The 126,036-nt window shown below is 46.5% G+C and overlaps 21 protein-coding genes and 2 long non-coding RNA genes across 45 annotated transcripts; 13 read left to right on the plus strand and 10 right to left on the minus strand.

Moving 5' to 3' along the window:
• Positions 1-2,118: 2,118 nt before the first annotated feature.
• LOC112269313 lies at positions 2,119-2,991 on the plus strand. Its single transcript, XR_002960972.1, has 2 exons — positions 2,119-2,414; positions 2,583-2,991. It is a non-coding gene; the product is annotated as an uncharacterized LOC112269313 (long non-coding RNA).
• Positions 2,992-4,981: 1,990 nt separating this feature from the next.
• Positions 4,982-8,099, plus strand: LOC100842301 (B-cell receptor-associated protein 31). The gene is made up of 2 exons (XM_003580171.4): positions 4,982-5,549; positions 7,404-8,099. Exons 1-2 carry the CDS (start codon positions 5,267-5,269, stop codon positions 7,784-7,786), a joined length of 666 nt encoding a protein of 221 aa, XP_003580219.1. The 5' UTR covers positions 4,982-5,266; the 3' UTR covers positions 7,787-8,099.
• A 255-nt stretch (positions 8,100-8,354) lies between these two features.
• LOC100842611 (probable ascorbate-specific transmembrane electron transporter 2) lies at positions 8,355-11,839 on the minus strand. The gene is made up of 4 exons (XM_014896019.2): positions 11,262-11,839; positions 9,276-9,324; positions 8,954-9,156; positions 8,355-8,835 (listed from the first exon to the last, which is right to left on the minus strand). Exons 1-4 carry the CDS (start codon positions 11,412-11,414, stop codon positions 8,524-8,526), a joined length of 717 nt encoding a protein of 238 aa, XP_014751505.1. The 5' UTR covers positions 11,415-11,839; the 3' UTR covers positions 8,355-8,523.
• A 740-nt stretch (positions 11,840-12,579) lies between these two features.
• Positions 12,580-15,064, plus strand: LOC104581406 (putative non-inhibitory serpin-Z11). The gene is made up of 2 exons (XM_024456066.1): positions 12,580-12,686; positions 14,503-15,064. The coding sequence occupies exons 1-2, from the start codon at positions 12,580-12,582 to the stop codon at positions 15,062-15,064; spliced, it is 669 nt and encodes a 222-aa protein (XP_024311834.1).
• Positions 15,065-16,142: 1,078 nt separating this feature from the next.
• Positions 16,143-44,022, plus strand: LOC104585391 (skin secretory protein xP2-like). 16 transcript variants are annotated; one of them, XR_002961156.1, is made up of 6 exons: positions 16,143-16,494; positions 17,837-17,892; positions 18,413-18,505; positions 39,028-39,123; positions 39,241-39,280; positions 43,553-44,022. XR_002961156.1 is itself a non-coding variant. In XM_024455960.1 (6 exons), coding segments are annotated over exons 1-6 (438 nt in total). In that variant the 5' UTR covers positions 17,578-17,812; the 3' UTR covers positions 43,554-44,022. The 16 variants fall into 16 exon arrangements, 3 of the variants coding, with proteins under 3 accessions (XP_024311728.1, XP_024311727.1, XP_024311731.1); XM_024455960.1 differs by lacking the exon at positions 16,143-16,494 and adding an exon at positions 18,027-18,154 and having other exon boundaries at positions 17,578-17,892; XM_024455959.1 differs by lacking the exons at positions 16,143-16,494; positions 39,028-39,123; positions 39,241-39,280; positions 43,553-44,022 and adding exons at positions 18,027-18,154; positions 18,777-20,929; positions 21,007-21,099; positions 21,176-22,004 and having other exon boundaries at positions 17,578-17,892; positions 18,408-18,505.
• Positions 44,023-44,656: 634 nt separating this feature from the next.
• LOC100831707 (L-type lectin-domain containing receptor kinase IV.1) lies at positions 44,657-47,019 on the minus strand. Its single transcript, XM_003581404.4, has one exon. The coding sequence runs from the start codon at positions 46,885-46,887 to the stop codon at positions 44,878-44,880; it is 2,010 nt and encodes a 669-aa protein (XP_003581452.1). The 5' UTR covers positions 46,888-47,019; the 3' UTR covers positions 44,657-44,877.
• Positions 47,020-47,197: 178 nt separating this feature from the next.
• LOC100832011 (L-type lectin-domain containing receptor kinase IV.1) lies at positions 47,198-49,684 on the plus strand. Its single transcript, XM_003581405.4, has one exon. It carries the CDS (start codon positions 47,436-47,438, stop codon positions 49,512-49,514), a length of 2,079 nt encoding a protein of 692 aa, XP_003581453.1. The 5' UTR covers positions 47,198-47,435; the 3' UTR covers positions 49,515-49,684.
• An 813-nt stretch (positions 49,685-50,497) lies between these two features.
• On the plus strand, positions 50,498-52,460 carry LOC112269280. Of its 2 annotated transcripts, XR_002960894.1 has the most exons (5): positions 50,498-51,079; positions 51,240-51,351; positions 51,721-51,818; positions 51,897-51,955; positions 52,029-52,460. It is a non-coding gene; the product is annotated as an uncharacterized LOC112269280 (long non-coding RNA). The 2 variants fall into 2 exon arrangements; XR_002960893.1 differs by lacking the exon at positions 51,240-51,351.
• Positions 52,461-54,737: 2,277 nt separating this feature from the next.
• LOC100832304 (putative non-inhibitory serpin-10) lies at positions 54,738-56,736 on the plus strand. The gene is given in 3 exon segments (XM_014895690.2): positions 54,738-55,442; positions 55,568-56,372; positions 56,375-56,736. Coding segments are annotated over 3 exon segments (1,185 nt in total). The 5' UTR covers positions 54,738-55,097; the 3' UTR covers positions 56,410-56,736.
• Positions 56,737-60,833: 4,097 nt separating this feature from the next.
• LOC100842919 (heavy metal-associated isoprenylated plant protein 39) lies at positions 60,834-61,831 on the minus strand. Of its 3 annotated transcripts, none has more exons than XM_024455692.1 (3): positions 61,614-61,831; positions 61,408-61,513; positions 60,834-61,223 (listed from the first exon to the last, which is right to left on the minus strand). In XM_024455692.1, the coding sequence occupies exons 1-3, from the start codon at positions 61,722-61,724 to the stop codon at positions 61,054-61,056; spliced, it is 387 nt and encodes a 128-aa protein (XP_024311460.1). In that variant the 5' UTR covers positions 61,725-61,831; the 3' UTR covers positions 60,834-61,053. The 3 variants fall into 3 exon arrangements, with proteins under 3 accessions (XP_024311460.1, XP_024311461.1, XP_003580221.2); XM_024455693.1 differs by having other exon boundaries at positions 61,408-61,489; positions 61,614-61,826; XM_003580173.4 differs by having other exon boundaries at positions 61,408-61,486; positions 61,614-61,809.
• A 913-nt stretch (positions 61,832-62,744) lies between these two features.
• LOC100832616 (O-glucosyltransferase rumi) lies at positions 62,745-65,820 on the plus strand. The gene is made up of 6 exons (XM_003581407.4): positions 62,745-63,173; positions 63,564-64,168; positions 64,272-64,464; positions 64,550-64,614; positions 64,712-64,922; positions 65,029-65,820. Exons 1-6 carry the CDS (start codon positions 63,027-63,029, stop codon positions 65,368-65,370), a joined length of 1,563 nt encoding a protein of 520 aa, XP_003581455.1. The 5' UTR covers positions 62,745-63,026; the 3' UTR covers positions 65,371-65,820.
• Positions 65,821-67,320: 1,500 nt separating this feature from the next.
• Positions 67,321-73,886, plus strand: LOC100832926 (O-glucosyltransferase rumi homolog). Its single transcript, XM_010241876.3, has 6 exons — positions 67,321-67,654; positions 71,004-71,668; positions 71,983-72,175; positions 72,251-72,315; positions 72,413-72,623; positions 73,216-73,886. The coding sequence occupies exons 1-6, from the start codon at positions 67,493-67,495 to the stop codon at positions 73,561-73,563; spliced, it is 1,644 nt and encodes a 547-aa protein (XP_010240178.1). The 5' UTR covers positions 67,321-67,492; the 3' UTR covers positions 73,564-73,886.
• A 151-nt stretch (positions 73,887-74,037) lies between these two features.
• Positions 74,038-81,557, plus strand: LOC100833770 (probable LRR receptor-like serine/threonine-protein kinase At1g63430). The gene is made up of 16 exons (XM_003581411.4): positions 74,038-74,607; positions 74,908-74,999; positions 75,085-76,239; positions 76,350-76,599; positions 76,692-76,827; positions 77,520-77,591; positions 77,677-77,820; positions 77,905-78,033; positions 78,333-78,452; positions 78,525-78,586; positions 79,537-79,770; positions 79,855-80,060; positions 80,146-80,278; positions 80,382-80,539; positions 80,641-80,862; positions 81,038-81,557. Exons 3-16 carry the CDS (start codon positions 76,225-76,227, stop codon positions 81,284-81,286), a joined length of 2,130 nt encoding a protein of 709 aa, XP_003581459.2. The 5' UTR covers positions 74,038-74,607; positions 74,908-74,999; positions 75,085-76,224; the 3' UTR covers positions 81,287-81,557.
• An 814-nt stretch (positions 81,558-82,371) lies between these two features.
• LOC100834079 (calcium-dependent protein kinase 27) lies at positions 82,372-86,305 on the plus strand. Its single transcript, XM_003581412.3, has 6 exons — positions 82,372-82,785; positions 83,332-83,439; positions 83,560-83,718; positions 83,820-83,880; positions 84,895-85,019; positions 85,871-86,305. The coding sequence occupies exons 1-6, from the start codon at positions 82,477-82,479 to the stop codon at positions 85,934-85,936; spliced, it is 828 nt and encodes a 275-aa protein (XP_003581460.3). The 5' UTR covers positions 82,372-82,476; the 3' UTR covers positions 85,937-86,305.
• Positions 86,306-86,600: 295 nt separating this feature from the next.
• LOC100843224 (vesicle-associated protein 1-2) lies at positions 86,601-90,211 on the minus strand. Of its 2 annotated transcripts, XM_003580174.4 has the most exons (9): positions 89,908-90,204; positions 89,621-89,691; positions 89,409-89,490; positions 89,203-89,318; positions 88,951-89,106; positions 88,828-88,863; positions 88,716-88,757; positions 87,278-87,355; positions 86,601-86,970 (listed from the first exon to the last, which is right to left on the minus strand). In XM_003580174.4, exons 1-9 carry the CDS (start codon positions 89,963-89,965, stop codon positions 86,863-86,865), a joined length of 747 nt encoding a protein of 248 aa, XP_003580222.1. In that variant the 5' UTR covers positions 89,966-90,204; the 3' UTR covers positions 86,601-86,862. The 2 variants fall into 2 exon arrangements, with proteins under 2 accessions (XP_003580222.1, XP_010240179.1); XM_010241877.3 differs by having other exon boundaries at positions 89,203-89,490; positions 89,908-90,211.
• A 1,701-nt stretch (positions 90,212-91,912) lies between these two features.
• On the minus strand, positions 91,913-93,871 carry LOC100834383. Its single transcript, XM_003581413.2, has one exon. The coding sequence runs from the start codon at positions 93,671-93,673 to the stop codon at positions 92,063-92,065; it is 1,611 nt and encodes a 536-aa protein (XP_003581461.1). The 5' UTR covers positions 93,674-93,871; the 3' UTR covers positions 91,913-92,062.
• Positions 93,872-94,005: 134 nt separating this feature from the next.
• LOC100844037 lies at positions 94,006-97,228 on the minus strand. Of its 2 annotated transcripts, none has more exons than XM_003580177.4 (2): positions 96,871-97,228; positions 94,006-95,295 (listed from the first exon to the last, which is right to left on the minus strand). In XM_003580177.4, exon 2 carries the CDS (start codon positions 95,269-95,271, stop codon positions 94,279-94,281), a length of 993 nt encoding a protein of 330 aa, XP_003580225.1. In that variant the 5' UTR covers positions 95,272-95,295; positions 96,871-97,228; the 3' UTR covers positions 94,006-94,278. The 2 variants fall into 2 exon arrangements, with proteins under 2 accessions (XP_003580225.1, XP_024311684.1); XM_024455916.1 differs by lacking the exon at positions 96,871-97,228 and adding an exon at positions 95,944-96,108.
• A 1,113-nt stretch (positions 97,229-98,341) lies between these two features.
• On the plus strand, positions 98,342-99,508 carry LOC100844334 (peroxisomal membrane protein 11-4). The gene has a single exon (XM_003580178.4). It carries the CDS (start codon positions 98,544-98,546, stop codon positions 99,216-99,218), a length of 675 nt encoding a protein of 224 aa, XP_003580226.1. The 5' UTR covers positions 98,342-98,543; the 3' UTR covers positions 99,219-99,508.
• Positions 99,509-106,713: 7,205 nt separating this feature from the next.
• Positions 106,714-108,725, minus strand: LOC100844638 (probable aspartyl protease At4g16563). Its single transcript, XM_003580179.4, has one exon. The coding sequence runs from the start codon at positions 108,671-108,673 to the stop codon at positions 106,964-106,966; it is 1,710 nt and encodes a 569-aa protein (XP_003580227.2). The 5' UTR covers positions 108,674-108,725; the 3' UTR covers positions 106,714-106,963.
• Positions 108,726-110,040: 1,315 nt separating this feature from the next.
• On the plus strand, positions 110,041-115,751 carry LOC106865459. 2 transcript variants are annotated; one of them, XM_024456241.1, is made up of 2 exons: positions 110,041-111,482; positions 115,619-115,751. In XM_024456241.1, the coding sequence occupies exons 1-2, from the start codon at positions 110,801-110,803 to the stop codon at positions 115,624-115,626; spliced, it is 690 nt and encodes a 229-aa protein (XP_024312009.1). In that variant the 5' UTR covers positions 110,041-110,800; the 3' UTR covers positions 115,627-115,751. The 2 variants fall into 2 exon arrangements, with proteins under 2 accessions (XP_024312009.1, XP_014750900.1); XM_014895414.2 differs by lacking the exon at positions 115,619-115,751 and adding an exon at positions 115,200-115,601.
• A 1,340-nt stretch (positions 115,752-117,091) lies between these two features.
• Positions 117,092-119,616, minus strand: LOC100844945 (bifunctional adenosine 5'-phosphosulfate phosphorylase/adenylylsulfatase HINT4). Of its 2 annotated transcripts, XM_003580180.4 has the most exons (6): positions 119,249-119,604; positions 119,116-119,162; positions 117,856-117,932; positions 117,682-117,748; positions 117,456-117,533; positions 117,092-117,359 (listed from the first exon to the last, which is right to left on the minus strand). In XM_003580180.4, the coding sequence occupies exons 1-6, from the start codon at positions 119,375-119,377 to the stop codon at positions 117,275-117,277; spliced, it is 483 nt and encodes a 160-aa protein (XP_003580228.1). In that variant the 5' UTR covers positions 119,378-119,604; the 3' UTR covers positions 117,092-117,274. The 2 variants fall into 2 exon arrangements, with proteins under 2 accessions (XP_003580228.1, XP_014751048.1); XM_014895562.2 differs by lacking the exon at positions 117,856-117,932 and having other exon boundaries at positions 119,244-119,616.
• Positions 119,617-120,396: 780 nt separating this feature from the next.
• On the minus strand, positions 120,397-121,668 carry LOC104581408. The gene has a single exon (XM_010228909.2). It carries the CDS (start codon positions 121,666-121,668, stop codon positions 120,544-120,546), a length of 1,125 nt encoding a protein of 374 aa, XP_010227211.1. The 3' UTR covers positions 120,397-120,543.
• Positions 121,669-123,537: 1,869 nt separating this feature from the next.
• LOC104581409 (E3 ubiquitin-protein ligase Os03g0188200) lies at positions 123,538-124,336 on the minus strand. Its single transcript, XM_010228910.2, has one exon. It carries the CDS (start codon positions 124,282-124,284, stop codon positions 123,793-123,795), a length of 492 nt encoding a protein of 163 aa, XP_010227212.2. The 5' UTR covers positions 124,285-124,336; the 3' UTR covers positions 123,538-123,792.
• Positions 124,337-126,036: the final 1,700 nt, after the last annotated feature.

Genomic DNA, 126,036 nt, shown 5'->3' on the forward strand with positions numbered 1-126,036 from the left:
AAATACCCAAGCTTATTTCACAGGAAGGAGTATTGTTTATACTAAATGTAGAGGTGGTTCTCTGACAATTAGATATTTCGTACATCAATCTTGTGTGTTTACAAACCCCATCGGCGCAGTAGTAATCCAAATGTCTGTTTGGAGTGGCTGAGATCAGATAGTGCGTACAAAACTGGGTCGGGCGAGGAACCCATGACCGATACGTTTGACGGCGACATGGCGGGACCCTCGAGCCTCGACCAGGGCCCGGCAGTCGGCAGAGCATCCCAGCGGAGTCGCTGACAGCGTGATTGCGCTAGCCGGCTCGCGCAAAGGCACCGGGGAGCGAACGTCGGCCGCTGCGCGTCCGTGCCAACGGCATCGCCGCCCGCCCGCCCGCAACCGAGCAAACGTAAAACCCATTATTTTACAGCCTCGCAAAATACCGATGGCTTGCCTGTTGGCCGACTGTATTTCTTTGTCATCTAGCCAGCCGCTAGGCGTGGCGGAAGCGCGGCAGCACACACGTGGCCGGTCATCGGCGGCGTCAAATATGGACGGTGGCATCGGTGAGGAGGACCATATGCATGGGCGATTTCCCCTCGCGACTTTTGTTTAAAGCATCCGTGATGATATTAAAAGGCGCTGGCCGACTACAAGACCACTCGCCGTCGGGCAATCCGTAGCTTAAAACTGTAGCGTTGCCAACTCGTTCGTGTCGATCTGTCATCATTGCCTAGACGCTCTCGTCCCAACTGGCTGGCTGTCTGCTGCTGCCGACGGGGCGGGGACGACGGCAAAGAGGGCTGCCGACCTGGCCGTTACGGCCGTTTCCCCGCGGATTTGGGCACGCGCGCGTGCATCTGGCCGGACGCAGCGGGCGACAAGCGTACCAATGACCACTTTCGGCACGGGCAAACGCACGGGTTTTTTGGCGAGAACCAACGAACGAATCGCGGTAATCCGCGGCTGGTCCGCGTCTGCCACGGGCTTTTCTAGCTAGGTGCTCTGAATTTAGAACTTACGGGATCGGAGATCCTCGTATTCTGAGACCGGTCAAAGCACATTTGTCATTTGTCGTCGGAGCACAGACACGCATCTATGTTCGCCCGTGCTACCACGCCTTTTCAACATTGTAGCCTTGTTTCTCAGAAACATTGTAGTACGTATACTAATCTCCATCGCATATAACAAAGGTTATCACAATTAGGTATTACTATTTGACACTAGATTTTCAGGGTTTTTCCGATTCTCCCGGAAATATTAAATTTCCACGTAATAAATAACTAAAAAGTGCTATCCAATGCTCCAGCTAGTGTGGACCTAATAGATTTTTCTCCGTCTCTAAAAAAAATTCACATTAAATCCAACTGGCCAGAACCGTTGGCACCACAACAGAGCAAGGTGTGGCAACAACCAAACTAAAAGCAAAGCCCATAGTAGCTGGGCAACTAATTAATTCTTCGCATCGTTAAATAAGAAAAGCTTGTGCAACTGTCCAATGCTGTGGGTTGCCAGGGTTGGACAACGGTTTAACAGACAAATGGACAAGAACAGAAGATGCTTTGCTGGTGAGTACAGGTAGGCACAGCCAATTATTGGCAACAGCGAAGAGCTAAGCAGGGTAACGCGTTACAAACGAGTGAATCTTGCTTGTACTATTGTACGCTACTTTGTTATGTCCTCCCCACGTACATACGGAGCCAGGACTGCACATCGGAGGTTTTTTCATGTCACAGAAATACATATCAGTCTTGTCATATTTCGCAAAAAAAATATCAGTCTTGACATATCATTTTCATGCCGTCCAATCAGAGTTCTAACTGGGCGTACAAGAATAGCCAGACCTCACCAGCAAGCTTGCAAGTTACCACATAAAAACAAAGCGAGAAATGTAAGCCACAGCACTCTTAATTAACACATGCCCCTATATATGTTTCTTCTCTTCAATTTAAGATTCTACTACTGGTGAATCAGCCTAATTTTAGCACCCTATACTACTGATGAAGCAGACAAGCCAGACAAGTTGCGTGCAGGCTAGCTAGTTCTAAAAATCGTGCATCCACATCGCCGCGGCCTCGCGGGTCCCCGTGGCGTTCGTTGGATGCATCGCGGGATATCGAGCTCGAAAGCGATGTGTGTCGCTAATAATCCACCGATTCCCGTCGATCTCTTTTGCGATTCCTTTACACCCATATATACACATTTGTGTGCCTGTATTTTTCTTCCACCCAGATTAAGGGGAAGATCATGCTGATGCGCTGTAAACGTTCCAGCCACAACCACGGGGGTTTGGATTTAGGCTCTAGTTCATGCATCCAAATCTCTGTGAATGTATACATGGATGGCTCTGGCCTTAACTTAATGAAGTTTTGGCTGCGAGTGGGGGTTGTTTTCAGCTACGTACGTACCACCACCTGGGCCAACCTGTCCTGGTACCTTCTGAAGATTTTTTTCTTCTGCTTTCTCAGTCCTTCCATCATTGTCTTTTTTTTTTCTGTGACTGGCCAATGTGTAGAGAATGCGTATTTCTCTGTGTGTGGGCTACATTGTATCGTGCCTTGCTTTTGGTTGATAAAGATGTATTCATACTTTCTCTTCAGACAAGGGTTTTAGAAATGGAACTATGATCTGCAGATCTGGAAGCTAATGTGCATGCAATGAGCCTGGTACATGAACATCAGTGATTCTTGGTGCCAGCTCATTTTATTTGTGTGCAGCTGGAGATTCTGCCAACAAAAACGAATTACATGCAGAATTGTTTAGTTGCATGCAACACTGTACGAAGAAGCATCAAGCATGTATTCTGAAATACTCCTACAACATATCTAGGTGGACTTGTATATGCATAACGGCCTAAAAGTTTTAAAACATCCCTAACGGCCTAAATGTTGATTTTTTTTTCCTCTAAGGTCCTATGTTAGGTGCAACAGTACATCATTCAAATGACTGTTCAGTGAGGCGATAGGGTACCAAGTACGGAGTACTACAAACACAGTGTTTTTGTTTTTTCGATAAAGACCAACACAGTGCTTCCAGGTTAACATATCTGAATCGGTCAAAAGAAAAAGGAAAAAAAGGTTAACATCTCTGAAGTGTCTTCTCAATCAGCCGGTGTTTTCAGTTTCCCTGTGCTGTCTGCCGCGTCAGAAACGACGGGTTTCATGATCACGTTTCTGGGGCTGATCACTGTAACTAGACGCAGAGTCTCTTCTCTTTATTTTGCCTTCACTTTCTTCACGAGATTAGGTTAAAGATTTTGGCAAGTCAAAGGGATCAAGATCACGTTTCTGTACGAGTCCTAATCGATGAAGTGCTCCCATGCTTGCAAAATTTTCACCTTTTTGACTTTTTCTTCTGCAGGAGATGCCAATGTGATCCAGTTCAGTCAAAAGGTGTATGGAAAGGTTAAGAAGAAGGTGCATGAAAAGTGTGAAATTTGCAAGTGATAAATAGGAGATTTACATTGAGTGGCGCAAGCTTCCGAGTCACAACACGAACACAGACACATCAAGTTCACAAACCATAAATAAAACAAGGATAATTATTAGGTGTCCCATTGGTGTAAAGCAGAAGAGGGAAAAGAGGGTTTGATACTTGACAACGGATTTCTTTCATGAGTGCAGATTTAAAGTGAGAGTGCATTATAAGATGCTTTATTCCGTGTTTCATCTCCACTGGTTACACTATAAGAAGTAATTCGCCTAAAACACGAGATGGGCAGCGCCATGATTTTCAGAAAGGTGACACCGATCGAGAATCATGGAGCTAATTCAAACATTTCTAATGGATGATATTTACCATGTAATCTAATTGGACTGACTATTGAATTGGTAATCCTAGTCACAACTCACAACACCGTGTTGGTTAAGGAAAAATAACTTGATGATCCAAAAGCAATTGAGAAACCATTTCTTTTTCAATTGAGAGACCATTTGCATCTGCTTCACTGCTACTCAAAGGCCAGTCTTTGTCAGGGTCACTGGGTGCCCATTTCTTTATTTCTTTTTTTTTCTGACCCCAAGGCCCACACGGTTCCCTTTCGTCCATTGGTTATCTTTAGATAAGATGACCCAACGAACAATCGCAATGGCGTGATTGTAGATTCGGGTTTATCACAATTTTTGGAGAAGTGATGTATGTGCTCTACACTCTACAGTTAACCAAGTAAATGGTGTCCCACTGTCCCTACATGAAATGTTTTGTGTCAAGTGGAAAGAATCGGCGAAGAGGGCACCTATGGCAGTATCTTATGAAGTAGGAGTACTTATAAACACTGAAATAAAAATTACTACAGTGATCTGATGTGGGCTGATTAAGGGTCATCTGTTATGGCTGCTGGATTTCCTGCGATCACAATTACTTACTACCGGTTCCATTTCATCCAGTTAATGGAGCAGTTAATTCATCCAGTTAAAGCTCATACCGCTGTATAAAGCTGCACTTTATTGTATGCTTTCAAGCTGCTAACTGACAGTTGTAGATGGCAAATTTTCTTCCCCGCACTTATATTGCTTTACATAGAATCGCTAGCACGGCATGTGATGCGTGCAAGTGGAGGGGATGGCCAGAGAAGTTTTTACCCAACATGATTGGCGGCATAACCTGCGGATCGATAACCCACCAGCTTCTTTGTTCTGCTAGCTATTCAATATCATTGAATCGCTTGAGTACGTTTTCTTTTATCTTGCTTGTTTGGCTATGTGTATCTCTTTTTTTTTTTGAGCTGGCTATGTGTATCTTTGATAGGCCGAATCTAGATTAAAAGAAGCACACATAAACAGGATGTTACTTGCATTCCTATCCATGTTGAGACGACACTTGCATTCCTATACCTTTGTTGATATGATATGACACCGAGAATCAACGAAATCTCCTTTTCGGAAAATAACCCGTAGTAGTAAGTAACATCGGTGCGGCGCATTCCCTTCTGATACCGTGGAAATCAAAGACAAGATTGCTCCGTCGAAAGCGCGTGCAACACTGTCAGGCATTCAGGTTCACTGCAGTGTACAGCACACGGCTTTGCCGACGGCGTGTGCGACGTCTCTCGATCTCGATCTTTCCAACTGCTCCTCCGGCGAGTAATCTGCTGCCAGCGAGCCAAGGCGAGAGGACGAAGCAAGGCTTCCAGAAGCCGCCCGCCCATTAATAATCCGTCAGGCTCGGCCTGAATTCGAGGACCTCGTTCCCCCATTTCTCCCTTGAGATCGCCCCGCTGCATCCACGTTCTCCTCCCAACTCTCCTCCGCGCCCACTACCTGTTCGACGCATCGACGGAGCGGCCATGATCCAGCTGCTGTTCACGCTGCTGGCCGCGGAGGCGGGGCTGGTGCTCGTGCTGCTCTTCCGAACCCCTGCGCGCCGCCTGGCGCTGCTCGCCGTCGACCGCAGCAAGCGCGGCCGCGGGCCCATAATGGCGAGAACCGTGGCGGCCACCATGTTCATGGTGCTCGGCTCCAGCGGGTACAGCATCGCCAAGATCCGGCGCCGCGAAGGGGACTTCGCCCAGCTCACGCCCACCGACCAGGTGCTCGCCAGCCGGCACCTCCTCGAGGCCTCTCTCATGGGTAGGTTAACATCTGCCCTTCTTTCTCCTCGTTAACTCCTTGGAGGCTTGGAACCCGTCAGTTCAGGCTAGACACATTTTGTGGCTGAATTGATTGTGTTACACTGATGGTCATTGCAGAAGACAACTTAGGATCTTTTGTGTTAATGACAAAAAGATAATATTCGCAGATAGAGTATTATACAGAATCGCAACAGTACTGATAGTCTGATACACAACTGATACACCGATAGTTGGAAAACAGGGACGTCACAATTGAAGATACTTCTGCGAAGAATGAATTGCGGAGGAAATAACAAATGATTAGTTTATGCTCTAAGATTGTCCTATCAAGGTTTAGGATAGAACTAAAGTATTTCTGTTGTATATATATAAAGTGGCTTCTCCTATCGATGCATCAGATAGTTACTATGCCCTCTTAGTGACCATTTTATTGGAAGTTACTCCCTCCGATCCTAAATTCTTGTCGTTGTTTTAGTGCAAATTTGCACTAAAACAACGACAAGAATTTGCACTAAAACAACGACAAGAATTTAGGATCGGAGGGAGTACTGTTTGTATTTAACTAGCTTGTTCATTCCCTAAAAAAGCTTGTTCATCAAAGCATTGCTCAGAAATATTAATGTTACAAAGTCAAAGTCATCAAGAATCATTACTATGGCTCTGTGCATCCACTGATGCAGAGGCCAGGGGTTTACCCTCCTTTTTGGAAAAATAATAATCAAGAATCATTACTTCGTCATAATTCCAACTGTGTTCATTTTAGTTGTATATTTGTATTGTCTCATTTGTTTGCCAATGCAAGTTTATTTTGGAATGCTATTACCTTTTGCGTATATTGTAGCCACTGAATGTGATACATTCAGAATGAATATTTTGGGACACTATTGGTTCGGTAGAAGTAGTGACCTGGATTGTATTTAAGTCACCATGTCTGCATAGGTTTCCTTTTTCCATCTTTGACTAAGAAATCCTGGCACGTCTCTACATTCCCACTGACACTCATCAGCAATGGTCAATTGTTCATATTTTTTCTCACATATCCCTCGGAAATATCTTCATATCTTCCTCAAAATGAAAGTACAAATTCAATCCTTCAGTTCTCTTTGTAAATCTGTCAACCGCCATATGATCTTCTATTTCATGTATAAGCCCATCACATCTAATAGGAACAGGGCCAAAAGTTTCGGCATATTATAGTCAGACTGTTTAAAACAATATTATCCCATTCACCAAAGTATATTTGCCCTTGCTCGAATGACTGTTTTGGTCTTTTCAATTCTAGCTTTGTTACAATGTAGATTTCATTGTAGAACACACCATGACGAGTTTATAACACTCTGGGTCACTAATGTAAATGTAAGCATGTTCTATCCTGTGCATGAAAATGGTACTCCCTCCGATCGGTATTACTTATCTCAGATTTGCCCAAATACGGATGTATCTATGTGTAAAAAGTGTCTAGATACATGTAATATTTCGACAAGTAATTCCGGCCGGAGGGAGTATTCTTATTAGTAGTTCTGTCACAAAAAAACTTACCAACAATTATTCCTGTCATAATGTTCACCATTACTTGCAAAAGCTATGATCAATGTCTCAATGGTGGTGTGTATTGGGAGCATGCCCTTGTTCTGAAAATGGGTTATATTTTTCGGACAGGTGTAGTAGCATGCAAAAATAATGAATTCTGTGTTAATCAATCCAGCCATTGTTCTCATACTTTTGTTCAGTCATTCAATTTATCGTTGTGAATTCAAATATAGCTTTCTAAGAATGGTTGTACGTTCTCTGTATATTGAACTTATTTAATCTTTCAGTTCAATTGAATATTGATATGTTTGTTATTTTGCAGGATACTCTCTGTTTCTTGGGTTAGTTATTGACAGGCTACATCACTATATCAGGCAAATAAGGACGATGAAGAAAAGCATGGAGGCTGTAACAAAGCAGAGCAAGACCCTGGAAGAAGCAAAACTCCAAGGCGCAGAGGAAATTCAAGGATATCAGAAAAAGATCAGTAGTTTGAATGAACAGGTGCAAGCAGTCAAACACCAATATGAAACTAAAACAGAGGAACTAAAAACTGCTGAAGCGAATACTTTGGCTTTACGGAAACAATCTGAAGGTTTGCTTACTGAGTATGAGCGTCTCATTGCGGAGAACGAGGAATTAAGGAACAAACTGCAATCAATGGAAGTCCGCTTTTCCCATTCTGACGGCAAGAAGAATTCGTAAAGAGGACTGTGCAATTTTACTTATCGAACCGGTATTACTGTAAATTTTTGTTCTGTGGTGTAATTTGATGTTGGTGATAGTTGGATGCAACAAATCTAGCGATATACTGATATCAGTTGGATGCAATTTTGGTTTAGTGGTACTGTCACAGTTTGATGCAAGGGATATAACGACATCAGTTGGATGTAGTGTTTTGAGTGTGAGTTTGAGGCCAATCACGAACATTTTTATGTATCTGCCGTAAGTTGGCACACGTACCTGTGACCAGCTTAACATTTTCCAAGCCCATCCATCAATTGCCTCTTCATTTTCCCGAGTTGATGGTACAAACTTCCTTTGGTCAGTGTGTGAAATAAAGCATCTGTGTATTGACGATACACCTGCCTGGTGTATGCTTGGAAAAATAAAATAAAGCATCTGGGTATCATCAATTGCCTAGTAGCTCCAACTAAAGCTAAAGAACTCCAAAGGTCCATATCGAGGCCTCAGGCCACCTATCCTACCTAAGAGGCTGAGATCAACTTAGCAAATGGTTCAAACGAAAATTTGCGGGGTGAGATGCAAGTGCTTTAGGAAAAACAAACAAGTGAAATTATTATTGGCCTGCATGGCTCATCTGAACACCAGATACACACAAATCAACAAGTGAATTCTGTTCTGTGCTTACACTGATCTCGTGGTACTAATTGCGCACACAGTACGATCTTCAGGACGTTCACTGTGGCACGTACATACTACTAGCTGACAGGAATCGGAGCGTAACCCTCTGGTTCTGGCACCTGAGCCTTGGGAGCGACTGCGGCAACGACGACTGCAGCTCCGAAGAGCACGACGACGAGGGCCGTGAAGTTGACCAGGAACGCCTCGGCGCCGTACTTGTCGAGGCCGGAGCTCTGCAGGAAGGTGAGCTTCTCCAGGAACCCGAGCTCCGCCGTCGCCAGCGTCAGGACGTAGACGAAGAGCCCGAACAGCACGTGCCACGGCAGAGCCCCGCGCCTCACGCCCGGCGCCGCCCCCGGGTAGAAGAACGCCACGAACCCGAATATCCACTGCAGCCGACAGCACGGAAATGTGTGCCATATAAACAATTTGAGAAGCATTAATTAGCTAGCCGTGGTGCAGGAGGAATTAAAAAGGTCGTGCGATCAGCGTCATAGATCAGTTTACCTGAATCCCGTACAGAGAAATGGCTCCGATCCCGAGCCAGGAGTGCAGGCTGTAGAGGTTGGCGATCCCGCTCTCGTTGTGGAACTTGAAGGCGCAGTAGATCCCGACGGCGCCGAGAACGATGGCGATCGCGTGGAGGATCAGGTGGGTCAGCTTCGCCGTGTCGTGGTTTACTTTCGGAAATATCTTGTAGATCATTATCGCTGCCAGAGTAATTGGAGGCAAATCAGCTCACCCGTGTTCTTCATGTGTATGTAGTACTACTACAGCAGTACCACGGAGAAAAATCGTTCAGGTATTTCCACTGCAGTTTTAACCTTACCTTCACTGCCAAGGATGATGTAACCGATCAGCATAAGAACTGGGTGAACCTGCATCAGATGGCAGAAGACAATTTTTGTTAAAATATTGATGATTTACTTCAAACATAAATCCGTAATAAAAGCAGCAGCTTTGCATTTCGGGACCAACAGACAGGGGGACAGATATCTTAATGAGGCTCATGTGCAACAAGCTAGAAGCTCCTAGCCAATTCGAAGTTGGATACTTGCAGGAGGATTTTTTTTGCAGCAAAAGATAATTGAGTGCTTATTGCAGAAAAAGACTTCGTTAACAAATATCGTGTCTCGGTGTCATTTTTGATCGTGCAGCCGACTTCGCTTTAAGATTCTCTGGAAATAGAAACACAGAGATAGAAAAACAAGAACGAGATGCATGCCAAGTAGACTACGGACTACTACATCCACATGCACCTAAATTTTTTGAAGTGATATCTTTGGATAGTTCGCATAATTCAAACAAAAGGAGAAATTAAGAAGAAGCGCATTGAACTTTTTAAAATAAAATAAGTAAGCGTCTATTTCCTCCGTTCACAAATAAGTGTACGTTTGGTTTTAAAATTCGTCCACAAAATAGTGTATTTCTTTTTTTTCCAAAGTACTTTAGATTAAGAAAAAAAATGCTTCTCTCTCATTATGTGGAAACCAAACCCAATAACATTTCTTCATGCACTTACTCCCCCGTCCGCAAATAAGTGCACTTCTATGTTTGTCCTAAGTCAAAGATATTAAAGTTCGACCGACTTTGTTGAAAAACTTAGCAATACTTATGGCACCAAACTAGCATCATTAGATCTGTTTTGAAATGTAGTTTCATAATATACCAATTTTATGTCATATGTGTTGCTACTCTTTTCAACAAAAAGTTGGTTAAATCTTTGAAAAGTTTGACTTAGGACAAAATTAGATGTACACTTATTTGTGGACGGAGTGAGTAGCTGATTGAAAGTGAGAGAATTAAAAAGGAGAAAGATAGTGGTTTGCACCTTTCCAATGCATTTTCTAGTTCAATGCTTAATTGTTTTGGAAAACCCCAAATGCACGCTCTTTCACGGACGGAGGGAGTACTTCTAAGCTGATGATCATGCGTGTTGATGCCTTTTCCAACAAAAACCGAGTAGTTGCAAATTTTAAAAATTGTGTGTAACTCACTCAACTTAAAAAACAACAACTGCTTCAAATAGCAAATCCAATGAAATCAACTTTGAGCCAATGTTTGGTTTTCCTAGGTGGAATAGGAATGTGTTACGTTGAATTTTGGTAAATATAAAGGGAATTTGTTAAAAATTCCCAAATATTGAAATTTAAAAATCCATATGATCTTGAATCTTGAAGAGTGTCTTTTAAGGGAATGTGACACCACCGAACCGATTAAGCGTGGAACAACCGAACAGTTAACAATCCCCAAATATTGAAATTTAAAAATCCATATATCTTGAATCTTGAAGAGTGTCTTTTAAGGGAATGTGACACCACCGAACCGATTAAGCGTGGAACAACCGAACAGTTAACAATCGGGATGAAGTTTGTAGTAAGTTCTCTAGGGAGTATAATACGGAGTATAATCGCTTCCCATGTGCTGTTGTGTTGTGTTTCTTATCTCTAGAGCATTTTCAAGTACCAAGTCGTATAAACAACATGTGAGCCTTCACATGCTTTCTCGATGCGCATCGTACTCCTAGATTAGAGATCATCTTGTGGCACAACGGATAAAACGGGCAGATGGCAGCAAAACGAAAAGATGGAACCAAATTCCGTTTTGCGGCCGTGCCATGCATCTTGTACTTGTAGGATCGAGCTAGTTACTATGTCTACAACCTCCAGGATCGAGCTACAACGGTCCAATAATTCCCTTTTCTTTTTCCATCACAAAGGTAGCATAACGATGTGACTTGCAACAGAAGCGAACGTGAGCCGGAGCGGGCGGTTGCGAGAAAGCTAGAGGGTGGGGAAACAGAGCGACGACTTACGTTGAAGATGAGGTTCTTGTTGACCGCGTCGAAGGCGAGCCCGCCGCGGAAGTGGATGCACCAGACGAGCACCATGACCGCCGCCGCCGCGCCCAGCGCGTGCGCCGCGTACGTGAACGGCGCCGCCTTCACGCCCACCAGCCCACCGGCCATCTTGTCAAGCCTTCTTCTTCCTGGTCCCTGGTACGGGCAGATATGTAAGCTTGGTATCTCGCTCTACCTACCTATCTGCCGAAATCGGCTCGAGCTATGAGAGGAGAGCGTGTGGTGTGCGCACGGACTCCTCGCCCTTGTGTGTGTGAGAGAGGGAGGGGGCGCGAGCGAGAGCAACGAGAAGGAAAGCGGAGTCTTGGCTATCTGTGTTTCCTGTTGTTGTTTTGCGGACAGGTTTCTGGTTAAGCTGCCGATGACAAGGCCGGGAAGGCGTCTTTATCCATTGGGCGATCCGGCCGGAGAGGGGTGGAGAATGAGACGGGATTTGACCGGAAGGTTAACCTGTACTATATGCATTTTTGCATCCTTCCATGGAAGTATGGAATTCCCAATTCCCAATTCCCAATTCCCAAACGAACAGGTGTCACTGGATACTGGGCTCGTGGCTCGCTCTGGAACGCAGGGGCTCTGTTTTTATCGTGGCACACATGCGGCCATGCGGGGAGGTTCATGAGATTTCGGCAGTCTACTCGAGTTCTTTTTTTGTGAGTTTTTTTAAGGCAAAGAGCGAAGACTTGACGCTAATTAAACAAGTTACGATCATATGCTGCGTGCAAGGCCACGAAGCACGAAAGGACTGGGGTAGTTGCGCATACCGCGATGGATTTTTGCGAGAGCGGAGGCCCCCCAGGCCCCCACACGGCCACACCCGGCTTGTTTATGCTGATGCCGATGCGGGTGAGAACGACGGCCGGCCGCGAGTTACTGAGTTAGGTTGAACGACCGGGCGCGCACGAGGTCCACGCGGCTGGGCTGCCCTGGCAACGTTATCTGAAGGTCAACACTCTTCGAAACGATTGGAATGGCAGGGTCGGGGGTACAAGGATGCCACGCCCACGCAAACAAGTTTCTTTCGAAAAGGCTGAACAAAAATCATGATTTGTGAAACAGGGTGTATTTCCCGCGGTTAGACCAGGAAAAATGACAAACTACGGTGACAAGTCGTGAGAAGTCTCTCTGGCGTTCAACCGCTGATCTCCCCGTGGACGGACGAAAACCCCACCCTAAGACTCTATTAAAGTTTTCACCTACCCCACGCGCACACCTTGCTCCCCCAAACTCCATCTCTCTCTCCAATCCCCCAGTCACTATTTCTCTCGTAGCCATGCCTCCATCCTCCCTCGCGCCGCCGTGGCCGTCTAGCTATCGCGCCACCAACTACCCTGACTGGGCCCGGCGCCGCCGCCGCTGCCGCCCGAAGCCGGAGCCTAGGTAAGTTTTTTTTTCTAGGAAATTAAAAGTTCAAAAATAAAATATAAAAATTAAAAGTAAAAGAATTAAATGTTCAAAATTAAAATCCCAAAACCTTTGAATTAAAAGTAAAAGTTCAAAACATTAAACAACAAATAAAAATTAAAAGCTCAAAAAATTAAAAGGTAGGGAGCAAAAAATAAAAAGTTGCCCAAATGTCCAAAAAAAAATGTTCGCTCCTTAGCCTTTCCTTGTGACAGGTAAAGTTACATCTCCACAGAAGTAAAGTTGCCACCGTCGCGGACTAAGGTTGTCAGTTATGCAAGGCAAGTTACCACTGTTGTTCCACTAAAGTTTCCCGTGGAACATGGTACGATTGCAGCCACGTCTTTCCGATCGGACAACCGGCAAGCCTGTGTCCGCTCGTTGTAAATTCCATTTTAGATATTCTTCTTGCATTAACTCTTTGCGATCTCCCATCAACCAAACATGAAAAAAAAACTATTCTCATCAATTCCTAGGTATATTTCTCACCATACACCAAACGAAATGAATTGAGACTTAATACATGCCCCTTCTCTAAACTACTCACTCCAATCCATAATAAGTGTCAGAATTTTGTATGAAGTTGTACAATCTTTGTATAAAATCGCGTACACTTTATCTTTGTACTAGATCACCGACACTTATTATGGACCGAAGGGAATATTAACCTTTGCTGATTTCCCGTCTTTTTAAAGAGAAAATATGGCCACGTTTCCTTTTATAAAATAAAGAACATAAAATTAAGGGAACATACGTAAGGAGTACAACACACAAGTCGGATTCCCCACGGAACAATTACCAAATCCAATCGAGACGTCCGTTTAGATCACAACCAGTCATATTCTTAAGGCGGTGCTCACATTGCCATTAAGGCCTTAACCTCCCTTCATAAATACTGGCCGATAGCTTCGACCTACCCCTTTTCCCCTCTACACCTAGATCTGATTTGCAAAGGTCTCCCCTAGAAGAGTTTAGGAAAAGAACAAAATCCAGCATGGACCGATGCTTTGGATGTGATCCAAATTTCCAGTGGCCGGAAGTTCCGGCCCAACTTCTGACAGAACCTCCGATTGCTCTCTGTTACTTTTAATGCGGAACTTGCTGCGGAACTTCCGGATATTCAAGAATTAGCGGAACTTTCGGTGTGCCCGTTACGGATTTGACTTGCCCTAATGCTCCTGCTATATATACCTCTTGTAAGCCGCCGTTTTGGGTTGAGTTCGCACGAGTTGCATCTGTAGAACCTCCCTGTCGTTGTAAACACTCTGTATATAGTGAGATTTCGCCGGCTGTCGCCCGTGGTTTTTCCTTCTAATTGTTTGAGAGGGTTTTCCACGTTAAATCTGTGTCTCCTTGTGCTGTGATTTCTTCTTTGTTCTTGCTTGTCGCGTTCGTAACAATGCTTACACGCAGCTTTGCTCGCCGGCACGGACGCGATCACCGAGCAGTCCAATTTCATCTTCTCGCGGTCTCGCCCCTTTCCCTGCGGGCCGGGCTTGCGTTGCTCGCTGCTGGCACTAAAGGTGAGACGTTGCGCCAGCTGCTGGCCTTCTTGGGCTCCCAAGAACACTTCACCTCCTCAACGACACCAATGCCAATTTTCTTGCCGAGATGAGCACGTGGCCGCAGCTCTCTTTTGCCGCCGGCATCTTTGCAGACAGATCGCTCTCCCTGAAACCAGAATTCGTGTCCGCCGCTGCCTCCGCTCACGGGGCCTTCGCAAGCACCGTGGATTTCAAGAATCAGGTCGTACAACGACTAAATTAACTCCAACTGTTCTACCAGACGGCAGAGAGCGAGTGAGCGACGACGACGACGTCCTCTTGATCAACCCGGCATCGGCATCCCCGCGCTTCTGCATGCTCATATTCCTCCCGGACAAGCACGACGGGCTCCGCGACCTCCTGCGGCTGGCGGCCACGGAGCCGGGCTTCGTCACGCGCTGCGTTCCCGAGGACTTGCAGGAGGTCATCCCGTGCTTGGTGCCCAAGTTCAAGTTCGCCTTCGGGTTTGACGCGACGGACCCGCTGCGGAGCCTCGGGCTCGCCGCGCCGTTCGACCCGCTGGCCGCCGACCTGTCCGGGGCGGTCGCGAGCTGCACGCCGGCCTTGGAAGAAGGGCTCTACGTGTCGTCCGTGGAGCAGATTTGCGGGGTGGAGGTGGGCGAGGAAGGCACGACGGCGGTAGGAGTGCTGTACGAGCCTTCGTCTCCGACCTACAGCCCCGGACAGCCGCCGCCGCCGCCGCCCATGAGCTTCGTGGCGGACCGCCCTTTCGTGTTCGCCGTCGTTGAGTATAACAAGGCCGAGGTCCTGTTCCTCGGGCATGTCGTGGACCCTGCAAAAGAGACGTGACATTGTGAGCCAAGACGAATAATTGGTATGATGCCCCGCCGGTTCACGCCTTCGTGGACGAATTCGATTCTTGGACAGCAACGAGGAACTGTGATCGATGACGCCATGATGACGGCAGTCGGGTGTGGCATGTGGCCTCTGTTTGAGTTTATTTCAATTTTTCTTTGATATATAAACCTTCGTTTGAATTCGCATTGAACGTTGGAAAAGGCTCCTCTTTTTTGTTCTCCCTCGTCTATTCCCGGACTGCTATCATATTTTGCATGGTTTGCAATTTGTTGGTGGTTTTATAATTTTTATATATCTTAATTTCTACGTTTGCTTGCGAGGCTTTTTATGGTACAATTTACCTGTACTAGTTTAGCATAGTATTGGGATGGATATTTTGGTAAACTTGATGAGAAAGATCACCCATCGCTATCTCTAAATTTGGATAGTATGGCCTAATTGATTTGGTACAATCAAACGGATTTTTTTCTTCAAAAATGTTTATTTTTAAACAAAAATTCATGTAAAAGTTAGAACAAACCGAACAATATATAATCGCTTTCAACCAATTTTATCGGACGAATCCAACCATGATCTCGGATTTCTCACATGAGTCATGGACTATAGGGTTGTTCCGTAGATGAACCAAAAGAATTGATCAAATGTTGACCTTTCAAATCGTGAAACATGTAAGAAATCCGAGACCATGGTTGGATTCGTCTCGTGAAGTTGGTCGAAGTTGGTCCAAAACGACTAGAGTGTTGTTCGGTTGAGCCGACAGAGTTGACCAAAAATTGACTTTTTAAACTGTCAGTCCTACGAGAAATCGAAGAACATGGTTGATCATCTTTAAAGAAAATAAACATTTTCAAAAAAAAAAAAACTGGACACACATTTTTCCGTGCGATGATTACCGTGCAGTAACATAGGACAGTAAAACTATGCACCCTGGGAGGCCTCTCACGCCATCAGGCTTTTCGGCCGTCCGATCAGGCGCCTGGTCGAAATCCGGCCGTCCATTCATGGGCCTCTGTTCTATAGAGCAGCTGCTCCCAGAGAAAAAATGCAAGGCTTCTGGTTAATCGGGCCGAGTGGGCCGTGTGAACCAACGTGGACAATTGTTCTCGCGTCCGCTCCTTGCTCCGCAGTCCGCAGAGCCGCCGCTTCCGTTTCTCCATGGACGCGTCTCTCGTCCCTCCAGCTCGCAACCCCCCTCGCCGATGTTTTTGCCACACCATGGCTCCGCCTCGCTCGCTGCACCCGCCCCGCCTCCACTCTCTGCACTGGCTCAGGCTCTGGTGAGAACAAGGCGCTGGATGTAGGGATTGGGCGGCCGCGACCCGGCAAGGTCATCATCTTCCGCATCTTCGGCCGCAAGAAGCTCAGCGCCTCAGCCTGAAGACCTGTGTCGATGACCTGTGCACCGAGTTCATCCAGGGCTGGTATGGATAGATTCCTCACCTTTACCTTGGATCTTCTATCTTCAATGCTCTCTCAGTTAGGGCCCCAAACATGGAATCATGAAGAGCCTCTCTCTCTCTCCGATGTGGATCATTTCTAGCAGAATTTTTTTCTCCTTTCTCCAGTTTCTATATACTGCTATAACTGCAATCATGTTTCACCCTTAGTCTGCAGAAATTTTTGTCAACCAAATTGTTGAAATTTGTGTATGTATGTACTGTGCTACTTATTGAAATTATATGGACACAGCCTGCATAATATGATTACTTGTGCAGAATGTGTACATGAAGGTGCTTGTTCACATGCATGTGAGCTCTTTACCTATTTGCTCGATAAGATATTCCATGAACTTTGTGCAAGAACAACCATTTCAATAGCTAATGTTGCATTTACAGTGGTACTGACTTTCAGATGCATTGTTGTGTTTCTTTTCTTGTTGTTGTTTCTTTGAGGGTTACCAATTTACCATTCTTGGCACTTATCATTGGCAGCTACCCACATCCAATTGGTTGGCTCACTTTATTACAAGCTCTATCAGAAGACCACTTGGCCCATTTGTGTTATAAAGGACAATAGGAGATATGTGTTTTTGTTAATTACCTCTGAAAACATCAACCGTTAAATTCACTTTTCGAGATAATTCCTTTTATTTGGAAGTTCATGGTTCTCCATCTGACTGGAACTTATGCTAGGCTTCCAAATAATGAGTTCTGCCACTAAATACTCAGGAGTTTTATTCTTTACTGAAATTTACATCCCAAATCGAAGGGTTGACTGGGTGAGCGATTGGTATGCTCTGCAAAAATGGCCCCTTCTTTGTTCTTCATTCGCGATATGGAATGTATATTTTACCTTTTCTTGGCTATATTCAAGATTGGACACATGAAGCCAGATGGGATCAGAAGAATGAGGAAAACATTGTCAGCAAAATTCTTTTATTTTAGACAGAAGAAACATTTCTTCAAACATTTCTTCTATCTAAAATTAAAGGACCCGCTTTCGATTGCAGGTCGAAGCCTTGGCTCTCGTGTCACATTGATTCATATTATTTCGGTCAGGTTATATGAAAGTACTCCCTTGGATCCATTTATAAGTATCTCAGATTTAGTACAACTTTGTACTAACTTTGTACTAACTTTGTACTAAATCTGAGACACCTATTATGGATCGGAGGAAGCACATTGTATTTAATCATATATTAACAACTGAGTTACTCGCTAACCTTTGACATGCCTACCCGTGACGGAAAGTTCTTTTTAATCAAGTTAATGATAATTACAATTACTACCTAATGTGCTAATGTTGTTTTACTACTGTTTGCAGGTGCCTGATAATGCTGTGGCTATCTTCTTTGGCATATTGACCCTCATGTTAGACAGGTAAATAACATTGCCAAATAGGAAGATTCACCTCAAATTACTCTTATTATATCAAAATTGACAGGCTATTCTCTTTCAACTCATTTCTTTTCTCATTTTAGAAGTGATTGTGTTGTGATGATTGGTAGTTTTAGGGTTATAGGAAAGAAACAGAGTTTGTACCTTGCCAGTAATCGGGCAAGCAGTTGCTGGTCTACATTGCTTTCATGCATATTATCAAGCTGCATCTATTTTGCGCTCTTCAAAAGGCCTCGAGGAACAAGTAAGATTTGTAATTCAATATAAACTATTGGGTTAGAGTTAAGACTCTACAAAGGTAGATGCAAAGAGGATTTGTTGGTTTAGGAACTAGAGCAAGACTAAGTTTGTTAGATCCATGATGGTGGTTGATATTTTGTCAATTTATGACCATTAGTTATTTCGTGGGCCTATGTGAACTGGATGAAAAATAGTGATTTTTATTGCTTTTGTTCATGTTGCTATTTGTCTATAACACTACAATTTTACAAATTAAGGACAGTATCAAGGTGCCTCCATTTGCTGATTTTTGGACCAGAAGTACCAGCGGGAAGGTGGGAAGAGCAAGGCAACAACAGGATTCTGCGAAATTCTGGTAAGCTTACTGTAACTTATTTCCTAGATGGAATTTGCACGAGTCTTGTTGATTGAATTGAACAGAGGAACTTTTTTTCTATACTACTGATCAATGGTCACTCGGGGTCAAAGCAAGTCCACAACAAGATTCTTTCTATGGACTCTGTTAAGGTTACCGTAACTTATTTCCTTGATGTAATTTCATTTCATCAGTTCTTGCTGCTTTCTATAAGTATTGAACTGAACTGAGAGCATCTATTTTCTATACTATTGACACAAAGTCACTCTAGGTCTGAACATATTTTACCATGTGTCGTCGCACGGGGCTCCGACACCGGGGGTGCGCTGGCACCCCCTTTTTAGGTTCGGCAGTGGGCTACGGGGATCGCTCCGGCGATCGCCGGTGGGGCCAATGCGAAGCGTGAGAACGCGTCGGGATCGCTACGGAAGACACATGCACACAATCTTTACCCAGGTTCGGGCCACCTTGCGGCGTAAAACCCTACGTTCTGCTTGTCTGAGCTTATATTACCGAGCAATCAGCTGTTTACAGGGTTGCCGGCGAAAGCCCCCGGGTGATCTCTTTTTGGCTAAGTGCTTCTTCTACTTTGGGCTACTACCCGCGGAGAACTGCTTGTTCGCTGAATGCAAGAGCCGAAAAAGAACCCTTTGACCGTTGGTGGGGTCCTCCTTTTATAGCCAAGGGGATACCACAGGTGTCACGGTGCATGGTTTACAAGTGGCGAGCAAGGAGCTTGGGCAATTCCTCCTCGGTGCGCTGGCATGCATGCATGAGCGCCAACCCCGCTGCTAGGGGTATAGGGCCTAAGAAATAGGACTGGACGGCTACTGTTCGCCCGACAAGACGGATAACGCCCCTCCTGTCGGCTCATTAAATGTGCCGTGTGGCTCACACTTTGCGTTGCTGAGACTGCACACTGGGCGCCCAGCGCGCGCCCACATGGCGTCGCTGCCCTGCTCGCTCGGCCCCGCCCTTACGGCGGGAACCCGCGCCCGGGAACCCCTCCTCCCAGCAAGTGACTTCCCGGGAGGTGCCCAGGCGGGAATATTCCCCGAAGCCCCGCTAGCCCTTCCGGGCTGGTAGCTTACTGGGCAGCCTGCAGTTGCCGCCCGGGGCGAGACCCTTCCAAAAACTCGGCGACGCGACCCACGCGTCGCGCAACGGTGGTACCCCGGGTGCCACTGGTGCGACAGTAGCCCCCGGGCGTGTGCCGGCAACACCGGTTCCCGGGCGAGGTTTTCCCGGGTCGGTTGCCGGGCTACGCCCCAACCGACGCGTGGGTCCCGACTCGCCTCAGGCCCGCGTCTCTTCGCTGCCCCACGTACCCTGCCGTTACGGACGGAGTAGTAGGTGCGTGATTTCCGCCATAACCTCCTCGTTAAACAGGGAAGTTAAGGCCACTCTCTGCATTATCCATTTGATTGGTAATTATCCCAGCACGCCCGTAGGGTGCGGAGCCGGCCGTTACCAAACGGCCAGGTACTATAAAGTTTTTACTTCCGTACCGAGGGGAAATCACTTTGCTTCCCAGCCTTCGTCTTCCAACTCCTTCGCATCTTGCGCCCAAGAGTTCGTGCTAACTTCCGCCTCCGTTCCCCATGGCGCCCCCCACCACCAGGAAGGGAAAAGAGGGGCAGGTCCCGAAGAAAGCGACGGCCAGCAAAAGCGAGGCGGCCTTGGCGGCCGCCGTCGACAAGGATCAGAAGAAGCGGGCGATGAGGGCCACGCTTGCCTTCTACCGGCCCGGCTACAACGGCGAGGCGCTGGACAAGATCCGGCATGCCGTCGCCTCCGGGTTCAACGGACACGGGGAGACCCTGGTCTTCCCCGCGGGCACCGACCACCAGGAAAACGACTTCTGGTGTTCGAGCGCTTCCTCCTCACTAGGCTGGTGCCGTCGTTCTCGCTGTTTCTCCACGCGCTGATGGAGTCGTATCAGCTGCGGGTGGCGCAGCTTCACCCCACATCGCTTTTCCTCCTCGCCACCTTCCAATTCCTCTGCGAAGCGTTCGTAGGGGTGATGCCGTCGGTGGCGCTCTTCCGCCATTACTTCTACCCCGGATCGATAACATGAAAGCGATGTCGTCGAGGGTGGTGTTCCGCACCCACGACCAGATGAAGTCCGAGTTCATCGTTAGGTCGGTTCCCGCGGCGCACCGGGCTGCGGCACCGCCATGGGCGCCCACGGCGCCGCCCGCTCGAGGGGTCTTCTGGGGCTTCGCGCTCCGGCGCAACCCCCCGCGGACCGATTCACCGGCGAGCGCCAGCAAGAGGGGGAGGGGCGACTCTCCGCCCGCCACGTCGAGCAAGAGGGCGCGCGCGGACGCCGGCGCGCCGCTGACCTGACCGGCACAAGGGCTAGCAGCGCCGTCATTGCACCTGCCGACGACCCAGCCGCAACGGAGGTGGCGCCGGCGACAGGTACGGCTCTTTCCTTCCTCCTTCGCTGTATTTTCAATTGTCAGTTAATCAGACAACTGTACCTTCCTTTTCCGTAGGTGGCATCTCGCCCGCGGCAAGCCTCTTGGAGCCCCCTGCAGGGGCGGAGGAGGAGGGGGAGGCTCCCCCTGCAAGTCCGACGGCCTTGCAAGGTAACCGCCCTGAGCCCCCTTGTCCGCCTTTGGGCTACTTTTTGTTTGCCGTTTCTCACACTTCTTGCCGCTGCAGGCCCAAGCGCACCCGCACCGGGAGCGGGCGCTACCGTGTTTGATCTCGACTCTGACGTGGAGATCACGGGGGCGGCGGAGGAGTCGTCAGTGGTTCCCGCACCAAGCCATGCCGGGCCGGCCACGGCGGCAGCGGTGACCACCGCCGCCGTTGGGACGGCACCAGGCGCCGCGCCAGCAGCCGCGGACGCAGCTGGCACGGATTCCTCTGCTGCCCAGCAGGGGGCGGCCCCTGCTGGGGGCGCGGCAGCCTCACCAGCCCCGCAGTCCCCGGGCGCGGTTGAAGGGGTGTTTGCCGAGGAAGGGCGACAGGACGCCCCGGCACGTGCAGATGACCCCCCGCTCAGCTCTACGGTGGCGGTGGGGGGCTTCGTTGTCATCGGCCGCCTCCCTTGACACCGACCTCAGCACCCTTGCAGGGGTGGCTTGGAATCGCATCACCTGGGATCCGAGCATCTTCGAGCGAGCGCACCGGTTTCTGGACGCCGTCAAGGACCAGCAACTGGCCTTCGTCACCTCTTTCAACGAGGTGAGGGAGCACCATGCAATCGCCAAGAGCCAGCTTGGTGAGGTGCGGGAAGCCGTGGAGAAGGAGCGGTAAGAGCTCTTCTGGCTGTGTGAGGAGACGCGCCTCGCCAGGGAGGAGGCGCGCCTTGCCCGGGAAGCCCTAGAGGGCGCCGACGAACCGGTCGTCTCGGAAGCGGAGCTCTACCAGCGGCTGGAGGCCCAGCGCGCCGAACTCCAGGGGGCGCTGGACTCGCTGGCGGCGACCCTCGAGGAAACCAAGAAGGAGCACACTGGGGTGCTCGCGGCAGCCCAGGCCCGGCTTGACGAGAAGAGCGATCTGATCGCCAACTACCGCGGTGAGATCCAGGGCCTGCGCGTCAAGCTGGAGGTGCAGGTCAAGGCCACCGAGAACGCGGTGGGAGCGGCGGCTCTGCCAAGGACAGAGCGGCCAAGCTTGAGACCGAGCTGGCCACCGTCCGGGAGGAGCTCGCCAAGGCCGGCAACGACAACGCAGTGAAGACCGCAGAGCTCGCGGCGCTCGAGAACAACCTCCGTTAGGCCAAGAAGGCTGCGCATGATTCCAGGCTCCACCATGGCACGCTGATCGGGCAGCGGCAGATAGAGACCGAGAAGCTGCTCAAGATCGCCCAGGCGTTGCGCGACTTGCTGCCCCGGTTCTAGTTGCAGGCCGCGGCGGTGGACGGCACGGACGTCTTGACGCTGATCCCCTTCTTCTCCGACCTGGTGGGGAAGGTCGGGGCACTCGACGTCTGGATCGCCCAATACGGCGCCAACGAGATTGCCAACTGCGCCCGGGAGGTCGCCGGGACGATCCTTCCGAGGATACACCTCCGGAACTCGACGTTTCCCTTCGAGACGCTGCTGGACGCCTGGTCGGACAGTGAGGACGAGCCCACCCACACTCGGGCGGTGCGTGGGTTCGTTGACGAGGTGGTCGAACGGATGCAGCGGAAGCCAGACCCCGAGCCGTCCCCGGAGCCCCCGGCGGAAGACGCCGGCAACTAGTTGCCGCAGCCTCCTACCGGTCCCTGTTGCTTTCCTGTTTATCTTCTTTTGTTCTTGTCCTGCAAGTGTAGCGCTTTGCGCTGTTTGAACAATTACATTTTGATTAGTCCATGTAATCATTTGCTGCTTAATTAATCAAGCTCTTTAGTTCTGCTTAATGCTTGCTCCTTGTTCCCGGGGCTGCCTCGCGGGGTGGATCCCTTAGTCTTTGTGTGCTCTGCTTTGTGTTGCCGGGGGCTCGCGCGCCTCACTTTTGACCAGACCAGGGACCCGGGACGGACCCGCAGTGCCGACCTGGGGTCACGCAGCAGCGGCGAGCCATTCCACTTGCGGGGTAACTACTCCAAGCCATGCCCTCCCGGGATGGACCCAGAAGCTGCACGGGGAGCGCACTCCCCCCTCAAGCGTCCTTCTAACACCCTGGCCACACGCAGGTTCCGAGGGCGCCCTTGGCGAGGCAACGTTCAGCTATGTTCAGTTCTTAAAAAGTCCATCGTTCAGGTTCGAGCACTTAGCTTTTCGTTCAGTCTTATGCTCGGCACGCTTGCCGGTGATGCGCGCCTGACATGTCTCCCTTGAGAGAGCCAGCTGGAGGAATGCGATGGAGACGCCGCGGCAAGATTGCCGCCGGCGACAAGCGCCGACGACGATGCTCCCACCACGCCTCCGCAACAACCCTCGCTTTTGGAAAAGCCCTTGCTTTCGGGGGAACCTGTTCCGAGGGGTGCGGCGGGGACGTCGTGCCTTCCTCGCCGCCACCAGCGAGTGGGGGTGACAAGGACGTCACGACGTCCCTGCAGCAGCCCTCGCTGCTTGGGGAAAAATTTGTCTGAGGGGCGCAGCAGGGACGTTGCGGTGGGCCGGAGCGAACGGCGAACACCGGCACCGGCGCCATCACAGCGTCCTCGATACGACCCTCGCCTCTAAAGGCGCCCTCTGGAGGGTGCGGCAGGGACACTGCGGCAGCCCTCACCCCGGAGCCGCTCGCTAGAGGAGACGTGGCAAGGACACAGCGGCAGTGCACCCGCTGGTGCCCAGCGCCGACGGAATGCACCACCATCGCGCCTCTGCGGCACCACCCGCCTTTGCAGCCTCTTGGCTGTGCTCTGAGCCATTCCGTGGCCAGGACGCTCCTTTTAGGGGGGGGGGGGCTTGCCATCACACACGCCGGGTCAACACAGCATACGTGGCGCTCCGCCCCTTGAAGTGCGGTACAGTGTTCACCACTCCACGCGCCTAGTTGCTGTGGCACACGTGGCGGCTCCCTCCTGAATCAGGGGCCTCGAAGTGCGGCGAGTCCCTCGTGGTGCGGTCGCTCAAGATTACAGTGCTACAAGCCGCGACCCGTGGGCGGTCCACGGGCATTACAGTGCGCAAGATTCCACTTTTACCCTACATGTTAGATTCTTACCAAGCCCGTGATGCTGCAATTTTTTTTCGAAATTCACGAAGAACTCAAAGCAACATGGATAATCTCCTGCCTCTCAGCCCCCGGGCACGGAGGGGTCGACGCCAAACTTGGATGTGAGCACTTCATTCCCAGACGCAGCGACTGCGTGGTGCATGTTGCGGGGAGCCCGGCAACCGCACGTCCCTGATGCATGTTGCGGGAAGCCCGGCAACGGCATGTCCCGTGATGCACTTTGCGGGAAGCCCGGCAACTGCATGTCCCGTGCCGGAGCGACCCGGCAACAGGTTTTTGTTTTCGAGGCTCCAGCAGCCCCCTGCTCACAACCAAGTAGGGAAAGACACTTCCGTGCACCCAAAGCAGGAGACAGAAGAAGCAGGAACATGCAAATAAACGAGGCAATCTTAAAACTTAGGGAAAAAGCACTTATCTTTATTCACAATAACCAATGGTTTACACACGGGGGTTGCCCGGCTACACTAGTTTGAGAGGTATGCATCGGCGGCATCACCTGAGGGTCAGGCTCCGCCGCTTCACGGGTTGAACTTGCGCAAGTGCTCAATATTCTAGCTATTTTGCACCGGCAAGCCTTCTTCGGTTTCCAGCCGGACAGCCCCCGGTCTGGTCATCTGCACTACCCGGAAGGGCCCCTCCCATTTCGGAGTCAACTTGTTCCCGGCCTTCGTTCCTTGTATCCGGCGCAGGACAAGGTCTCTGTTCTCGAGCCCCCGGGGACGGACTCGCCTGTCGTGATAACGATGGAGTCCCTGCTGGTAGCGCGCGGCCCGCACAACAGCCCGGCATCGAAGCTCTTCGATGAAGTTCAGATCATCGACCCTTTGCTCGTGTTGGCTGGAGTTGCCGTACGCGCGTACTCGGGGAGATCCGTGCTTGAGCTCGAGGGGCAGCACCGCTTCTGCCCCGTAGACAAGGGTGAAAGGGGTTTCGCCCGTTGCCCGACTAGGTGTGGTCTTGATTGACCACAGAACGGGCTGGAGTTCTTCGATCCAGTGTTTTCCGTAGCCCTTGAGCTTGTCAAAGGTTCTCGTCTTGAGCCCCCGCAACACTTCCGCGTTGGCTCGCTTCGCCTGTCCGTTACTCCTTGGATGAGCAACGGACGCGAAGTGCAACTTGGTGTCCATGGCCTCGCAGTAGGCCGGAACACCGCGCTCGTGAATTGCGTGCCGTTATCGGTGATGATGCTGTTAGGCACACCAAACCGGCACACAATGCTCTTGAAGAACTTGATGGCCGCCTGGGCGGTCACCTTCCGCACTGGTTCTACTTCCACCCACTAGGAGAACTTCTCGATGGCCACGAACAAATACTCGTAGCCGCCGACTGCTCTTGGCAGCTTGCCGACGATGTCCAGCCCCCAGACCGCGAACGGCCACGAGGAAGGGATGACATGCAGGGCCTGCGCCGGCTGGTTGCTCTTCTTTGAGTGAAATTGGCACGCCTCGCACGTCTTCACCAGCTACTCCGTGTCGGCCACGGCCGTGGGCCAATAAAAACCGTGCCGGAACGCTTTGCCGACCAGTGCCCGGGAGGCCACATGGGGGGAACATGTGCCTCGATGTATCTCTTCCAACAGCGCGCGCCCTTCGTCTTGAGGCACGCAGATGAGCTTAACTCCATTCGCGCGTCTGCGGTAGAGGTTCCCGTCCACCATGGCGTACATTTTGGCTTGCCGCGCCACTCACTCCGCGGCGACGTCGTCTTCCGGGAGGGCCTCCCCCTTCAAGTAGCGAGTGATTTCCACTGCCCACGGAGGGGTCCCCTGCCAACGCATGCCGCTATGTCAGTGGCATGGACCCCTGCTATTGCGGGGTTTCCTTCGGTTGTCGGAGGGGCTTCCCCGGCAACCGGCTCAGGGGCGACTGAGGGCGCAGCTTGCCTGTGCCAGAACACCCCCGTCGGGGGCTTCCGGTGCTCTGCTGCCATCTTGGATAGCTCGTCAATTGCGAAGTTGTCCTTCCGCTTGACGTGCTCGAATCGCAAACCCTTGAACTTGCGTTCTAGCTTGTGGACTTTCTCCACGTACGGTGCCATCTGCGGGCAGTCGTAGTCCTTGTTAACCTGGTTGATCACGACCTGGGAGTCCCCGCGAACAACCAGGCGCTTGATGTCGAGGGCGATTGCCGCCCGCAACCCGGCGAGCAAACCCTCGTACTCCGCCGTGTTGTTGGTGGAGTTCGGGAAATCGAGTTGGACAGCGAACCTCAGTTGGTCCCCCGTCGGTGACTCGATGACGACCCCGGCGCCAGCTCCCTGACGAAGTACACCGGGTGCTGCACTAGCCGCTTGCGTGGTGCTGGAGTTGCCGGCTCGAGGGTGGTCCCCGGGTTCGAGGCGGTTGCCGGGGGCCGTTCAGCCCCCTGCCCCGCAGCCTCAGTCCTCGGAATGTCTTCCTCCCTCTCGGCAACCAGCACCGAGCTGACCACCTGGTCAGTTGCTGCTAGGTAGAGTAGCAGCGGCTCGCCCGGCTTGGGGGCGACGAGGACGTGCGGCGACCTCAGGTACTGCTTGAGTTCTCGGAACGCCGCTTCGGCCTCGGGGGTCCAGTCAACCGGACCCTTCTTCTTCATTTCCTTGAAGAAAGGCAGGGCGCGTTTGCGCAACCTTGAGATGAAGCGGCCCAACGCGGCAACGCAACCGCTGAGGCGCTGGACATCCTTCACCTTGCGGGAAGCCTCCATCTTCTCGATAACTTTTATCTTCTGCGGGTTGGCTTCTATCCCCCTGTGAGAAACCAAGAAACCCAGAAGCTGGCCCAAGTCCACACCAAAGGTGCACTTCTCAGGGTTCAGCTTGAGTTTGATCCTGCGGAGGTTGTCAAACGTCTCCCGCAGGTCATCAATCAGCGAGTCCGCGCGCTTCGATTTGATGACGATGTCGTCCATGTAGACCTCCACGTTTCGGCCTAGCTGGGGTCCCAAACGCTCGCGCAACGCGCGTTGGAATGTTTAACCCGCGTTCTTCAACCCGAGAGGCATGCACGTGTAACAGTAGCAGCCAATCGGGGTGATGAACGCTGTTTTCTCCTCGTCTTCGACTGCCATCTTGATTTGATGGTAGCCGGAAAAAGCATCCAAAAAGCTCAGTAGATCGCAACCAGCAGTGGAATCGACTATTTGATCAATGCGGGGTACAGGGAAAGGATTCTTGGGACACGCACGGTTTAGATCAGTAAAATCTACACACATGCGAAGCTTATTCCCCGACTTGGGTACTACTACAGGGTTAGCTAACCAAGTGGGGTACAGAACTTCCCTAATAGCCCCGGCAGCCTTGAGCTTGTCCACTTCTTGCTTGATGAAATCCTTCCGCTCCTGCGCTTGGCGGCGGATCTTCTGCTTGATGGGGCGGGCGTCCGGGCGCACCGTGAGTCGATGCTCAATCACCTCCCTCGGGACTCCGGGAAGATCCGACGGCTCCCAAGCAAACACGCCGGCATTCTCCCGGAGGAAAGTGATGAGGGCGCTTTCCTATTCGGCAGGAAGGTTCGCACCGACGGTGACGGTGCGTTCCTTGTTGCCGGCTTGGAGGGGCAGCTTCTTCACCTTGGTGGCCTCCTCCCGGAGCTTCTGGCCCTTGCCAGGGCACGAGCTCGAGCCTGCACTTCCCCCGGCAAGCTCTTGCGGGGCAGCGCGGGCCTTCTTTGTTGCCGGGCCGTCGCCCGGCGAGCCTTCGTCTACGGCAACGTCTTCGTCACCAGCGTCGGCTGTGGCGGCGGCCCTGACGACCTCGCCAACACACCAGGCCGCGTCCTTGAGGTCGCAATGCGTAGCCGCCATGAACTTGATCAGCGCCGGCCGACCAAGGATCGCGTTGTAGGGCAACGGGGTGTGCGCCACATCAAACTCTATGTGCTCGGTCCGAAACGCTTCCCGGGACCTGAAGGTCACCGGCAGCGTGATGCGCCCCAGGGGGCGCATGATCCCGGGGTTTACTCCTCGGAACGGCTCGGTGGGCTTCAGTTGTTCCACCGGCAGCTGGAGTTTCTCCACCAACCTAGCGGACAGGAGGTTCAGCCCCGCTCCGTTGTCCACCAGAACCTTGGTCACCGTCATGTTGTTGATGATCGGTGAGACCACGAAGGGTATGACCCCGAAACCCAGCTGCCGCGTTGGGTGATCGTCGGCGCTGAAGGTGATCGGCACGTGCGACCACCTCAGCGGCTGTTGCGGCTCCGCGTCCGGTAACAGCGCGCACACATCCCGGGTGAGGCGCTTCACCGCGGCATGAGATGGGAGGGCGTAAGCTCCCCCATGGATGCAGGCGACGCCACGGGGTTCCTGGAAGCCCGGCTCGTCGCCACCCGTGTAGTCGGACTCGCGCTGCTCCTTAGCACGAGCCTTGTCCCATCCCCGGGTAGAGCGCTCCCTGCCGGGACGGGCTTGGCCGCGTCCTCCCTGTCGGCGCCGCTGCCGGCAGGCCTCGGACGCACTCTGGGGTCGTTCGGGCAATCTCGGGAGAGATGCCCGATGTCACCGCAGTTGAAGTAGGCTCCAGCGGCTCGGCACTCCTCGTGGCGGTGTTCGCGCCGCTGCTTGATGCCCTGCAGGATGCGGCAGTCCTGCGCGTCGTGGGTGGAGTTGGTGTGGATGGGGCAGCGGGGCGCGTTGCCCTGCTTGCCGCCAGACCCGCCACCGGGCAAGGCCTTCTTTCCAGGCCTCGTGGCAACAGCCCTCGACTCCGCAGCGAGAACCTGCTTCCCGCTGCGCTTGTGGGAACCCTTCTTCTGCGAACCCTCCTCAGGGCTCGCGGCAGCCTTGGCTGCTAGTTCGGGCGCTAGGCGCCCTTCCTCGGCCATGGCGCACAAGTGTGCCAGGGCGTACAGATCCTGTGTCGTCCGGACCCGATGCGTGCTCAGCTTCTCGCGCATCTTGGGGTCGCGGACGTTGATGGTGAAGGTGTTGACGATGGCGGCTGCCTCCGCCTCCGGGATGGAGTAGGAGAGTTTGGAGAAGCGGTTGACGAAGCTCCGCAACGTCTCTCCCGGCTTCTGCACGACAGTGTGCAGCTCCGCCATGGTTCCCAGGCGCTTGTAGCCGCCCTAGAACGCGCTCACAAACTGCTCACGCAGGTCCGCCCAAGTGACGATGGACCCAGTGGGCAAGTTGAGCAGCCAGGTTCTCGCTGATCCCTTTAGAACCATCGGGAACCAATTGGCTCTGACCTTGTCGTCGGCGCCGATGGCATGCATCCCCAACGTGTAGGTCAGGAGGAAATCCTTGGGATTCACGGTCCCGTCGTACGTACCGAGCGCGGGCGCTCGGAACTTGCGGGGCCATGTCACCCGCCGCAACTCGCGCGTAAACGCGGTGCAGCCGTCTTCGTGGCCCATAGGAGCATCTTCCTGCTCCTGCGGGCGTGGGCGCTCTACCTCGCGCCGACGCCGACGATCTAGGCGCTGGCGCAGATCCTCTTGCTGGCGGGCATTCAGAATGCCACGCACGTCACCTCGCGCGGCATGGGTGATGAGTCCGAGGACCCTTCCGGGTCCCCGTTACCCTGGCCTCCCTGCGGGGGAGGGTTTTCCCCTTGTCGCGAGGCGCCGGCGGGGCCAATGCGAAGCCTTAGAACACGTCGGGATCGCTACGGAAGACACATGCACACAATCTTTACCCAGGTTCGGGCCACCTTGCGGTGTAAAACCCTACGTCCTGCTTGTCTGAGCTTATATTACCGAGCAATCAGCTGTTTACAGGGTTGCCGGGGAAAGCCCCCGGGCGATCTCTTTTTGGCTAAGTGCTTCTTCTACTTTGGGCTACTACCCGCGGAGAACTGCTTGTTCGCTGAATGCAAGAGCCGGAAAAGAACCCTTTGACCGTTGGCGGGGTCCTCCTTTTATAGCCAAGGGGATACCACAGGTGCCACGGTGCATGGTTTACAAGTGGCGAGCAAGGAGCTTGGGCAACTCCTCCTCGGTGCGCTGGCATGCATGCATGAGCGCCAACCCCGCTGCTAGGGGTATAGGGCCTAAGAAATAGGACTGGACGGCCACTGTTCGCCCGACAAGACGGATAACGCCCCTCCTGTCGGCTCATTAAATGCGCCGTGTAGCTCACTCCTTGCCCTGGCGAGACTGCACACTGGGCGCCCAGCGCGCGCCCACGTGGCGTCGCTGCCCTGCTCGCTCGGCCCCGCCCTTACGGCGGGAACCGGCGCCCGGGAACCCCTCCTCCCGGCAAGTGACTTCCCGGGAGGTGTCCAAACGGGAATATTCTCCGAAGCCCCGCTAGCCCTTCCGGGCTGGTAGCTTGCTGGGCAGCCTGCAGTTGCCGCCCCGGACGAGACCCTTCCGAGAACTCGCCGACGCAACCCACGCGTCGCGCAACGGTGGTACCCCGGGTGCCACTGGTGCGACACCATGGAGATACCAGTCTCGGTGATCTTATCTTATGATATCCATCATATTTCAGTAGGGAAAGCTTAGATTCCAACCTGCGATACCGGATACTTGAAATTCGATCTATCGGGAAAATGGTTCACTTCTCATTCAATCTCTTTTCATCCGGGAAGGGGAATCTTGGTTCCTCCATTCTTCTCTCATTAATTCATGCTTCATTTTTTCTTTCTAGGAATGCTCTGTTTCACCTCTCTTTATGGAGGCTTCTTCTTGTGCTTATTATTCAGACAGGAAGAATCTTATGATGATTAAACCCTCATTGCTCTCTTTGACATAAATAAGCATGGGAATTTTGGTCATGCAGCTGGCAATAACATAATTCGGATGATTTATTTGCTCTTATTTAGGACAGTAAACTGAGCCCCTTGCAGATTCTCACCCCTCCAACATTCGGGACCGTGGGATCATGAATGTCTTATAGCTGCAGTAGCATCAAGGAATTGTTGGCTTTCAATTTTGGCTTGATGCAATTGTGTGCATGCTTTAGCATTAAACTATTAATTCCAGTTAGACAAAACTACTCGTATAACTTGGAATACGTACATTACTAATTTTCTTTACTCCATCCAAGTTTAACTTTTATCCTTCGTGTTTCCAAATATTTGTATCCTTCCAACAATTCTATTGTCGAAACTGACGGGCGCAGCAGCGCTCACCATCCTGATCTAGTCAAATTAATAAGATCGTACTATTCAGATTTAGATGTAGGAGTCGATGACTATTTTTTTCGTCAAATATGCAAAAATATATTTTATGGTCACACTTATGGTCATGTATTATCAATTTATAATGGAGGAAAGAAATCATCCTCGTGGATGCATATGGATCATGGGAAATTTGTCTAGGATTTTACTTTTTTTTTACTAATAGTAAAAGTAAATACTACCTTTTTGATCTCCTAGCACTGATAGATTTAATTCCTTAGATGTGCTAAATGGAGGGCTTCTATTCATTCGTCCCTACCGTAAAAGGTCTCTTGGTTGCATAGAAAGTATTTTTTTACGAAAACGACAAGGCCCGTTCACTTAATTAAGAGTTGGGATATAGTACAGAGTTAAGTCCACCAACCTAAACAGTTTCGTAAACGGTTTTGCTGACGTGGCGACTGACAAACGCTATGCTGTCATTTTTTGTGCGGAAATCAATTGTTTAGGCAAGAAAACCCCTCGATTCCCCTTCCCTCTGTTTAAAATTGGGTGCTATTTACTGAGCGCAACAAGTCTGAAATCCTCATCTCTAAGCGCTCCAACTCTTCGATTCTTTGTCTTCCCGAGCATTCATTCCCGACTCCAACTCCTCCTCCTCCGCGCACTTTCTCTGCTCTGCCGCCTCCCCCTTCGCATCCCTATCCTTTCCTCTCGCCCTCTGGTCGCCGCTGCCGTTATTTCTTCGCATGCACCGGAGCTTAACTCCCGCAGCGTAGCTCTATGCCTCTATCTCCAGTTCCTTCGCGTCCTCAAATCCTCACACGCCGACGCCTGTCCTCCCGACCCCCGTTGCCGCCGGCTTCCATTGCATGATTGCATCGGCTGCGCCAGCGTTGAAAACGGCCAGCATCCGCCACCTGCCCCCTGCCTCCTAGCGCGAGCCGCCATCGCGTTGGCGCCACCGTGCGGCAGCTGCTCACGGATCTGGAGAAGGTCGATGAGGTCAGTACGCCCACGCTCTGTTCCCCGCGCCCCCTCTGCGTCTTTGAATATATGTGCCAATTTAGTGAATTCGGATGGACGATGTGGCTCATTTTGAAGGAGTGCACGGATGATATCTATCTATGAATGGAGATATGGAAATTTGCTTGTTTTTCTTTACCATATGAATCAAGTGCGAAGATTTAACAGTGAACTAGCTACTATTGCCTGAGAATGAAAATCCAAACAGGAGCAGATTGTTTAGCTGTGGACTTCCCAGCCAAGTTTACTTGTTTCTGCGGTGATGTTGTGTCTACTTCTCAACTCAAGAGATCATATCCAATCGAGAGTATACTATCTCATGGTGTTATCATTGTTGTTGTGGCAACATAATTTGTGTCATGGTTCAATGGAGGGGAGGTTTGTCCAATTGTATTGTACAGCAAATTTATTCCTTTTTCGTACCCAACTGCGGATCGATGAATTTAAAGGATTATGGCTCTTCCACCCATCCATTGGAGTAGAATCATGTATGCAGTGCCAATGTGTCTCCAAACGGGATCACTGTTTTGCAGCTCATTCATTGAATTAAGCAAAATCTCTGGCTTGTTGGCAGCTACTTTTTTTTTGTTGTATTTCAATTTTGCGTGCAAACTTTTCTTACTTCAGGAGTTGCAATATTGAAACTCGATCGGTTGTTGAATTCTTGGCCAAGTCAAAATATATCAAACTGTGTTGACTTCAAGGAGACTGCCGATACTATTGCTAAGTTTTTTTTTTGTTAAACTTACTATTCTTTGGTTCAAATTAGCATACTACATATACATCCCATAGTTTGTGGAGAGAATTCCATATTTGCCATCCAAAATTTGCTCACATGTTCAAATGTCACTCAAAATTTCCTACTTCCATATTTACATCGAGATTTTGCACCATGTACAAATTAGCCACTACAGTTAGTTTTCTGTTAGTTGACCACGTGGAAGACCTGAAAAATTGTCAGTTTTTTCCATACTGACAAGTATACCCCTGGATCTATGTGTTACAAGAAAAGAAAAAAAGGACGCGACTAACGCGCGGCCGTACTACCTTTTTCATCTGTCGCGCGACCGAAGCTGGCGTGAACGTACGCGCGAACGCGAGATCGGCCGACTGTGTGCGCGTATGCTTCTTTTGTGCGGCACGAGCGGAAGCCAGCCAATTTGGTCCATAACCAGCCTAGCCGAGCGGGAGCGCGGGAGCGCGTGAGCGCGAGACGAATCGGGCCACCGGCCCAGAAACAGCCTGGCCCAACCCAGTATGAAACTCATCCTTCTAGATGAAACTTGATATGCTAAAATTTCTAAAATTGCCATCCTCTTGACATGAACTACGTAACGTGGAACTCATCTTGTAGGTTGAAGTGTTGACATGCTAAAACATAGAGTCAAATTACCAGGCCTATTATTATGAAACTACTTGTGAGACATTTATCCCCTCTAGATTGAACCTGACATGCTAAGTAGACTGGAATTATCGGGCATACTGTTTAGAAGTTGCCATGCTAAATAGACTGAAACTATCAGGCTTGCTGTTCTAAAGTTTCCATGCTAAAATAAACTGAAATTATCAAGCGTACTATTCAAAAAATGACTAGAATTATCAAGTATGCTATTATGAAACTACTTGTGAGACATTCATCCCTTATAGATTTGAAGCTGTCATGCTCATAAACTGAAATTATCAGGCCTACTATTATGCAGTTGTCATGCTAAACAGATTGGAATTATCAGGTCTATTATTCTGAAATTACAAGTGAGACACACTCATCCCTTATAGATTTGAAGTTGCCATGCTAAATAGACTACAATTATTGGGCTTACTATTCCGAATTTGCCATGCTAAATAGACAGAAAATACCAGATGTACTATTCTGAAACTACGAGTGAGACATTCATCACTTCTAGATTTGAAGTTGTCATGCCGACTAGACAGAAATTACCAGGCCTGTTATTCTGAAGTTGCCATACTAAACATACTAGAATTACCCAGGTCTATGATTCTGAAAGTGCCAGTGAGACACATTCATTCCTTGTAGAATTGAAGTTGCCATGCAAAATAGACCGGAATTACTGGTCTTATTCTGAATTTGACATGCTAAATAGACAGGATATACCAGACCTACTATTGTGAAACTACGAGTGAGACATTTATCCCTTCTAGATGTGAAGTTGTAATGCTGATTAGACATAACTTACCAAGCGTACTATTTTGAAGTTGCCATGCTAAACAGACTAGAATTATCAGACCTATCATTATGAAACTGCCAGTGAGACACATTCACCCTTCTAGATTTTAAGTTGTCATGCAAAAAAGACTAAAATCACTAGGCCTACAATTCTGAAGTTGGCATGCTAAATAGATTGGAATTACCAGGCCTAGTATTAATTCTAAAGTTGACATGCTAAATAGACTGTAATTATCAGGCAAACTATTTTGAAACTACCAGTGAGGCATTTATCCCTTCTAGATTTGAAAACTTGATGTGCTAAATAGATTGAATTACCGGGCCTACTATTCTAAAACTATCATCATTACAAACCATGCCATTCATGTAGAAATACACTACACGTAGAATTTTTTTACGCAACTTACAATTTTCCTCGGACAAAAATAGGCATCGCATTACAAATAGCGGTACTAATCACAAACGAAGTTGTCATAGAATCTTCGGAAATTACAGTTTCTGTGGTAAAAAAAACACGAAAACAATTAGTCTTGACTGAAGTAACCATGCTAATATACATAAACTTGCTAGTGAAATCTAACCGAAATTGCCATGATATGTACATGCTAAGTAGGCGTGAAATATAAAATAAGTTAGCATTCCATCAAGTTACCAATGCATTGTGATTGAAACTACCATGTTATACAAGTCAAGTTGCTAACCATGGACCAAATTTTTTACCAGTGAGACACTCATCTATTCTAGATTGAAGTTGCCATGCTAAATAGACCAAAATTACTAGAACTACCGTTCTGAAACTACCACTGAGACATTTGGCCATTCTAGATTGAAGTTGCCATGCTAAACATACTAGAATTACCAGACCTACTATTATGAAACTACCGGCAAGAAATGAAGTTGCGACTTTTTGAAACACAAAGTTACCATGCTATGAAATAAAACGTTGCCACCATATCAAACACAAAGTTGCCGTGACGTGCATTAGAAACCTACCATTCCTTAAGGTTGCAGTTGATCCAAAAATGAAGTTACCACATGACAATCACAAAACTATCAGGCATGAAGTAGTAAACTTGCCACGTGACAAATGCGCTAGGAAGCTACCATTCTTCAAGGTTGTCGTGCATCCAAAACTGAAGATACCACATGGCAAACACAAAACTACCAAGCATGAAGCAGAAAAGTTGCCACATGACAAATGCACAAATAAGTTGCATTTCTCAAAGGTTGGGGTGCATCCAAAAATGAAATTACCATATGGCAAACACAAAAACTAACTGACATGAAGTAGCAAAGTTACCACGTAACTAATGCACTAGGAAACTTTCATTCTTTAAGGTTGTTGTGCATCCAAAAATGAAGTTATCACATGACAAATATGAAACTACCAGATGGAGCACCAAAGTTATCACATGACAAATCCACTAGGATGCTGCCATTTTTCGAGAGTTGCCGTGAATGACCCGACTACTACCACATTATACAAAAATGACCCGACTAAATTACAGCCAACATCAACAATATTTAGCTTGAGAACATGCACATTTTTAAATTGGAATGCTCATAGTACTGGCAATGGCAATAGCAGATTAGTACCAAATTTGAATTTGTAATGTACCATAAGCATACATAAGCATATGTATTCAGAAATAACCTAATACACACAACCTAAATTACCAGGTTACTGTTTCAGAAGTTGAACACCTCATTACACAGGAATAACCTAAGTTGAACACCTAATTACAGGAATAACCTACACAACGAACCTAAATTGCCAGCTTAATGATACACAATTAACTACCTAATTACACAGGAACGCAACAAAGCCTGCAAAAAATAATTACCTAATTTCCTTCCTGTTACCGAAGTTGAACAACGACTAAACAAATGGGTTTGGTTCCCCCTAAAATCCAAATGGTGACCAAACAATGGATTGTGAATTCGACCCAATAAAAAAACACCAAAATACCCAGAGAGGAATTACCACCCCAAAATCGCACGGTTTGCCGGACCTATCAGGCCAACACTAATAAGGGTCAGAAATCACCAGGAAAATAAGCCCGCAGTGCTAACTGGGCTGGCTGCTAATCAGCCACATCCGCCCAGAAAAAATTCAAAATAGCAAACCCGTCGCCGGATCAATAGACAAATCAACCGCACTACAAAATAGGCAGCCCCGTGATTTCACCACCTCACAAACAAATGAACCAAAAGGACAAGGAGATGGAACAAGGATGAGGAACAAATGAGGATGAACAATGACACGAACCCCATGGCCCTGTCGCCCCGAACTAAGCAGTCGACGTGTAGGCGCGAGGAAGGCGAACTCCCATGGTCTGACCACGGGATTGAGGCGAACAAATCGAGCCTGCCAAATCGACCCCCTCTCAAAAACCACTCAATTTGCCACCCCCAAATCGCCACATCTCTGGAACCATATCCAAAACCACGATGACCCACACATGAAATTGGACACAAATCGATGAATCACGCACACAAATCAAAACGCATGCACGACATTCCTGCTCTCAAAACCCTCGAAATCACCCGAAACAACACAGGCAGAACCCTAGCGGGCGATGAAATCACGACAAAAATGCGCGACGGAGCCAATACCTCAAAGCCAGCGAGCGCGCAGTGCAGAACGGCAGCGTCGTAAGGATTCCCGTTGGCCGCCGCCGGCAAAATAACGGGTGGCGGAGCAGCAGAGCGAGGAAGCGAACGAGACCACGGACAGGTTGGTGAAAAATGGGAAGCAGTTTGGAGAGGCAATAAAAGCAGAAAAAGTGGCACGGTTTGTGCACGGGCCCCACAAGTCATCACGTGGACGTTAATGGATGTTCTAGTTTGAGTTTAACCAACCGCGCATGACACATTGAAACTTGCTCAGCGAGAAGTGGCGCGCACGGAATAAAAAACGTCAGCTCAGAAAAAAAATCCCACATAAACAACCCGTGCTGTTCTCTCTCGGTTGAGGAGGGATCAAACGAGGCGGCGGCGGCCATCCCCGCCGGGTATGGCGACGGCGCTCGCCCCAGCAGGTGAGGCGGCGACGACCATCCCCAACGGGCGCGGCGGCGGCGGCCATCCCCAGCGGGCGGTGGCGACGTCCTCCCCCCGCAGGCGCAGATGCGACGCTCTCCCACACGGCAAGCGAGTCGGCGACGTTCTCCCCCGTCGTGCGAGGCGGCGGCGGCCATCCCCGGCTAGCGGCGCAGCGGCAATACCAAGGTACATCAGAATGGCCATGCTGCTCTGAGCGTTCTTCCGAAGCCCCTTCCAAAATCCTAGTCCCGACCTGATTTGAGGCTCCCATGAAAACTGTGATGCTAAGTTAAATTAGGAGAAAAGCTGCTGAATCAGTTTTTCAGTCTGAATTTTAGATGCTACTTCCATTTAAAAAATCTGGAATGAAAAGTTTCCTTAAACGAGTACTTTGTAAAGGAAAAATCATATACTAGTATCTAGGGGCAAAACTGTCTTTTCGTCTATAACTTGACGGTCAACTGACTGTAGCGGCTAATTTGTACATGGTGCAAAATTTTAGTGGCACATTTGGAAGTGGGAAATTTTGAGTGGCATTTGGGCATATGAGCAAATTTTGGATGGCAAATATGGAATTCTCTCTAGTTTGTGTGTTTGTTGCTGTTATTCATATTTCCTATATTTGTTAGCTGATATGTTCACAGGGCAAGAAAGCCTGAATCTTACATATGTTTATTACTTCATGTTTTCTATCCGAAATCAAGTAACTTTGTTCATTCATTATTACAAATTCATATGAAGACCTTTCTCCAATAGAAGTCAATAGCAAGCAGTTGATTTATTAGGTGCAGATTCCATGCCATTGCTGCCACTGAAACCTGGAATTTATTCATAGCACGATTCTCGTGCATGCCCTGTGATCAGACCTGATGCATAATTCGATCGGAGGGGGGGATGTGCACTGTGTGGAATGTGCTGGGCGTGGTGTAGCAGAAAAAAAAGGAATTAAGAAAAAACCTACAACATGAAAAGGGTAATGTCATGGCATTATTATCACTGCTCTTGATGAGGTACAATTGTCAGTGAAACATTATTCTTTGCCATAGGCCGTTTACATTAATTTGCATGGGCACCATTGTAGCTTTAGTGTGGGCACCATTGTATATTTTTTCTACTGTTATATATTGGATGGTAGATTGAAAATATGCATGGAGAAACATTGTAGCTTGCCATTGTAGTACCATTGCCATCAGATGCAAAGACAGACAAAGTGAACAATTTTGATAATTACCAATCTTGTTATAACACACCCAACCTTTTTTATTTCTATTTTGAGATTTATCCTCCACCAAAGAAGGAAGTTGTACATCGATTAGAGAGAATTTCCCTAAATGGGAAACATTGGAATGATCTTGTGGGTAAAAATATCACTACGGTGAAGCACTTGCTGTGTCATTATGATAGAGATAAATCATGTCTCTAAAAGGTAAATATGCAGTTGTTATTGTGTTTCTACAGTCTGCAGCATTTCAAATTACATGCAATAGATATTAGTTAATCATTGTCATGTAATGCTATGTGTATTTGCGCAAGTCTGTTTGCAATTAATCTACCTTAGCCTCAGAATTCTTAATAAAGTCAGTACTTATGATTTCAGGAAACAAACAGGGTAGATCAAAGTCCAGGAATCTTGCTGCCAAATTAAAAGCAAAGCTCAAGGGTGAGCTACAAAATGACACCACCAAACGTATAGGTAAGCAGTGCGGTGCAGGTTTGGATTTTGCATGTTGCTACTGCTACTTTGTTAAGTAGGAACTTAAGACACTTCCAAAGTTCCACTCTCATTCTTAATGTTTATAATGGTTTTCAGGACCTCATACAGAGGAGATATCCACTAAAGGAGATCAATGGTAAGAGACCTTTTTTTTTAATCTTACATCGTCACAGATTTTAGGTCGCATTTTAATTTTCAGCAATCATAGTACAGACCTTAGGAGACATAAATAATGAGTACAGAACTTATTTAGTCTCAAAGTTATCTGTACGACTATTGCTTTGATGCCAAAACCAATTCTGAAGGTGTACAAGCATGTCCCTGGAGATATGAATTTTTGAAAAGATAGTGGCACAATATTTTTTAGGTGTTTGTGAAGAATGTGTCTTTTCTAGCCCTCCTTGTATGTGCTATCTGTGCATTGTTGATGGCAATGGGGACTTTGGGGCGCACAACATTGGTGCCATTTTTCTTTTCATCCTGCTTTTGGTCCCCAGGTTAAAAAGAACAACCGCACTTGACCAAACTGACATATCTGCGTGATATATACTACAAAAAGAAGACAACATAATACCCTTAATACCTGGCTAATTGATTTCAATCTTTTTTTTACTTTTGGAATGGACACCTATGCTAATAAAAAATAAGCACTATAATACACTTATTCCAACCGATATATGCTACAAAAAGAAGACACCATAATACCCTTTAATACCTGGCTAATTGATTTCCTTTTTACTGTTGGAATGGACACCTATGCTAATAAATAAAATAAGCACTATAATAGACTTATTCCAACCGAAAGATCTAACACAGTTTGAGGCTTCGAGCTAGATTATGAGCTTCAAAATTTGCCTCTCGGCCTTCGTGTCTAAGGCGTCCGCACGGACAAGCCGCTAGCCCAGCGTGGTGATCTATTTCGCGCCCCCCGGGTCCGTCTTTTTGTCCGTCTGGACGCATTCCGGACCCAACTCTGGGCCTGGTTTGCATCCATACGGACAGGAAACTCTGGGCCTGGTTTGCATCCACACGGACAGGAAACGGACATGTGCTGTGTCTGCCACGTCTGCCTAGGTCAAACTGTTGGGCTTCCTGGCCCCACCGGCTGGGACGTCCGCCTAGGTCAAACTGTTGGGCTTCCTGGCCCCACCGGCCAGCGGCCCAGCGACACCCACTTTGGTCATATTAAACGGGAACCCCGTTGTTCCCATTTCTCCACCCCATTACACCACTCGTTGCAATCCCCAAAACCTTAGGGTTCGCCGCCTTTTCGCCGACGAGAACCTGCGGCCATCAATTTGCCGTCGTCGCCTCCTTCGTCCTACTCCATGAACGTGCGCCGCCACCACCGAGGATGGATTCCTCATTCTGGCTGGGGAGCCACGCTTGCTGGCCGGGGAATTGGCGGCCGTTGCACTCATGAAGCCTCGAAGCGCGGCACCGCCGGCTGGCTGGTGCATCGTCGCTCGGAGCCCGAGATTGAGGAGGAAGAGGAGATAGAGATCGAGGAGAACGAAAGCCTTGCGGCGTCAGCCCCTCCTGGAGCTGCGTTGGAGAGCTCCCGTGCCGCCGACGTCCGCCCACGATATCGAGTGCGCGGGTCCGACGAGCAAGAGGAGGTGCATCTGGTTAACTACGCCTGCAAGGCGTTGCTGAAGACCGGCGCCGACGATGGTGCCCGCCGGGTGGAAATCGAAGCGGAGGAGCTCGCGCGGGGCTTCGAAGCTGAGAAGGAGCACCAGAGGAAGATGGCGGAGGAGCGCGCGGAGGCGCAGCTCAAGACGTTCCTCCCGCTCTGCGACGAGGAGGCTGATTGAGTCGGCGAGCACTTCTCAATCAGCTTAACAGCCTCTTCAAAACTCATGTCCTCACACCATTCGGCACGAAGTATTGGGATTGCCATATGGTTCCCAAATCCAGTGGCGAGGATTCGAAATCCGAGTAGATGGCTTAGTAGTATGGGTGAAACCGGATCGGATAATATCCAGCTGAATCCGGTTCCGGATCCTGTCGGATCGGATATGGGATATGCATTTTCTTATCCGGGCGGATACGAAAACGGATACCGGATAATTCAGTCGGAATCAGAATATGATAGGGTATCATATTATCCGCGGATACCGGATTATTATTCGGATTATCCAGAGTATCAAATTCAGATTATACAGAGACGCCACGACCAGCCGACCAGGAGGGGCGTGGCGGCTCTGGCCGCTGCTACCGTCTCCGGTTCGCACCCCCCCCCCCCCAACTCGCTCCCAACTCGCCCGCGACACCCGTTGGCTGCAGCCTTCATCTCCAACTCGCCCCCAACGCCCGCTGCCTCCGTCGCCGGCTTGCCACCCACTCGCTCCTGAGGGCTGCTAGGCTAGCAGTAGTTATTGTATGTTCTAGTATCAACTTAAATGTATTGGTTCAAATTATGAAGTTTTTAAATTTAAATGGGTCATCGCGTTGACCGCACCTTGCGACCCAAGCAGACACAGACTGGACACGGGCCTCTTTTCTGGTCGCACCGCTACCCAAACGGATCAAAACAGATATTTTGTGTCTGTTTTGCGTTGGCCCGCTCGAGTCGCCCTAAACATTGCATCCTTGAAGTTTTGTAGTCTTTTCTTTATACCCTTTGCCGTTGTACCATATGCTCATGTGAACCCACGGGCTTTCCAAATCCTGCTTGCTATTCTTCTGCATGTTGAACCCACGGGCGTTCCACTACAAGGATTAACGACTGTTTTTGTCAGTATTTCCCCACTTACACTGGATTGAGGCAGGGGAATCCTATGTCACCTTTACTTTTTGATTTGGCAGCTGGTGCATTGGCTATTCTTTTAGATAATGCAAGAAAAGCTGGGTTTATTAAGGGGGTGGTTCCTGAATTAATAGAGGGGGGAATTAATATTCTACAATATGCCGATGATACCATCTTTATGCTCCAGGATGATGAGGTAAGTGCAAAGAACTTGAAATTTGTGCTTTGTGCCTTTGAGCAAATGTCTGGCCTAAAGATAAATTTCAATAAGAGTGATTTATATTGCTTTGGTGAGGCTGTGGCTAAAAGTCAGGTTTACAGTAATATTTTAACTTGGGGATCTTCCTCTTACTTACCTAGGCATCCCTGTTGATGCTGTAAGAATTAGAAACAAAAATTGGAAAAGGGTGGAGAACAAAGTTGAAAATAGCCTGAGTTGCTGGCAAGGAAGAGTACTCTCATCTGGAGGGAGAACTGTTCTAATCAACTCTAGTCTTAGCAGTATCCCTTTATATATGATGTCCTTCTATGAACTCCCAGTTGGAGTTCATAAAAGGATCGACTATTATAGGGCTAGGATGCTCTGGAATGAACAGGAGGGAGCAAAAAAAATATCATTTGGTGGCGTGGAAGAAGGTTTGTCAGTTAAAGGAGCAGGGGGGTTTAGGGATTTTGGATTTGGATGGCATGAATGAGGCGTTGTTAGGGAAGTGGATCTGGAAATTATTTAACAGTCCTGGCCTATGGTAGGGAATGTTAATGGCTAGATATATTAAGAATGAGTGTTTTGGAGGAATTAAGAGAAGGGTTGGGGATTCTATGTTCTGGACTGGACTCTTACATAGTAAGGATAAGTTTCTTGCTCTTTGTAAGTTTCGAATAGGCAATGGAAGAAGTACTCGCTTTTGGGAGGATTGGTGGCTGGGAAGCAGACCTCTCAAGCTCCAATTTCCTATTTTATATGACATTTGCTTTAACAAAAACATCTCTGTTGCTGCGGCCTGCGGTGGTTAGTAGCAGGGGGGCAATGTGTGTTTTACACGTACCTTGTGGGGGGATCTCTTCCTGGATTGGCAAAAAATATTGAGATCTTGTGAGCAAGTGCGTTTGAATGAGTCGCGACAAACTTCGGTGGAGTTTGTCTGAGAAGGGCATTTTCACTGTCAGTTCCTTTTATAAAGAACTAATGTGGCAAAACATTGACTTCCCTCAAAAATTTATTTGGAAAATCAAGATTCCTCTCAAAATGAAAAAAATTCTGTGGCTCATTACTCACAACAGCATTCTTACAAAGGATGTTCTGATACACAGGGGTGGGAAAGGTGATTCTCTATGCCAATTTTGTGACCAGGAGGAGACAATTAACCATCTTTTCCTGTTATGCCCTTTGGCAAAGTTTATGTGGAACATCCAGACATCCTAAGATGTGCTTTTGATCTGCCGGCATTGCCGAATACTATCTCAGCCCCGTGGGATAGCTGGATCCCCAGATTTGATGGAAAAATGAAGAAACTTGTTCTTGTTGGGATTGCTGGGCTTTGCTGGGTTATTTGGAACACCCGGAATGACGCTTGTTTCAGAAATGTGCGACTGAATTCGCCATTTGGTGTGGTGAAGAAATTTTGCTACTGTCTTAACCTTTGGTCCGTGTTGCAGATAAAGGAGGCAAACAAAAACCTGCTTCTGTGGGGGACAAGGTTGGTTGATCAAGTTGCTCGAGAGGTCTTTGAAGCTGCTCGGGGCTGGAACACTATGCGTAGAAGAATTGCTGGCTGACAAAAAAAGATCGTCTGCAGTCGCTGCTTGGGAAGCTGGAATGGAAGGAATCTCTGATGCCGATTCTGTGCTGGTGTCAAGGATTTGTTTGCTGTGATACTCTGTTTGGCGATGACTAGTTTCTGGTCCTGTTAGCATCAGTTGTCTTAAGCTGCTTGCTCCCAGTTAGGGGCTGTTCTTTTAGCTCTGTCGCTTAGATATTGCTCTTGCTTGAAAGTGGCCTCGTCTCTGAATGGAGATGAGTGTAAATATTTCGCTGAATCTTGTAACACACTGGTTTCAATAATGGAAGCCGGAGAGGGCAAGCCTCTCTTTTTCAAAAATAAAATAAAAACTATATTAGCTCTGGACGTGCAAGAGGACTGTTTGAGTCATTTTCTAGAATGTTGATAATTTTGTGAGATGCTAGACTAAACGTGGAATATCCTGACGGTGTCGATATGGGTCCATAAAGTTATACGTAACACAAAGGTCCAAACTTCTCCATCTAAAAGATAACGGTCCAAACACGGCATACCATGCCGTGCGTGCGTGGCCATATGAAGTGGACCGCTGGAGATTGATCAACGAGGACGTTGACGGGGATGAAGTTGTGGTTGATGTCTAAAGAAAAGGTCATCGTCATCCACCGTTATGTTGGCGGTAGTGCCTACCATCGTCATCAGGTAATAGTCCTCTGTCCGGGCTTGCAGGATGTACTCCCTCGGTCTCATGTCAAATGCCGAAATATTGCATGTATTTAGACGTATTTTAGTATATAAATACGTCTACTATTAGACAAATCCGAGTCACTTAATATGGGACGGAGAGAGCAAAAAGAAAAGGTCATCGTCATCCACCGTTATCAAGGTTGGCGATAGTGCATGCCATCGATCATCATGTAATAGTCCTCTATCCGGGCTTGTAGGATGACTTTTGCTCGACTTGATGAAGTATTTCATATTGACAAAAAATATATTTGAACTGAAAATCACACTAATAGTATCATTTGTTGCAAAATTCCAACCAAGAAATAAGTTTCCACGTGAAGTTATATAGTGGACACGTATTGTTGCACATCTTTGACATCTACTGTTACAATACTCCCTCCGATTCATAATAAGTGTCTTGAATTTAACACAAAGTTGACGGGAGTAACATTTTGGTGTACTAAAGGTAAAATTAAAAAATCACTTGAATCAAGGTTACATCGAAAACCATGTGGTTCACCTTCCAACTGAAATGGCAGATTTGCTGCCAATGCTTACTGTGGATGAACGGTAAGCCATGTTGAATTCGTCAAATCCTTCATTCTGCATTATGGCCATCATTTGAAAGCTTAAATCTGTTGGTGTCATCTCCGGCAATGGCATCTCTCCGTGAAGATATTGCATGACTTGTCTCATAGTTGGTCTTGCATTAGCGAATGGGTGAGAACATAACATTCCGAGCTTTAGAGCTAGACATGCCTCATCAACATTGTAGTTGCTCTCAAGCCGTTTATCCACAGTATCAGGTAGCGATCCGTTATTCCATTGCTCAAGAATCCAGTCAACCAATATTATTTGGCTATCACGTGAGCTTGGAGTGATAGGCCTCTGCCCACATGTAACCTCGAGAATGAATATGCCGAAAGCAAAAACATCGGTAAGAGGGGTTGCTTTGCTAGTATGTCCTAGCTCTGGGGCCAGATATCCCATTGTTCCGACCACACGTGTGGTATGTGGGTCAGTACCATGGTCATACAACCTTGCGAGGCCAAAGTCGCCGAGCCGTCCATTCATGTCGCTATCAAGAAGAACATTACTTGCTTTGATGTCCCGGTGGATGACAACTTTCTCCCACTCTTCATGAAGGTAGACCAAGCAAGATGCAATCCCTTTGATGATAGCCCACCTTTGAGCCCAATTCAGCTTGAGCTTGTCTTCTCTACTATGCAAGTATTTGTCAACACTTCCGTTTGGCATGTACTCGTACACTAGGAACAGTTCATCTCTTCTCCGGCAATAGCCAAGTAATGGCGCAAGATTGCGGTGTTGCAGACGCCCTATGCTCACAACCTCTGCGACAAACTCCTTAATGCCTTGCTTTGAGTCATGTGAGACCTTCTTCACCGCAATCTCCATCTTAGACTCTGCAAGTATACCCTTGTATACTCTCCCGAATCCTCCGATGCCTAATAGGTGCTTGTCCTCAAATCCTTGTGTTGCATGGAACAAATCTTTGTATGAGAACCTGTGTGGTCCAAACTCAAGCTCCCAATCTTCCCTCACCTCAGCATATCTCCGATGCCTACATAGCAGCAAAATAACGATGGTGCCCACAGCAAGCACGAATGTCCCGGTTGCTATTGGCAGAACAACTTCTAGTACCTTGGATCGAGGCTTAGGGCCCACCCGTGGAAGCTTTGGAAGCTTAGCAACGTCAATGACTGGCGCAGGGCCATTCATCGCAAAGCTCCAACCGAGCACGTAGTGTCGCGTGTTTATTGTGCCCGTCGCCGAGGAGAAGCCGACGTACGCGACATCTGTAACCACGGTGGTGAGGTTGTAGGTGCCTGTGAACAATGGCTTCACAGGTCTGCCCATCGTGAGAGGAGCCATGGTCACGGTGATCTCTGCGATCTTGTCGTCGTAGTCCACCCACACCTGCATAGCCTCACGGCTAATTAGAGTCAAGTTGCGGAAGCTACCGTCGTTGTCATCATAATAGCCGGCAGGATGGGACTGCAGCGATATAAGGCCGTTGACGTTGGCGCCGACATGGTTGGCGTTGACGTCGTTGAGCTCGTTGTTCTGGATGGTGTCGAGCTCGACGGCGAAGAAGTGGTTGCTGTGGTTCCGGTTGTTCTGGATGTCCGTGAGGCCCAGGTACTGCCCAGCCAGTGCGGCCGAGAAGTTCCTGTCCCGCGCTACGATGAAGGCCATGCCGTGGGCGCTCAGGTCGGTGTAGACAGAGAGGATGGCGAACACGAAGGTGGCGGAGAAGGACTGCACCGTTCCATTGGGAGACCTGACGAAGCGCAACGGGGAGGGGTGGAACGCGTGGCCCTTAAGTAGGGTGCTGCCATTAGTGAGCTCGAGGAGGCCGTCTGATGTGACCGTGGCCGTACCGTCGGCCGTGAGCTTGGTGCCCGAGAATCCGGAGTAGACGAATTGGTCCCCGCCGGTGGCAGCGCTGGCTGCTGAACGAAGGCTAAGGAACAGGAGTTGTACAAGGATGTGCGCAGACTTCATTTTTTTTCAGAGAAGGGAACGAAGGTATTGGGTGTTGCCGTGTTGCTAAGAAAAACGAAGACCACATAGGTGCAAGGAGAGGACTCTGTCCGCACTGCCTTCTTGCATCGGCAAGCACTTTATGTTTTGCGCTGGAGCCTTTTTTTTTTTGCGCCGGAGACTGTGGCAACACGCTGCATGCCAAGACTTTTTATGGACTGACTTGACAAACGTGGTGCTCAAACCATCAAGTTGGCTGAATTTATTGACTTGTCGTCATTTTTTTCTCTATGGACTGTTTATCACAAACGTCATGATCGAACCATCTAGTTGGCCGGATTTTATTGACTTGTCCTCATTTTCCCCCATCAGAAGTCTTTCAGATAGACTTCTCTGCCTTCTTTTCAGAAATTTTCAACATCTTTTTCTATCCGCAACTGGACGTAATAGCACGCTCACGCTTTCTGTTGCAAGTTGCAATCATTGACGATGGGATCGTCTAGTCGAGTACTCGAGTCCACGAAAATCACCATGTACTCCGGGAGCCCAGAAATATAAGCAGCGCTTGCATGATTAGAGGTGTTCTTCCCTGCCCCTTCAGAAATACAGAGTCGTATCTTGGAGAGTCCAACCTTGCTCAGATGAAGCTCATGTCCTCCTTCCTCCTATGCGCCATCGCCTTCCTTGTCCTCAATTTTCCAGCCACCACAGACGGAGCCGAGCAGTTCGTCTACAATGGCTTCGCCGGTGTTAACCTCACCCTCGACGGCAACGCCATGGTGACTCCGGACGGCCTCCTCGAGCTCACCAATGACACTGTCAATCTTGGCCACGCCTTCCACCCGACTCCGCTGACCTTCCACAACGGCTCATCGAACGGCACCGCCGTGCAGTCCTTCTCCCTCTCCTTGGTGTTCGCTATCATCTCCGTCCACAATGACATCAGCGCCGACGGCATGGCCTTCTTCATCGCCCCCACCAAGAACCTCTCCAACACGTGGGCGCAATACATGGGCCTCCTCAACAGCGGGAACGAAGGCAACGCGACCAACCACATGTTTGCTCTGGAGCTTGACACCACCCAGAACGAGGAGTTCCAGGACATGGACAATAACCACGTCGGCGTCGACGTCAACAGCCTCAAGTCTCTGCAAGCCCACCACACCGGTTATTACAACGACGACGGTTCCTTCAACAACTTAACGCTCATCAGCGGCAAGGCGATGCAGGTGTGGGCGGACTATGACGGGGGGTCCACGCAAATCACTGTGACCTTGGCTCCTATCGGAGCAACCAAACCTGTGAGGCCGCTGCTCTCCACTTCCTATAACCTCTCCGGAATTCTCAAAGACCCATCCTACATCGGTTTCGCAGCTACAACTGGTGCAATTAGCACAAAGCACTGTGTGCTTGGATGGAGCTTTGCCATGAACGGACCTGCTCCGGCCATCGACCTATCCAAGCTCCCCAAGCTACCACGTCTTGGTCCAAAGCCTCGTTCTAAGGTCCTGGAGATCACCCTGCCTATAGCCACCGCAATATTCGTTCTTGCCGTGGGAACTGTCATCCTTCTATTTGTTCTCAGGAAGCTGAGGTATAAGGAGCTCCGGGAAGATTGGGAAGTCGATTTCGGGCCACACCGGTTCTCCTTCAAGGACTTGTTCCATGCAACGAAAGGGTTTAAGCAAAGGAATCTGCTTGGCGAAGGCGGATTTGGCAAGGTGTACAAAGGGGTGCTTCCAAAGTCCAAAATGGAAGTAGCAGTGAAGAGGGTGTCCCATGAGTCGAGGCAAGGGATGAAGGAGTTCATTGCCGAGGTCGTCAGTATCGGCCGCCTCAGGCACCGAAACCTTGTGCCTCTACTTGGATACTGCCGTCGAAAAGGTGAGCTCCTTCTGGTCTATGACTACATGTCAAATGGCAACCTCGAGCAGTATCTGTATTGTGGAGACAACAAACCATCGTTGAATTGGGAGCAGAGGTTCCACATCATCAAGGGTGTTGCGTTCGGTTTATTCTACCTCCATGACAAGTGGGAGAAAGTGGTTATCCACAGAGATATCAAACCAAGCAACATACTTTTAGATGGCGAAATGAACGGAAGACTAGGTGATTTTGGTCTCTCAAGGTTGTATGACCATGGCTCTGATCCACATACCACACATATAGTTGGAACCATGGGGTATCTAGCCCCTGACTTAGTGCGCACGGGCAAGGCATCCACTCTGACGGACGTGTTTGCCTTTGGCATATTTCTGCTCGAGGTCGCTTGCGGGCAAAGACCGATTAAGCAAAATCCACAAGGGGGCCACCGTACGTTGGTTGATTGGGTAGTAGAGCGATGGCATAATGGGTCGCTCACCGAGATCGTGGACACAAGACTCCAAGATTATGACAGTGATGAGGCATGTTTGGTGCTACAGCTAGGACTTTTATGCGCACACCCATTTACCAGTGCAAGGCCTAGCATGTGGCAAGTAATGCAGTACGTTGAAGGTGATACACCGCTCCCAGAGTTAACTGCAGCACATTTCAGCTTTACCATGCAGGCTTTAACACAGAACAAAGGATTTGAATCGCCCGGCATGATGTATCCACAGTTGACAACCAGTTTTGCCACATTCTCTGGTATCTCTGGAGGAAGATAGTTTTTAGTTTACAACCTTTGTATAATTGTATTTCTTCAAGGAGGAATTCTTGCGAGTGCGTTCTTCCTATCTGATGTCCATGTAGATATACTATATAGTTCAAAACTCAACTCTATGTGTATCTATCGATATGCCTATGAGATCAATAAAAACTTTCATTTTCGGAAAAAGAAGTTCAAAACTCAAATACTTGGTTGCATGATGTACTTTGCATATAAATATGCACTAGTGTAACCTTCATATATACTAAGTTTTTGTTTTCACGGAAGTGTTGGTGCTGGCCTGTGCGGATCTATAACCAGAATGGTTTTGGTACATGCGCATACTTAAATTAATCTAAAAATATATCATGACACTAGAGCATGGGAAATTAATTATGAGTTTATGTATATATGTATGGTACAAACTTTTTTAGGTTTGTATATGGAAGTTGTCGTCTCTGGCTCACATCTATCCTCGCCTCCTCCACATCGTCACCATCTCCGGCTCATTTGTACCTGACATGAAGAATCGTTAGGGAACAAAATTGAAAGAAAAATTCATGTGTTTCCGGATTTTAACTTTTTAACAATTTTTTTTGTCAAAATCCATATTTTAACTTAGAAGACAAGTCTTACTTAAATTTACATGGTGCTTCTTAGTTCGGTTTTGATCATTTGCACAGTGACGATGCAGCAGTTAGATTGCAGACCTATTTAATCAGGCCATACGGCATTACAGACTGTATATGTAACCAACTCCATTGTGTAAACTTGACCATTATGTAAACCAGAATCATATCATCAACTCTGGTTCCTAGCCATAGATTTCCTAGCTCTGAAGTTCACAGAGATCGATATGTCAAGATCAACTGTAAAAGTAATCAAGTTTGCCCTTCCACCAGACATGCTCTTTCTTCTAATGATTTATCTGAACATTTCAGAAATTGGGCTTCTGAAATAGTGTCTGCGGGACTGCAACAGGTTATTAAGGGCACCAAACGTATGCAATTAATCTAACACTCATGCCTGCAAGTGTACAGACATTCTTTTGAGATTAATGATGGCACACTAACACTACAGTTTAGTTCTGTTAGTGATATATTTACCTGATGGTGATGGCTAGGTATTTCTATATTTCGTTGTTGAACTCCAACGCTTTTGTTTTCATGCGGCTGTTTTCAGTCTTTTTTTGACGAAAAGGATACAGCGATCCATTCATTGCCAAAGAGGGTCGCGCGATGCGGCCCGGGAACAAAAGTTAAGAAAGTACAAAACTCACGAGAAAGAGGGGGGGAGACAAACACAGAAGCTCACAAAAAACACAGGAGAGCTAAATCTAAGGAACATCATCCGGCCCAGAGCAAAGCACTCCAATACCAGCGCCAGCCTGCTTCCACACCGCAGCCTCCTCCTTGATGATGCTGAGGACACCTTCCTTGGGCCGCAATTTATTCTGAAACATCCGACGATTTCTTTCCTTCCAAGTTTCCCAGAGAACGAGCAAAGAGATCGAGGCGACAACCTTTCCCAGCTCCTTCCCTTGCAGGCTGTTTTCAGTCTGAAACTGAACTTTGCAACACTCTGGTATGTATTTATATAATATCATTGTTTACCTGTGCAAAACGAAAACATTAGATAGGAAGCTACTGTTTTGGTGTCTAAACAGTTTGAATACCAAAATTAGCTAGGTCAGTTAAACATTAGGTAGGACGCTACTACAGTGCATCTTGTTTACACATTTTAGGTAGGAGTAATCGAAGGCGCAATAGTCTGAGGAACAAAGGCTTTCTGGCAGACATCACCATTTTGGTGTCTAAACACATTGTTCGACAAAGAGAGCTGGTGTGCGCGCCATGGTGAGCAACTGGGGAGTTAATTGTTTGAATAGGTTGCCTGAATTCTAAGTCTGTAACAGAAAATTTATTGGGTTCGGACGCACTGGGTTCAAATATTTACAAGAATTGTGGTTCAGATGTGTACAAGAACACTTAATTATATGGTTTTGGCTCGAAATTGATTCTACTAATTAATGAGATGGTTGACATTCTCTAATTCTTATTCAGTTCTCTAATCACTGGAAGTGACAATTTTTTTAGAGTAACAAGGAAGGGATACACTGATACAGATACTACATGATTCTCCAATTGCATTTCTGAAATTTTGTTTTTAAGTAGCCAAGTGTTGCATGACTCATAATTCCTCTGCGTCCCCTTTCTCTAATTCAGGTTCCAAGTGAAGAAGAAACAATTCTTCCACAACTACATGATTATTACATTGTTTGCTGTAGTTGGGACCTTCATGTCTTTCAGTATAATTTCCCTCGGTAGGTTTTCTCCCCCTTTAAAGTTTACTCAGCATGTTGCTCTGTGCTCACTTGCCTCACCGCTGCGCTCTATTGCAGGTGCTATGGGGATAATATAAAAGCCGAACATGGTGCCCTTGAGATTGGGGACTTCCTACGTGAGTTCTCTGACCTGAAGTGTAAACATTTTGGTAGCCTAAGAACAAGCATAATTTGTTATTATCCTTGCAGTTTCTCAACCAGTTTTTGGAGGAAACCGATGCAATTATTTTAAAATTGCTTCAGCTCAAGACATTGTTTCCGATCTGGATATCCTATGAGAGGCGATGCTGATTTTTTTTAAACCTAAGTTCGAGCTGAAATAGAGGTGCCAGACCGACAGAGATGAAGACTTATCTAAAAGCACGGTAACAGATGTGATTGAGCCAAGTGAGCCTTAGAGTGCCATGGAAGGATTAGTGAGTGAGTTCTCTCTCTCAGCATCCTTGTTAGAGTTTTAGATATAGTTATTACAGTGGATAAAATCATGGGCTAGAGAACATGGCTTGGTCATAATTTTTTACATGGTCACTGCCCAGAAATTCTATAGGTGTACACTCAGTGGACACTTCCATTGTTGGAGAGGATGATCTTATGAATAACATGAACTATGTTTCTGTGCGACAAAATTGTCATCTGCCGCTCTAAGAATAATTTTGTGTATTACAATTTTTATATAGAAGATTGAGGCTTGCAGAACTAGCAAAGTGAACAGAATTCTTGCAGTTGATGAATTTAAGTGATGTTTTCTGGAAGAGCGCCGCATTTTGTTCTGTTTGAAAACACCACTGCTACGGAAGAATGCTGCATATTGTGTGTTCGAAAGCAACAGGGTCACAAAAGGGCATCTCGTTTTCCAAGTGGTATCTAGAATTTTAAATGGGCATATCTTACAATGTTTTTACTGGGTTTTTTTTTGGACGTCCAGAGAAGCCAATGTGAGGAGAAAGAAAGAAAGAAGACACGAAATGACAGTGCATAGGTGAAGAATTGCCGGAGAGAATATGAGTGAAGCCCTCCCTCCCCGCGTCAAGAAAACCAGCTCTCCCCGCGCCCTTTAGCGTGGTAAAAAAATCCCGCAACAAAAACAGAACCAATCCCCACCCTCCTCCCTATACGCGACCAATACCAAAGAGAGAAAGATTGTCAAAAAAAAGAGAAAGTTTTGATGCATTGCACGAGTGTACAATTTTTTTTCCTCCGTTGCAACGCACGGGTAATTCACTAGTCTTTTTTTTTGATCGGGTAGTAATTCACCTAGTCTTACTTAAAAAGGAAAGGAAAAGAGACAGATATGTCTGTGATATACGAGTGTACATGAGTCGGAGTTCCCCGGCCAATAAAAACCTTTTCAGGAGCTCTCCACTCCTCCAAATTCTTGACTCAACTCTCACTACATGAAATCCTGCTCCACTGCAAAATCCTGGAGTTAAAAACACGTTCGCTAATCAACTCTTAACTCCAAGATTAAGAAAAACCAGTTTGGGGCTGAAATGGGCCGCCGCTGCTCAAACCTTGTTGCTGTGACTGCTGTTCCTAAATTAAGAAAAAAACTACACTTGCTGGTCCTTTTTGGCAGAATAGTTTCTGCTGGCTGTTGATTTTTTTGACTGAATCATTTTTTGCATAATCCACATCAAACTGACGCCCACATAATCAATAATCAAATTGACGTACAAAATCAATTACTGAACATTCTATGTACATAATCAAAATCGTCAAATTGACTGAATCAATTTCTGAACATCCTGATGCATGTCCAGAATCAAAATCAGATGCCAATCAGAATTTCTCAAGGAATCAATTAACATTTCAAACATAATCAACTTCTCAAAGCATAAAATTTCTCAGAGAAACAAGTTCTCACAACATCAAATTTCTCAAAGAAGCAAGTTTTCACGATTTGCATATTTCAAAATTACAGGAACCACAATCCGCAAGAGTTTGCATATTACAAAATGAGAGGAACCAAAAAACTATTTCCATTGCTTTGAATATCTGTCTTTGAATGCTTCTTCTAGTACCACACATCAATAGCTATTTCTATGGCTTCAAACTCTTTTTCATCATATCGGATGGCGAAAAAGTACTTCAATCTTGGATGGCAAATTCTTACAAATATTTGGGAATTTATTTTTGAGATTGCAAAATGTAGAATTAAGCCTTCTTCTTCTCCCTCCCTCCCTCCCCCCCCTCTCTCTCTCTCTCCCTCCCTCCCTCTCTCTCTCTCTCTGTTCCAGTGAGTTGCAGAAAAAAAACAAAGAGGAGTTGCTAAAAAACAGAGGATTCTTGGTTGTTGGAAAGAATTTGCCAGTTCATTTTGGACAAAGAATTTGTCAGCTGCTGCAAAGCCCAAAACCTCCATTGTTTTTCTTGTCAAGGAAACAAAAAGAAGGAAGCCACTGGTAGTATTAAGATTCATCGCTATTCATCGGCAATGGCTAGAACCGTTGTATATCTACAGTCTACACTTGATCTACCAGTACCCATTGGTACATCCTTACTGCAAATTACAACAACAAAACAAAACAGTGATCAGGCAACAATGATCAAGCCACCGAATCACCAAAACGTGATGGAATCTTCAATCACAAATTGACCTGGCCATGAATCTTAAGTACTACCTCTACTGCAAATTACACTAACACCAACAGTGCAGGCATATCTCTCTAAAAAATCCCCACAAACACATGCACGGATGAAACAAGAACTGAACCCCCTGAAAATCCCCAGAAACTGTTGTTCCTTGCCACATGGCGATGGAGACGTCTATGAGAAAGAATGCACGGAGAATGGAGGCAACCGAGGGCGGAGGTGGTGGCGACCGACAGCGGATCCGGAGGCGACCAAGGTCCAGTCGTCTCCTCGGGGTGGAGACAAACAATCGCGGAGTTGGCGGAGTTGGCGGAGTTGGTGGCGACGGCGGAGGTGGCGGCGCTAGGGCATTCCCGCCGTCGCCTCAGGAGTGGTCAGAGTTGTACGATTTGGGGAATTTTTCTTCTTTGGGCCGACGAACGGGTAAGTGATGGCAGTGGCGGGTAATTGTTTCGAACTTCTAAGGGCAAATCTTGATTCCGCTCCGGCCGTGCGACCTGAACGTTCGATCTCCGATCCGAGACCGTCCGGTGCTGGCGTTGCCCCTCCCCTGCCCTCCCTAAATACTGGACGATGGCTTCCTTCTCAACCCCTTTTGGTTCCCCGTAATCCTCCGTTCTGTTACTATCCTAGAACAGAGCAGTCAGTACTAATCCCTGCACCGGCATGGATCAGTTCTTACAGGTCGCTTTGCTCGCCCGCACGGAAGCCATTGCCAGGCAGTCGAATTTCATCTTCTCGCCCCTTTCCCTGCGGGCCGCGCTCGCGCTGCTTCCCGCCGGCACGAAAGGCGAGACGCTGCGCCAGCTGCTGGCCTTCTTGGGCTCCCAAGAACTCCGACAACTCAAGGCGGCCAATGCCGGGCTCATCGCCGAGATGCGCGCGTGGCCGCAGCTGTCCTCTGCCGCCTGCATCTTTGCGGACAAGTCGCTCGTGCTGAGGCCAGAGTTCGTGTCCACCGCCGCCTCCGCTCACAAGGCCTACGCAAAATCCTTGGACTTTCAGAATCAGGTAGCACTAAATTAATTCACGAATTAACAAACAATTTATAAGTAACCATCAACCAACAAAATTAAGGCACGTTAACCATGAGTACGCGTGACTGGGAAACTTAATCTTTTCTTTGGATCGATCAGCCGGAGGCAGCGGCGGCTGAGGTGAACGCTCTCATCACACATGCCACGCGTGGGCGCTTAAGAAACATCGTCTCCCCGGACTCTTTCAACGGCGGCGACGCCAAGATCGTGCTGGCCAACGCCATGCATTTCAGGGCGACGTGGGCTCGCAGGTTCGACCCATCGGACACCGTCCACGACGACTTCCACCGCCTCGGCGGCGGCGGCACAGACGTGCGGGTGCCGTTCCTGTCGGACCCGGGCATGCAGTACGCCACAAGCTTCGCCGGCCTCGGCTTCAAGGTCCTCCAGTGCTTCTACAAGACGGTGGGGCGCGACGGCCGCCTCAGCCGGGACGCGCCGTGCTTCTCCATGCTCGTGTTCCTCCCTCACCGGCGCGACGGGCTCGCGGGCCTCCTGCGGCTGGCGGCCACGGAGCCGGACTTCGTCATGCGCTGCGTCCCCCGCCGCGAGCAGGTGGTCAGCCCGTGCATGATCCCCAAGTTCAAGTTCTGCTTCAAGTTCGACGCGAGGGCCGCGTTGCGGTGGCTCGGGCTGGCCGCGCCGTTCGAGCCCTCGGACGCGGACCTGTCCGGGATGGTCTCCAACATGCCGGAACTGGGGATGTACGTGTCGTCCATGCAGCAGTTGGGCGCCGTGGAGGTGGACGAGGAAGGCACGACGGCAGTGGGAGCGACGTACACGGCAACGAGCCCGGGCTATGGCGGCCCGCCTCCGGGTCCGCCGCCGCCGCCGCCCATGAGCTTCGTGGCGGACCACCCGTTCATGTTCGCCATCGTTGAGTACGGGAGTGCCGAGGTCTTGTTCTCGGCCACGTCCTGGACCCGTCCAAAGAGCTGTGACTTCCTGAGCGACCAGCCGATCGACGACTGGTAGTTACTGCGATCGAGGCGTGTACCTGCTCAAGTGTTCATGGACGGTTATGCGTTTATTTCCGTTTCGGGAGAAAGGAAGGGCTGGCTTGAAACCTGGCTGCATTGTACGAGACTCGTCTGAGATTTGTTTATTTTCCGTTTTCACAATCGATGGATCATATTGTCTAGTCTGTAATTCGTTGGTGATTTCCCAAATTTGTGGTCTGTTGTCTTCGATTAAAGAGTTCAAGGACTAAAGTGTTCATTTTTGCCGAATTCATGAACAAACGGTGTATTTTAGCCCGGATTAAACTGTGATCTCTGCCTCCGTGCATTATGTAGTTTGAGTCTTTGAGAGCACTTGTCGAGACGAAAATCTGAGCGAAAAATCCTTGTAAGAAATCCTGATATTTCCACGCCTATCATGACCTTGAATGTCTTGCCAAGCGAGTAGTACAGCATAAAGGCAATATGTTAATGTCACGTGGAATATAAATATTGAATGCTCCAGCAACGAATGCACTCGTTTGATACTATCCTGCTAATACATCCGCACAAGTGCACATCTATCTATCTATTATATACTAAAAGCAATATGAGGGGTACCGAGAGGAGGCTCCACGTTGATCCACATCATCAAAATTATTTTGATCGTCAGATTTGAGATCCAAGGGCCGTAGAAAACGTTTGACTTTTTCCTCTCAAACACAGCCCGTAAAAATAGTCAGGCCTGTAAAACATATGTTACGTTGACACGGCTCCTAAAAGGAAACCGAAATCCACTCCAAACAGGTCACGATTGGTTGCTAAAAAGAAACGGATATGTCTTATTTATATTCTTGGTGTACGTACATTCCGTGGAGATCCAAAATCGATTAACATGAGATCAACACCACGTGAAAACAAATGTGTCGCCATCCTTCATCCTTCGGCAGGGAGAACCACGGCGAGGAGAAGAAGCCGTCTTCATCTGAGTTTCAGCAACACAAACGATTCACGTCCATCGTGTCCCATAGATCCTCCGGCCAGAAGGCACGTACTCCCTCCATTTCATAAAGATTGGCACGGGTTTGAGCTAGCTGTAATCCAGAGCCGTGCCAAGCCGTGCCAATCTTTATGGAACGGAGGGAGTAGCTTTTTGGGCTGCATGTTTGAACAATTGATAAAGTGCTACCCCATTCATGCAATCCAAAATTTCAGCTTTTGGTGAATTTTTCTGTAGCGTATAACAAGTGTTTAAAATTGTTACCCATTGCGTTGGATCTTCAAAATCTATTATCTATCTATTTATCTACTTCCTCCATCTCATATTAAGTGAATCAAATTTGTCTAAATATAGACATATCTATATACTACGTCTAGATACATTTAATTTTCAGCACTTAATATGGGACGCAAGGAGTATCTATTATTTCTATTATTATTATTATTATTATTATTATTATTATTATTATTATTATTATTATTATTATTATATACTAAAAGCAATATGAGTGCCAATTATTTTGGCCGTTGGATCTGAAATCTGAGAGTCTAGAAATCTTTATTTCGATGCTACATTCTGTGTCGGGCGCACATGCCGTTTTGAGAAGCGGAAGAGACAACCAATTTGTCCGGACACGCTCTAAGCTACCGTACGACTTGATAGATCATAGCCCTTGTGATGCGCCCTGCTAGATCACCCATGGTACCAAGAAAGGAAGGTACATGGTAATTTAATTGATGTGCACACGCACGAGTAATTGGTTCTTGTAATGGTGTAGCAGCAGGTGCAGTGGTTGTATCTGCAGGTGGGATGTCCTCATCACCTTGGTCCCTCCCTAGATACGCTAGGCAGGGCATCAAGCTAACTAAACACCGGAACAGAACTTGGTTGTTACGTTGGCTGAACCTCTAACAAAGTACATACGAGAGGCTCGCTACATAGCAAATGAAAAGGCACTTACTAATCAAATATCGCTATAAAATTAAGAACTAAACGACTGTCTCACGATCTAAATTTTAATACTTCCCCCGTCCAACAAAGGATGTCTCAACTTTGACTAAATTTCAATGCATCTACACACTAAGTCGTGTCTAAATACATCCAAATTTTGACAAACTTGAGACATCTTTTGTTGGATGGAGGGAGTACAAGCATCGATAGCATAATCACATAAAACTTTAATCACACACGATGATTTTCAAAGAAAAAATAACCTACTAATATAGCTTGGTGTACACATGATTTATCGGTGCATCAAGTGAACTGCCAATTCGGCTTGCGAATTTTAGTTTTTGAGCATATATGTGATTTATATATGATGCATGATCAGTCAGACAGTCACCTTTGGTAAGAACCACCATATCACACGTGATCTGGACTTTAATTCCAGATACACAATTAATATCACCTAAAACAATCAATTAGTTTGATGCAAACGCTGATCAACCAACGTGTTGTGAACTTAAAATTAGAGAAATAAGTTCATACTACAACCCTGAACTAACCACAGAGTTTAGATTACTTTTTTGAACTCCAATACCAGTTAGAACACAACTCCAACTATTCATACCATTAAATTACCCCCTGATTTTCGTAAAAAAAAAGCTACCCCCTATATAGGCAAAAGATGGTTTTCGCATACATGAATGGTTTTGACAGAGTTGACCACCGCATTTTCTCATTAATCCTTAGCTGAGATGCTTTGAAGTTTTAACAAGATGCCAAAGATAACAGTTATAATTTTTGGTAATTTTTTCAAAAATTTCCAGGAATTTTACTCCCGAAATCAAAATATGAACCTCAAACAAAATGTCATTTTTCTACCGATCATTTGTCCGATGAAGTTGAATTTTTTATGGTAGGCTAATAACATGATTTTTTATTTTTTCCATTTTTTATATTTTTTTACTGAAGAAACGTTAGCTGACTCGGTCAAAGCCTGCCGCTACCAACCCTACAAATTGTTCATTTGATGTTACATCCTACAAATCGGTTCTTTTGATGTTACGTTCGGCTGAACCTGGAAACATCGGTCCAAATATGTCACGTTAACTTCTCTTTTGGCTTCCTAAGAACAAACCGCTGGTGGAGCTGGCGCACCAAACTAGCAGCAGGAAGCAGTGGGGCGCTGCCGGATCTGGGCGAGTATCCGTTGAGCTGCTGGACAAGAGATGGGGAAGGCAATGGTCGAGTGGCGTTGAGGCTGGCGCAGCGGCAACAAATGATGCGTCGGTGTTGGTTGAGGCAGTCGGTTGGCAGCAGTGTTGGTGATGGGAGAGACATCGGTGGGCATGCAGAGAGGCGGCCGACGACCTTGCCGGTGGCGGCGGCGGTCAATTTTGGGCATCGGGTGAGCCTCATCCTGTAGGTGGAACGGAACATAATGAGAATGAGAAAAAGGGAAGAGAGAATGAGAAAAGGGGAACATCCGTTGCTGCATGTGGATCTTTTTTCATGTAGAGATCAAGGGGAGAGCAATTGAAATAGTAGTAGAGACGTAGATGCAGTTTGACATATGTGTTTTTCCTGCTATTCTGCTAATTCACGTGGATAATACGCTTGTGTAGAATAGTTTGTAAAAGACACACCGCTAATTAAAAAACTATGTTAATTAGATTATAGTCATTATAATACTCTGCATTATATAGTTTATTTAACTGCTATAAAATAAAGTAATTCGATTAAGATATATGAATTTAAATTATATGAATAAGTTTGAAACAAGAAAGTTTAGGAAAGCGGTTGAATAAAATACTAGAAGAATGAAATATAGGAAGTGAGATAGGGAGTCTGCTGGAGCAAACACAAATTTATGGGAGTAATGTTTTATACGGGATCCCCATATAGGAATTTCGGGGCTTAAATTTAGGGAATCAACTGGAGTTGCTCTTAGGTATACAAATCTCATGTGTTCGATTTTAAAATTACAAATACGACGACTAAATACGTATGGGACAAAATCCAATCTCACTGAATTATACCCCCTCCATCCTTATTTATAAGGCATGCATTGAATTTTGCGCCGAACTATGACGAAAAATTATACAAAAAATGTGTGTGTGTGTGTGTGTATATAAGCGTTATACTAGAGTTTTTCAATACTAATACTAATACAACGATATCTCTGTTTTTTATCGCAATAATGTCGTATTATGAAAGTAATGTTTGCCAAAGTTTTACATAAAATCCTACATGGGCCTTATAAAACCTAACCGAGGGCAGTGGCGGATCTAGAAAATGGATTAAAGGGGGGATAATCTTATGCAAATTGTGTGGAGGGGCCTGATTAAGCATATTTATCATATTTTAGCTTTAATCTTTCATGCAAACCATATGAATATAAGGAAGATGATGTTGGACATGACTGGTGCTGCCGCCCGGGCAGCCCTGGTCCTGGATCCGCCCCTGACCGAGTGAGTATATGGTATGGCGAGGATAAAAAAATGTACAAAGAAAAAAAACATCAACAACACATGTATAAAATAAGGATAAAATAAATAATACAACAATGATCATCAGATCTAGCCCGCGCATTTCGCACGGGCCATCATGCTAGTAACTAGAAAAATAGACTGCAAAGCAAGGTATTCTAAAACTGACTAGGAAAGTGCAGTTGTATATGTTCATGCATCCTGAAGGAAAGTTGATCACTTCTTTTCCACTTTCTTATCATCCTTCTTCTCTTCTTTGGCCGGCCCAACGGAGACGATATCGATCCTCCCGAACTTCTTCAACTTCTTGGCGACAGTGACGGTGTCCATATCACCTATCACTGTCATCTTCTGATCTTTGTGATCGGCGGCTATTGAGTCAATACCTGTCTCAGATCATCACTAAATCAGGAGATGGACCCAACTTTGAGTAGTACTGCTACTTTAGCTAGCCAGGCGCAACATCGGAGTAGAAAAATCCATTTATATCAATTTGTTCGCGAGACGAGACAGATATAATAGAAACACATAAGGTGAAAATAACAACACAAATTCGAAGAAATGACTCACCGTAGATATCCGCAACAGTTTCCATTGCTTTCTGCTTCACTCTCTCGTCGCTCATGGAAGAAACCTTCAAGACGATCTTCTGCTGCCACGAAAAGAACCCCAGCAACTAATTAGTAGAACCAATCCAGGAGAGATTACCCAAGGTGACTTGGCAACAGAGATTCGAAATTGCAGGAAATTTGATCACTGGAAATCTGGAATAATACCTGCGGCGCCATGCATACGAAAGAGAGGAGGCGGAGGGAGAGGGAGAAGGCAGATTCGTGTTCAATGTGCGGAATGAGCCAAGCTGCGAACGGGACTATTGGAGACATCATCCCAGATTTGTACACCGTCTCCGGTTACAGGTTTCCCCTGTTTCATCTTCCGCTGCACGTTCGCTATCGGTCCAACGAGTCGAAGTCATACTGGACTGACCAGTTCTTTTCGGCTTTTTGGACCGGCTTTTTCGAAAAGCTGCGCTTTCTGTAGAAGCCGCCATCTAAATTTGATTAAGCTATCAAACTAGTTTGGCCTAAAGTACTTTAGAAATCTAGCTAAATCTGTGATGGGACTTCTTCACGAAGATAGGTGAGAACAGTTTTTAGGAGAAACCGGTCTTAAAAGTCGAAAAGAACGTAGCCTGAAAGACCGGCTTTGCCTGGTCCGTTTTGTTAGTCGTTGCTGGTGGGCAGAAAGGAGAACGCCAGCACAACGTTAGTCGTCTGGTCATGGCTCATAAAGTGCAGCACTTCATAATCACCAGATATATCTTGTCAAAAGGGCATTTTGTCAATATTGGCAGATTAGCAGTTGTTTACCTGCCTCAGCGTAGCCTTCTGCTTGCATCGTTTCCCAGGTTGGCTAGGCTTCCGTCTACGCCTTGCAGCTTTGTTTTGTAGGAAACAGTCGGCTTTTTTTAGGAGTAAAAGTTAGGGGAAGATTTGGTAAGCTTGCTGAACGTCCTTGCACTGCAGCTGCAGAAGTGCAGAGAGTAGAGATCGACTGATTCGACTCTAGTTTCGTTTCAACACGTTTTAAAATGTGCAATGGCCAACTTACCACAGTGAGGATCAAGATCTTTACAGAAGTCACCAATGTCGACTTACCCTTGAAAGCAGCTCACAACGTCGATTTACAGTTAGCAAAATCTCAGCAAAGGAAAAAAAATAGTGCATGCCCATTAATTTCCCATACGGAGGAAGCTACATGCCCATCACAGGCATCACAATGACTTGGGAGTAGCAGTTTAGTACTCCACGCCAGTAAAGGTGAAAACAACCCGTAGGTGGATGACAACCTTTCTTCTAAAAAATTAATTATGATATCTGATGTAGCGAATTGGATGAAGGGAGCAGAATGGTTAGACAGTCCACATCACACCATCATCAGGGGCAATTGCATCACGCGAAAGTATTTTTCTCATGCATCACATCGGTTGAATGTTGAATCCATCCATGATTCTTCCACAATTCAGTTCCCTGTCCTACAATCCAACACCGGGAAGAAAGAAAAATACAGAGACAACTCGTAAGATATTAAGGTAGTTAGGGGGAAAGAGGATGAGATAGTTCATCTTTTGGGCGTCGGCTCGTCCGTGGAGAGAAGAAGCTAGGCATGGTGTCTGATTGTGGTCATTGATGGAGCCTCCGGCCAAGGTTGAGCGGCTCACGCGGAGCCTGCAGGCAGCTCCCTGTCTGGCAGTGAACGGTGGTGTATTCGTCTTCTTCGTCGCGATTGTTGCCGGCGCTTTCGTCTCCTCCTACTGGATATCTGCCAGCGCCAGAGTAAAGTTCCTCAAGTACCTAGCAATCTATAGCATCTCTGTTTTGTTTCATGGCATGCATCAAAATTATGGCATGGCATAATCATAGCGTCCTAGAGTAGTACAGTAGTTGAGTTTGTTCATCCGTTTTACTCCCTTAGCTGCGTAGGTTCATGGTAGGAGGACAGGACTACCGAATTGCGACAGTACTTGGGGCCAACCATCAGAAATTTAGAACTTAGAAAATCATTGAAAATGGTTGCCGAAACCCTCCACAGAACTTTAGAAATCGATTTCGTTTGTTTCTTACAAGAAAGATCATCTTAAAAAGCAGCATGTATCACTAGATTGCATCAGTTGTTACGAGCCAGATGACGTATCTTATTAAAAATCGTACGACTCCAAATTACAGGTTGCTCCAATCATCCCTATCGCCGTTCCAGCGATAGCACAAAATGCAGCGACGAGTCCGTTGCGGGCGCCGGGCCTGACGACACCCTTCACCAGCAGCCAGGACGCCGCAAACCGAACACCATCCGAGTTACCTGCCGGTTTGACGCAACAGCCATCGCCCGCTCCGGCTTCAGAAGCCGCAACAGAATCATCATCAGCGACAACAACGGGCAGCTGCCCGGCCTACTTCCGGTGGATCCACGAGGACCTGCGGCCATGGCGGGCCACGGGGATCACGCGCGAGACGCTGGAAGGCGCCCACCGGTACATGCCCAAGTTCAGGGTCACCGTGGTCGCGGGGCGCCTCTACGTGAGGCGCTACGGCCGGTGCTTCCAGACGCGGGACGTGTTCACCCAGTGGGGCATCCTGCAGCTGCTCCGGCGCTATAACACCACCGGCCGCCGCGCCGTCGTCCCCGACCTCGACCTCATGTTCGACTGCCAGGACCTGCCGGTCGTCGACGCCGGCAACCACCGCGGCTGCCACCCGCCGCCGCTGTTCCGGTACTGCGGCAGCGAGCCCACGCTGGACATCGCCTTCCCTGACTGGTCGTTCTGGGGTTGGTAAATACTGTCAAGTCTGCACGCATCATACATACTACCATACCGCATAATATTGATCGAGGGGTTAAAACATTGTTTGGTTCTGTTTCGATTTATTACGAAGGCCGGAGCTTAACATAAAGCCATGGGGGACGCTGAGAAGGGAGATCGACGAAGGGAATGCCGCGGTGGACTGGACGCGCAGGGCGCCGTACGCGTACTGGAAGGGGAACCCGATGGTGGGCACCGCACGCCTGGAGCTCCTCAAGTGCAACGTGTCCCGCAAGCGCGACTGGAATGCGCGGATCTATGCCCAGGCATATGCACACGCCACTGCTCTTTACCACGTCGTGCGCTAGCGCCTGGCAAATTCTCATCGGATGGATGCATTTTATTTTTCAGGACTGGGGGAAGGAGGTGCGGGGCGGGTTCAGGGAATCAGACTTGGCCAAGCAATGCACGCACAGGTAAAACTGTAAAATTCTGTTCGCCCACGTTCGATCCAGACGAGTACTGTGATCGATCTGTCACCTGACAACCCACATTGGAATTTGGAACGCGAAGGTACAAGATTTACATCGAGGGACGGGGGTGGTCTGTGAGCGAGAAGTACATCCTGGCGTGCGACTCCGTGGCGCTCGTGGTGCGGCCGAGGTTCCACGACTTCTTCTCGAGGGGCCTCATGCCGCTGCAGCACTACTGGCCCATACGCGACCGCGGCCAATGCCGGTCCATCAAGTTCGCCGTGGACTGGGGCAACTCGCACGTGGACAAGGTACTACCAGTACTACTGTACTTCGTTTCCCCGTCTTGCGAGTCACATTGGTCGCCAGAAATTCCCAACTAGTAGACCAAATAACGTCTCGTCGGTGCTTTTACAGGCGCGGGAGATAGGAGGAAACGCGAGCAAGTTCATCCAGGAGGAGCTGACGATGGACCGTGTCTACGACTACATGTTTCATCTGCTAAGCGAGTACGCCGAGCTGCTGCGGTACAAGCCCACGATACCTGACGGGGCCGTCGAGGTCACCGTTGAGTCCATGACCCATGGAAGGCGGGGACTCGAGAGGGAGTTCATGATGCACGCCGGGCTGAACGCTTCGGACAGGGCAGGGCCCTGTGAGATGCTCTCGCCGTTCAGTCCCGGTGAACTGGAGACGCTGAGGAGGAGGAAAGCGGATGCGGTGGAACAGGTGGAGACGTGGGAGAGGAGCGCCCGGTGAGTGGCAACTGACGGACGAAGGAGGGAAGAATCAAATGGCTGACCGGATGAATCCTTTTGAGATTGGAGTGCTTATCGGAACACGGCGGAGAAGCGAGAGAGCCAGAGAGGGCAGGGTGCAGTACTTTTACAGTAGATAGCGATTCACCGTAGCATATATAGGATTGTACGTCTGTACCGAACGCACATCCAGCAAAATACTACCGCTGTTGGCGGCCTGTTGCAGTTGATCCCATGCTGCAGTTGGAGCGGAGGGCGCCACGGAAGAAGGGACGAAGCAGAGCAAGGTCGTAAGAACTGGGGGTGGATTTGAGGCTCAGACGCAATACAAGGCTGCTGCTTCTGTTTTGGGCCCAATAACGCTGATGCACAGCTGGTAATTCACACCCACCTATCCGTGTTTTGGGCCCAATACAAGGATAGAGGCTACTTCGATTTGATTGTCCTTTTAGAATCCTCTCTCTAAAAAAACTCAAAACAAATTATTTTTTAAAACTCAAAAAAAGAAAGATTGCCCTTTTAGAATGTTCTAACAAAAAATTCGTCTAGAAACCCAAAAAAGGTTCCTCTCTCTAAGAAAGGAAAATATTGTTCTAGGCGAGAAAACATCTTTTTCTTTCCCTAAAAAACTAAGGGTATCTACAAACTTTGAGTTTGTAGTGTTGACTCTGAACAAAAGTTAGATTCGATGGTACAATAATTGTTGTGTTTTGAGTTGACTTTACACAGTACAATACCTCTTGTGTCTTGAGTTGAGTTGACTCACATGGTTGGTTAGCATTTAAATTCGATGGTGTATAATGTTGACAAGATTAACCCTCTTAGCTAATCTTAGTCGAGTCTTTGCCGAGAGCCTGACTTTTCATGGTTATGTTTTATCTATTAGTTCTCTCGTATCCTTATCAACAAATTTCAAATAAGAGTGAAAGAAAATCACAGGAGCGATAGGCCGGTCATCGGAGGTTGACATCACAACAACCTGAGTGTTATTGCTAGTAATACATAGGGAGTCGGATCGAAATTATTTGTACGGTGTTCTTGGATCCATCGGATGGATTGAGTGTCGATTGGTGTGGTACGATTGAATATGTCATCAGTCGTGTTGAGAAGTCAAAGCTACTGCAGCATCATCTGGGCCCCGATATGACATGGTGATGGATGGTCTGATGGATTGCACGGATCTTGATCGCGCCCCATTGCATATTTCCCTTTCGAAGCTCGTAATCATAATCAGAGCTACCTAGTCGTCGATGCAAGTGGCCAACAATTTGGCATGAGCCATCACAGGCTTTGTTTGGTTATTGACTAGGCTTCTTTGATGGTCTTCTGCGGTGAAGTCAGAGTCACCATCTCGAGACAGGTGATCTGTGACGACGATGGCATTTTCGAACAACATCGACAACAATCTCCTGGACAATGTGTGAGGAGTCTGCGTCTGTAACTAAGGCCGGAAGATGGTTCCATGAGTGTTTTCTTGTTTCATTACAACATTTTGGACATGTTGTACAATTTGTTTTTTGTCTAGTTTTCCGCTATTAACTAAACTATCCTCTTTTTCTTGATTGCTTCTTAATTACTCTTCTTAATTACATTAGGAAATCGGACTCCAGTTTAAAATTTATATTTTATCTTCAGAGAGGGCTTTTTGGGCCCCCAATGAAAGAAAGAAAGAAAGAAAGAAGACAACTTTAAGTGCTTTGAAAAAGCTTGTCTTTTTTACACATGAGCAAAGCCATGTCGATTTACAGGCGTGCAAACGCTCTGGAACTTTCATACGCAAATTTTACTTTTAGCATATTCATGAAACTACCTTTTCCATCCGGAGTTGCAGCTTTGAATTTCTGCTGAAACACTTGCATACTGATACTACTGAAACGACGGCTGAAAAATCATGCTATAATTCGTTCCTTCTGCGTAGAAAGCCTTAAACGTGGCACGCTGCTGCAGTTGCTTGTCCGGTCCTCAATAAATTTGCAGACGTTGCCCGTCTCTCTGCGCTGCTGAAAACTCGTATCTTAGAAGAGCTCCAGCTGACTAGTCCTCTTCCAGAACCAAGGAACCAAAGTACGCAATCAAACATCGTCTTGTGGCTTGTGCACAGTGAAGCCGCGCGGGCGGCGGCTATGGCGATGGCGGTGGCACCGGCTGCGGCCGTGGACGGCAGGCGATGTAGCAAGCTTGCCGCGGCTATGCCAAGAACGAGCCCCGCCTACCTCTTCTTCTCCGTCGTTCTCGTCGGGGTAGTTGTCGTATCTGCTCGTTGGATCACCTCCACCACCACCACTGTGAGTTGAACTTGAAGCCACCTTTACGATTCATTTGTTATAATTTTTTTGTCTCCGGAGGCGTGATGGAAGTACGTAGTTTATCGATGCAAATGACTAGAATTTACCTCCTCAAATGATCGAGGAGCCCTTAACGTACGTCGCGAAAGAGATGTCGAACTAATTCTTTAACGAGCTTTGCTTTGGTACACCCTTTTTTTTAGAGATTTTTCACAGTAGCTCAGCACTCCAAAAACGAAGATGAGAGTACCAATTAGATCTGACCGTCTATATCAAAGGGCAAATTAGACATTTGTCAAAGGAAAGAAACTCCATTAATTGTCGGTAATAAAACTCCATCTATTTAGCCCATCAGTTACATCAGTTACGGCCGCAATCGCAATTAACGCATGCAGGTTTCCTAACTAATCAACAATTTTCTTAATCAAAACTCATCTCTCTCCTCCCTGCGACGGCTCCAGCGGCTTCCGCCAAGGAAGGTCTGGCCGTGGCTCAACAGTGCAAGTTAGGATGCCGACGGCTCGTCTGCTTAGAAGAAGCTAATGCGGCCAGCTCCCGTGAGGAACCTGTTCCAGCGCATGGTGGCGACGACACCGCACACATTTGGGGACATGTCTGGCCACGTTCCGTCGTTCCTCGACGGCGGCTACGTCCGCAACGGCCGACGACGCCTACGTCTTCATGTCGAGGACTGAACGCTAGCACCGGAAAAAACCAAAAATATAATCACGCGATTACGATTTTGTCCTCCAAATCAAGGTACTCAAGTGGTTTTCGACCCGGTATTTCATAGAATAAACGACGGAGTACCAGACAATATAGGCCATTAGATCAAGACAAATGAACGGTTCATATTAAATTCGTGGTACCATAAAAGAGTTCTTTTCTTAACATTATTGTTGCATGATTAAGCGTCCTGCTAGTGTAAACACGAGTCGCGATTCATTTTAACCCAAGGTTAGTTCGATTAGTTGACTTGAGGAACGCCGTCGCTTCTCGTCCATTACTTCACGTGAGAACAACTTAAGGCGGCGATAGCCAATTAGCCATGAATGCTAGCTAGCTACTTTAACATGGTGACTTTCTTTCGATCGATCTCGGTCCGTTACTACTTGCCGGCTTGGACCACGGGTTTTGAAAGCCGCGTAGGTCGGGTGTATTAATTTTTCCCGCTCCTGCTTTGTGTTGTTGTGCCCCTCACGTCACGGTGCACTAGTTTATAGGCACTAGCTAGTTCCCCTCTGTCAGTGTAACCCGGAGGTTTAATTTGATTGCGTGCTCATCGTCCTTCATGTCGTTCTTTTCGAGAAAAAACTGAAAACGAACCTAAAAAAAGCCGTGATTTGGTAGGATCAGAACGTTCAAGTAGAAAGGTAGAGGAATCGAAGGAAAAGACAAGAAGAAAGAAGGGTTCACGACTTCACGGGAGTTCACAAGTGGTTGGAACTTAACTCGGCATGGCAAATGCCGTATGTCTTCCTTTGGTCAGCAAGCCTTTTTCTTTGTATCCATAGATTTGTTTGCCGATTTGCCTTAACCAACCAGAGCATCCCGCCCGATCTATCATGAGGAAGGGGAAAGAGTGATTCTTTTACTCCCTCTGATTCTAAATTCTTGACTCAAATTTGCTCAAATATGGATGTATCTATTCTTAAAAAACGTCTAGATACATGTAATGTTTCGACAACAACTTAAAATCAGAGTGAGTATTTGTTTGAGAATATAGAGTTTCTTATTGACTTATTGTCATATATCAAGTTGACATAACAGTATAATTATAGACCTATATACCCAATCTATGCATACATCCCAGCAGTCGTAAGAAAAAAACAGAAAAAGGGGGCTCAGCTCCTCTCACGTGTCCGAGATGCCGTGGTGGTGGCTGACATGTGGGACCCGGACCCATGTGTCAGCCATCTTATGCAACGTACCTTAGGGGATCCGCTTCCAGAAAAAGGACCAGACGGCATAGCGCTGATTTAATACTACGATGGAGACATCCTGAGATTACATAAGCCAGCTATCTTGGAAAAACACCTCCCTGACCACAAAAAAGATACGTGATATAGAATACAAGAAACGAGAGGTGAAAGTAGGAAGATAAAGTTGGCCGACCAGGTGTCAAATCAATGGCCGCTAGACAAATGACGTTCACCAAGGTGGCAATTATAAGAAAACGATGATTGTGTCATAATCCAGTCTTTTCTTCTTCTCTGGGGAAGGTTTCCATTTGGGAAATAGAAGATGCCAATTGGTTTCTTACTTTCTTTCTTGGAAATAGTTTCATCTATACAATTAACATTTCAGAGCAAATCTATACACATAATTGTGGCTCGGTAGGTTTCAGGCCTGATAAAAGTATAATGATTGTATGGCTTTTTTTTAAAAAAAATAGTATGACTGTATGGTAAAAGTTCCTTTTCGAGAAGCCGATAAATAAAAAAAAGAGCCCAGAACCAAACAAATAGTTATGAAATTTTGATGTGTCAAACTTTGCATGGGAGCTAATGGTATGTTTTATTTGTGCCCAACATTGCCATGACAAAATAATACTTGCCTAGCCAATTTTTTGTGAATGTTTTGCCTTTTTCCAGAAGTTGAAGGTTTTGCAATCCACAATAAATTATACTACAGTGCTAGAGTTGGTAGTGAGACACTGCTTTTCCCAAAAATTAACTTCCATCCAAAGAAAAGCAATTTTGGTCATGACCAAAATTTCGATAGAATAAGCTTAGATCATCTAAACATACCCCCAAACAGCCCATGAGCCTTTTAGGTTGTGCTTTGTTCAAAGGCCCAATGAAACTTGTGCGGGTAGTGAGAGAATACTCCGTAGTCTCGAGGCCTAGATTCGAGTACAATTTGCATTTTACCTAATTCAAAGGCACAATACCGGCGGTCGAAAGAGAAAACCTTAGCTGTTACCTTTGAAGAAAATTTTGATCTCTGACAGTTAATCTTGTATCGGACATCAATTTGGCGTTGAGAGACGAGAGGAACCGCGGATTTATGTCCGGCATCTAGTTTTGCTACTTTTGTTGTTAATTGTTTTTTTTCCGGTGTCATCTTAATGATGAAGATGACATCATTTAGAAAATGATGTCTTTGCTCTATCATTGTCGTTCCAATTTATGGCCAACAAACAAAGCCAGATTGTTCTTCTAATTTTCTTGCATATTACCTTGTGCGGTTGGATGGTTTGATTTATGACGAATTCCAAATCTACCTGCTAAATGTAGCAAAAAAAGAGAGACAGTATATTCTTCTTTTTTATATAAAAAATGAAAAAAATTGAAACAAATGTCGTCTCTCGGCCAAGTTGCCATGACCGTTTCGTCCGTCTTTGCAGTTTCAGGCGAGCCTCCCCACCACCACCGCCGCCGCCGCCGTTCTCAACACCCAAACACAACGCCCACCACCGCACTCGCCGTCCAAACAACCGCCACCACCTTCCGCCTACTCCATCTCTTGCCCCAAACCTTCCCTCCATCTCAACGTCTCCCACCCTACCAAAGCGCGCAAATCCTCCCAAACCCTCGCCCTCGCGCTCTCCTCCTCGTTCTCCTGCCGCTCCTCCCCTGACCACGCGCCACCCACCACTAACGCCGCCGCCTCATCCTCCAACTCGTCGTGCCCATCCTACTTCCGCTTCATCCATGAGGACCTCCGCCCATGGCGCGAGGCGGGGGGCGTCACCCGCGCCATGCTCGCCCGCGCCCGCGTCACCGCTAGCTTCCGCCTTGTCGTGCTACGCGGCCGTGTCTTCGTCCAGCGCTTCCGGCCGGCGTTCCAGACGCGCGACCTCTTCACCATCTGGGGCATTCTCCAGCTGATCCGCCGCTACCCCGGCCGCGTCCCTGACCTCGACCTCATGTTCGACTGCGTCGACTGGCCAGTCGTACGCACGCACCTCTACCGCGGGAAGCACGCCCCCTTCATGCCGCCGCTGTTCCGGTACTGCGGAGATGACAGGACGCTGGATATCGTCTTCCCGGATTGGTCTTTCTGGGGCTGGTAATTATCCGTCCCTTCTTCATTCTCCCTGTCTACTTACCGTATGGAATACCCCTTTGCTTAATGTCTTAATTCCTTATGCTTGATCATCGACATTGTGAAGATAAGCATCGGAATTGTGCTCCTTTGATAATTTTGGGTGAAAAACATGATGCAGAACTGATAACCAGAACGTTTAACCAGAACTGAAGCTTTGTGTATTGCTAATGGGATACTCAAATGTTTAGGCGATTCCTAGACTCGATTATTTTGTCTCTCCAGCTTAGTTATGCATATGAATCTCAAATACTCTAATAACTATTCTTTGTTGCCAGGCCAGAGATCAACATAAAACCATGGGGTGCCCTACAAAAAGAACTGAAGGATGGTAATAACAAGGTAAGATGGTTAGACAGAGAACCTTATGCTTACTGGAAAGGGAATGCAGCAGTTGCGGTGTCACGGCGGGAATTGGTGCAGTGTAATGTCTCCAGTACGCAGGATTGGAATGCAAGGATTTACACTCAGGTAAATTTTCTGTTAATGATGAGTCGGGACGGATCCAACAGCTCTTATAGTTTTATGTTGTACTTTGGAATGTAGGACTGGTTCAAAGAGGGCAGGACAGGGTATAAGAGCTCAGATTTGAGCAGTCAGTGCACTTATAGGTTTACTTTATTTCACTCTTTTCTTTTTGGGTGATAAAGAAGCAAGGATCTATTTATTTGCTGTACTAAGTTCCTAACACTGGTTTAACATTATCAGGTACAAGATCTATATAGAAGGATCAGCATGGTCAATCAGTCAGAAATATATTCTAGCATGTGATTCGATGACACTGTTGGTCACACCAAAATATTATGATTTCTTTTCAAGGTCACTTATGCCGATTCAGCATTATTGGCCTGTTCGGGGTGACAATAAATGTGCCTCCATAAAATATGCTGTTGATTGGGGCAACTCTCACAAGCAATTGGTACTTCCAAGTTCCCATCTTCCTGTATCTACATATGTTGGCAATTAAGTTTTTAATGCTAACTGTTAACATGAGCCATATGGCGATGGGCTTCTCTGATGTCATTAGAGTTCAACGAACAACTTCTGCTCCTAACAGTGCACTGGGAAGTTACTAGTCATGGTTTTCTTTTTTACTTTCTGTTGAAATAAAAAGTATCAACATTTGCTGCAATGTAAACTTTGAACCATAATCAGAACTTAAAATGAGGGCAAGCATAGTACCACTGGGGTTAAGCACTGTTAGTTTTTAGCTAAAAAAATTCTGCCAAACCTTTGATGTGTTCTTTATTTGAAATTGACCAAGTTGAATATATATATGATGTTTAACTTTAGTTAATTACATCACTTGCTTTTGCTTCACTAATGACACTTTCAAGTTTGCTATAGTGTTTATGAATTCCTTAGATGCTAACTTCCATCGGCATTGAATATTGAAAATTCTAAACATGCCTTTATGTTACATAATGTTATGTTGTTCCATTTCTTCTTGAGGAATGTATTGCGTTATTTTTCAAGAAAATACCATTCTCATACTTCTAAATCTGGAATAGGCACAGAGCATAGGAAAAGGAGCAAGCAATTTCATTCAAGAAGAGGTTAAGATGGACCACGTTTATGATTACATGCTTCACCTTTTGACGGAATATGCCAAGCTCCTAAGGTTCAAGCCAACTAAGCCACCTGAAGCTGTTGAGGTCTGTTCCCATTCTTTGGTCTGCCAAGCTGAAGGCATTGAGATGAAGTTTCTTATGGAATCTATGGTGAAGTCTGCCCATGATTCAGGTCCATGTGATCTGCCTTCTCCCTTTAACCCTCAGGAGCTCGCAATGCTAAAACATAGGAAAGAAAATTCAATAAGGCAAGTTGAAACGTGGGAGCGGAGAGCTTCAGCAGCTTAGATAACAAGCTTTGAGTTCCTGCCTCTATTTTTGTCCCCAAACACAGGAATACATTATTGGCTAGCTATTTAGGTTAAATCTTATATAATCTACATTGTTGGTATTGTGGTGCTAACAAATAGTCAACTACCAAGTATCATTGAACTCGCTGTAAACATCCAGTGAACTTGACCACAGTGCTATACTCCCTTCGGTTAAGGGATGTTTAGCTGTAACCACTATTTCCTGTATTTAGTTTGGATTAGTTTTGCTTTGTAAAGCCATTTTTCAGACAATTAGGGATATGTTTAATTCAGAAGATATGAGTTTTGGTACTTATGCCATCTTTGCATTCAAATTTGATTGTTTTTCGTTGCTGGCTGAGATTGTTGGAGAGATTCGGTAACTAATGAGAAAGGTACCATAGATCGGCTAGTGCTAGCATTGTAAAAACAACTGCACAAAGACGCTGTTGAGTGAAACCAGGCATGGTCTTTTATACTCTGCTAGTAAAATGAATTGTAGGTTGTTCTTACTATGTACTCCCTCTGATCCATAAAAAGTGTCGCCCACTTAGTACAAAATTTGTACTAACTTAGTACAAAATGGACAACACTTTTTATGGACCGGAGAGAGTACAAAGTTTGCTGGAGCACATCAAGGGCATCATCAGCTCCGGCAGGTAAGCACAATCGAAATTGCCCATTCACTTAGAGTTACTTCACAAATGTTTCATGTATTCTAGTCATTGGCAACTAGCAAGCAGACTAGAGCTGCTGACAATGGCTCAACGCAAACAATCATTTATCCAGTATTTTCACTGTGAGGTAGGCACATACATCAATGTCCAAGCCCAACTGATGCCCCCATGCATAGGAAGGGAAGAAGAGGAGGTACCATTATGATGGGAGGTGCTGTGAAGTTTCTGATACATGTATGGCCGTGTCACTTGGTGGTACGAAACCTGTGGTGGCATCTTCAATTCAGAGCCAATGGCATTGAGCATGTTTACTGTTCAGTAGGGAGCGAATCCAGGCTGCATTGCTTGCTTCACGTTGATGGCAGGTAAACTATGCATCAATGATGGGTTTGGTTGTTGTAGTGAAAGTTGAACAGTCAGCACCTACGGTCTATTTGAGGGGTAGGGCTATGGCGACATCACAGAGTTGTTCCAAGTGCTGTTTACATGCTACAACTTTAATAATGTGGTAATTGACATCAACAACCGGTAAGCAAATAGTGGATAGAGGAAAATGGAGACGTTGTGGGCAAGCTAGAAGGCCAATTTCTTCGATCCTTCTTGATTGACACCTCTAGTTTTTTCCTTGTTCTGTCCAATATTTGACATCACGGCTATATTTTCAGCTAGTCAGAATTATGGTTCTCCCAGGCTATAGCGATGTGACAAAGATTAAGATGTCTGCTCATTTGCATTCGGTGAAAAGTGGCATCAGGAGGTAAGGAGGCCTGCGATGCGAAGTACATTTAGTTCTTAATTCAATAAGACAACTTGGGAGACCAACCAGCAACGTATTTTGTTAGGAAGACGGAACCTGGAGACCGACCAAGTGCCAACATCGTATAATCTTCAGTATTCTGTATCCTTGCAGAGCTAGTGCATTGAGAATTCATCTTTCTTTCTGGATAAATTTCGTTTCTTGATACTGAAGACCATTGCACGACTCAACCTAACAAGAGGAAAAATAACCACTTCTTTTTCAAAAGGCTAATGTCTTTCTCATAGGAGAAGCTTGCGCCTGAAGGCTGCTGTGCCCCCTTCCATGTTTTTTCCCAGCCATAGAGATAATCATCGGTACCTCGTTGATTTGCTTGGAAGCGTCACGGGCTCACTTTCAGGTCATCTTTAAGCTAAACAATCTCCATTCCTCTGGTCTTGCATCATGTGCATATTTGCATAAAACTTTTAAATTATGCGATGTGCAATTGGTATGTACACTGGGAAGACGAAAAATTCATTTTGTGGAAGATGCAACGAGCATGTGTCCTAAATCAATTTGCAGCAAAAGGATGCTTTTGAGTTAGTCAATTAGTCTAGCTTATATATTACCTTTCCTTCTGAAAGCTAACATTTTGGTGGCATGATGGCTCCCTATTCTTGACCTTTTCCCTGTCAAATTACGCAAAACATGGTGATGTGTACTCCCCTTAAAATAATTTAGCGTCCTGCGATAGTGGTTGCACCAACTCTTCAAAGGGTTATTGCGTCATTCTCTTTAGTAAAATCCCATATCACAAATCAACGATTCAAAGAACTAGCTAGAGAGTAGTAAAAAGGAAACAGCCAACCCGTCCGGCCATGACATCGAACGAAACTATTGTTTTCTGTCCTGATCATCGAAAGATTTATAGTGGACTTTCTAACACGTCGTTCTCGGCGCGCGTATGCTTTAGGGAGCGTGCCAACTTAAGCTTGAATTAGTAGTAGTAGCACGAATCACTTCAAAATTCAAACTGTACTAGATATTTTAGGTGGATAAACTTCACCTTCGGAACTCTGACAAGCTTAAGCATCACAGTCATGTAACGACGATATTTTTGGTACACTTGAGTTGGACATGTGTCTCGATCTTGATTGTACTCTCGAGATTTCGTGTCCGCATCTTCTTGCATCTGCAGTTGATCAGCCCGGTATACAGATTGAACTATATACTGTACCTGGAGATGGCAGAACAAAGCGTAAGTGTACAGTATTCTCACGTGCGACCAAGTAGAATGTGGGAGACCTGGAGAGAGATGGCTGATTTAATATAGGCGGTGGTTTGGTTGTCCCGTTGGCCTTTGTGCAGTGCAGGCCAATAGGCCATCATCGTCGATGGCTGCTTGGCGTGGCCGTTAAGTGCAACTTCCGCGGCTGCTGCTTCTTTCCACCTCGCGACCAAGTGAATACGAGCTTGCCATGTGAACAAAGCCTCCTACTCTTCTGCTCCAACTCGACGATGGAGAAGCTGCTCGAGGTCTCCCGCCGCCTGGTCATGCTGCTCGGCTGCGTGCTCCTCATCGCGCCTTCTGGTTCTGGATCCTCTGTCTTGGACGACGGTACGTGCTGTCCTCAGACCTCGCCTTACTGTGTTATCCTCTGTTTCTTCTGTGCTCTTGAGAAGTTGATTGCTTCGTTCTTGGGCGTGCAGTGGCTGCGCTGCTTGCCTTCAAGAAGGCCATCATCGAGGACCCTCTTTCCAAGCTGTCGGACTGGAATCCCACAGAGCCGGATCCTTGTGCCTGGTCCGGCGTGACCTGCTCGCCGGACAACCGTGTGGAGATTCTGTAAGAATTGCTTTGTTTTCATCCGATCTCCTGCTCGTTTTATTTTTCACTTCTATCAGCTAGCAGGGTGAGACAGTTTATAAGATAAATTTAAGGTTCTTAGTTGAGAAATGCACAGGTTGCCCTTTTTGTATGTGCAAATCTTTTCTCAGATGGAAGAGCCTTTTAACATCTTTCAGAGCTTATTCAAAATGATATGAATTCTTCATGCAATTTCTCCTTTGGGAACTTAAAGTTAGCTGGGTTAGATTAGAAGATAAGAAAAGTCTGTGCACCAACAGCAGGACAGAATGATGCATGTTCTTTCAGAGAAAAGCGGATAAAGTCTCTGACAACACAATGAGACATCCAGCTGGGCTGCCGGGCTATCGTAGAAGTTTACCTACTTTTACTATATTTCTCTATCATCTTCAGTTGACTCAAGAAGCAACCCACAAAAAACTGACCTGGTGGATTTGTGGTCCCTCTTGAATACATAATAAATTCACAATTTTTAGTTAAATAAAATTCAAATCCAAGTGGTATTTATCCAAAGTCAAATAACTGACGTGTAGTGTTATTTACACATACTTGCCGGTCTGAACAAGAGACAACCAAGATGTTCAGCATTGCAGTGATTATGCTATTTTTGTTGAAAACATTTATGTTGTGTTACGGTAATGTGTCTTACTTCTTACATGTTTCCGTTTCAGAAATTTATCAAGTTCATCTCTCACAGGATTCCTGGCACCAGATATTGGATCCCTGAGTTCTTTGCAAAAACTGTATGCGCTTACAACCCTCATAATTATAGAGTAATATACTTCACCTGCAAGCAACTTAGAATAACAGTCTTGATGAATATTGCAGTACATTGGATAACAATACACTCGTGGGCTCAATACCGAGAGAAATTGGCAAGTTAAAGAATCTTACTGTGCTGGACCTCAGTACAAATCAACTAGTGGGTCCTATTCCAAGAGAGATCGGTGACATGCAAAAGACCACAAAAATGTACTGAGCAAGAAGCTGTGATCAACTTGTGTTTCTGTCACCATGTTTTTCAAATTCATAACTCATATGTTCTCTTATGCCTAGAGACCTTCACGTGAATTGGTTGAATGGTGCTATCCCTCCTGAGCTTGTCAAGTTGACAAACCTTGTGGAGCTACGATTGAGTAATAATAGTCTTACAGGGACTATTCCTGCAAGTAATGACTCGATCATGTAAGTAAATGCTTTTCAGAGTCTTCAAAACCAAATATTTGTTTTTAGCATGCATGATCTGGAAGTGCATGGAAACACGTCTCTTTATGAGTATGATAAAAATATTTAGTTAAGAAGTCAGCATCAATCAGCATTGCTTTCATTCTTGCATTCCACAACATACTGAGAAAGATGTAGTTTATGGCTTATCGTCTGGAAACAAGCTGAATGAGACAAGAAACAGGGACCAACTTGCCAAATCCGTAAAAGAGCATCAATGGACATAGCAGATGAGTGAGAAATTGTGATTCTTCTTTCAGGGTGTCGACCAACAGAGAAGATCAAATTGGTTTGTGTCGGTTGTCTCAGTTAACTGACATAGACCTCTCATATAACTTTTTGGATGGAGATGTTCCTACATGTTTGAGGAAAATCGAAAGGTACACCTTCTTTTGTCGCTTGGATTTCAGTCAAGTCTATCTGAACTTACCTGTTTTGCAGTATTTGAACAGATCAAGCATGGTAGGAAATTGCTTCCAGAACAATGACATAATAAACCGTCCTGTCCAGCAATGTATGGTGATATTCATTTCTGACATATTATAACCATCAATTCATTATAGTATCATTTTCAGCACCATAATTCTCTTCATTCAATTTTCTCAATGCTTGCCTCCATATTTCTGCAGTTTGACAGAGCATATAGAGATTTATTTTGCACATATATTTCTCTTGTGCATTTACTTAATAGGATATTCCTGCGTCATCCGTAGCAACTACTCCTCCGATCCATAAAAAGTGCCGCCCATTTAGTACAAAATCACTTTTTATGGATCGGAGGGAGTACTAATTCAGCATTTGTTAATGGAACTACTCCATTAGGCTAGTCTGAAGAATAGTCACAGCCATTTGTTTATCCTCAGAAGGTAAAAAGTAATCCTTTTGGGGGCTCGAGGCATAGATGGTAGGAACTTAAATATTGCCTGCTCGAATTTGGTTGACATTAAAAGTAAGACCTACATTGTGAATGACATCATGAACCAGTGGATAGTGGTACTCTATCCATGCTTTGCTAAAATAAAGAACATAAATTTGACACTTTGTTTGCTTCCTTCTTGGACTCTGCCTCTCACATTCTTCACCTTTTTCCCATCATGGTTTGATCTCTTGTCCTACATTTTTGTGTATGATCCAATGTATCCAAGTTTTTCCAAGTATTCAGTTTTTCTGCCAGATATTTATGCCTCAGCACTGCAGGATGCAACCCCACACTGATTTTGTGCATTACAGAAATACAATATAACTCAAACTGGTCTATGTGTACTTTTGTGTCTGAATATACGAGGCCAGACGATTTTTTATTCAAACTAGAATGCTTATTTATTTATTTTAAAAAGGAGGAAAACCGACTGGTCTGTGTCAATCAATGCACACAACCATCCATTATTAAAAGTGTATCATGTCACCTCCTGCTGTAATTTTCTTTACTGAATATTGAGAAAGTACATTACCTCATAATTACAGGTGAAAACAGCAAGGATGGAGATAAAGACAACACTATTGGTGGGAGTGGGCAGAAAAGCTTGCTTCAACCCCTTTGGCTTCTCATTCTGGAAGTTCTCACAGGAATTTCATTGCTTACTATTTTAAGCCTTTGTGTCATCACTTTTCTCAGAAGACGCAATGCTAGATCCTCCGGGAATAGTGTTCCATGGACAAGAGCTATAAGCTGGAAGGAAAACACCGTGATTTCAATTGGTCAGTGCTGGTATTCCATGTGGTGGGTTACCGACAAATGTAGACTGCCTACTCTTTTATTTACCTTTTCTTTTGCTTGTCTAGATGACGACTTCCTTGGAAATGTGCCAAAAATAAGCCGGCAAGAGCTCGCGGAAGCTTGTGAAGATTTCAGCAACATAATTGGGTCTTCCCATGAGACAGTAGTGTACAAAGGAACTATGAAGGATGGCCGGGAAATCGCTGTCGTCTCTCTATCTGTTTCAGTACATTACTGGACGAATTACATCGAGCTTTACTTTCAGAAGGAGGCAAGTTACATCTAACTCAGACACAGATACTAAGATTTTACACGGCTCTTTTGATAACATCTCTTAGTGTTTCGATCCTGTACAGGTTGTAGAAGTGGCCAGATTGAGTCATGAAAATGTGGCGAAGATGGTGGGATACTCCAAGGACTCTAATCCGTTCTCGAGAATGCTAGTCTTTGAGTACCCAGCAAATGGCACGCTCTATGAGCATCTTCACGGTAAGCCAATATGTTCTTAGCTTTGCAGCATTGCTGCATGGAGTATGAATGGTGCCATATGACTTAAAACTTATGAACCTGGTTTGTGTTGTTTTGTTTCCAGACGGGGAAGGATGCCAGCTATCTTGGCCCAGGCGGATGAAGATAGCGCTCAGCATCGCCCGCGTCCTCAGACACCTGCACACCGAGCTGCAACCTCCATTTGCCGTCGCCACGCTGACCTCCAGTTCAGTCTACCTAACTGAAGATTTCTCACCAAAGGTATTTCTCATCTGTGAAGACTGTTACTCGTAGACACATGACAACAAATTGCTCTGTTTGAAACAAACAGCTGAAATGTGTTATGCTTTTTGTGTGTGCAGATAATCGATTTCGAGAGGTGGAGAGCTCTCGTTGCCAAACCAGTTTTCGGCAACGGCTGCGTCGTCAACGGGAACGGGGGGCCTTTCAATGGCATCATGGATTCCCGGCACATCCGTTTCATGGACGTCCAGGCCAACACATTCGCCTTCGGGGTGATTCTGCTGGAGCTAATAAGCGGCAAAGCCTCGCTCTCCAAAGATACAGGAGACCTGTTGGACTGGGTTAGTACTACTAACTGGCCCTTGTCAGAATCAAGAGCTGAGAATTAGTAGTACCATGGCAAATTTACCAGAGAACCTTATCATATGATACCTCTACAGTCTGCACTCTTAAATTCGAACTAGTTTAAATTTTAGCAATACTGAGCAGTTAATCGACGAGATGTCTGTGTTTCAGGCGAGGGAGCACTTGGACCAGCCCGAGGAGTTCAGCAAGCTGGTGGACCCCAAGCTGCAGAGCGTGAGCCAGGAGAACCTGGGCATCATCTGCAACGCTGTGAACCTCTGCATCGACTCCGAGCCGTCGCGGAGGCCCTCCATGAACATGATCGCGGCCATCCTCGAAGAAGGCGTCGACACGTCGACGGCCACCGCGCTCAGGAGTTCGTCATTGGCGTGGGCACAGGCGGAGCTGGCCATCTCGTAGATGTCTTGCCGCTCTTTGTGTTTTAGATTATAGTTGCACAGTGATTTTGATCCATGTCTGCTCCTTTTCGATCTTCTTTGCCCTTTTCTTTTACGATTTCGCATCCGTCATCTCGTCGACATGAATGTTCGTGGCATTCGGTCGCAGTATACGATCGTGTACAGTGGTAGTATAAACGGTATTGCACGGACAAGAGAGTGGGTGAGTGGGTGAACCTGTGTTGGTTTTGAACAAAAAGTCAAATCCAAAATAAGTCATGTGTGTTCGTCGATAGAAAGGTTTTGAGGCCCCTCGGAAAGAAATGACTTTATTAATTGAAACAAAATCAGTACTGTGCAATGGACTGAGCAAATTGAAACAAACGCAATGACTTCTAAAGAAAACAAAAGTTACTCAAGATGTCATCAAGATATCTACACAAACATGACTAATCTTGATTTCAAACAAATGAACTAGTTTTTGAAAAAGTGGTGTGATTTTGAAATTGAAGTTCATTTGTTTGAACTAAAAGAAGGTTGGAGGATATCCTGAAGGTCATTTTTTTGCACCTCTACGACCACGGATGGTTGGCCACTAGACAAGTGAGAACCTAAAACTATTGGATACATCGATCAAGGATACGTCACCTACAGACCATTACTGAAGAAAGCCAAAATCATGAAATGGTGGAATTGAAGAATCACTCACCATTACAAACTCAACACAAATGTTGTTGTCGCCATCGCCAAGTCATAGACGACAATCCTCAGACTGAAAATTGATCAGCTGGATTAGAACACAATCGGCTCTCCAACATTGGCCATGAAACCAACACTTATTAGGTTATGGATCGGCTCGACTGTGTCCGAATCAGACGGTTCAAGCCAGATCCGCACGGGGAGCAAAGAAAACGGCTTCCTGTCACATAAGAAACCGGCCCCTACTTGTCGGATCTATTGTCAACAAGTTTTAATCGTACAATTTGGTTTTGGGTAACCAATTTTTTCTGATAGGTTTTAGGTAACCAAGTAGTATTGGAATCCTGTACACGTGAGAATGTAATTTTCTAATCCTCCGGTAACTTACTCGAGAAAATTTCATTCTCAGCGCAAATCAGGCCCGAGGATTGTCTCAGGCTCTTGTGCGGAGAAAAAGAAGAGAAGGGGGAAAGGAAAGAAGAAACCGAGGGCAGTTTCCGCTGCCGCCTCGCCATGGCGGGAGAAGAAGACCGGCCCATGACGGAGTACGAAAAGGAGCGGCTGGCGCGGATACGGGAGAACGAGGCCCGCCTCCAGGCCCTCGGCATCCGCCGCATAGCAGCTTCCCCCCTCCTCCAGCAGCCGTCGGCGGCGGTTGCGGCCGCTGCTAAGAGAAAACAGAAGGACCGATCCGACGATGCGGACGAGGAGTACCTTCCGTCTGACGACGGCGGCGGCGAAGAGGAGGAGGAGAGCTCATCGGCCAGCGACCAAGATGTCGAGGAGGAGGAGATTAAGACTTCCTCTAGGTCTCGTCAAAAGGTACCTCTTCTAAATCCAGGTCCTTCATTGTATACTTACTATCCCTGTCAGTATAAATTTGTTGAGGCCCTTGGTGAATGGTGATACTGTATCTATCACATTTTGCATCAGCTGTATTGCGATTGTCATCTCACTTTACCAATGCTTAGTGAGATTCTGGCATTCTCAGTGGATTCATGGCATGCTAACAGCCTAACAGGTCAAATTCTAAATCACGGCTTCATAATATTCAAGAAGTAACACATACTCCCTTCGTCTCATATTGACTTTCTATTACATGTATCTAGACGCCTTTTAGCCATAGATACATTCATATTTGGACAAATTTGAGTCACTTAATATGAGACGGAAGGAGTAGTTGTCTACCAAGTTAACCATCACATGTTAAAACTATTAGCTTTTACAGCCCGGTGGATTGGAGATTTACTAATGAAATGTAGGAGTATATCGGAACTTCGGAAGGATGCGGCAATTCATGTTGGATATAACTCTCTGCTGTTTTATTAGTATTAATGCATAGTTGTCATTTCTCTTCTTTCTTTTCAGGGAAAGAAAAAGAAGCTATTGAACTCACGAAACTCTTCTACTAGTACATTTCGAGAAGAGGATGCTCCTGTCACAGATTTTCTGGATAATGATGCAGCCTTACAACAGGTAATACATACATAACAAAAGCATGCGCCAAACTGATGTTTATCCCTAGCATGCCAATTAACTTCTATTTATTATTTTTTACCTATGATTCTTTGCTCCTTAAAAGTGTTAATTATGCAGGCCATTGCACTCTCTCTGGCAGAATCTTCAGAAAGTTCCGTGACAGTAATGGGTGCAAAAACTTCAAGCACAGGAGCAAAAGGAAGAAAAGGCACTCCGTGCAAAAATAACAACACATCCATTCAGGACTCTTCTAAAAACAGGAAGACAAAGAAGCAGGTATGCTCATTGCAGAATTACCTGTATTAACTTGCTATCCTATATTCCAGTCTTATTTGAGTTATACAATTGCATCTCCATTATTTATTGGTTGCTTTTAGGTCAGGAGCAGAATACAACTATCCGAAGATGATGTGGTTGCATTCTTCTTCTCGTTTGATGGTATATCTGACTTGGAATTTTTTTATGGCATCTAAAAATTAAAACCTCTGCTTCCCTAGAAAAATAAAGTTGGATTGCATCGAGAGCTAGCTGTATATTGAGTAACCCATTGAAATAGTCTCAGTAGTGAATTTAAACTAACTTGGGTGTTGTTTGTCTGACTCATTTCCTGCCTGTGGAACTTGTGGCTTATTTCCCCATTGCTGAAAGCCTGAAACCACTTCAGACTTCAGAGTTCAGATTTAGGTGTATCTTCCAATTTTATATCCAACTTACGCAGTATGCATTAGCATATATTCTTTAAGTTCCTCACAGTAATCCAACATGTCTTTGCACTTACCTTAGCAATGTATAACTAATAAAATTTATTTGCATCATAGGTTATCTGCAACTTTATCCAAACTTAGAAATTTGTTCCGCCACCTTCCTTCCTGTGAAAATAAGTATTGGTTAGGTTACTCGTGGTGTGCAATATATGGATTATGCAGTGCTTGCCAAGGGAACAAAGGAGTATATTTTACAGCCAGTTCCAAAATAGATGACTTCCTAGAAAGCATGCAATCAAAGTTCTGAAACTCTGAGTCAAATGAAAACAACATACTCCCTCCGATCCATATTAATTGTCGCTGATTTAGTACAAAATATGGATAGAAGGGAGTACAATGCTTTATTTTTCAAGTTTTTTTACTGATATATTCATAAGCAACTGTCAAAGTTGTATCTCAGAGACAATATACATGTCTTATACGGTACTATGTATTATGGAACGGAAGGGGTACAATTTAGACAGTACTCAACACAAAAAGCCAGGCTGAAATTTATCCAGACTTAAGGTGCTTCTTTTGGGTGCTTGCCTAGAGATAGCTGCATGTAGTTATCCTTGAAGCAGATGCACCAGAATTGGATTGACATAGTTTCTCTTTTCTTCTGTGGTATGTAGTCTAAAGGTTTGTGTTTTATCTTATCTTTTACTTTCACAAACAGTCTGAATTGGTCACTACTTTTTCTGTACAGATGCTGGAAAAGGATATATCACACCCTGGGATCTTGAAAGAATGGCCAACGTAAATGATTTCATCTGGACAGATTCTGAGATATCTAACATGATCCAATGCTTCGATAGTGACAGAGATGGAAAGGTTTGCTCTTTTACTTGAATAAAGATAAACAACATTTTTACTTTGAATTTAGAACCCAATTTTGTGTTTGGGAATCTATTCTTGTTTCTTCCCTGTCATTTGCTTATATATTTAAAAATGTGATGTGATTTATCCTAAATCATTATGAACTTACTAACTGGAAATTCAGATCTTGGGGATTGCCTCGGCACCCTTTGACATGGTATGTTTTTAGAGTAGTTTGTATGTTCCTCGTTTCAACCTGAAGCCCTAATCTTGAAACCTATATGTTGGCATTATGAAGCCCTAATCTTCACTTGTTTCCCTGACATGGTCTTGTGATTTTGACAAATTTTGAACATATGTGTTGGATTTGTGATATTTTTACAAGACCATTGAATTGTGTAGTGAATGTGTGGCATCTGCATTGGTAAAATGCTAGTGAGTAGTGACCATCAGGATGCTGTTTTCTTAAGTAACCTTAATCACGGGGGACCAGCACTCTGCTGGTTTGGATCACAACAGGTCCAGTTAATGGCAACTCTCAGTCTTTTTAACTTAAGTTTGTTGTAGGTTCAAAAAGAAAAAACTTTGTTGATTTTATCATAATTTAGTGATCATTGTGAAATAAACTACTGATACCTACTGGGGATTTGTAGTTTGTCAAATGCTGCAAACACCTACTCCCTCTGATCCTAAATTCTTTAGTCAAATTTGCCCAAATATGGATGTATCTATTCTCAAAAAACGTCTAGATACATGTAATATTTCGACAACAATTTAGGATCGGAGGGAGTATTTGTTGTGTTGTTACTCCTACTAAGACTGAACATCCAGTTCCATACTTACAATTCTATCATATTTCTCGACAGATAAACCTTGAGGATTTCCGCACCATTGTATCCCGATGCAACATGTTGCAGGAGCCTGGGAAGTGAGGCCGTGACACGACCATTTTGCAAAGATTCTAGCTCTTCTGTCTTCACATGCAGGGCCTTTCCAAAAAACCCAACTCTGCGTTACGTAAAGTTGCCAGAGTACGATTAACATGCAGGGCCTTTCCAAAGCATGATTCAATTGAAGGCTGCATGGTTGGAGCAGTGCAGATAAGCCAGATAGAAAATGGCATGAGTTGCTAAAGCCCCATGACTTAACAGGGATGCATATCAAGTCCTAGCTGACCAGGGCTAATTTTGTTCCACGCTATTTTATGTAAACCCGACTGATGGTTATGTAGGTTGCTGTGTACTAACGGGAGCGCTGTTACTGTTATCATGGTAATCACCAATTCACCGTGCTCTCTCCCACTTGCCACTCTTCCACGTAAAGTCTGCGCATGGTAAAAGATGTACATTGAATAAGCAAGAGTTTAGTGAAGCGCCAAACCATCCGGAGAGCAGCTCCCAGCATGCTATAGCATTTGAAATCCAAATTGATGGATTAAGTATATGGATAGGACATCCGAGGAGCAAATTTTGCACTACTTACTGCATATATCTTTGAGCTAAACTCAAACTAGCTCTTGAAAATTTCCGAACTAGTAGACTTGCTTAGCCAAAGCGAATGTGTAACGCCCACAAAACATTGGACAGTAATACCAGCTGGTAATCAGAACACTAGTTAATGGAATGGGTTCATTTTAACAATTATACCATGAGGTCAACCAGACGGCTAATTGACTGGGTATTGTAGTCAACCAATCTGATGCTAACAACTACAGGAGCCATACTGTAAGATGAATATGCTGTTTAAGTAGTAGTGGTATCCATGTAAAATTTGTGCATCGGAGAATGTCGACAACAACAATATCTGATTTTGACGAGGGCAAAAGCCTAACAAGATGAAGAATTACACAAAGGACGATCTATCTTTTCATGACAAATCCCAGTAGAATTCCCAGCAGAGCAATGACAACCACAAACACCAATGGGAAACCGCCATCATGCTTGCTGATTTCCCTCCTCACAAGGTCCTGTTAAGATTCAAAAAAGAGATGTTTAGTTACACCTATATTCGGTGTCAAGGTGCACAACTGGAGTTTCTCCTTGTACCAACATTCTAACAGTACAAGTTTTATATGAAATACAGAGTATCATAGTTTATGGATGCTGCAACTTGTGAGATGCAATAGCCTGTGGACCTAACACAGATGTCAGCATCTAAGAGAACTTCAATAATAAATCTTTTCCTCAGACGTTTATTACACTAGAAAATAATACAGCTACAGTCAAATAGCAGAATATGCCATAAGTGTTTGCATCAAGACCAAATCCACTAACCAGTTCCTTGCGAAGCTGATTGTTCTGCTGAACAGCAGAGTTTCTCTCTTCAGTTAATCTTGAAATCAAAGCAGATGTCTACGAAAGAAAATTTATTAATGAGACAGTCAGTACAAGACAAGTAAAAATAATTTATTCACAAAATTTGGATGAGAAGCTGATCAGTATTAAATGTTGACAGTGCACAAAGTCTGGTATGAACAGGACCTGTTTATTGATTCTAATGAACACAATGCAAGCAAAGAACCAAATCAGTACATTAAAAAATATCTACACGAAGCGCCATGATTACGTGCATTTGCAACTAATAAAAAATATAGTTCCTATACTAGGCCACTTAGATGGATTTATGAATGATTGCGTGGAGTAACTGAGTTAGCTACAATTGACAACTGTAACGTGAGTAGAAACTACAAAGGGCCAAGAACACTAAAAATATGATAAATTGCCAACAGATAAAAAACAAAAAAATTACAAATGATTTGGGCATCCTGTCAGAAAATAAAGCTTGACCAATCAATCTCTGAGAGGAGTGCACATGGAACACAACAGACAAATGTGCATAAATATACCTGGCAGTATGAGAGAAAAAAATGCATACTGCAGCAATAGGCAAAAGGCAGCACAGAAGCTATCACAAAGGTGAGCTTGTCAGGATTGCTATTGGCTTACAGAAGCTGACGTACAGGATTGTCTCACACCACACTACATTATCAGTTATCACAAAGGTGAGCTTGTCATCGGCTTACTATTGGCTTAAATTTATCTCCTTACATGGCACTTTAAATTCAATCTCCCATTAGTTTTAGGCTAGATCAATTGTCCGTGTTGCTGGTTATTGAGTTATTTTGGTATTAAACAAGTACACCAGCATCTGGCACAAGCATACCTTGTTTGAAATAATTCTTAGAAACAAGGTGTCAGCTCACCTGAATGTTTCATTTACAAACCATGGCATCTTATGGTGCACAATATTTATTCAGTCATTTGCAAGTGTCAGACAATCTCCAAAGTCTTAGTCTGGGTCTCATTGATATTTAAAGCATAATCATCTACTCCAAAGTAAATGAAGTGAGGCTGATCCAAAACATTTACATTTAGAGCTATAAAGTAAATGCTGCAACAGTTTTGGGGAGAGTATGTGATTTAGGTAGATACCATAATGACAACTCAACTCTAGACTTGATCCATATGAATATGTGATTAAGTACTTAGCATCGTTGAAATGGTGCATTAACACTTCAAAAAAGCACAAGCTATATCTATACAGTACTCAATATTTTACTTCTGGAAAATCCAAGTGCAAGGTTTGCCAAGATGTGGTTAAACCTTATTAGTTACAGAAAAGGATGTTTCAAACATATGCAAAAACATATTTTCCATTGCTTCCATAAAATAGTTGCAAGCAGACTCGAAATATTTGTCGAAAGGAGCTCACCTCAGAGGTCATCCCTTCTGGTTCCTTCTGCGCTCTTATATCCTGAAACCCACAACAACTCAGTTTTTGTTTACGGGACATGAAAGGAGTATGTAAAAGTTGAGATACTAACAGAGAACAATGGTGGCTCATCAGTTTCCCTTGTTGCCTGCATCAAAACAACTATCAATCACATCTGAAACGATTAAGAGCAAACATGAAAATGAAACAAACAATATAAAGTCAGAGATCTCACATCTTGATAATTCATGTTGCCCCCATCTGACCATGAAGGCCGAGGCGACGAACCCTCTTCAGATCCCTCCCGCACAGGCGATGGTGGTCGGGGTGGTTGCACATAGACAACCTTCAGCTTCACCTCATCCACCACATTACCTGATTCTTTTTTAAACTACATACACAAGTTTCACTTGTTAGCACTGTTGGAGCAAACATCCATCAGAATAATCGACCAACAAAGAGGAAGAGGCATTAGAATGTGAACTACCATCTCTCCAGTAATATCCTTGACTGCTGTACCCTCCCTCACCACAGCACTCTGCACGAGAAACTTGTCCTTGCACTGCATGTCTGGCGGCGCCTCTTTTAGTGCTTGCATTGTCACTATGAAATCACAGAAATTGTCAATTCCTAGTCCAAAGATAACAAAGCATCCAAGTGAATTTGCTGGAAGGTTATGGGAATAAACACTACCGATGACATCGCTGGTGGACCGTGGTGGCACAATGCCGCTATTCGGCCGAACACAGTACTTCTTAGGGCTAGTTGTCTTGACCTAGAAGCACAATGTTTCACCGATTGTGGCATTACATTCAGACACTTGGCAGAATTGCAGAGTTGTGCACTCCGACAAAGACTAGAAACCGCTTGGTGTATAAAAAGGAAGACGTAATAATTCCGATTACCTTAAAGGCGATGTAGTCATCCGTTCTGTTCGTTAGCTGCATAGAGCACGAGATCTGCTTCTTCGTCTCAACTGCGCGATTCAAACAGCATAAATTAATAAATCGGACAAATTCCCTCCACGCTCTAAATAAAAAATTGTAAGGGAATGTTCGGCATTAAAAAAATGTGGTACAAACTGAGAAGCACACCAACATCCCCCGAAAAAATTATTCGAAAAACAAAAAAACAACGGCATGTGCCAGAACTGCTAAATACAAACGCGGGATGCTTGGCGGAGAGGCCGTACAGGGGAAGCGGAGCTCGAGGGGCTCGATCCCGAGCAACTCCTTGGAGTCGGAGCCCATCTGGCACTCGAATTTGGGGGAGGGGAGCGTTCTAGCTCGGTGCAGGTTCGATCCGGAGCGGGAACGACAGGAACACGAGGGGGGGTCGAGCTAGGGTTTGGAGAGTGGTTCTGCGTTCTGCTTCCTCGGGAGGCGAGGAGCAGAGAAACGGAAGGGAATTTGGTTGAAATAGCGGAAAGGAGCAGGAGTGGGAGGTTGGTATGGTCTGGCCGTCTGGTGACTGTGACTCCGGTCTTCTGGTGGGGAGACGAGAAGCAGCACGAGCACAAACGAGGCTTTGCGGTTGGTGCTTTGGCTTTTGTGTGGTTTCCTTTTTCTGCAAAAGGGCAACAAAGCTGAGCCTGAGGTTTTGTGAAAGTCAGGCTAATTATACTACGGAATAGTACATCCGATCCAACCGTAGAACGAGACAATTGTGAAAAATACATGGATCGAGTATGGAGAATAATATGATTCTATCTGTCTTATAAATACTTGTGTGTCATATCTTATTTTGCTAATTTCATAAACATATACTACCTTCGTTCCTAATATTATTATGATATTTTATGTATTCATTAAGTCAAAAAAAATTATGAAAAATTGTACTGACATCTACAATACTCCCTCGTTCCATAATTCTTGTCTTAAATTTGCTCAAATATGGATGTATCTATTCTAAAAAAACGTTTAGATACAGGTAATATTTCGACAAGAATTATGAAACGGAGAGAGTATCAAATAAAGTAGCAAGATGTGTCGGGGACTCGGGTGTTACTACCACTAGTGGAAATGCCCGTGCGCTGCCACGGCCCAACGCATACGTCATGACCATTTTAAAAGATGATCCCGTGCACTAATAAATCATATTCAAATTATGTACCAAATTTTCACATTCTAACAAGAAAAGATCCAATACCAAAGTTCAAAACATAGAGCAAATTTGTATACATTCAAAAGTCTGGAACCCATAGAAAGAATATGCTAATTTCCAAGCATGCAGTCAAACTATCAGTGGATGCTAATTTCCAATCACAGCATGCACATGGTAATCATTCGGTGCATGGTAGAACACTAATCTATCTATTATCCATAGCAGCTACCATCAATCAGGTTGGGAGTACATCCCAATTAGTTATCGAATTATCCGTCGATTAGTGCAAAGCACCACAACAAACGAAAACAACAAAGACTCGCCGGATGGTTGAGCTATGGCCGGCCACCTACTGGATCTCATGCGTGGATGGCAGACGACGGCCACTTTCTGGATCACGCGTTGGGACTGCGGACAGCGGTCGTCGGGTGGATCTCGCGTGGGGTCGGTATGCTTGGAGTGGCCAGGCCGCGAACTGCAGCGAGAAAAGCAGTGATGTCCAGGCGAGGGAAGGAGCAGGAGGTCGAGGGAGAAAAGGGAGGCGGGTGGGGTGGGGTGGGGTGGGTGGGGGGGGTGTAGCCAGAGAGGAAGGGGCTGTGGCCGTGGGGGCGATGGAGCAGGTTGGGTGGGGCGTCAGGAGGGGATCGAGCAGGTTGGGCGCTGGTGGCGTCCGGATCGAGAGAAATAATGAGCGACGGCATATTGGCCGTAATTTTGATGACATGACGTACGACGGCGGTCGTATCATCACCACCAAGTCTAATTTAATATATTGCTATAAATTTTCTGATGATCCGGTGTTACATCCATATATCACGAACGATTAGACGAAAAGTACACACCTTAGCTAAACTGCGTCTGGTTGCCCCGCACACATGACACAGCCAACCGGTTGAGATTTATTTAACGGTCTGCACATGAATCATGAATGGTAATTACCCTGGCTAGTGTAGAACACGTGGATTGAAGTATGCCCGTATCTGCAAGCAATTGATTCTTTTGACATGAGAATAAGCATCCCTGGATATTGTGTAAATTAAAGTAAAAAAAATATCTAACACTATTCCAGTGTTCAGCATCATGCCAACTTTTTATCTGTGCTACATTAGTAATACAATTCAAAGTTTCGAGCGGCCTGATTCCTTACAAATCGCATCGACTAAAATAGCAGAGAAGACTGTGCATCACTAGACGCACGCACAATTTCAAGTCATGCATAAACAAAAAATACAAAAGAAATTAATTCAGACTAAAACTAGTTGAAATTGAGATGCCGTTGAGGAACAAGAAGGAATCCCAGTCATGATCTGCTTCAATGTATTGTCCTTCTCCTCGTCGGTCCACTCTGAGTGCTGCTGCGTCACCATCTCCCAGTCCCAGTGCCCCTTGTCCCGAACCTGCCCCTTCTTGAACATACCGACATGGCGCAACGCCGTGCAGCATACTCCCAAGACAAACCTGACAAGGTAAAGCTGCCTCACCGTCCCCTCGAAACCAACCATTACAAACTCCCTCAAATGATGGTGGGCAAGCATGGTGGGCTGCCACGGTATCTCGCCGCTGAGTTCATCTTCCTCTTCGCCCGGCAGGGCGATGTGGATATGAAGGATCTCCAGGCATGGCGCCGTCTCAAGGAGGAGGCGAGGCCACGAGACGTCCCAGGACCGCGGCACGTCGGCGATCAGCAACCGCCTCAGACTGGGCAGCATTGACGATGATGGGGAGGAACTGGATGGCCCGATCCATCTATCAGCTCCAGTGAACCGAATAACCAGGTCGGTTATGTCCGGAGTGCATCCCAGAAACATGCCAAGCTTCAGCCTCGTGCGTGACGCAAAGTACTGGCGAGTTGGATCGTGTCTGTCGCCTAGGCACAGTGCGATGTTGCATTGCCTGAGGCAGGGAAACGAGGTGGACTCGAAGCGCACCCTGGTTCCCAAGGAGGCTAGCCTCTCGAGCCTGGGAAGAGCCCACAAGCCTATCCGTGTGAATAGGTCGCATTTGTCCACAACGAGCTCCCTCATCTCTGACATGGGGGCGTCCACGATCAACTCCCCGACGTCTACGCATTGGCAGGAGATGAGGTGAAGCACCTGCAGCTGCGGGCACGAGGTGAAGATGCCTTCGTAGGCCGACTCAGGCGTCGACATCGGCAGGTCTTGCAGGACGAGCGTGGTGAGCGCGCCGTGCTGGTGCAGCGGTGGGAGCATCATGCAGCCTCCGAGCTTGAGGCTTCGCAGGCGTGACGCCGAGAGTTGTTCCTCGCAGAGGCCCTGGCTGGGGAAGGCATGGATGGTTGGGTTTTGCCAGTAGATTGGCTTTGCAATGGCCTCGAGATCATCCAGCCCCCAAGCGTCGATGGCTTTGGTGATGAGCCGGTTGATGCAGCCGGTGTTGTTGGTGGCGAAGAACTCTACCCTCAGCCTGTTGACCTTGCGGCGGCAGAGGATGTCGTCGGCCGGTTGAGCGCCCAAGAAGTTCTCTACGGAGCTGGTCAAGGCGCGCATGGCGCGGCGCTCGTGCCTCCTGATGTCAGGCATGGCTTCCTCCACCTTGGCCGTGCCGACTATGTAATGTAAATCGGTCACCTTGCTGGCGCGGTGGAGGTGGACCAATCGGCGGTAGCGCGGCGGGAGTATGTCGTCGACTCTGAAGTCAATTGCTGGGAGCTCCCGAACGAGGCGAGCCCAGCGCCTGGAGAACAGCCCGGCGCCGAGCGCCGTGCGGGTGTCGAGACGGCGCAAGATGACGAGGAGGAGATCGTCGGAGAGGGCGCTAATCCGATTATCATCATGCGCCGCCTGCGGCCGGCGCCGGCGCCGGTGCAGGATTCGATCCCTGCCTCTCCTGGCCATGAGAAGCCAGTAGATGTCGCTGGCTTGGCTTCGGACCGGAGCGGCTGCTGCGATTAAAATAGAAGCGTGGGCATCGACGCAGACACTGAAACCTGCCCGGATTCAGGAAGATAAGTATTGGTCGATCTCGATCAACGACCCGGAATCGCAGTGCTAAGTTTCTCCTGGTTGCATCTGAGATTTCTTTAGTATCCTGCGCAAGAATGTCACCTGACCAGTGTACAACAGGCGAATGAAGAATAACGCATCCAGAAGCAGTTGATTCATTACATTGACAAGGCAATAAAGCATCTGCGAAGTGCAGACCTAGAAGACAAAAGAATGGAAGATCGTTGAGACACGTAACAACAGTATATTCTATATTCAAGCAGTATTTCTTAACACACTGAAACTACAGCGTTCAGTATCATGCTATGACGCTATGTACAGTGAACTTTTTATCTGCACAACACAACACAGAGTTTCTAGCAGCCTGGTCCTTATCCATATACACGATCTGCTGAAGGCCATGCAGGTTTGCAAAGAGTGACAAATACAAATGTACCAACACTGACATGAAAACCAATTGATCTTCCCATGGTCGCAGAATGAGTAACACGAATGCACTACTTGTTCATACCATCACTCGATCTATAACTTGAATTACTTGCAAAATTGAGCCCAGCAAACCAAGCAACGCGCATCAATTGAATCCCAAGGACAAGCACCCACCAAGACACCAAACCGCGAAGACTCTGCACCATCCACCCAGGCGCAGCGATCTCATCAGCCAACTGAAGGCCCCTCATCAGCTGTAGCACCCGATAACCCTCGTAAACGACAGGAGCCACCAACCAAACAGGCGATTTCCAGTGCCATGTAAGCATCTCAGTCAGCATCTGTACCGAAAGGAGTAAAAGGTATGGCCCAAGAAGCACCGAGAACGGAATGAATGGTAGATGTGGCTGAAGAGTTCCCCGATGAGATGCAAAAAGCAGAGCCAAAGGGACAACAAAGCCTAGTATGCTGGCAACCAGATTCCACAACCTGTAAGAAGTTGGGATTTGCCTTGCCAGGTCGAATGAATTGTTCTCTGGACGCCCACATGCATCGGCCATAAGGAAGAACAGCATTGCTCCCATGTTAAAAATGCAGTCCAGCCCCACTAGGGATAGAAGTCCAGCAATGTTAGGACCAAGAAACACTGAAGGCAACGGCAGCCATAAAGTTGGAACTATACCAGTAACCAACAGAACCGAAGGCCCTAACAGCCACATTGGTAGTTTAAATGTCATTAGCTGCACAGATGGTACACTTTTCACCTCCACAACGTCCTGATCACTCTGGAGGATTGGAATTTCTGGAGCTTCCACTGTATCAATAGCGTCAACAACATTTGTTCCCATAACAATGCTAGCATCATCCTCTGCGGAAGCATATGGAAGCGAGGCCTCCCAAGGCAAATTCTTAGTGCATCGCAATACAAGATTTTTAAAATGCCCTGACCGCAGGGCGTTCCAGTGAAGAGAATTGAGCAATCTGGTAAGCCCATTCCCATGAACCTGCCTCCTAAAATATGCTTTGTTCAATTTTATCTGTGAACAGAGCAAAGAAGCCATGGTACAGGACGTCAACTTCCAACACTACAAAAGAAGTGAAACAAATTAGTGTGTCCAGCGTCTGGATCATGACGGGCAACTAGCAATTAAGGTAAACTCAAACAAATGGCTTATCAAGAAACATAGACACACTAACAATGCCATGTAATTCCAGGTTGATAACAGTACAACGAACTCAACATCTAGATCTAGTAGTTAGTTTAGACACTTGGCATCTGTGTCTTTGCATGTCATTAGACCATTTATTGGATGGTTTATCAGTCAACAAAAGGAGCACAAAGAGGAAAGAGTTATGTCACAATGACTAATTGCAGAATACAGAGACAGATGAAATATTCAGTGAGTGATCTTCAGAACTTCATGATTTCAGTTAATTTTTTGAGATAACTTTTTATTCAATTATTTTTTTAAGTCGAGAACTCCAGTTTTGGCTCTTGAGATGGTTTTAAATAACTGTTAGTTATAACTAGCAACTGGAAACATAATTTTGACTGCTAAGGTACAAAACATGGCAATACATGCAACTAAAAAATAGAACTCATCTGTCTCAGCTGCACCTCGTTAAAGACATGTTGCTATCAAACATTAAGTTTAACTGGAGTCAAGAAGCTTATCTGCAGTCTACACACTGCTATAGTTCTAGATACAAGATTGAAGCCAAAAGATAAATACCTAAGCACTTGGGAGTAGTATGCATGAGAGTACATATTGTAAAGCCATCTACTCAGAGTTCCAGAGTACGCATGAGCTATAACGCTTGACATACAAAGTCCCCCCACTTAGTAAATTGCGTTAACTTCAGGACAAGAGGTAACTAGTTAAGCCTGCCTCTAGTACCTGAGGTGATAAATGAGAATATTTTGTTTAAAAGAAGAACAAGTGCATGCTAATTTACAGACCTTAAGTCCTGGGTTTTTTGAGTGCCAGAAAACAAGAAACTTAACTGCAACTATACTTTAGTTTTTGGCCTTTTGCATAATTAAGAATAAACTGTGCGTTAACAAAACCAGGATGATAGCAACGAAATCCCTACATCAGTAGACTACATGGTATGCGCATGTAGCGACACCTAACGCCCAAACCTACACCCCAATATATCTGTGGAAGGATCCATTAGTTCACCAGTAACCACTAACTGTGATTCCTTACAGCTGAGCTTCAAAAATCCAAAGAGTATACAGATAAAAAATAACTAGAACAATCAACAAATATGGGTGATGATTCAAGAATCTTTTCTCCGGGTTATCATAAATAGTTTATCTCAAGCAAATCATATGATGTTACAGGCATAAAATTCACAATTATCTCAACGTCATCGAATAGGACTATCTGATTTGATCCTAAGGTGGATATCCGATCGACTTGACTAGCATGGTAGCACCTGATTTCGAACGCCAGCGTTTACCTGCTGCAAGCCTGCGAGTCTAAACATAAAAGAAGGCGTGCGAAACAGAGAAAGCAGTTCTAAGCATACCCTCCTCGAATTCGATCAGATCCACAGATTTCTTAATAGCGCTGCTGGCCTTCTGCGACCTGCTGTTCGGGGCTAGTTCTAATTGACTAAAATTATGGATGAAGGGACCAGAGCGGAGGGCTAACCAGATTGGACTTCCGACAGCGGCACAGACCCTCGCCGGTTGCAAGGAAGCCCCCAGCCCCCCAGCAGTCCGTCTCGCAGCGGCGGACCGTAGGGTCACGCCTGTTTCCAATCAGACTGTTTTCCCTAGCAGTAAGATCGGCGGAGGGTAGCGAGGGGTTCAGGGGAGTGGCGGGGTGCCGGGGGCTGGAGGAGGGATGTGCGGAGGCGGCCGCCGGCGGCTACCGCAGTTTGAGGTCGGCGGCGCGTCGTGATAGGGGAGGACGGCGCGGGGAAGGCGTCTAGGCTCAGGCTCGTGCGACTGCGATTTGACTTGGCAGGGACCTGGGAGACGGGGAGTACGCCAGTTGGGAGTTCGCCTTGAGCCAAAATCCTAGTATTGGAATGCTCTGTTTTCTATTGAATCAGGATATTTGCTTCCTTAAAAGTAATCAGGATATTTGCTTCCTTAAACGAAATTAGGATATTTAGGCTATTATTCAGTACCGAAAATTAAAACCCGAAATACCAAAAATAAATTTCGGGTTTTCAGATTTGACACTCAAAGAGGAAAGAGTTTGGATTTTTCTGGGTTTGGGGTATGTAGTTTTGTGCCCATCTTCGGCCTGCACGAGTTCAGCAAGGCGCGAGGGGAGTGAAGAGAAAATGCAGCCCAATACGCAATGACGTAGTATGGGCCATTTGGAAAATGAAATCGTTTGTATTGGCTTTAACTTGACCCTCCATTTTAAAACAAACTTTCTCAGTTTTAAATGTAAGATGGCCTAATTTTATCCTAAATTAAATTTCTTAAAGTTATCAAGTCTATAAAAATATATCAAGCCACCGCAACATAAGGCCAGGGCACACAGTCGTCAGCTAGTCATGTCCTAGAAAAAGAACGCAACGACCCTAGGAGCTGAGACTCTCGGCACGGTCGCGACATGTGTCGTGTCCCCCCAACCCTAAGTCGTATCATCTTCTGTAAATTGTTATAAAAAAGTGACAGCAATATTTTCTAAGAAAATATAAGTTGAAAAGAGTTTCCATTTGTTTCACATGTCCTTTTGTGGGTGTTATGAGCTACCTATAAGCTAACAATACCTTCCACTAACCGGAGAGTGGAAATAAGTGAAAACAAATACGCCATTGCTATTTTTAAATCGATTGTTTTAGTTTTATCGTCAATCGATTGTTTTAGTTCTGTTAACACATTTTGCTTTTGTAAGGTCACAAAGAACTAGTATTTGCAAGTGGATGCTAACAGCCATCCAATCCATCATTGAAATCTGTGCAAAATTTTGTACAATAGGAAGAATTTAAAATTTTGATCGAATGGCTATAATGGTCGACGAGAAATAGACATCCTCGGTAATAAAACAAAAACGAAGAAGAAGACAACATACCAAGGCTTCCAATCAAGCAAATTAAAGCTGCGAGCAAAACAAAGACGAGTGTTTCTCTACTCGGCTGGCTCGCTCAATCCTCACCACCACCAGAAAACCACTTCTGGTGCAGACGACAAACGCATCCTAGCCAAGCACCCGCCGCGATCCTTTATCCCTAGCGAGCCACACAGCAGGCAGGCAGCGCTCGCGGCCACTTCTCACACTCCGAGTGACCAAGCATCCCCCCTGCACGCGCCCTTCCGCTGAGCTGCCCAATCCGCAGCAGCAGCAGCATCCGGCCGGTCGCCATGAGCGCCGGCGACACGCTGGACAAGCTGGTGGTCTTCCTCGCGAAGCGCGACGGCATCGACAAGCTGGTCAAGACGTACCAGTACGTGTCCAAGCTCGCGCACTGGGCCGCCGAGTCGTCCCACCCGGACCTCGCGCGGCGCGCCAAGAACTGGGAGACGGCGGCCGGGCTCAGCCGCAAGGTGTTCCGGTCCGGCCGCTCCCTCACGGGCTTCAACACCCTGCGGCGCTCCCCGGGGGAGTTCGGGGCGCTCGCCGTGCTCGCCAACGCCGGCGAGATGGTCTACTTCTTCTTCGACCACTTCACGTGGCTCTCGCGCGTGGGCGTGCTGGAGCCCTGGCTCGCGCGCCGCATGAGCTTCGTGTCGGCGTTCGGCGAGTCCGTCGGCTACGTGTTCTTCATCGCCATGGACTTCATCATGCTCAGGAGGGGGATCAGGCAGGAGAGGAAGCTGCTCAGGGAGGGCGGCGGCGGCAAGGAGAAGGAGGGCGAGCTGAGCAAGATCCGGACGGATCGGGTGATGCGGCTCATGGGGACGGCGGCTAACCTCGCCGACCTGGTCATTGCCATCGCGGACATCGAGCCCAACCCGTTCTGCAACCACGCCGTCACCTTGGGGATTAGTGGGCTCGTTTCCGCGTGGGCCGGATGGTACAGAAACTGGCCGTCGTGAGACGGGCCGAATAGGCATTTCCGTCACCATTCTGTACGTACGCTTACTGCGTTAATTATTGCGTCATGATTTCGCCAGCACTTGAATCGCTTCTACTGCTATGCTAAGCAGTCGTGAACGAAATTACGGCAGGGTAAATTTTACAGTGGAAGACCACCAGATGGACATGCAACACATACTTACATAGCTTTTTCTAGTGGGACCGAATTTACCAGTGCAATACATAGTACTACTTTGTGTTATATAGTTTGATCCTCTTATAATTGAAGACATGGTTGATTTCCCGTGAAGAGAGAGAGAAGAAATCATTGATCCTGAGCAGGCTTCATCCCTTTGGCCCTTCCTTTTGATCTTAAGAACAACTAGCATGGTGGCCCGCGCGAAATGCACAGGCTAGACCTGATGATCGTTGTTATATTTTTTTCTACGTGTACGGATGACTTATTTTATACCTTTTTTTATTCCCAGCCATACTAGTATATTCTTTCTGGTCGGGTTTATATGGCGCGCACGAGATTTTAGAAGGAACTTGGCGAAACATTACTTCATAATACAACGTTATTGCAACACAAAAGAGATATCGTTGTATTCGTATTGGAAAACTCAATCAATAGAAACGTTCATATACCTACATTTTTTTATAATTATTCGTCAAAATTTGTCACAAAATTCAATGTAGGTCTTGTAAATCCGGATGGAGGGAGTATAATTCACTGATATTGTATTTTGTCCGATACGTGTCTATTCATCATATTTTTAATTTCAAAATCGAAGACATGAGATTTTTATACCTAAGGGCTTCCACGGCGTGCCAAAAACCAAATTTGTCATATAGCTCCAATTTGGCATTTAGGCAAAGTTTTAGTTTTCCTGCAGTGTAGATGATGCCAAACTTACGCGTAGATTAGATCCACAAAAGAATGAATTAATTACTCATTTCCCTTTATCCCTTCTTCTTTCCCAACCTCACTTTCCCATCAAATTCTCGTACCCCAAATCTACAAGCACCCCACTGCACTACCTCCGCTCGGGGCCCTGCACCTCCTCCGCTCCTCCGCCACGCGGCCTCTACACCACCTCCGCCCCTCCTGCGCACGCCCTGCACCGCCTACACTAGTGCCCCTACGCCGCGCTCATCCAACAACGCCTCCACCCCTCCGCGCGCACCCTGCACGGCCTCCCCCTGTGCCCAGCGCCACTGTGGAGGCACTAAGGGATATAGTTTCGTACCTAAATTGTGAAATCCCTCCTGTGAGCCTCTCATTCCCCAAATCCCCTAGGCGGACAGGCCATAGCCGCCAGAGTACTCACAACTTTGTATGTCGCTCCGTTGTTGCTCTGTTTGGCGCCTCCTGCCACTGTTTTCTGCTATTAGTTTGGACTCGGTGTTTCTTTTTAGAGGTTTAGCCGAACATAACTTTATTATTCGTGAAGACAAATCTTCTGAAAGGATAAGATGGAGTATTCTGCATCATTAAATTGATTCAATAACACATTATATTGTAGATTAGGTTGTCATTATATTTCTTAGCAACATATTTGTATTTTATTAACATCATCTGCAATATAAAAGCGTTGAGCTTCAATAAGGAACTCATGCGTTTGATACATTTTACTTTGTGCGATATTATTTTATACAATTTTTAAAATTTCTTTTAGATATCAATCACAAACTTATATATTTTTAATATTTAATTATACTTTTGGACGGATGATGCGGCAAGCATTCCTGGAGAGCTGGCGAGCGAGCGAGGTGGCGTCTGGCAGCGGCTGATAGAACGTTGTGGCGGGCGTGGATCACGGCAGAAGGGACCTGATGGCGTCTCGACAAAGATGGATCACGGCAGCAGGGCCGATGGTGCTGGGCGACTGATCACAACAGCGTCGGTGTGGCCGCGCGGTGCTCTGAGCACGTGCGTGCAAGCTGCAAGGCCGCCGTGCTGTGATGCTGCAACCACTTGCATGAGCCGCCCACACGGAGACGAAGGTTAGACAACTAATTATTACCGAACTCTTAGATGTCACTTCGTTAAATCGCTAGTTACCACCGAATGTAAAAGTTCCAATTAATAGTGACAGGACACCAAAAGTGCGTAAGACTTTGCCGTAGTATTAATCTGTTTGATCTCGATGAATTGCTGCGGCACAACCTTGTTCACGAATATCCCGGACATTTTTCATCCTGGACGTGGCCTCGACGATTACCTTCCAAATCTTGGTCTACCTCGTCACCAGTGAAGGCATGCGGCGGACGCTCCAGCAGCGAGCGCGGCGGCTCCAGCGAAGGCACACGGCACAGATTTTATGGAAAATAAACGTGACATGTAAGAGTTCGTTTAGGTTAAAAAAGATACGCTCGTCATTTGGTTGATTCACGTTAGCAAATTTACGTGTCACATATATGTAACGCACGATTTGAAAGCAAATTTATGTGTCACGTAAATCTAACGGTCGTGTTTCAACAACTCTCAGATCCAATGATCAGAATAATTGAGATGATGTGGATCAACGTGAGGCCTCCTTCGGTACCCCCTATTGTTTTTAGTATATTATAGCCAGTTTGTAGCCCAAGCGACATATCCTTCTCGTTAAATCTTAACCGTTAAATATAAAATTTGATGGCCGGTATAATTCAAGTGATGTGGATCAACGTAGTTCTCCCCTCGGTTTCCCTCATTTTTTTCTTAATCTATTTTTAGGGGTTTTTTTTTTAATCAAACCATCTAGTTTATTTGTTTTATATCATACGGCAAAGGGAACCAATGAGATATCCTGCGATCGGCAATTGTGTGTCCATATTGGACACATATTAATTCATATTGGGTCTTAGTGGATTTTAATACATTTTGATGTTTTGTTGATAGCCCACAAATTAGGCCTACTTGGTTTGAAATCACTTTATTGTTTATTGGTAACCCATCAAATATACTCTCTCATTAAATAAGGGCCATTAGATATCAGATCCAACGATTAAATTAATTTGAAGGATGTGGTTCAACGTGAAGACTCCTCTCGGAACCCCTCATACGTTTTTCTTTTAGTATATGATAATAGATATACCCAATCCATAATGAATGTTGCTGATTTATTATAATTTAGTACTCTCTTCGTCTCATATTAAGTGCCGAAATATTACATGTATCTAGATGCCTTTTAGGCCGGTATAGATCCATCCATATTTGTGCAAATTTAAGTCATTTAATTGGGAACGGAGGAATTACAACTTTAATTACACTTATGAATCGGAGTGAGTAATAGATATAATAGATAAAACGGAAATTCCAAAACGCGCTGTTCAGCTATTTTGGCTCTGTGCAGAAAGCCGTTTGCATGCTGCTGCTCTGAAGTCCAGACTGCATTGCATGCACAACAGGAGCTGCTCGTCTGGGCGTCGTGCGATCGGCCAAGTGCGCATCGTCGTGCCGTGGCGTGGTTTTCTAGAAGATAACGTGACATCGGTTCTGTGTGGGGCGCGGTTTAGTGCACGGGGACGTCACATGTTTTTATTTAGCAAAGCTAAAGCTAAAGATAACGTGACATGTTTTAACGTGACATATTTTTTTTAACGGAAATCGTGTGGGGACTCTAGAATCAGCAGCGGAACATATGTTTGACATTGATTTATGACCCTTAAATCTTTTATCTAACGGTCAAAACAATTGTGGTGATGTGGATCAACTTGGAGCCTTCCCTCGGTACCCCTCGTATTGTTTTTAGTATATAATAGATAGATTCGTGTGGAATAACCATGTTCTGTATAATAAGCCAATATGCTTCCAATGTGCATCTGGGTTTGCCCTGAGTTGCCGAGAAGAATGTCCATACCGCACGCAAACTTCAAACTGTTTGGAGGCATTGGGACATCAGCTGTGCAGTTGCAGGGATGGCAGTCCGCTCCAGGCTCACGAGTGAAGAGTAATGCACCGCATAAATGTAAGCCAAGCAGCCAAGCTGGAATGCATGCTCGCACATTGATGCGTCAATGGTACCAACCCAGCACGAAGGAAGCAGATAACAGGGACAGGCCAGGTATGGATCCAAATCCAATCATCATGCACGGCCGGGTACATGACATGAAGCGTGCGGCCACTCGCACAGATGATCACTGCTGCACTTGTACACACGCTGTTAAAGTTGTTCCAATGCACTTTCAGCCGAATTAAGTTGACAACTACTCCGTACAGTATAGACACCAGAAAGACAGTTATGATATTTCAGTGTATGTGCAGACGCTCCGATGCACAGACCGGCTGCTTCCGTAGACATCATCTCCGTTTAGCTAGAGTAGCTTTCTAAGTTCTAACAGCCACGTCTCTGCCTCCTTTGAGATAGGATTAGATGTAGATGGAGTATCTTATCGAACCTAGATTTAGATGTCCCTCCAGGTTATATCTTTATGTAAAGCTAGCTATCCCGTAGAATGATCGCTAATCAGGGTTATGAAATCAACGAGAGGTTTGTTTGTTTAACTGCAGTACTGCACTAGCTCGGGACGCTCCAGGATTTCTTTGTCACACGTGAACAACGAAAATTCTGTAGCACCTTGAACTTTGCCCTGCCTTTCCTGCGGGAGACAGAGCAGCCAGCTCATGCTCATCTCGCCACCCCACGTGTACGTACGTGCGCAGCTCTCCTTGGCTCCTCCGGCGCAGCCACCGCTGAGATTCAGCCAGCAACTCGCACAGTTTCAGAGTTGCCCCTCCTGGTACTTAGAGCAAGTCCGGCAGACTAATCAAACTTGAGCCCTTAAATATTTATATGGGATTCTAATATTTCTCGTCTCCCCAGCAGACTACTCAAATCTCAGCCCCTATAATTCATTCTCCATATTTTATCCATATCCTTCAACCGTTTTTGCAAACATCTATATTTCAAACGACTTGAATTGAAATTTTGTATTTGAAACGCTTATAATTTAAATTTAATAGTTGTATTTTATTTATATCCAATTATTAAATAAACTATAATATTATAATTTAATTACATGAAAATTTTAATTAATGAATATGTTGCACGGGTCTTTTACAACGGCTATTTTCTTAACGGCTCTTTTCCAAACGGCTAGATTTTGAACAGATCTTTTCCAACGGCTATATTTTTTAGTCTCTATATATATATATATATATATGTGGAGCTCTGAAGCATTGTTCATTCACTCTCTACCACATCTCTCAGCCTCCTCTCACAAAATGCGTCCTAGCACACTTTGGCAATACATGAGTTCATCAGAGGAGGAGGAGGAGGAGTATGAAGATGACGGCCATGAACTAATGTTGCTACGGCGGCCATAGTTCTGGACGCAAACATGCGGTTCAATGCTCGACGTCGTGGCGGTTCTGTGCCGGGTCGTCAGGTAATTAACCGCGATAGGGTAGCTGGGCATGGTAGATTATTTGAAGACTACTTCGCGTAGCATCCTGTCTATGGCCCCTCGTATTTTCGCCGAAGGTATGCAATGCTTATATATGGTTTTTATTTGCATTTTTATTGTTCCTCTAGTGTACAACTAATTGCCTTTGTTCTCACAGGTTTCGAATGGCTCAGCCGTTGTTTCTTCGCATAGTGAAAGCTGTGCGGGAACACGATAGCTATTTTGTGCAGAAAAGAAATGCTGCTGGAAAACTTGGGTTATCATCTCTTCAAAAGGCTACTGCAGTGTTTCGAATGTTGACTTATGGTGTAGCTGCGGATGCTACAGATGAGTACGTTCGGATTGGAAAAGTACTGCTTTAGATAGTATGAAAGCATTTGTTAGAGCTGTTATTGAAGTTTTCAGAGATGACTTTCCTCAATTTCAATTTTCTTTTGCTCCATTGTAAGTGCTCCTTCATAACGTTCTTTCTTTGATGCCTCTCTTGCATTCTCTCTTGCTTGTCTTGCTGTTTCTCTTGCCATCTTTCTTGCCTCACCCTTTGAAAACACAAGATCCAATGCCATGACAACATTACTATCGTCTGAAGAGGTAACATTTTTACCTCGACGTTGCCGCTCTTTCTCCGCCTTCTTCCCAATAGGTCTCTTAATGTGATCCGCTTTGGCCGGAGATGTAGCTTCAAAGTCATCAATATGGACCGTGTTGGTTTCATGAGTAGACATACTCGGACTTGCATTTGAGCTTGACTTTTGCTTTTTATTACTTTGAGATGACCTATCAACTTGAGCCAACCACGTTTGTTCGAAACGCAGCATGTTCCAACAATGCAGTAGCACAAACCATTTATGGGTCTTATCTAGTGACTCGAACAATTTGAGAGCATCAACAATCTGCACAAGTGAATAGGTCTTAGTATATTGGCAAAAAACATATGAATATACAATGAAATTAAACAACTAGGTGAACTACCTTATGTTGCTTTGTCTTCCTGCTTTTGTGCCTATGCATAATTTGATCGTAGCATCCACAAAACCTACCCACTTGTTCTTTTAGAACGGACCAACGATGTGATAAGGAATTGACACTGCGGTCACTACCTTCTGGCTTGTGCAATTCATACTCCTCATGGATCCTATTCCAATAAGTCGCACTTTTTTGCTCAGTACCTACTATTGGATCCATACTAGCATGCAACCATGCAGCCACCAACACTTCATCTTCTTTATCACTGAAATTTCCTTTCCTCTTATTATTTGCTTTTACCGGAGGAGTAGGAACTTCATTTGGCCCCAAGCTTCTTGTAGATATCCGTCACTCAACAAATTTGTGTACAAACCCATGAGACCATCCTGGCTATCCATCGAAGCACCCTAAAAATATTTTATTTTATTTAATCAGAACTGTATGATATGCTCTCATGAAACAACAAAATTGATCTACCAATCTACATCTACATTTCTATAAAATTGATCTACAAATATTTCTATAGTAGCACACATCAATCTACACAAGATTTTCATCTCTCTGTCTTTCTCCTATCAGGCATCAGCACAGCGCAGCGCGTCCCCATCCCGACCCCCCAGTGCCGCCGCCTGCCCATCCCGCCCCGCAGCGCCGCCGGCCTCCCCATCTAGCGCCGCAACCGCGGGCTTCCCCATCCGCCGCCCCACCAAATCCGACCACCAAATCAACGCCGCCGACCACAACTACACAGCAGGGAAGGGAGGGAAGGGGGAGGAAGACGAACCTTGGCGCGAGCAGGATGGATTCCGTTGGAGTCGTTGCTTTCGGGATCCCCGATCCGGCTGCTGAGTTTCGGGCGTCGGGAGGACGATATTGAGAGCGCCTCAGTTTAGGGAGAACGAACGGGGCTCTGTTGGACAGAATTTTGTGGCCAAAAAGCCTAAGTTTGAGGATAGGGAGTGATATAAGGAGTCTCTTGGACTTGCCCTTGCAATACAAATTTAATCATTCCGGTTTGGACGCCTTCGAGATTTGCAAAGCCTCGGGTGAACGGCGTCGCAGGTCAATGACCCACCAGCTGTCCCAAAGATTGGAGCTTGCTTACCGCTGACTCTCTGTTTTGTAGCAAACCGTGCTCGCAGTTTGAGTCATCAGTCCTCACGAACACTAGACATGTTTGCATTTGCATGCGCACAGGATACCAGAGATCTACAGCATGACACGAGAGTAGAAAAATAAACTTGTGCGCAAAACACAAGCAAACCACGGAGTACCTTACAAAATACAAATACATGCGTGTGGCATTTAACACACGTGGCACAATGCCCATATCTGTACATGGGAGACAAACTAAGCGAATCATACGAGATACAACAGCAGGGCCCAATCCAGCCCGTATCGATCACACTCATCGGCGAGAGAGCGAGTCCCAGAGGTCCGTACACCGGCGGCGAGCGAAGCCGACGCGGCCAGCATCAACGTCGTACACCACCTCAAAGCCCTGCTGCTGGAAGTTACCCAGAGTGCCAGCGGGCCCACCTCCATCATCCTCCCCGCCGTTCATCAGCATCAGGCACCCCACGCGCCTCCGCTCCTCGCTTCTGAACCCCATGAAGTAGTTCCTCCGCGGCAGAACCACCGTGGCCTCGCCCCGGAAGTGCATCGCCAGCGGCGGCACGGCCCGGGCCGAGCCCTCCTCCGCGGCGGAGGCGTCGTGATCATAGTAGTAACAGGGAGCGAGGCCCGTCTGGTCCTCCGCGGCCTCGGCCCGCTCGAACCGGGCCGCGGCCATCGCGCGGCCGAACTCCTCGGCCACACGCGCGTACGTCTCGTTGGGCAGCATGGTGAACGTCGTGCCGGAGTCCACCACCATCCCGCCGTCCCCGGCGCGGCCCACGCGCCCGAGCTCGGGCCGGGCCGGGATCCTCGTCCCGCCCACCGAGACCGCTTCGAGAGCCACCGAGTAGAAGTACGGGTGCTTCGGGTTGTGCAGCAGCGGCGTGTACACGATGCCCGTCTCGGAGGCGGGGTCCTCACCCGGGCTGCGTCCTAGGATCAGCGGGCTGGGCCGGATGGGCCGGTCGGCGCGGAAGGAGTGGGCGACGAGGCAGTAGGAGAACCTCCCGGAGAGCGCTGCTGGCGCGAGCTGGGCCGGGAGCGAGAGCGGGCCGCGCCCGAACCCGGCCACCCCGACGGGCTCGCCGAGCGCCGTGTGCGCGCACGCGAAGGTGAAGTTCTCCACGGCCACGGACGCGGCGATCCCCACGCGCCCGCGCCTGAGGCGCGCGACGAGGCTGCCGTCGCCGTAGGCGTAATAGAGCGGCGGGCACGCGTGGGACGCCGCGCACGAGCCGGTCTCGATGTCGTCGAGCGGGCACCTGGCCGCGGCGCAGAGGTCGGCGGGCGGCGCCGAGGAGTGCGCCGCGGAGCAGAACGGCGACGCGCAGGGGATGCGGCGGGAGTCGGTTGGCGGTGGGAGAGGGTTGGAGCTGTTGTTGTTGCCGGGCGGGGTGGGCTTGCCCTCGCAGAGCATGCAGGTGAACGGGGCGCAGGGGAACCAGACGAGGTCGCTGCCGGTGTCGAGGAAGAGGGACACCGGGTTGGCGGTGGAGAGCGGGCCGACCGAGAGTGATAGCGTGTAGTCGCTGCCCGGGGCGAGCGGGAGAGATAGCTGGCGGTGGCGACGAGATGAAGGCAGGTGGTGCGTGCGGTGCCGGCCGTGGCGCGCGGCGGAACGGAGGGAGGAGGAGCGGATGAGGTGGTGGATGGAGGTGCCGTTGGGCAGTCCAAGGGAAGAGAGGGTGTTGGTAAGCGGGAGGAGGAGGAGGCCGTGGCATTGCAGAGAGGAGGAGACGAGGAGGGCAGCGAGTAAGCAGAGGAGGCGCATGGCCCTCGCGCTTGGGGTATGCTGATATCCTCGGGCTGTTGTCGATGCGCTTGCCATCATGCCATTGCCATGGGTGGTTTTACGGGAGTTTTGAAGGTGCTGCTGATGGTTTGAAGCATTAGTTTCTGAGTCGTGTGGGACAAAACTTCGGGGGACGGCCGCATGACGGACACGCACGCACGGCGCGGACCACGGTTTTGGGCTTTTCGTACGGAACTTGGGAGGATACATGGCCTTTTTACCAGGCCTGGAAGTGGCGCGGCCGAAGTGATCCCCCTCGACAAATCAAATGATTTCGCTGATGAGTCATGTGAGGTTGCAGCCAAGCTAAAAGACCTATCGCCGCCTACCAGGATAATACTCCTCTTCTTATCTTCTGTTTGGGCTCACATTTGAAAGTTGTTCCGAAAGGACCGTACACTAGGTGTAACATTGTGATTTACGTTGGATGAGCATTGTTCCGATGAAGAGAGAGTTTGACTTATTCTCAGCCTTAGCTCAAGGGCCGAAAGAACCCTTCCTTCTTCAATTTTGTCGAGAAAGGAGATGACCGCTGAACAGTTTTTAACGAGCAGTGGCGGAGCTCGAGTGTGGCGCAGCCATTTTTTTTATTCTTCTCGGACACGTTTCAAGCGGCGGCAGAGGAGCCCCGGCTGACCACGCGAAAGATGGGAGGGCCCAAAACTGCGCCAGATCAGCATGTTGACGTCAGCCTCCCTCCCGCGAACAGGCGACTCTGGCAGCGATCAGCAGGCGATTCGATCTTGATTGCCTTCTCCGCCGATCAGGGGAGAGGAATCCCGATCGTCTTCTAGCTGTGGGCTCACAGAAGATCCTAAAGACGCTAGGGAGGGGCGGCGCACGGATCCCCATCCTGATCTGGTGGGGGAGGATTTCGCTTTTGGCCGAAAGGTGGTAGGGGTTTCGGTGGCTGCATCCTCGCCGACCACATGGTGCACCTCCGAATCTCCAGGCCCGTTTGGTAAGGGTTTCCCTTCTGATAGGAGCGCCGCAGGCTGGGACTCGCATCTAGATCTGCTTTTCGAGCACCTATGGACGGCGAAAGCTCGGCGAACTTCCTTCGGTGGTGGGTGGCGTGTGCAGCCGATTCGACCCCTGCCGGATCATCTGGTGTGGCTGCGGGCGGGGATTGGCGGAGGTGAGTGCTCATCAAACATCTTCCCTCGATCGTTCTCGGTTGTGGTTCGCTCAGATCTAATGGCTGGGCGTGGGAACTACTTGGGGGGCGATGGTGCTTTTGGTCGAGGGTTTGGTGGTGAAAGACGAGGCCGTGGCATGGATGGCATGGGCGGCGGATGGAATGGTTGGCAGGAGGGGCAGGGGCACAACTGGCAGGGACCTTCGCAATATTGGGGGGGCAACTATCAAGGCGGCCCGCTGCAGTTCTTTCAGTCTGGAGGCTCGGAGATGTCTCAAGGTCAGTTTTCTGGTCAGATGCAGGGTCCGTATCAGGGGATGAGACCTCCTGTGCAGTTCCAGGAGCAGATCAGATGAATTTTGCTTCTGGCTCAGGGGATAATGCAGGAACTTCTAAGGTAACTGACAGTGTCAAATCTGCTGCCTCTGTGCAGCAAGGGGGTGTGAGGAAGGTGATTTGTCAGAAGTGTGATGCTGAAGGGCATGTTAGTAAGGATAGCAAGCAGGAGGTGTTATGTGACATTTGTGGAAAGAATAATCACAATGTCAACAAGTGTGTGTGGCCTTTGCAAGTGAAACCTGTTGCTAAACTTGTCGGGTATTCTGCCAAGGGGCTAGGTTGTTTCCAAACATAGAATGTCAAGAGAGGAACTGGTGGATCTGTGTTGAGTTCTTTGGCTATTCTGGTGGTGGAGAAAGGTACTCTTACTGCAGAAGAAGCTGTGGTGGGGCTCTCTGAGACCTATCCTTGGAAGTGGGAGTGGCAAGTGAAAGACTTGGGGAATGGTAGGATGATGGTGAAGTTTCCTTCTGCAGCAAGAGTTGAGGAAGCTAGATGTTACCTAGCTTTTGCTTTGAAGGAAACAAATGCATTGGTGTCTGTCAAGAGATGGTCTACAGAGGCTATGGCTAAAGGAAAATTAGATACTACTTGGGTCAGAATTGGAGGAGTTTCAGATGAGCTTAAACACTATTTTGACCTGTGTGAGGTTGGTTCTATGATTGGTGTAGTTTTGGATGTGGATATGTCTTTGTTCAGGAAGCAAGAAATTGTTAGACTGAAGGTTGGAGTGAAGGATGTGGCTTTGGTCCCTGCTGTAGCTGAGCTTATTGTGGATCTTTTTCTGTTTGACATCTTCTTTGAGGTGGAACAAGTAGTGGAAAAGGGTGGTTTGTTTGGAGCTGGTTTGAAGAGAGGGGATGAGAACTCTGATAAGAATGCTAACAAGAATAGGGAGCAAAAGAGGTAGAAGAATGATGAGGGACCTGCTGAGAATGATCATGACAATGAACCTGGGAAGACTGGTAACACTAGCATGCAGGGAAAACAGCAGATGTTGGGAGGAGCTCTTAGTGACAGTGTGTCTGTTTTTTCAAGAGATTGAGAGAGCTGTTTTTGACATACTGGTCCAACTGGAGGTGGAGAAGAAGCTTGCTATGATATTGCAAACCAGAGAAGAGGGGAGGCTGAGAGAAAAGTTACTGTCTGCTCAGAAAGGCAATGTTTTGGGGCATCATGGAATGGAGAATGTCACACAGATGATGGATATGGTTCCTAACATGAGTGGTACTAGCAATATGTTTTCTGTTTTTGAAGGAGATGGCTTAAGTAAGAACTGTATGAGTGGGGAGGAAGTGGCTGAGACTACTTTTGCAACTAAAGTGATGGGGGTGCAGGGTGCTCCTTTGAATCTTGTTGAATTGGAGATGGATGGCCTGGGGGCTGGGCAGACTGAGATGATTGAGGATGCTGGCACCGAGGAAGACAAGGAGAATGATCTGAGGAGAAGTTCAAGACTGGAAAGGTTGGGTAGGGCCGATGATAAAGTGAAGGACAGAGCCATCTATAATGCCAAAGTTAGGAACCAGGAGCTCCCTAAAGGTATAACTCTTGGTAACTCTGTTCTTTCTACTTCCAATCAGGAACTTATTAATCTGGCTAAAAAGTTAAATGTTAGTCTAGGTTCTGATTCTGTTACTGAACTTGCTTCATTGATCTTATTGAGAATTTGGAAAAGAGTAGATTGGATTTGTACTTACAGATTAATAGTAAAGCTGTTACACCTGAGGTTTCTGAATCCTTGGCAGAACAGCAAGTTGCTGTGACTGACCAGTTTCATGAGCTGGTGGACACTTTAGATGAACTATCTATTGATGAGGGGGATGAGAAACTTTCACCTAGGGTTTTTTGTCATAGTGCTAGAAAGAAGAAGGGGATTTCTCCTGACTGTTTTAGTGTAAAACCTATAGTTAGAGCTAGAGGTAGAAGGGCAAAAAAACATTAATTATGAAAGGAGTTTTTTGGAATTGTAGAGGCATTGGGGGTAGTAGCAAAATGAAGTTTGTTAGAGAATTAATTTTTGAGCATAGATTAGACTTTATTGGTTTACAAGAAACTATTAGGCTTGATTTTGATGAAGCCCTCCTTCAGTCTATTCAAGGGAATGCACAGTTCCTCTGGGACTGGATTCCTGCGGATGGAAGGTCTGGGGGCATTCTGTTTGGTGTTAGAGAAGTTATTTTTGATGTTGTTGATGTCATTAAAGGAGAGTATGTTCTTAAAGTTGAAGTGTTTCATAAAAGTCCTGAGTTACTTTGGTCCTTTTTAACTGTTTATGGTGATGCACAGCCTTCTGGCAAGGAAGCATTTCTGCTTGAGTTAGTTTCTTTTAGTAGATCATGTGCTGAACCTTTCCTTATAGGGGGGGGGGGGGGCTTCAACTTGATTAGATCTGCTGAGGAAAGAAATAAACCTGGTGGCTTAGGGAGGTGGTCTGACCTTTTTAATGCTGTGATTGAAAGTCTGGAGGTTCAGGATCTAGCACTGGGCAACAGGATGTTCACATGGTCTAATGATCATGAAGATCCTTTGTTCCAGAAACTACATAGATGTTTGATGAGTGTGGATTGGGGGGCTATTTTCCCTTTTGTTTATGTGTCTGCCTTGGAAAGAGGACCGTCTGATCATTCTCCTCTGTTAGTTGACACTGGAGAGGCAGAGGCAGTGATTGCACCTTTTAAGTTTGAGTTGAGAGGTCAGCTTAAGTGTCGTTTGAAAGAGTTGATTAAGGAAGATGATGTTAAATGGTGGTAGAGAGCTAAGGAACAGGACCTGCTTCTGGGTGATGGTAATACCAAGTATTTTATGGCCAAAGCTAGTGGTAGGAGGAGGCAGAACATAATTACTAGTCTTAAAATTGATGGTGTGATTGTGACTGATCAGACAGTTTTGGCTGAACATATTACTTGCTTCTATAAACAGTTATTTGGTAGTGGTCCTTCATCTGATTTTTCTGTAAATTTTAATTTTGAAAGGCTGGTTAGTGATAATGAGAACAGGAGACTATTAGAGCCTTTCACTTTAGATGAGATCAAGTGTGTCGTATTCTCTATGGAGAGAAATAAGGCCTCTGGGCCTGATGGCTTCCCTATAGAGTTTTATCAGAGATTTTGGGAGATAGTCAAGTTTTCTTTGAAAAGATTGTTTGATGATCTTGTTGTTGGCACTTTGGATGTGAGTAGGCTGAACTATGGAACTATCACACTAGTACCTAAGGTGCCAGAAGCTGATGTGATCCAGAAGTTCAGACCCATTTGTCTGCTTAATGTTAGCCTGAAAATTCTTACTAAAGCTAGTAATAATAGACTTGTTGAGTTAGCTAATGATGTACTTGATGAGGCCCAAACTGCTTTTATTAAAAGGAGATTTATTTTAGATGGGGTTGCAGTGATTCATGAGATTCTGAACGAGGTTCATAAATCATACTGTTCTGGTATAGTCTTTAAAGTTGATTTTGAAAAAGCTTATGATAAGATTAATTGGAATTTCTTGAAAGAGGTGATGTCACAAAAAGGTTTTTCTTTGGCTTGGATTAACTGTGTGATGAGTTTTGTTACTGGGGGGAAGTTGCTGTCAAAATTAATGATAGAATTGGGCCTTTTTTTTAGAACTTATCAGGGTGTGAGACAGGGTGATCCCCTCTCCCCCATTCTGTTTAACCTTACTGTTGATGCACTCATTGTTTTAGGGAAGCAAGCTAGGCAGCAAGGTTTAATTAGGGGCTTGGCAAAGCATCTGGTACCAGGGGGATGTGTCATATTGCAATATGCAGATGACACAATCTTCTTGTTGGAACCAGATTTGGATTGTGCCAGGAATTTGAAGTTTTTGTTGTGCATGTTTGAGCAAATGTCAGGGCTTAAGATTAACTTTCACAAAAGTGACTCGTACTGTTTAGGGGGTGCTCAAGAACTTGGAAATACTCTGAAAGGAATTTTCACTTGTAAACAACGATCCTTCCCTTTTAGGTATTTAGGTGTTCCTCTTAGTTATAAAAGGTTGGCTAATATTGATTGGAAACCTATGGAAGACAGGTTTGAGGGGAGGCTTGCTAGTTGGCAGGGGAGATTACTGTCCAGAGGGGATAGAGTCACCTTGATCAATTCATGCATGAGTTCTGTTCCTAACTTCCTGATGTCTTTCTTAGAAATTCCTAAGAGTGTTATGAAAAAACTTGATTTCTTTAGAAGAAGAATGTTGTGGCAGGAGGAGGCAGATCACAGGAAAATACACCTAGTGAACTGGCCCTCAGTTTGCCAACCCAAGGATCAGGGAGATTTGGGCATTACTGATTTAACTTTGATGAATTTTTGTCTCATCTGTAAATGGATCTGGAAACTAGAAAATTCTTCTGGTTTATGGCAGAAATTGATTAGAAGGAAGTATTTCAGAGGCAAACTCCTTGCTCGGGTTGTTCATAGACAGGGAGACTCTCATTTTTTGTCAGGAATTTTGCATGTTAGAGTCGTTTTCTTTAGTTTTTGTAGACGTTTAGTTGGTAATGGTAAAAGAACAAGATTTTGGGAGGATGAATGGTGGGGAGTAAAACCTCTTGCCCGGCAATTTCCAAGGTTGTTCAATCTCACATTTAGTATTGGTATTTTTGTGTATACTGTTTTTACTGAAGGTTGGGGATCTATTCGTTTTAGAAGAACTCTGGTAGGAGAGACTTTTAAACAGTGGGAAGATTTGAAACGATGTTGTCAATTAGTTGTTATATCTGACAGAAAGGATAAAAAAAATTGGAAACTGGGGGCCAAAGGAAGATTTTCGGTTGGATCTCTTTACAGACAACTGAAAAGATCCCAGGTTCCTTTTCCTTATAGTTTCTTATGGAAGGTTAAGCTGCCACTAAAAATTAAAATTTTCTTGTGGCTAGTTAGTCGAGGTAGTATCCTGACAAGAGATGCGTTGCGGGCTAGAGGAGGTAACGAAGATGATCACTGTCCTTTTTGTGTCAGGAAAGAGTCTATTGATCATCTTTTCTTTGCATGTTCTCTGGCGCGCTATGTTTGGCGGGTCATTCAAGTTTGCTTTTGTTTTCATCGTGTACCTCTCTCGGTTAAAGACTTGCTAGATGTTTGGATTTATCAGTTTCATGCTTCAGAGAGAAAGCTTGCTATGGTTGGGGTTGCGGCTGTCATTTGGATCATTTGGAAGACTCGCAATGATGCGTGCTTCAGAAACAAATGGCCGACAGACCCAACCAGTGTAATCTTTACTATCTGCTCAACCATTGATTACTGGTCTGGACTGCAGAAAAACGACCGACAGGAGGTGCTGCACCAGTGCTCACGGCGCCTGTGGCGAGTCGCGGCTGAAGTCTTTAATCGTTCACTGGGTTGGCCGCCTGTGACGCAGCGTTTGACTCAGCAGACGTCGGATGGGTGTGTTTGGGGATCCTGAAGCTCGGCAAGTTCGTTGTAGTGTGGCTGGAGTAGTCTTTAGATGACAGGGTTTTAAGTCTAGGAAAGTTGCTGAGATAGTCAGTGCTTCCGTCGGGGGAGTTTCCAGTTCTCAGCCGTTGCTGGTTGTAATTGTGGGGCTCCCGTTGGAGTTTATGTTTTAAGCTGCACTATTTATGTCTGCACAATGTGGTTTCCTTTAATGAAGCCGGAGGGATGTCCTCTGTTATAAAAAATAATAATCTGATTTACGTTTTTTTGCGTGACATTCAGGAAAATGATACACATCCAGAAAAGATGTCGTACGTGGTTCAAGGCAAAACAATTAAACTGCAGATAGCTGTTGTGTCAAAATAAAGGCATGCCAAATTCCAATCAATTAAGTCTGGGACCATTGCTCTATTGCTAATAAGATGGCCAGTTGCCAAATTACGACATGGATTGTTGGGGATGGGACTGGAGAACGATTGAACGAATGAACAAGTGGTATGATCATAGGCGATGCGAAAGGCGGCCACAAGCATCAACGGGGGACCTCGCTGATCGAAATGGATGGGTTCGACTGAGCATTTTTCTTAGCAAGTGCTAGTCGTTCGATGGAATTATTAGGAGCCACTATGGCAGTGTTATCATGAGTTCAGCCATAACCCGATATATCATGCATGCGCCATAAGGTTTTAGCTTTTTTTTTTACCAGGAAGCGTCCAGCAATCGTGTCGACCATGTATAATGCTCGAGTAGCTTATTCACTAGTGTCTGTCAGCTAATGAGATAATCGCCAAGAAAAGAGAGGCACGCGAAGCCTTTTGACTACCTACATATGGTAATGCATTTCAATTTGCAACAGCACGTGAGTCACCTTCATTTGAGTGAATGAAAGCCGGATAAGATCTCCAATCCCGCAAGGCAAAATAAAAATAAAAAAATAAAAATAAAAATAAAACTCTGACGACACATGCAGCATAGCGAGACAATTGTTCGTGCAAGTAGCTAGTGCACGGCGCGTCGTAGAACATTAGTGCTGCAAGCAATATACTAGTAACATATATGGAAGTAAAATTGTCATTTCTGAGTCAATTATCATAGATTGGCCCGTGGCACATGAGATACCTGCAGCTACCTTAGCTGTTTCCATGATAAGAAATCCAAGTACATGCCCTGCAGTCTAAGGAACTCAAAATGATCCTTTTGATGGTTGGGCACACACCCAATTTGGTGTTAGACTGCGATGTTCATCAGCTAATTTTGAAAATGCATTAAACTTATGCTTGCTTACCAGCTTATGAAAAAAAAGCAAGGAGCACACAATACTATTATTTCACTGCATGCAATCACTGGAACCAATTTCTTCTCACTTCAGCATAATTTCACAAGATGAATTCATCTGGTACCAGCTACATTTCATTGCAACATCCCAGAGTAAGTGAAACAAATATAGCTAACTGAGAGTAACAATCATATAATAAATTAATAATAGCGACCTGCCTGAACGTTCAATCACCCACAGGCACATTGTGTTCTTATTTTATTTTATATGATTAAGTCTGTCAGAGTCACAGCTTCCGTCAAGGGTTCTCGGTTTAAAATTATGTGAAGGCCTGCTCTTTAAACCGCTATATGACTATCCAATTGTTTAATTGAGAACTGTTGTTCAGGGAAATAATTTACCATCATGTTAATGTTAGGCCTACTTAAACTCCATGCAAGCTGTGGCGATTCCCCTATCCAAATTTTCAGTTCAAAACCAAATAGCGAAAGAGTGGTCCAGCTTCCATCAATGTTCAGGTTACTTCAGTATACAATTTCAGACCAAGTCTGTTGAGTTTCAGTTTCCACTGATCCAAAAGCAGTAATTGTGAACACATCAGATAGAAATGATAATACAGCTACAAAAAAATGCCTTAATAAGCACAAATAGCCAGTACCAGCCTAAATATTTATTCTTTCCAATAGCTTCTCCGCATCAACAAAACCGCCCAAGGGACCCAACGGCGTATATTTTACTTGCCTCCAGCTGTTAAGATGAAGAGTACACATGAATCTAAAACTAATTTTATATGGGAAAAGATGTCATATTTAAATCTAAAAAGGAGTTCTGTAACTTCAGTACCTGGGTATAAATGGCAGTGCCAGGCAATGAAGATGAAGGTGATCAACACTATTAAATGGAGGCTGATGAAAACCAAATCTACAAGACAGGCCAAGTTTACATGAGATCAGACAATAAGAATGCTCCGAGAGTATCTTGTGATAATATCGTAAATTCATAATAATGTTGACAGCATATGACTCTGCCTTCATGCTGATCTAGAACACAACAGAACATACTGCAATACCTATGTTCCTCGGATCCGGGAGCATCTCGATTGAGTAAATCCTTTCCCACCTTTACCATGTGACTAACTGAAAAGGAAAGAGAGTTATAGTTCACCACGAATCCCTGGTTGCCTTAAATGACATGTAGTAGCAACCCAGGGTTACACGAAACAAGAAAATATGTGTGAACCCACCTAACTGGTGATCTTCGTTGGTTCTTTCGAGATCTTTTACAGTTGGTATATGCTCAATGGGTATGACAAGATAGTGCCTGTAAATGTTCCATGAAAAGACACTCTAACACAGATCTTCGAAAAACCAATGGGCATGGACAAGCTTAAACAATGGATCTGGTGCTAGTCAATGGAGAAACTGAATTCATATTGCCGCTAGGACTGATATCAAGGGGGCATTTCAGGTTGATTGATTTGGCTAATCACAGAACAAGAATTTATTACAACGATTAATTGGTCTACAACTGTACAACTATATTCCCTCCTTTTCATAACAACGATCGTATTAGGTTTCGTTAAGACAAGGCTTTGGTCACAACTATAGTCCCTCTTTTTCATAATATATGTTGTATTAGATTTCATTAAGACAAAGCTTTGATCAAGAATTACTCCATTAATATGTGCTTAATGTTACACAAAACCAAAATATCAGTAAATACTTTAAGACGAATCTAATACCCCTTACATTATGAAAAGGAAGGAGTGTGTCATATTTCATAGGTTCTCTATTAAATGTAATCAAAGAACTGCAATTTTAAACAAATTGGAAAAATATAATACTCCCTCCGTCCAACAAAACATGTCTCAAGTTTGTCAAAATTTGGATGTATTTAGACATAACTTAGTGTATAAATGCATTCAAATTTAGTGAAAGTGGAGACATCCTTTGTTGGACAGAGAGAGTATGTCGTTTATGTCACTAGTCTGCATAAGATTAAAACAAGTCATGTTAACGTAATGCAGGAATTAATGATAATTTCTAGAGAGGTGGCATTTCAGCTAACTGTAGGTCTTGATGCACAATAGTCTGCATATAGACAGACACCAGTCCACACCAGTATACCACTAGGTTCTCGAATCAGTATTGGGCTACTCAGCTGATCGAGAATAGCCACCAGAATTTTATTCATCACTCCAACAGTGAGTAGAAAACATCTAAATATATAATATCCTACCACACCAGTACAATAACACTTGATAAAGAGCAAAGCCACACCAGATAGCACACAGATCAAGCAGCTCCAATTATAAGCTTTCCACTTTGCACTAGTTGAACAGAAAATGAATTAAATATAAACAACAATTTGGGTGATGCATGCCGGGTGTTCGACGAAATGAACACAAGCACTACTAGATCTGATGATGCCTACTAACGCCACATCTAGACGAACGCCAGCAGACATGATCCTGCAAAAACAAACTGCAAAGACCAGTAAGTACCTGAAAGCCGACGGATTGATGTCCTGAAACGCGACGACCTTGTCATCCTGCGCACAGAAACAAAACTGGTTACCAAACAAATCGGCAGATGGCAGCGATCGGATCGTAGAGGCGAGGAGACGGTGTACGGAACGGAGTAGAGGAGATCGGTGGTGGAAGCGGGGGCACGGTAGGCGATGTCGCAGAACACGCACGAGTCGGCCATCGGCGTCCGCTCCATCCTCTTCGCCGCGGGGCCGCGGAAGCAGAAGGATTTCATCATCACCCCCCTTTCCACCGATTCGGGATATGGTAGGTGGGAGGCAGAGGGGACGACGCGGGTGGGATTGACCGCTTCAGTGCTGCGCTCGGACGCGGCGGCCCTTGTCGGGGATGCACACCGCCGTGGAAGTCATCGGAAGGGAGCTTTTTGACGCGTGACTGAACGGCGGGGAGGACGCAACCGGGCTCCGGCGAGGCCCAGTAGCGCGGCTCGATTAAATTGGGCTCTCTTTCTCACAGGGATAGAATAGAGCTCTTTCGAGTATGCGGAGTAGGATATCTCAAAGCCCAACACAGAAACGGTTTTGAATTACAGTACGGAGTATTGTTTTTTTTTAGGGAAAGCCATCATGGCAACTTTATTGATTATTGAAGTTTACGACTGCAAATTAAACTTTGGACTTAACTCTCAAAAGTAAGTGTGGAAAAGTTGCACCATGCAGCGATTTCACACCATATCAAAAAAAAACTTTATGGCCAACCAAATTTACACAGAAATGCTGACTGAATCATTCATTCCAACAGAATGACTGGCATGAGGAATCATACAATTTGTAAGATGCATAAGTTGGAGCGGACAGTAGAAAGCTTACATTCGTCCAGGAAACCTGGTTCTTAGCTTTGGCCAAGTTCTTTCACCTTGTTGTTTTCAATCTAGACCTCAGGTTTTCATTCTCCAAATATTCTTGACACAGAAAGTAGAAATATTCTTGAAACAGAAAGTAGAAATTTTATTGACACAGAAAGTAGAAGCCATGGCATATAAAGAGAAGTGCCGAAACTGTGAATTGCCTGTAAAAAATATTCTGTGTGCTTCAGGAGTCACAAGTTTGGATTTCTGCTGCAACTCGCAAACCCTTTCCCAGTTTCCATAGCTAGGTAAGCACACCCACCGAACATACTTCAAACATAAACACGCAGCCTCACGGGCCAACCAATGAAAAACTAACATCAACCATCCATGATTATGGAACATGATACATGATAGTGTTCTCTTTACAGACAGGTAACATACTAGAATGAGTGATAAACCATCTCATACATGGACTAAACACACAAACCTGCAAATATACCTACGACGAAGGAAATATATGGCCGCAAAACAAATGCGACAGATTATTCATTCAGAGATATATGGCCGCGAACCAAATGCGACAGATTATTCATTCAGAGCACCCAATAGATGGTGTCATTCGTGAAGGTATAATATGCGCACTTGTGCTTGACCATCTGAAGGCTCTGGCCATCACCGCTACCATGCATTATCTCTACGCCACTAAGCACAGCAAACCGCTCTCCAGTTGCTTCTTCTTCTAAGGTCTTAGCGATGAGAAACTTGCCATCGCCCATGTTGAGAAGCTTGAGTTTGATTGGAAGCCACACCTCTCCCTCGGGTGGGTTCAGATCTTGCCAAACTTGGCGCTCAGTGGGTTGTCCGTCCTTCACTATGTCAGAGAGGTCTGCAGCACACAGGTAGTTTGGTCTGGAGGCTGAGAAGCCAAACCACAGGTTGAACTCAGGAACGTACTGAGCTCCGCCATTGAAGGGCAACTTCCACTTCCCGACATGCTTCCACTCCTCTGAATGCCTCCATCCTAGACGATGTCTAGAGTCATGCCTTGCCGTCTCAAAGCTGTAGGTGCCGATGTCGCCCTCGCATGATATATAAATAGTGGAACAGCCATAGCTATTGACTATGCTGGTGTAGGAGGTAATAGTGGAGGGTTCATACCCAGGTTGGAGTACAAAGGGAGGAGGTGGAAGAAGTCGCCAGCGCCACGTCGCCATCAAGTCATTGAGTTCAATGCAAGTGGGCATGTACTCAAGGACCTCGAAGCATCGATCAGCAGCCTTCCCAGGGTAAATGTCCATGACATATAAGCTGTCTTGGTCAGTGCCAGGGTGCGCGATGGACACGCACATGGGGTTTATCCCCTTAGGCTGGTTGAGGTGGCCCATGGTGTTGAGGAGCTGCTTATCGGCATCGTAAAGCACAACCTCGCCGATCGAATTTGCAAAGACCATTCTGCCTTCGCAGGTGGCACGTGTGCTCAAGAGCGTGAATATGTTGAGCCGGCCACCAGAGGGAGTTGTAGTGAAGTTCATGGTCGGGATCGGCAGCTGCAGGGTCTGCATCGCTGGAAAATATTCCTTCTTCTTTGCTGCTTCATCTGCTGCTTCTAGTGCGGTCTTTGCTGACCGGTAGAAAAGATGGGAAGGATCGATGCGGCGGACCGAATAAACGCCTTCGGCCCAATTACGCGTCACCAGATTCACAAACCGCCTATTCATCTTCGTAGCTGCCCTTATAACGAGATTTTTTTTTTGATGAACAGGGACCATCGTCCCCGGTCCCAATTTTTCATTGAGACCCAAAAAGTCGTACCGAACAGTGTAGCAAAATGTGAGGTAGCAGTACAGTTTTAAGCCAAAAGCTATCGAACCTAGTTCTATCTCCGCAGAGATAAAAGGAACTAAAGCTATTACAAGCTGGCAATGTAGCGATCAGCGCGCCTCGCAGGGCATCGAAGTGGAGCAAGGGAGCGCCGCCAGCTTCTTCCTCTTCATGGGAGATGGCTGAGGAGATGAACCACCAATGTCCGGGGGGGGGGGGGGGGGGGGGAACCGGGCTTAGCAGAGTGGCCCAGCGAACTTCAACGCATCTGGACGGGGACGATTGGAGCGCATCAGAGATCTTGAGCCTTGCATATCCTCCCAGAAGTGAGTCGGCAGGCGAGATAAATTCACAAATTGAAACTAGCATAAAGAATTAAAGATTAAAGATGGCTGGATAAGATGCTCACCCTTGTCGGTCCTGTAACCCCGTTGTCCGGCGATGTGCAGCCTACCCGGTCACGCTAGGCGACGCAGCAGCAGTTAGCAGTAGAACTGGCTGGCTTGGGCAGAGGAGAAGGAGCGCAGGGGCGAGGGCGCAGCGCAGGCGGCAGGCTAGGCCTGAGGGGCGGCCGCGGCGCGCGATCAGGCAGGGATTCAGGGCAGGGCCTATCTCGCCAGTCTCGGGGACAGCAGTGCCAGCGATCCGGAATTGGAAAAGATCGGGACTCAGCCGCCAACTCGGGACGATTGTCGATCTATGGAACGGGAAGTTAGAAACGAGTTTTGGGCCAGCCCAACACGTATAACCAGGCCTAGTATACCAAGGGGTATGGGAGCACCCAAAAACTGGGACCGGGTCGCTGCCGGTCTTCCAACCGTCGTCTCATTTGTTCCACAACACATCTCATTTTTTTGGTACCCGCATTCGGTTAATAACTACTCATATCCATTTATTATTAATTCAATATGAGTGGTCAGTGCCACTAGAAACGAGAGTTACCACGAGAGCTAACTTGATCCAAGTGCACAAATCTATATGAGTTGTATTTTGGAACGGACAAGTACCGACAAAAAAAAAGGCTATTTAGTTGTCGCTGGGCTGGATCCGTGGATCGGCAACGGCATTACGGCAAGACAACAGTACAAGCGAAATCGACGTCTTTTCTTTTTCTTTTTTGAACTAGCGCAATCCACGTCTTTGCCTTCAGTCCTTCACGTGCTGGACGGAAAAGCTATGGGCGTCTGTTAGATTGCGTTAACCAGCAGATGTATCTGACGATTTCGGGCTCGTGGGCAAGGGTTGTTATTTATACCAATGACTATTTTGCCTGTATCCACGAATGCCAAAATACAAGCCGGGTCTGGTTGAGGAGAGAATACTGAATCGATTTTATCTTCGCAACCAAGCGCGTGCTTAAAACTAGTGTTGCACACTTGCAGTCTTGGACTGCGCTTCTTTGACCATTGATCGATGCATCTCGTCGGCGCGTGATGGGAAATATCCAGCTGATCGTATGGAAGTACGGTTACCATATTCTGTGGGCACAGCTCTTGTTCCGTGGACATGTTCACAGAATAAGATCAACCGATCTCCTGTTCATTTTTTAAATTTTGAACTATAGCAACAGGTCCAGAAAACAAAATATATACTCCATCATGCAGCATCTTCATTCATATATTCAAAAAAGAGTTACTCCCTCCGATCCATATTATTTGCCTCAAATTTGTTCAAATATAGATATATCTATGTTTAAAAAGCGTCTAGATACATTTAATATTTCGACAAGTAATATGGATCGGAGGGAGTACAAGATTCGCTCGATACGAAGTACGATTTTCATACTGTACTCCTTCGATCCTAAATTGTTGTCGAAATATTACATGTATTTAGACGTCTTTCAAAACTAGATATATCCATATTTAGCCAAATTTGAAACAAGAATTTAGAATCCGAGACAGTGGTTGCACAGGATCAACTAATCAAGTGTTGGTTACAACATCTCAGCTCGCAAGTCCACGCTGCTACGAAAACGCAATCAATCTACCCTTTTGATGTACGACGTGCAGAAGCTAGTCTGTTCAAAGCACGCTACCTGCCTCGTCCTCCTCGGTTGGCAGCGGGAAGCGGCAGAGCGGGCAGAACCGGCTGACCCTGAGCCACTCGAAGATGCAGCTCTCGTGGAAGTCGTGGGAGCACGGCATCGTCCTGAGCTCGTCGCTCTCCTCGAAAGCCTCCAGGCACACAGAGCAGTCCTGCGCCTTCGCCTCGGCGGCGCTAGTCACCGGCAGACGAGCGATGGCCAGGCCGGACGCTGGAAGCGCGCCGAAGCCGCCGTTCCTGTACCACCCAGGCCCGGCGGGGAAGGCCGGCTCAACCGGCACCGAAGCGCCTTCGTGAGATCGCGGTCTTGGGCCGCGATTGCCGTGGGCCCTAGCAAAGGCGACAATCTGGTGGGGCGCCATGTTGGTAAAAGGCCGGGGGCGCGGCATCTGCTGCTCGAAAAACTGGTGCGGCATAAGATATTGACCAGCCATGGCGGCCTGCCTGGTTCTCAAAAAAAAAGAAGCCATGGCAGCCTGCCTCTGGCTGGAAAACTGATGCGGCGTGACAAAACGACGCGTGCACGAGACGACCGACTGACGGCGGAGAATTGCACGCGAGAGCAATCGTGATTGAAGTGCCGATGAATTTACCGATGGTGCTGAGACATCTGTCGAATATGTGAAGCAGTATTACAATTGAATTTGGAATTAACGGAGGGTTAGGTGTTGTAGTCGAACACGTGTAATCCGGATCTAATATATAAAGGCACCACGGGATAGCCCAAAAAGATAATGACAACATAATAGCAAATAAGCTCGCAGGAAAAACCGGCGGCTTGTGCGGGCGTCCAAGGTGGCCAGGTATTACGGGGGAGGAGCGCCCATAGTCATGCTCCGAGAATGTTGGATTCAGCCGAACCTCGTTAACAAATATCGGTGTCATCCTTGATCCGGTTTTTTGGACCAGGTAAGGACGGCGGCTTCGGGCATCGTTCCCTCCTTGGAGGCGTTGCCTTTGGAGACTTTGTCTGGCAGCAGTGGATGTGCTGCGATGAACCTGGATGAGGCTTGGCCAGGAATTGCGGCTTGGAGTAGCGCGGGCTCACCGGTGCGCGATTTGTTAACTTGTCGTGGCGACCTCTTCTTTGTTCCGATCGCCGGAGAAACCTAACTCTGCCTACCTTCTTCTGGAGTTAGGAGCTACTCCCTGTTCGGTGACGTTTGAGCGGGCGGTGGTTCGCTTTTGCGGTTGAGACTTGTTTGTCGGCTTTATTTTCCTTGAATAAGTTGTGTATTGTACGGTTTTCTACTCGGTTTTTCTTATAGCGGAGCCACTATATTTTTTAATGAAATGCAGGAACACCATGCCCTCTCGATGAGGTTACGTCAAAATAACACAACCATAAGGCTCACTTTGAACAAGTTGCGACGTGCATACAAATACACAACTACTCAAAGTGAAAAAGAAAATCAGTGCACAACATTGCCTTCTCGAGCTCTCCTCGAAGTTCCAACACTTACACACACCGCATAGTTCCAAATTAAGATGTACTCTGTTGTAGTAAAATAAAACTCTTATATGGGTTAGGCTGTAAATCCTACGTGGCGATGACTAGGTCAATTTTTCTCAACACAAGGCAAGGCGCCAACGTGGCGTGGTCAATCCTACGTGGCAAGGAAAGACAAGTCAACAAGTCAAGCCTCTCATGCCATGGTCAAGGGAAAATTGAGATTGAGTAGGGGCAATAAAGGTGCAAGGAGGGGGGTTTTAGTCCATGGTGGACCATGGACCAAGCCCCACTTTTCCCTCTTGGTGCACACAAAGGTATGGACCAAGAAGCTACTTTTAGCATTTTGCCCTCACTTTTCGCTCTCCCCAAGACCGCGATCTCGCCGCAATTGAAGATTTAATGGCCCCGACGAAGCCTACTTCATCGGGTCCCCAAGTTGCCGCGGAGTCTACACGGTTGCAAACGAAGAGAGCAAGTGCCCTAGGGGCTCCCGAGGAAGAAGGAACCCTCACCAATCCGGACGTCGCCGCAAGCATGGTCGCTATGACGGAAGTCGCGGTCACCCCTTCGCTGCCGGCCGTCCCAGAAGGAACCGAGGTGCTCGAAACCGTCGCAGGCGGTTCCTCGACACTCACCAACGTAGTGGCAAGGATCGGCGTGCTGACTAAGGTTGCCGCCCCCGCAGGGGATACGGAACTCGGCATGCCTCGCTCGATGGGCTTCGCTCCACCTTCCCTACAACCGGTAGTGACCCTGTCCTCGGAACCTA

The sequence above is a fragment of the Brachypodium distachyon genome, chromosome 5 (genome assembly GCF_000005505.3).
Source record: "Brachypodium distachyon strain Bd21 chromosome 5, Brachypodium_distachyon_v3.0, whole genome shotgun sequence".
NCBI classification, from domain to species: Eukaryota; Viridiplantae; Streptophyta; class Magnoliopsida; order Poales; family Poaceae; genus Brachypodium; species Brachypodium distachyon.

Coding starts and splice junctions, on each gene's coding strand:
- LOC100842301 (XM_003580171.4), top strand. CDS start 5,267: ATGATCCAGCTGCTGTTCACGCTGCTGGCCGCGGAGGCGGGGCTGGTG. Junction 5,550..7,403: donor CCTCGAGGCCTCTCTCATGG/GTAGGTTAACAT, acceptor GTTATTTTGCAG/GATACTCTCTGTTTCTTGGG.
- LOC100842611 (XM_014896019.2), bottom strand. CDS start 11,414: ATGGCCGGTGGGCTGGTGGGCGTGAAGGCGGCGCCGTTCACGTACGCG. Junction 9,157..9,275: donor CATCATCCTTGGCAGTGAAG/GTAAGGTTAAAA, acceptor TTACTCTGGCAG/CGATAATGATCTACAAGATA. Junction 8,836..8,953: donor TTTCTCTGTACGGGATTCAG/GTAAACTGATCT, acceptor TGTCGGCTGCAG/TGGATATTCGGGTTCGTGGC.
- LOC104581406 (XM_024456066.1), top strand. CDS start 12,580: ATGCCTCCATCCTCCCTCGCGCCGCCGTGGCCGTCTAGCTATCGCGCC. Junction 12,687..14,502: donor CGCCCGAAGCCGGAGCCTAG/GTAAGTTTTTTT, acceptor ACCAGACGGCAG/AGAGCGAGTGAGCGACGACG.
- LOC104585391 (XM_024455959.1), top strand. CDS start 20,683: ATGGGCGCCCACGGCGCCGCCCGCTCGAGGGGTCTTCTGGGGCTTCGC. Junction 20,930..21,006: donor GGAGGTGGCGCCGGCGACAG/GTACGGCTCTTT, acceptor CCTTTTCCGTAG/GTGGCATCTCGCCCGCGGCA. Junction 21,100..21,175: donor AAGTCCGACGGCCTTGCAAG/GTAACCGCCCTG, acceptor TTGCCGCTGCAG/GCCCAAGCGCACCCGCACCG.
- LOC100831707 (XM_003581404.4), bottom strand. CDS start 46,887: ATGAAGTCTGCGCACATCCTTGTACAACTCCTGTTCCTTAGCCTTCGT.
- LOC100832011 (XM_003581405.4), top strand. CDS start 47,436: ATGATTAGAGGTGTTCTTCCCTGCCCCTTCAGAAATACAGAGTCGTAT.
- LOC100842919 (XM_024455692.1), bottom strand. CDS start 61,724: ATGATGTCTCCAATAGTCCCGTTCGCAGCTTGGCTCATTCCGCACATT. Junction 61,514..61,613: donor TCGTATGCATGGCGCCGCAG/GTATTATTCCAG, acceptor TCTACTAATTAG/TTGCTGGGGTTCTTTTCGTG. Junction 61,224..61,407: donor AACTGTTGCGGATATCTACG/GTGAGTCATTTC, acceptor GATCTGAGACAG/GTATTGACTCAATAGCCGCC.
- LOC100832616 (XM_003581407.4), top strand. CDS start 63,027: ATGGAGCCTCCGGCCAAGGTTGAGCGGCTCACGCGGAGCCTGCAGGCA. Junction 63,174..63,563: donor GGATATCTGCCAGCGCCAGA/GTAAAGTTCCTC, acceptor TCCAAATTACAG/GTTGCTCCAATCATCCCTAT. Junction 64,615..64,711: donor GCCAAGCAATGCACGCACAG/GTAAAACTGTAA, acceptor TGGAACGCGAAG/GTACAAGATTTACATCGAGG.
- LOC100832926 (XM_010241876.3), top strand. CDS start 67,493: ATGGCGATGGCGGTGGCACCGGCTGCGGCCGTGGACGGCAGGCGATGT. Junction 67,655..71,003: donor TCACCTCCACCACCACCACT/GTGAGTTGAACT, acceptor CCGTCTTTGCAG/TTTCAGGCGAGCCTCCCCAC. Junction 71,669..71,982: donor GATTGGTCTTTCTGGGGCTG/GTAATTATCCGT, acceptor CTTTGTTGCCAG/GCCAGAGATCAACATAAAAC.
- LOC100833770 (XM_003581411.4), top strand. Junction 76,600..76,691: donor ATCCTCTGTCTTGGACGACG/GTACGTGCTGTC, acceptor TTGGGCGTGCAG/TGGCTGCGCTGCTTGCCTTC. Junction 80,279..80,381: donor GCTCTATGAGCATCTTCACG/GTAAGCCAATAT, acceptor TTTTGTTTCCAG/ACGGGGAAGGATGCCAGCTA.
- LOC100834079 (XM_003581412.3), top strand. CDS start 82,477: ATGGCGGGAGAAGAAGACCGGCCCATGACGGAGTACGAAAAGGAGCGG. Junction 83,440..83,559: donor ATGATGCAGCCTTACAACAG/GTAATACATACA, acceptor TTAATTATGCAG/GCCATTGCACTCTCTCTGGC. Junction 85,020..85,870: donor ATAGTGACAGAGATGGAAAG/GTTTGCTCTTTT, acceptor ATTTCTCGACAG/ATAAACCTTGAGGATTTCCG.
- LOC100843224 (XM_010241877.3), bottom strand. CDS start 89,965: ATGGGCTCCGACTCCAAGGAGTTGCTCGGGATCGAGCCCCTCGAGCTC. Junction 88,864..88,950: donor GCAACATGAATTATCAAGAT/GTGAGATCTCTG, acceptor GTTTTGATGCAG/GCAACAAGGGAAACTGATGA. Junction 88,758..88,827: donor ATGAGCCACCATTGTTCTCT/GTTAGTATCTCA, acceptor TGTGGGTTTCAG/GATATAAGAGCGCAGAAGGA.
- LOC100834383 (XM_003581413.2), bottom strand. CDS start 93,673: ATGGCCAGGAGAGGCAGGGATCGAATCCTGCACCGGCGCCGGCGCCGG.
- LOC100844037 (XM_003580177.4), bottom strand. CDS start 95,271: ATGGCTTCTTTGCTCTGTTCACAGATAAAATTGAACAAAGCATATTTT.
- LOC100844334 (XM_003580178.4), top strand. CDS start 98,544: ATGAGCGCCGGCGACACGCTGGACAAGCTGGTGGTCTTCCTCGCGAAG.
- LOC100844638 (XM_003580179.4), bottom strand. CDS start 108,673: ATGTATCCTCCCAAGTTCCGTACGAAAAGCCCAAAACCGTGGTCCGCG.
- LOC106865459 (XM_014895414.2), top strand. CDS start 110,801: ATGAGAACTCTGATAAGAATGCTAACAAGAATAGGGAGCAAAAGAGGT. Junction 111,483..115,199: donor GAACCAGGAGCTCCCTAAAG/GTATAACTCTTG, acceptor TCTGGACTGCAG/AAAAACGACCGACAGGAGGT.
- LOC100844945 (XM_003580180.4), bottom strand. CDS start 119,377: ATGATGAAATCCTTCTGCTTCCGCGGCCCCGCGGCGAAGAGGATGGAG. Junction 119,163..119,248: donor CCACCGATCTCCTCTACTCC/GTTCCGTACACC, acceptor TTCTGTGCGCAG/GATGACAAGGTCGTCGCGTT. Junction 117,933..119,115: donor ATCAATCCGTCGGCTTTCAG/GTACTTACTGGT, acceptor GAACATTTACAG/GCACTATCTTGTCATACCCA.
- LOC104581408 (XM_010228909.2), bottom strand. CDS start 121,668: ATGAATAGGCGGTTTGTGAATCTGGTGACGCGTAATTGGGCCGAAGGC.
- LOC104581409 (XM_010228910.2), bottom strand. CDS start 124,284: ATGGCTTCTTTTTTTTTGAGAACCAGGCAGGCCGCCATGGCTGGTCAA.